This window comes from Vidua chalybeata, chromosome 1 (genome assembly GCF_026979565.1).
Source record: "Vidua chalybeata isolate OUT-0048 chromosome 1, bVidCha1 merged haplotype, whole genome shotgun sequence".
NCBI lineage: Eukaryota > Metazoa > Chordata > Aves > Passeriformes > Viduidae > Vidua > Vidua chalybeata.
In genome coordinates this window covers 135,159,388-135,293,118 of record NC_071530.1, presented here as the reverse complement: position 1 = coordinate 135,293,118, position 133,731 = coordinate 135,159,388, and the positions used below count along the sequence as shown (strand labels likewise).

The window sequence follows — 133,731 nt, the reverse complement described above, 5'->3', positions numbered from 1 at the left end:
ATGCCAAGAGCACAGAGGGGCTGAAAAGTGGACTTGGCTTTCCTTGATCATTTTGTAACTCAGCAGAGGATTTGGTGTATGAACTATCTTTGTAAATAAACAAGATGGCAACAAGTAGGTGCCTTCCTCCGAGGCCTGTGGATAACAGCACAGTAAGGTGATTAGTACCAAGACTAGGCTGCCCAGGAACTATGGGAGGTGCGTGTGAGTTCCCTGCAGCTGGATTCATGAATAGGAGTGTCCTTAGAAAGGATGTCAACTGGCACTAGAAGCCGAATTGTGAAACAAGTTCCTTGCTATGTATGAGTAGCCAGCTGACCAGCTGTAAAATTACTTCCTTCTTTACTTGTATCATGCAACCCTGGCTAAAAAATAGTAATTTAAAGATGTGAAAATGCAAATCTGCAAGCCTCCTAATGAATACTTTCATTTTGTGTGAGAATGAGCAATGCTTCGCCAAGACGAAAATCACTACTGATTTACAGTAGTGTGAGTATTCAAAAATACTCCATTAATTGTTCACACAGAGGATGGCTATGGTTTCTTAGCAGCCTGGACAAAGGAATAGGCCACATAACCACATCTTCCTTGACTTCACATCACACACATCTTCAGAAGTAGATTTTTTTTTTTCTTGCTCAGTGCATCCTTAGTGATAGGAAGATATTTTGAATTATTATTTTTGAATCCATATCTCCCCTTGTAAAAAAAGTAGGCTGCATGGTAGCAGACTAGGCCAGGCATGGCAAGCCTCACCCACCTGCCCTGTGCTAATAGAGAAGCCTAAATTTCTCCATCCACTGTGTCCCAAAGTATCTTCAGTGTGAGGGTTTGTGTTCATATGTTCACTATGGCCACTGGACAAAGCTGAACTTCAGCAACAGGTGAAATCATAATGCAGTATATACATTCCACAGCCTAAGGCATTTAATGAATTAGAATTTAATGAATATGAATTAGATTATTGTCATGTTGGATCTCATCTTCCTGGAGCTAACCAACCCTGAATATGCTAAGTTGGCCATGAGGAGAAATTTTAATGCAAAGAACATAAAAGTTTAAGCTTGTTTCAGTAGATTGAATTTCTTGTTGCAATGAACATCTACTGTAAATGCAAGAATTTGCTTTAAAAAAATGAGGTGCTTGTGAGAGCTTGCACACACTGCAGTAGCATCTGGAAGGGTGCTGGTCATGCCTCTCAGCTCCAGCTGCCTTGGCTGAAGTGGCCACAGGCTGGAAACTGCACTGTATGAGTTTGTAAGAGTTGGGAATATGCAGATGATATTTCTCTTATAAGGACCCTGGGCAGGCCATGTAGAAGCAATTAAGGCAATTACCTATTTATACCCATGTTGAGAAGACTAAATTGTGTTCCTGCAGAGATCAGGAGTGATGGTATTTAAGGAAATACTGTGCTGTGCCAAAGAGCCATTCACTGAACATGTAAAAGTATTCACCTTGTGACTGAACAGTGAGGCTGCCTGTAGAAGGATCAAGATTCTACATATGGACAGAGATTTCTTGTTTAATCTCATGGCAAGAAAATACATGCTTTATGTCCCCTCTTAGCAATTAGAAGTCAAAGTACCTCTTTGGAGTTTTGGGGTGTTAATTATTCCTGTATGATTTCATATTTTACAGTAAAGCCCACAGAAATGCATTTTGTTATTTGATAATAATTGCTTGCATAGTGCATAATTTAGGTGTTTTTTCCCTATTTCTACTGCTTTAAGGTGCATTTTTCCTCTCATGATGCCAGATTGATGTATTTTTGAAGAGACAAAAGGTGATGACGTTTAGATAGTAATAGTTTTTCCTACATCAAGCTAGAGTTCCTCCTTCTCACTTATACAAACCTTGTGTTGTATGATTTCCTTGATGTAAACACCCTTTTCCTGATGAATTTAAACAAAGGAATTTTGTTTGCAATACAGGAAATTTTAAAGTTTGATCAGTGTATAGAACAGAGCACAAGCTGTTTATTTCTTTTCCATAGGTTCATTTTTGACCTAACTAGTACTATTTGTTTGGTGCTCTGCCTTCCTTACTGTATATGTCAGGAGAGGCTGATTTCAACTTCTTTTCTTCCCTGTTCCACACTTCATATTGCCTTATAAATCTCCCTGCAGGATCTGAACCTCATTCAGGGCAGTCAGCCTCCAAAGCTTTGAAAACACTTATTGGAAATTATTAGTAGGAAAAATATAATCCAATATTTTGTATGATTTGAACATAAAGCAAATGTTACCCAGAATGGGAAATGTCAGATAATTTCTGTGAGTCTCTAGGAGGTTCAAATTAGGTTAAAAGTAACAAGAACAGTCATCTATTTTGGCTTTCAACAAGGTTAGATATTAGTTTCCTGGACAAATTCAATGAGTGTTTTCAACAAATACAGAGTTTAAACTATTATTACAAGTCTTAAAGGTACTAATAATTTGCCATGTCCCCACCAAGTAAACAGAATTTATGAGAGGTCAAACACTCGTGATTATTGAATTGTTACTAGTATAGCCAACTCTAGACTGAGGAACTTAATTTAGACAGCCACATCATTTCAAATTTTGGCTACGTTTAGTGGAGTGCTATAGGAGCCTTTTGGATCAAAGGTGCTTTGTGTCAATAGTACAGTGAAGGAATATCCCTGATGTGAAATGAGCTTTCCATTTTGACTTCACTCAATCCTCATCCCTGCAAAAACTATCCGACTACATCTTGTGTATATAATTTATCTGTCAATTCTCTCAAAAAGGAGAGCTTATGTTACTTGGAGGGCCCTCATGCCAATTCTAAAATGAAAAGCAATACACACTGCCAGTGCAGCAATTGCCTGCAGGCTTATTGAATTTTTCTTCACTCCTACTTACCACCAAAACCAGCTCAAGGAAAAAAAATCCCCCTAAAAAGCTTGTGAGAAGTCAACAGAACTGAAAGCTGATAAAATACTAAGTGTTTTCCTGGGGCAAAAAAGAGGAAAAATTAGATATTAAACATTATTAATAAGCTATCGTGTATATGCTTTGCTCTTGAATAGAGTCTCTTGAATAGAGACTCAGCAGGACTGTTGTATGTGTAGGCAGAGGGAGCCACAAAGAGATATATGTGGTGTTAGTTTAAGGCCACATATTCTAGTACCCCACCATGTTCTCTTTATCCTCACTTCCCCTACAGCTTCTGAGTTGGAGAGAGACAACACAGCCCCTCCCCTTGCCTCTCTCTGTTAGTGCTGCACTTGTGAGAAAAGTAAAGAGGATATATATAAGGGGCTATCCGTCAGCTGGCAGGCTCCATCTAGGTAACAAGTAGCGTCCATCCATTTGTTAAATATCCGTGATGCAGGAACCATCAACTCATCACCAGTTCTGGAGCAGCAGGGAATCTGAGATGCAGTGTTTTCCTCCTTTAGGTTTTTCCATCTGTATTGTTCTCAAGCTGAGGAATTATTATGGACCCATATAAAGGAGTAAAGATAAAGGATGTGAAGTCATGGGAGAAGCCTCTACTCCAGAAGAGTGTTTGAAAGGGATTTCTAAAGAAACAGGAGAAGGCAAAGGATGAAGGAGCCTGAGGAAAGTACAAGAACAGTGTGAAACAACATAGAGCATGTTATGAAAAAGAGAGAAAAGAAGCAGTTAGATAAGAAGAATCAAAAAGTACTAGGCAAAGTTAGGAAGAAATTAGAACAGAGATACAGACAAGACAAAAATTCCAGATAGCTACAAATACTGGGGAGCAATATTCAATTTGCATCATTAGCCAATGACATTGGTTGAAGTGTGATTTTTAAATATTTGTTGGTGTTAGTGGTAATAACTGGGACATAAAACCTGGACAAAATATGATGGGAAAAGAAAGAAGATGAAACATGCTCTGCAGTTTGTCTCTTAATTTTATCTGTTTTCTGTGTATTGGCTCATTAAGTATCCTACCTGCCTGCCAAGAGAGAAACCATTTTGGATTTGCATAGTTGTAGCCATATGGGGAAAGGATACAGTGTTCTCCCTGAAAAAAATCATTTTCTCACTAATGTAAGATAAGATATTTTGGACACACCATGCTGTTTGTATGGAAATATTACAGTTGAGGAGTTACATGGCAGAAACAGAAATGGAATAATAAACTTGAGAGAAGTAGTCTGGTTGGCAGCTTATTGGGGGTTTTGGTTAGTATTTATGACAATCCACAAGCATCTTTCTTTTCTTTTTGGTTTATTTGTGATGAGAGAAGAATGACAGAAAAGATCCAATTTTAAATTTCCAACATATTTATATTTTTTCTCTAGTGTTTGGAATGGTGATTTATTAAGTGACAGGGAAGAAGATTTGCCACTGAGGGAATGGCACACTGCAGCTTTTGCTATGCAGTGGACAAAGCCTCCAAGCTCTAATTTGCACAGGAGCTCTTTTACAAAATGCCACAAATAAATAACATAATGTGGGGATGGCTAAGAGTAAGAAGTCTCTGCAGTTCAAACCTCCCTGAACTAGAGAAATCTGGCTGAATGATCCTTTGTTTCAACAAGGGATAGAAGGCTTCTCATGTTGGGGCAGCTTGCCAGGAACCTTAAGAATCAATTTATTATTGCTAGACTGATCTAAAATGAGGATGAAAATTTCCAGAGCATAATTTTTCAAAGCACTATAGGTGGCTTGTGTGTCTTGATGCTGTCAAATGCCCTGGAATATGGAACTAGAAATGTGGCTGTTGTGTTAGTCAGGAGCTTCCAACTCCAGACCTGCTTTCAAGATCCTTCATGGTGCTTCCAGATGCATCTGTCAAAGTTATGAATGGAAAAGGTAAAGTTCACTGAAAAATTAGGGCCTTAAGCCTATTCTTTACATTCTCCTGATCTGCTCCTAAAAGTTTTAGTAAATAGCCTTAGGCTGCCTCATAAAGATATTAGTAGCAATGAGGATGCTGTGTCACAGGACTTGGTGTAGATGAAGAATCCCAGTAAGGCCTGGGTGTTCCCAGCAGGTGTGCGCAGCCCATGGTGAATCCCAAACCACTGGTGCTCTGCTAGCACCTGTTTGCTGGCTTACCTTTGGAGTTTCACTTGCAGGACAGGCTTAAATCTGTGTGTTAAAAATCCCCTAATATATAGCAATGTTGGGATTGCCCTGTAAATATCAGAAAGTAAGGATGTGCTATATTCCTATAGCAGTATTGCCCTAGGCACACTGTGCGTTCCCAAAATTGTCTTGCTTTCAGGTGAACAGCACAGCTATCTATACTTTTATCTGGCATCAAGTGTGTGACAGGTTTCCTGCAGTCTTTACTCAGATCTTCTAAAACTGAGAGAATGGTGTTTTATAATTTTTTGTTTCAACAATAGTTACTGATAAAGAAACCAGAAGGAAGAGATGTGGTAGTTTGCAGAAAAGGTTATGTTAGTCTCGTGGGCAGAAATGCATAAGAACACATTATCCAACCACCTTTCTTCAGCTAGGTAGTGGGATTACAATTAGTGGGGAATATCTTTGAAAACCATTACTCCATCTGTCATCACCCCACAGGCTGAATTAGTGATAGAAAATAGTTTCATTTTCAGGTGCCTACATCCAAAATGTAAACCTACTATACCTTCTATGGCTGCAATCTAACCCTTGAGACTTCTGAATTCCCCATATGGCTAAATGCCTCATTTCATACATGCAGGCTGAACTTTGCAAGAGTTGAAGTTGTGTTCCTTTTCCTGGAGTCCATCCTACCTGCTGGGCATTCTCTGAGATCTGTCCTATCAGGAAAACAAACTAAGAAGAGGGATTTGTCAGCTGTATAGCCTGAGTGCATGCCCAGGACATTTAGCACCAGGCTTACATCCCTCTTTTTCCTGATTTTAGAACAAAGATTTGAACCTCAACATCTGGCCTTTCACAGGGCACTAGGAGGCTTTTCTAGTTTTGCAGTTCCTAAATGATTTTTTGATCAGGTCTGACCCAGGAGGTTTGATAATTGCTCCCCAATAATCAATGTTTAAGTGCTTTTTTCAAAGCAAACCAGCTATATCTTAGAAAAAGAAATAATCTATTGTTTGGGAATCCAGTAACCCCAACACAAATGCTTTCTATACCTTGTATACAATATTATGCAGTTTATGGAAAGGTTTTGGTATAACAAAAACTCTCCAGCAGTGTAAACAAAGTGACAAAGTGGATTTATTTTAACTGAGGTGTCAGCTAGTGATATCTGAGAGATAAGAGATATCTGCAACAGGAATCATTCTTAGCAAAGCTCTGCTAATTGCATACGTCAGGTGGTTTACTCAAAGGGTGCCTTTCTTCTACTGCTTATTTGAACAAGTTACAAAGTATTGCAGGCTTTTTTTTTTTTTTTCCACAGTCTCACACTGGACATGTATGATGTATATAGCTTGGGTTTTAACATATATTTTTTTACTAAAAATAATAAGTATATTTTCATTAGCTACTCTGGTGTGTTTTCTCTGTTAAAATACTACTTGCTTTTATGAAAAACTCTCCCCTTACAGAGTATCTTGCTGGAAGTTTGAAAAAGCAAATCATGAAAATAATTATGTTGTGTATGTTGCAGAGTCAAATGGAAAAACAGTTGTTGACAATTTGGCATTTAATTAAATATGCTGCAGCTACCTCAGCCAAATCTCTCACCTAGGATAAACAACACTACCAGGTTAGATGTTAAAATAATATTTGTAATATAATTTTTGTAGCCTCTGTTCTGCTGGGATTGTACAATCGTGACAGTTTATCAGCCTCATCAGACTGTCCCCGACCAGGTTCAGATATTTTGTCCTCAGGCTTCATAAGCAGTCTCAGACCTGATACCTCAAAACAAGTCTCCATCTCACTTGGCCTTTCTGTGCCAGCTCAGAAGACCCACCACTCATTTTCCCAGTTAAGAGAAGCATGGACTTGCTGGAGTGAGCCCAGCAGAGGGGGACTAGAGCATCTCACTTGGGAGAAGAGGCTGAGAAAGCTGGCACTGTCCAGTCTGGAAAAGAGATGGCACAGGGGGATCTTATATGTATAAATAAATACCTGGTGGGACGGGATAAAAGAGAGAAAGCAAATCTTCCCAGTGGGGTCTGGTGACAAGTTGAGAGGCAGTGGTCACAAACCTAAAAAACTAAATTCAATCTGAACACAAAAGCCTCCACTTTTTTACTCTGAGTATGATCAAACACAGGTTGCCCAAAGTGTTCCTTGGATGTATTCAAAAGCCATCTGGCCAAACAGCTGTTGCTACATGAGCAGGGAGGTTGGAGCAGGTGACTTTCAGAGGTCCATTCCAACCTCAGCCATCCTGTGATTCTCTGATAATTTCTTTGTACATGACACCACTGAATGGAAATGTGCCAGTACCAAACACTGCACTGTACCAGATACAATACAGAACTATAACATGACAATGCAGCTGTGCCAGAGCTAAATCAGGCCCCAGAAATTGCTAGGAGTGTATTCTCCAAGGCTGGCATGACATGGGTCCAAGGCCTCCCCTAGTACAAACCATACACCCAAGAACAATAGTTGGAAATGTCCCAAATAAATTTCTCCCAGCAATTTCAATATGACTGGGGCCAGGATCTGGCACAGGACAGGACAGGACTGAGTTCTAATGCAGGTCTGAAAGATAGCTTGGTTTGATGGGTCTTCTGAAGATGGAGTACTATCTTGTGTTTGTTGTGAACATCTGAGTCATACTCTGAGCATAAACATGAATGGAAGGGGTCCTGGAGGAATCATCTTCATTAAAGGTAGTTTGCATTTTGCATTTTACAGGAGCAAAGGGTTTTTTCAGAGCAAAACATTTTTCAGGAGCAAACTTTAATGTAAGAATGATATATGGTTAGAGAGAGTGAGAAAAACATCAGTGGAATGGAAAAATCTGCTCTTAGTCTTGCCAAGAGTTTCATACTTCTACTCTATTGCTGCTACTGCCACTGGTAAGTATGATTTGCTACCTTCCTTCCATGTAAACTCACATAAGCTTTTCAAAACTTCTCCCCTCTTTCCATATTCCCTTTTAATAATGGCTAATTTTACTGTTGTGAGCTGTGGTTTCCTTTGTTTTAGCAGCTGCTGGATGCCCTGCTGCTGGCTGGGCAGGAGCTCCTGCTCCTGTACCCTCCATGGATAATGCCATTTACCTTTCTCCAGATGTCCTCCAAGCAGGCAGTGGTCATTTTGGATAAAAAGTTAGGAGTAGAGTTTCCTCAAAAAACTATATGCTGTGATTCTATCATTCTGGTCTTAGATACCTTCTGTGCCCACTGCTTTTTGCTCCAAGATCACATCCAAGCACAGAGAGAACTGAAATTTGGAAATTCAAGTGCACACACCCTCATAGCAGTAATTTCTTATTACAAAAAGAGGAGCATGGAAAAACCCACCTAGCTAGACTGGCTTTATGTGGTGTTCCTTGCCTTTCTTTTCCACCCTCTCCCTGCAGATGATCATTATTTAAGCATCAAGCAAAAAAATCCGTAGTGCTATGTGTGAATTGTAAGCTGAGGTAGCAAAGCAACATTCACACAGCCTTTCACAGAAGCACAGCCTCCTCAGCTGACCCAGCAAGCAGTTACTTGGCTGCATCAGCGTATCAAGTGACATTAGAGAAACAGATACCAATACAAAACATCTTGGTATGGGTTCCCTTTAACTTGGATGAGAAGACACCTCAGTCTGAGGCACCTGAATGAGGCTCAGCAAACACTGCTAGTTCTGGGCCACTTTTTATCATGCTCTCATCCTTGACTTGTGAAGGACATTTTTTAGAAGTCATGAAACCATAGGTAGCTGTAAGCCAGTGTGGATCACTGTGGATCCACACACCTCTGCTCCCATCACATATGCTCAAAAGCTGACACATGTCCAAGGCATCACGTAGAACTACTAAGGAAACTGTTAGGGGAGCTGGGTTGCATTTGCCTGAGAGTGGTGTCCTAATCAAAGGTATTTGGGAGGCAGCAGTGTTCCTGCACTTCTCCAAAGAGCCACCATAAGGGAAATACTGCTTTAACCAGTGAAAAGGGTTGAAAAATATAGTCACCATGTGCACTTACCTACAGCCATTTTGTCAAAGAATAGACCCAAATCTGTAATTTTCTTTTAAGAAAACTCTCATTAGGTCATGTCTCTCTTTGATACTGTCTCACACAGCTGGATAAACACATCATGTGAACAACTGCTCATGGGTTGGATACAAAGGGTTACAGTGAATGGGGTGACAGCAGACTTGTCCATAGTGGGGTTCTGCAGGGCTCCATCCTCAGCCCTGTGCTCTTCAACATCTTCATAAATGACTTGGGACTGGAAGGGATACTGAGCCAGTTCACAGATAGTGCAAAACCGGAAGGAGCTGTTGAGCCCCATGAAGGCAGGGAGTCCCCACAGAGAAACCTCAACAAATGGTAGAACTGGGCAATCACCAACCACATGCAGTTCAACAAGGGACAGTGCCTGATTCTGCTCCTGGGATGGGGCAACTCCAGATGTATGGACAGATTGGGGAATGAGACTGAAAAGCAGTGCCATGGAAAGGGACCTGGGGGTCCTGGTCGATGGCAAGTTGAACATGAGCCAGCCGTGCCCTGGCAGCCAGGAGGGTCAAGTGTGTCCTGGGGGCATCAGGCACAGCATCACCAGCTGGGCAACAAGGGGATTGTCCTGCTCTGCTCTGCCCTGGAGCAGCCTCACCTCAAGTGCTGAGGACAGTTTTGGGTACCACAATATAAGAAAGACATTAAACTACTAGAGCATGTCCAAGGGAGGGAAACAAAGATGGTGAAGGGCCTTGAGGGGAAGCTGTATGAGGAGCAGCTGAGGACAATTGGTCTGTTCAGCCTGGAGAAGAGGATGTTGAGGAGAGACCTCACTGTGGTTACAACTTTCTCATGAGGGGAAGAGAAGGGTCAAGCACTGCTCTCTTCTCTGTAATGTCCAGTGACAGAACCCAAGGGAATGGCCTGAGGCTGTGTCAGGGGAGGTTTAGGTTGGATATTAGAAAAAGGTTCTTCACGCAGTGGGTGGTTGGGCACTGGGACAGGATCCCCAGGGAAGAGGTCACAGCACCAGCCTGACAGAGTTTAAGAAAAGTTTGGACAATGTTCTTGGGCACATGGTGTGAGTTTTGGGGATGGTGCTGTGCATAGCTGGGAGCTGGACTCAATGTGGCTCCCTTCCAACTCAGCTTGTTCTGTGATTCCGTGCAGTAATTTACAGGCTGAGACACTCAGCTGGGGGGTGAGAGATAGGTACTCAAGAACATCCTCAGCCTCAATGTATATTCAGATCCACATCTACTGCTCCCCAGGCACTGGTAGCCGTGTCTTCCCCTAGCTGGAATCATCAAGAGATGCATTGCTGCCTTCACTTACAGCAACTTCATGGACAGTGTTTGCAGACAGAGCTTGTCGTGGGCTGATTGCTCCAAAGGCAATTTATAGCTGACGGCTCTCAGCCCCCCATTCCAAGGTGAAAGATACTTTAAAAAAGATACTTTTAAAAATTATTATTATTATTGGTTATTTCCATTTTGGATTTAGGTGCAGCAATTCAGGTAAAATTTAGTTGCAGACATTCAGATATGTTCTTCAGGGATTTAGCCCCTAGTTTCTATCCCATATGTATAAGAGGTAAGAGACAAGGTACCTTATCTTTCCCTAATATTTAAAAAGCATCTTAAGTTTTGAAGGTGACACTTTGTAAAGGGCCAGCAGAAGCACAACACAAATTGGTTTTAAAAATCCCTTGCCTGAAACTGTCCCAGCTACATCCCTCTGCATCCCTCACGAGGGGCACATAAAATGTGGATTTTGATAATTCAACAATTGCTTACTGTGCAAGATGCTGTTCCCCAGAAGTACTAAACAGCAGGGAGTGGACTTGGGCCCAGAGATATTATTAGTTGTACTCACCAAGCCAGCTATCAGTCAGAAAATATTCAGCTGCCAGCTGCGTGCCAAACCAGCACTGGGCTAAAGGAAGGTTTGGGACAGTCATGAGGGCATTGAAGATGATCAGTAGCTGTTTTTAGACTGAATCATGTGATTTGTAATATTCCCTTTGTTAATTTTCATGCTAGTTGAAAAAAATCCTAACTTAGCATTTTCCCCAAGGAGAGAAGTTGACATTAAAAAATGAAAATCAACACAGAGGTCCAGCTGATCTGAAAATATCCCTCAAAGTGATGAAAAAACTCCAGGGAAAGGAAAGAAATATCTGCATTTGGCATGGCCTCTCATACTCCTCTGCTTTAAAGGGCTCAGTGGACAGAGAAAAAATGTCCAAAATAAAATAGAAATTAAATCTTCTAGATTATCATATGTATTATTCTGCCAGTGTATGACTGAGTCCTTTAATACTTATTTAAGCCTTTCAGTCCCTAAGGAGCATGATTTATGGGCTTTCTGCTGATCATCAGAAGATAGGCATGGTTACAGGCTACAACCACTTATGTACTGTGGTTCATGCTTTTGGCTCTAGCAGTCTTCTCAGCCCCTGGGGTACTGTTGAAATGGCAGCCACCAAAGTTTCTCTGCCCTATTCTCTAATTTAATTTTACTTTGAAGAATTGCTCTGAAGAATGATGACCTCAAATTTTCACTTTTTTCCTCATATGGTTTATCTCTATTTTATTGTAAGGAAAGAAATCAGTCTAATTTTGGTTCCAGAAGATAGATATGGTACACTTCTCCAAAACTTGCAATGAAATAAAAGCTGACATTCAGCTCCCATCATGACTGGCAGGGTATAAAGCTCAAACAAAACAATATTCTACTGTGGTTTATTGCACTTTTTTAAAATTAAAAGCTGAATTTTGTGGCTCTCACATTAAAAAAAAAATGTCTTCAGTTACATCTATACAATTCCTCTGACAAAACTGAATGTAAGCTCTTTTGTAGCCCTTTCACCCAGACCCTTGGTTTCTGTACTTAGGTATTCAAGGTCATGTAAGGGGCTGGCATCCCAAGTGCACGGAGATCATGCTCCCCTTTCCTATTCCTCTTACTATTTTCTCTTTCAGCTTAGGATCACCTACTGCTCCAGGCTCTCTCCTGAGCTGGGCTAAAGGAGGTGACAGTGTTTCAGAGAGAATGCTCATGAGTTCTCTTGTACTTTGTTTTCCTGAGTGGTTTGTTCAATATATAAGACAAGGAGTAAGCAATGATGTGACAGTGGAAAAGTATAATATTTTGCAGATTATAAAACTGTCTTGAACTTATGTTTTTTTATTGCTGGAGACAATTTTACTTTTGAAACTTGGTGTATATTAACTACACAAATTTCAGGATTTTATCTAAGAATTCTCAACTGTCCAAAGTTCTTCTTAAACTCCCTTCTTTATTATCATTTGGCAGAGCTATTTCTTGTATATTCCAACAAGTATTGCAATCGTTTTATTGCTAAATAGATATGCTGGAGAAAACATGCACTTCACATCACAACATTTAACACTTAGCCTTTATTAACATTAAATAGTAAATATCTCTAAATTATACTTGGAAGACATCTCCAAAGCCAGTTATTAAATTAGGAGGCTATTAAGAAAAGATGTTGAATACAGCAAATGTCTATGCTGAACAATGCTTCTGTTACAAGAAAATAATCCACAAATTCTAGCATTTCAATAAAAAAGTTTCCATCATATCACTTTTCTCACTTTGAAAGCCACTTTTGATTGTCATTGCTCATTGTGGTAACAATTCTGTGTTTACAGGTACACAATCATCTTTGCTCCCTTTCCTTCTGCAACCAACAGAAACAGTGGGAAAACAAACTAGATATTTCAAAATGATCTCGGGGATGTAATTTTTATGAAATACCTTAAATATTTTCTCTATTAGATTCATGAGTGATAAGGAAACAGAGGAAAAGCAAAGTAGAAATAAAAAGTAAACATACATTTAAACAGAATATATTATATATATTTTTTATACATATTTATTATATAGATATAATTCAATATATAAATATATATCTACAAACACACATATATATATATTCAGGTATAAAAGGGAGCGTATAGGAACATGGGGTTTGCAGAGAAAAGCAAAAGGGCAATAATTACAATTTGAAATGAGGAAAGTTTTCTCTGGAGATATGGCAAAAATTTTCACTATGAGGATGGACAAGCACTGGAAGAAGTCACCCAGAGAACCTGTGGAATCTTCCACCTTGAACTTTTCAAACCTCAGCTAGATAAGGCTCTCAGTAACCTGACCTAATTTTGAAGTTAGCTCTGCTTTGAGCAAGAGATGATCTTCCATGGTCCCTTCCAAACTCAGTTACTCTACGATTTTTTGTGGAGAGAGGGATGGATTTCTATGTGTATGAGAGATAAAGCAATGATTGCATAATGTTTAGGGCATGTGATGTAAAATATTTGTAAAAAAAAAAGTGCAAATACCAGCTCACCATTTCATCTTTGCATTCCAGGTCCTCATGAAGCTGTTTTGTTGAGGCCATATTAGAGCAAATTTAAACCCATATATGTGTAATGCAAACCTCCTCTGGAGCTGTAGTACCATGAAAAGCATTGCAACACAGAAAGCCTGAACTTTTGTATACATTAATTTTTCAGTAATTTTCTGATCTATATGCTGGCAAACTAAAAACACTATTCTCCAAAAGAAGTGGATTTTTTGCAGCTGCCAGGCTGGAATTTGAACTCTCACCTTCAGAATGCAGTATCCACACAGGAGGACAGTGGCTCTTGCACACTCCAAGAGAAATATTGTGTCCAAAGCTGTCAGGCAGGAACTGATAGTGTGGTGCCAGTCCAAACTGGCAAAGGGAGAAAAGGAGGATACACACCATTTGGAATATATTTTTCTTACAATTTCCTGTATTTCTTATTTCTTTTTTTTTTTTTTTTTTTTTTTTAGAAGAGCTGAAAATTATATTTGAGAGCTACAGAAGTTAGTTCAGAGATGTTAACCCTTTTCTCCCTCTTCTCTGAGCCCTTAATAAAAACATATAGCTGATGAATTGATGAATTTGTTCTTTAGGCAAAACACTCATGGACACTGTTCAAAGCTCTGCAAGAGCAAAATCTGCACAAGGAGGTAAAAAATTGAGGAGTTTGATCATGTTTCAGAGAGGGAGGAGAGTCAGAAGGATGACAATCTTTTGATCTCCCCAGGGTTTGAATGGAAGAGATGTGGGTGTCCAGAGGCGCACAGGGCAGTCCTCTCAGCCTGTTTTGGGAGCTCATGGGTTTTATAGGATTGACAGATCATGAAGGTTGGCAGGGACCTTGGGGGTCCTGAGTGCAGCCCCTTGCTAAAAGCAAGTACAATCAGCACAGGCCAGGCCAGGCTGCTTAAGGCCTTGTTGTAGGAAGGAGAGTTCACAACTTCTCTGGCCAAACCGCTTCCAGTTATTATTCATCCTCAGAGGGAAAATTATTTTCTATTATACCCAGCACAAATCTCCCCTGTTTCAGTGCATGACCACTGTCTCCTCTTCTTCTGTCCAGCACCTCTATAAGGATCCTGGCACTTCCTGCTCAGGAACCTCCTCATAGGTGTGGAAAGGAACTGTTTGGTCTCCTCTCAATCCTCTCCTTCAGGGTGAACAAGACCAGCTTCTTCAGCTTTCCTTCACAAGACTAGTGCTCCAGCCTCCAAACATTGTGGTTCTCCAGTAGTCTTGCTCTGATTTGGGGAGACAATATTTCATTATTGTTATTATTATGTCAGATGACATTTTGAAGAACTAATGAATTAAGTGCATTTTAAGAATTTAAAGAAGGTAAAAATTGACTTAGAAGTAAAATCTTTGAAGCTGGACTTTAAATAAATATATTTATTTTTGAAGGTTAGATGTAAAGCTTGTCAGAGTCATTCATTTCTTTCACTGAAAATAAATATTTGTCTTTTCTACTGCAATGTCAGGCTAGTAAGAGTTACATGTTATTGCTGAGATTCTAGTCTTGGGAAAGATCATGATTTTGACATAGCAATGAGTGCCCAGTTATAAGAATATGGAGAAATTTCTTCTAAAGTAAACCTTAGTGTTCATTTTAAGATGATGAAGTTAGGATACTTACAGATCAAATACTAGGGAGCCCAATAACGAATGGAAAGATTCAATTACAATTACTTTATATCACAAAAGCAGCAGTGCTTTGGCTTTAATACAGCTGAAATGTAGAAGGTAAGATCTTTTACAGTCAGTGAAATTTCTGTGGAGCACAACACATAAAAATTAATTTTCTATGAACTGAAATTTAGATCTAGAAAATAATATGATTTTTGAACAGTGTGTAATGAGTCCTCTCAGCACTATTCAAATACATTAATTTGGCTGCTAAGTTTTGAGTAATCTATGTAAAATACACTCGTTCTTAGCTATCCCCATTGCTAAAGCTGTTGTCCAGACTGTCATCATCTGATGACAGCATTGACTGTATTTCAATCATTGCACATCATCCACCTGGGCCTTGACTAAAGCATTCTTTCTATGGCTATGTTAATTGAACATGCTCAGATAATTTTCCAGTTCCTCACTGTGACAAAGCCAGCCTTAGAGTGAGTGCAGTGCTCATTAGAGCTGCAGTACACAAGGTGCCATACCTAGAGTCAATTCCTCTCTGTTAATTGAAGTGAAGCTGCAGAGACAGAGATCTACCATGTCCTACAGAACTCATCCCAGATTTTTCCTTCCTCTGATTTTTAATCTCTTGGAGCCCCTGCCTTTTTTCCCTCTGACTGTAAAAGTGTTCTGGGCTCTGCAGACTCTGGTTGGGCTTCCAGGCCACTGACACCACACTTTGAGAGATGTCAGTCTCCTTCAGTGCCAGCAGGACACTTGTCAGAAAGCCCTTTCATACTTTTATTTCAGACACTTCCAGAAGTGGAGCTGTGTTAGTGGGGAGGTCCTGGTATCATTGTTTGTCAAAAGGACCCCAAGACTCTAGAAAACTGTTGTAGAGTCAAAGTCGCATAATTATGGGTTTGTAGACGTGAAACAGTAAAGGAGATTAGTTCCTGGAGTCCTCACAAAAGTGTAGTTAACACCTTTGTTTGATTTCCCCTTCTTGTAGTTTGATCTCTCTCTCCCTGGCATTAAAGCTTGGGAGGATCTATAGCGTGCTGGTACACTTCTTATTTCTGCATCAGAAAATCGCAAGCAGATACTCTAAAGATAGTGCTAGTGCAAAAAGTCTCACTATTAACTGCCTGGGGTAGACAACATGTTACATGAAACTTGAGTGAGACTACACGTCTTGGAGAACTCCAGCTGACAGTAAACACACTTGACTGAAATAAATGATGGCATCAGTTGCAACAAGTTTTACAGAAAAGTTTCACTGTGTAAGCAGATTGGGGAAAATAAAGGCCATAAACCACATATACACATGACTTTTTTGGCACTCTTTCCCTTAGCATCCACTCCAAACCCACTTGGAAACCACTGACACTGAGCTAGACTGATCTTGACTGACTGAGTTCTTAGATCTGTGTTAATTAGTTGACAGGTCACATCTTTGTAATTCTTAGATTATGATAACACTGAAAGATACTGGTGCTCTGCACAGCACAATGGAATCTCACACACTGTAACTCCATCATGACAGTTATAATAAATAAATATTTTGTATCAGAAAATACTCATATCATGGAATCATAAAATGGCTTGGATTGGAATGGACATTAAAGAACATTTAATTCCAACCTTCCTGCCATGAGCAGGGACACTTTCCATGAGACCAGGTTGCTCAGAGCTCGATCCAGCCTGGCCTTGAGCATTTCCACGGATAGGACAGGCACAGCTTCTCTGGGAAATCTGTGCCAGGGTCTCACCCCCCCTCACAGTAAAAAATTTCTTCCTAATAGTTAATATAGAACTACTCTCTTTCAGTTTGAAGACATCCCCCCTTGTGTCACTACAGCCCCTTGTAAAAATTCTCTACTTGTAGGCTCCCTTCAGGTATTGGAAGGCTACAATTAGGTCACCCCAAAGCCTTCTCTCTTCCAGACTGAATAATTCCAGTTTTCTCAGGCTTTCCTGAAAAAGTGCTCCATCCCTCTAATCATCTTGGTGGCCTCCTCTGGACTCACTCCAACAGGTCAATGTCTCCTGTGCTTGGGACCACACAACATCCCAGGTAGGTTCTCATGAGAGCAGAGTAGAGGGACAAAATTGCCTCTGTCAACCTGCTGCCCACACTGATTTTGATGCAGCCCAGGACATGTTTAACTTTTTGGGCTGCAATTGCTATCCCATGTCCAGCCTCTCATCTGCCAGCACCCCCAAGTCCTTCTTGGCAGGGCTGTTCTTGTACTGGTACTGGGGGTTGCCCCAGTCAAGGTGCAGAACATTGCATTTGGTCTTGTTAAATCTCATGAGATTCCCATGTGCCCACTTGAACTTCTCCAGCTCCCTCTGGAGAGGGATATCTGAGAGCTTGGGAAATTCAGGACACAGTCTCATGTGCCCCTTTTGATTTCAGGCAAGTTATTTACCCTCTTTGTAAGTCAGTCTTCAGTAGGGAAACTGACGATACTGATCCTTCTCTGCTCCAAAGGAATATTATACAATAAATGCAGTCAAAAATTCTGAGGTCTCAGGAAACACCATACAGTCAGACTTCACTTATCTATGGTTAGATTGTTCACGCCGTGGATGAAAAGCCAGCTTGGATCTAACACGACATACTAGCTCAGGCACAGCGGCACATGAATGCAGTTATGCTCTTTCTGAGGCCAGCTCTGCTGTGGAAAGAGTACATCTGCTTTTGTGAGAACCTAGCTGGCTCCATCCCGAGGCGGCTCAGGTATTTCAGCACCAGAATTATTGGCACGGGGTTTGGGGGGGAGGGGGCAAGAAGGAGGAGCAGAAACACCCAGCACAGACCCAGCCTCGATCCTGGATCTAGCTAAGTTTATTGGACCTGGCTTTGCACCAGCTGTACCAGATCTACGCTGCCTCCCAGCTTTTGCACCTGCTTCACAGAGCCCCAGGTCCTACGGGGCTCATTAGCTCAGGCACAACAGGATGAGAAGCACAAGTAAAGAGTCACGGTCCGTCCATACCTGGCTGGGGAACAGACTGTGAGTGAGGAGCAGAGAAATAAATGGCGTTGTGGACTCAGTGTGTAGTGGATGTTATGAGAATTAACAGATCTTCCTGTATCAAAACGAAATTAATTTGGAAATTCTTGTTTTCCCCCTTGTTTCAGCCTTCCTTATCTGTACTATTGAGATTTCCATTTTACTAACTTTAAATACCTTTGTCAAGTAGAGATGTGGCTAGAAACAAGTACAAATCACTTACTGAAGTCACACTTTAGGACTTCCAGAGCCATCTTTCCAAGACAATGAAAGTGGTGTTTCAAGGAAGAGATTTTGAAATGTGCGAGATCAGACTTTAGGAAGCCAGAAGGAAATGAGGGACGGGGGGGGGGGGGGGGGGGGGGGGGGGGGGGGAAAGGGGGTGCCGGCTGTAGACGGAATAAATCAATCAAGGTCTTAAATCCAGGCTTGAAAGACATAATTATCAAGAAGAAAAGAAAAAGGAAAGGAAAAATAAAAAAAAAAGAGAGAAAGAACAGGGCGAGAAGTGAGGAGAAATAGGTTTCCCCAGGGTGTAAGTAGGGCAAGAAAGAGAAAGGACGAGGAGGCTTTGCGGGGAGAGGGAGAAGCCCGCCGAGGAAGAGCCTGCAGGCAAAAGCATCAGCGGCTCTCGGGCCGGCCGGCGTTAGGGCCCGGCGGAGGCGGGGGCGCGGGCCGGGGCGGGCGGCGCCAGGACTGGGCGGCGGGAGGGCCGGGGCCGCGGCACCACCCACGTACCGCGGCCCCGCGCCGCCGCGCATCCCCGCGGAGCCCGCACGGCCCCGCCGCCCGCGCCCCCGCCTCGCCGCATAAAAGGAGCGGGCGGAGGCGGGCGGCCGGGGGCCCGGCGCGGACACCGCCTGCATGTGCCCGGGAGCCCCCGCCGCCCGCCCCGCCGAGCCCGCGTCCCGGCGGCCGCCACCGGCCCGCGTGGGGCTGCCCCGCGGCGCGGAGCCGCGCTCGGGACCCGGCGGCGGGACGGGGTGGCCGCGGGGCCGCGCCGCGGGAGGTACGGGGGGACGGCTTCGCCCCGCCGTGCCGCGACCTGAGCGCGTGTGGGCGGGGAGCGCCCCGCGCCGGGATAAATAGCGCTGTCCCCCGGCTGACAGCCCGTCCCGGGGCGCGCGGGGCCGCCGGCAGCGCTCGCCCGCCGCCGTGGGACAGGCTTGGGGCTCTCGGTGACTCCGCTCCGCGGCCCCGCTCCTGCCCCGACGCGGGTTGTGATTTTTCTCTGTCTGCTTATTTTTGGGGAGAGCGAGAGCAGTGGAGGACCAGGAGAGCCCGGTCCAAGCTTTTCACCTCTCTCTCCCCGCTGCACAGGGGAGATGCTGGAAGCGGCGGTGAGTTCGCAGCGCCCGAGAAGGGCGGCAAGAAGCGTGTAAACTCCTGCGGACCCCAGCAGCAGCCGCTGCCCCGCGACCCTCTGCCGGCCCCTCCTCGCCCCGCACGCCGCCGGCCTCACCGCCCCTCGCTGCCGCCGGAGGAGGCTGCCCACCCCAGCGGCCCAGGATGCAGTTTCGCCTCTTCTCCTTTGCCTTGATCATCCTGAACTGCATGGATTACGGCCACTGCCAGCCCGGCCGCTGGAGACGCAGCAAAAGAGGTGAGTGGCGTCGGCTGCTCACCCGGGACGCCGGCCGGGGCGTCTGCGGGAGTACCCGCGGGGAAGGGCCGCTCTCCGGCAGGTGAGCCGCGCTCCGGCTCCGCGGGCACCGGGCCGGCACGTGGGGCGGCAGCAGGGGCGAGCCTGGGGGCGCGAGGCCGTGCCGGCGTGGCGACCACTCCGCGGGGCTGCTCGCCGCCTTCCTGCTGCGGAGGTCGAACCGGGAGCAGGAGGAGCGGCGTGAACGTGAGCTCCGATGGGAAGGGACCGGCCGGAGCCCGGGGCAGCCGGGCACGAGAATGTCGAGCGGTAGGCGCATGGCCCCCGGCCCCCACGGCGTGTCCTCCCCTCCGGGGCCGGTGGAGCCGGGGTCTCGCTGGGAGCTGCCCACCGCGGGAGGGGCCGCAGCGGGCAGGGGGCGTCGCTGATGTCGCCGTCGCTCCTCGTCCAAGGGCTCGCGGCTGCCGGGGGATCGCTGTTAGCCCGCGCAGTTAGAGTCGCGTGTCCATGGGACGGACTTTGAGGCTGCTTTCCGTGGATGTTTCCGAGGCAGAAAGGCAGCTTCTTCCCTTCCATCCCCCGGCACCGCCGTGCCGCTCCCGCGGGGCTTGGCCGCCGGGAGAGCCGCGGCGGCGGAGCGCACCGCGCCTTGCCCAGCGCCCAGGGCATTTCTGTGCCGCCAACTTTGCTGAAAACGTGCAGATCCCTTTGAGGAAAAGACATAAACGGCGGGGCGTTGGGGATTCATCGGTTTCCCCTAAACGCTGATGTCGGGATGCCGGAGACTGGGAGCCGCAGCGGTTCAATATGCCAGTACAGCTCCCGTGTGGACGGAGAGGTTACTGCAGCGCCTTCCGTCTGGCAGCCTGGCCAAGACTTCGTCTGTTTCTTTTTATTTTTTTTTTTTTTTTTTTTTTGAGTGGTGGGGAGGTTGACCTTATCATAAAATGTTTTATTTTCCACATATTCTGAATTATTTTTCTATCCCTTTTCCTGTTATTTTCTCGGCCATGCATCCCCTTTGCATTTGTAAAAGTTCGCTGGAAATCAGGTGGCTCAAGCTGCTGAGAAATTTGTATTTCTGAAAGAATTGCACTTTTAGTGGTATTATTTGGAAGGGGAGGGACTTAACATCTCCAGTGTTAAGTTGCTACAAATAGTAATAAAACTATTTGTGAGAAGAAAATAGTTTGCACTTTCATGCATATATCACCTTCAAAATAGGAACAAATAAAATTGTAAGGCAGTTTGGTTTTGATGGTTTCCAGAGTTTAATTTATGTGTGTGTGGCTAAAACGATAGCAGTCCTTTAAAGTGACCAGACTATCTGTGCTAACAAAGGGTATACTGTGTCTTTAATTAAATGTGGAACTACTTAGAGTGCTGGCTAGACAGCGGAGGGTGATAGTGGTATTTCTCTTTACAACAGAGCTTAAGGGCTGCATTGTGGGAGTACTGAAATGAATAGACATCTAACTCAAGTTGTGTGAATTGTCCTCTTACAAAAACTTAAGCTGGTTTTAATTGATCTCATGTTCACTGATTGATTCTAGACCAATTGTTGTGCTTGTTCAACAGTTGGCTTTTACAAAGGAGATTGATTTAAATTAGTTTTTAGTTTAATTATTGGATAAATACGATCAGTATTGACAGTTGACTTACTGGCTCTGTTTTGTGCTATTACCTATGGGTTTTGTTTTGGGCTTTGAAGAATGCAGTCTTTTTCAGTTAATAAGTATAAAGAAGTAATCATAGCCAGTTCTAAGCACAGAAAGCACAATCTAAGAATGTATTCAAATTATAATAGGTATTTGCCATGACACATCCAGTCTGAAGTAATGCTTTCGTACAGGACTCAAAATTCCAATAATTTCACAATTTTTCCATATCCCATCTGCAAATAATCAGGCAGTCACTGTGGGGTACTGGCAGTTAAAATTTCTCTGGCATTCTGTTTTGTCTGTTACATGATCTCAGATGCTCCATAATATCATTTTCTTAATGAAATACAATTTTTGGCATAGATTAAGTCTCCTGTGTGGTAGGAATCAATAGCATTCAGTCTGGAATTATGAGCAAATATCATGTGTAGCTGATTTTTTAAAGCAGCTAAATGTACAATAAACTTTGTGTATATGCCTGTATTGGCATTTGCTTGGATTTGTTGCTGATGTAGAATACTCTAGTAAAGAAGACTTAAGTAAATTTGGGGTGATGTTCTCAGAATTCCTCATTCACCATCTGCTTGCAACTCTTTCCCAAATCAAGGCTTGCAACATTGCAGTAAAAGCGAAATAATAAAATAGTGTTTAGAAAGTGATTCCTACCTTGCATTGATTTGTGTTTTGTTAGTCAATGTCACTTCACTAAGTTTTTTTTGATAAATGTGTAATAATCAACAGACTGCTTGTTCCAGCGCTGCTCTCAGTTACTTTTTCAGCTCATTAGAATATTGCTTTGCATAGTTGCTCAGAACAGAACCTTACTTTCCTTAAAACACCTCACCAAATTCTCCCTCTGGAAGTCACTGCTCTGAGAAGAATTAAGGCCTTTTTGCCTTTCCTGCAGATGATATTTAAAAACCCATTTAAGGATTACCTAGCTTAAAGCTCGGTGGTATAATATCACAGCTGGTTTAGCCTAATCTTTCCTTTTCTTGTTGCATTGTATAACTTGATTTTTTTTGTTTCTCTTGTAAGCCTTCTTCAACGAAAATTTATATTTATTTTTCAGATTTTTCTTTAGCAATCAGTAAAGGATGGGCAGTTTCATGTGTTCGCATTTCACTGACTATCACAGGGTGCGTGAAAGACCAGTGGTTTTTCCCTTTGAGATGTAATGAAAACAACTTTTCCAAAGTGCACCACAAGTCAAAATGGGGGTACATAGAAATGAAGATTGTCAGGGGGAGGTGTAATGGTATTCTGCAAAAGTTTTGACAGAAGAGAATATAGAGATCATTATAAAGCGCCATCAAAAACCAGATGCTAACAAAATTCCCCATGGGAAAAAAAAGTCCATGTGATAGCAGTGCCTGCATTGATGGGAAGACTCAAGAACCTACAGAGATGCTCTCTACAGTTGGTAAAACCAACACTGGAATAATAAATATGTGAATGGGGCATATTCACATAGTTAAAGCAGAAGTTGTTTAGATCCAAGAACTCAAAACCTGTGGCTGTAAAATACTTGTCTTTTCATTTAGTTCCTATTCATGGAGCATCATGGCTAAGGTGAATACTTATCTCCTAGATGCTTACACTCTGTGTTAGAGCTACACAAAGGTGCAATACCTGTGGCAATGTGTGAATAATGAGTGACAGTGGTGATAGCAAAATATTCACAGGTGGAAACAGGAGGAATACCTGAGGCAGGAAATTTCCCAAGTGTTTCTCAGACGTCAATATAGCTTTGTGCACAGAGTTTATTGAAGAACATGAATATATGGAGTGGCACAGTCACTGGGTTCAAAATTATGTCAATGAAATCTTTGTCATCTTAATGTAAGATGGGAATCTTGACCACAAACCTGTTATTATAGGAAGTTGTTACATGGATTTTCAACTAGAAGAAAAACCTGCTTGGATGTTGGGGACTGTGATTTAGCTTTCCTAACGAGGTACTTTCCTGGGATAATCTTGGAACTTGTCTCCACTATATTGTATGGTCAAGCTTTGGGAAAGATGAATGATTTAAGCATTAGGGAAAAGAAACTATGTTGGAAATACTTGACTGAAATAAATACCATATCTTCTTTTACAAGGACTGTACTAGCTCCTAAAGAGTAATTTATCTCAAAAAAAGTCATACTACATGACTTTTGATTGTCTAGCATTATCCAAATATTCTAGCTGTTCTATCCTCCTCTCTTTGAGGTTGAAACCTCAAATGTTTTATGCTTGAAGGATAGTTAACTTACTTATCTGTGGGTTAAGACTTAAACTTCTATGTGGAAGCAGTACTTTGAGACACATTTTTTTTTTCCTCAGGTGTGACATGAAGCAGTTGTAACAGAACCTGTGAAAGAACTGGGATGTGCTAACACAAGTGGTAATTTTCCAGGCACTCATGATCAGGAGAAATGCTTTGGTGTGTAGCTTCTGTTCCTCAGACCTTAGGATAGTTACTAATCATTCTTTATATGTACATCTTATATGTACATTTATATGTTACTACAGCAGTTAGAATATCCTAACACTTTAACCATTGAAAAGTTACAACTTTTAAACCTTTGGCCATTTATGATTGTTATTGGGTACATCTGAGGAAGCTTCTTAAATTGACAGAAATCAAAATTTCTGTGTGAATCACTGAATACTGAACTAGCTAACAATGCAGTGTTACTGAGGATAAGCAATGCTCAAACAGATTGTGAACATTTGCAGGAGAATTCTCAAAGCACCAAGAGCAGGATTCACAGTCAAAATAGACAACTAAGTTTAGGTGTCTGATTCAGCTTCCCAAAATTGTGTTTTAGTGCTGCTTATAATATTTAAGATATACTTCTGGGCTTGGTATGTATGCATGTGACTCTCTTTAGCAATCAGAGGCTGGGCAGGATACCAGGATACCTTGGGGCAGGTCCTATGCATTTGACAGCTTTGGGTGTCCCAAGACCTGTTACTGGGGAAGCTAAAATTGGGAAGCATGTTCTGGCACAGTGTTGGGGTGTGTATGCTTTTCCTTGCCTGTATCCATCCCTTTAGGTTCCATTATAGGTCACTTGGGTTTAGGATGCAGGGCTAGATGGATATGCCTGATCAGACCTTGAAGTCTGTGTACATGCTTTTATGTTAAAACCTGCTGTAAGATTTACACTATGAAGAGCTTAGATTTGTATGCTTGATAAACTTGTCTTAATATTTTCCCTATTTGGGGCATGGAGGGGATACACATTTTCTAAGGCTTGGCTGAAGACTCTTACTAAAGCAGCTCAAAATGCATGACGGATACTGAAAGTGAGTTTTCACACTAATATATGTGACTAATATATGGGACATTATGGTGATAAAAGCAAGAATGCAGTTTCTCAATTCAATGTGTCATTTACAATATACAGGGCAGCATAATTACTATGTTAAACTATGTTAGCATAGTGTTGTTTACATAAGCTGCCTTTAAAAATATGGAAAATATGAAATTATTTAAAAGGTAGAAAGTGAAAGACGTGTTTGCTATCAAAATTCAAAGAATAAAGAAATAAAGGGCTGTTTTTTTGTTGGGTTTTTTCTTTCTCTTGATCTTTATGCCAAGACTCTGACTATCCCATGGAAGCGTCTTTTCATTTCTGATCATCTAGTTATCTTTTTTATACCAAAAACTTTAGCTAACTAGAGGGACTGTCTAATCAAACCTGCAAATCTTCACAGGCTGAAAACATTGCCCAAGTTACCACACCTCCAAATTGAAAGCTTATAACTCACCATAATATCCTTTACAAAAAATGCATCCTTGATTTTGAATTCTGGGGTGGGATCCATGTGACTACCAGTAACTATCTGGAACATGAAGGTCTACATGTTCTTTTATAATTGATCTAGTGCTAACTGGTGCAGTCCATTAAACTGTTGGTACAATTTAACTCATCCTATGGTAGGTAGGTGCCTGCCATTGATCAGATAAAGCATACCCCTAATTAAATAGGGGTATGCTAGATTAAATAGGGGTAATAAGATTACTTGATTACCTTTATCTGTAACTGAAGTGTAGTTTGGCTGTACATGTCTTCAGTGTTAGCCCCTGAGCTAAACTGAAATCAGCCCTCAATGAGAAAGGATCCATATAAAATTAAAATTAAATATTGGTGCAGCTCTTAACTTTAACAGATACTGTCCCTGAAATTTCTAATCTCTCCTGTATTAGAGATTTATTTAATTTCAGGTATTTTTTAATAAATTCAATTCTTCAAGCATGCCCTTTCTTTTCACCTCAAAGTTTTGTTCAGGCACAGTTGGAGAACCTTCTGTATTTGTCTAGGCTCCAAGTATTTGCTAATCCTTTTCTTAGTGAAGAGCATGACTTCATAAGTATTGGCTGTTGGTAATGCACAAATGTAACAGCTTGATCCTTTCATCATGGACTGCTTTAGAAACTGAAATTAGGTGCTGCCATGGTTTGTATACTCATTGTATTTGTAGTATGTGTTTAGCAGATGTAATGCTTTGGTGTCAGTGTGGTGCTGTAAAGTAATTTTGTGCAAGAAGTGTAAATCTATCACTTTTTGGGGCAGCAGTGGTGGGTTTAAACCTGTTCCCAAGTAATTTTTGGTGTAGAGGATGGAATAGGCTTTGCATCACTTTTTGGTTCTTGGATTTTAATTAATAAATCTTAGGAAGTGGGGTGTCAAAGTGTCAATTGCTTGTGAGCACTATAAGGCAGATGCAGAGCTCTCTTTCCTGCCTACACAATGTCTTTGTCCAGGCAGCTCCATCCATGATGGCCACTTACTGATCAGACATTGGTGTTACACTTGCTGAGCTTTGCATATCTGTGGGCAGTAAGGTCACTGGTAAGTCTGACTTGAATTCCAGCTCTGTCAATTTATTCTCTATATTTGGCTCCTGCCCATTTTTGCTAATACTTTTCAAAACTCTGAGGAGAAAAGAAGTTGAAAGGGATCAGGATGCCCAAAAAGGCAGATGGTGATGCAACACAGCTTCAAGCATAGGAGAGGCAAGAGTGAAAGCATAAGTTTGCCAACACTCTAATATCACCTTTCCAATGAAGTTTCTGCAGTGGAGGGGGTGGGTGGGATGGAGGAATTACAAGAAATTGGTATTTATATGTAATACTATTTCAAAATACTTAATTGCTGTGAAACCTGTGTTCTGAAAATGGAATGGAGATGACAAGTGTAACTCCTGTGAAATGATGGAATATAACAATATTTTCCTTTGTAGGTCATCCTCTGAGCCTAAAAGGATTTGAGACTTTAGTTGTATGTCCTTACTTTGGGATTTCTATGTCTTAGTGCTTTGATTTCAGACAGCTACACACATCTCTGTCCTTTGTCTGTCAAACTGTGGTCTATGGAGCGGCTGCTAGCATCTTCTGGATGTGTAGAGATCACTGTCTCATCCTTGTGTTTTTACCTAAATACTCTTGAATGCAACACTCCAGTGAGCTTATATAGCTCTGCTTTAATTTTATCCTATCTTGATGCAAGTACTTGTTACTTAAATTCAAATCTAAGCTTAAAATTTCTTTTTAGGGGACAGCATACGAAAGATTGGCAGTTAAATTTTCTGAAATTTCCTCTTGTTTGTGGACTTGAATGTGCAAACTGTGATGTGCAAAAGGATATAAAAGAAGGAATAGAAGTATAGTGTGGGGAAGAGATTAATTTTTATGGAAAAGCAGAGTCAATTAGTATTTGAGGTATCTTGATTATGTGATCAAAGGGTGTTTTTAAGATCCCATCTGTTAAGATCTGGTGAGAAGTACAAAAACCCTTCACGTTCTTTGTTTCAGTAATTAATTTGTTATGTATTTATTTTTGAAATACAAATTTCAGTAGAGCCAAGTACTTGATATATCTCTTAAGATTTTATCTTTTTGTGAGGAAATGTTGTCTCCTTTCCTTCCTTTTTTGGTGAATTCATGGGATGGTCATAAGACTAACTAGAGAAAAGTAAGCAATTACAGGTTGTGCACAGAATATTTAGAAGAAGTGTGCAGGTCTGTAATTTTCTTTCAAACACCACCCTGTCCACCCCTCACACTTTCAGTGGAATTATGTGTTTGATTGTGTCCTTATTTGATAAAGACAATGGCAAAACTCATGTACAATTAACATAGATCCAAAAATGAAAGTACTTCTACTTTGATTTTCTGTTTGTAAAAATATTTTTTCTCTCTAGGATTTAAATCTAAAAATAATCAAAAGCATATGGTTTAGGGACTGAATCTTAAATTTACCTCTATATTTTTTTTGAGAATTGTCAAGATTTTCTCCATTGTGATGAAAACTGGACCCAAACATAGATACAGTGAGATGGAGGAAGGAACATGGAAGATAAGTAATGTTTGTGATATTGGCTTTTAGGTTGGTGGGTTTTTTTTTTAATCACTGGACAGTTGCATGAGCACTAACTCCAAAGCAGACCATGTGCAGCATTGAAGACAATGTTGGTGCCTTTTTATCTTGGAAGATACTTGTACTGCTTTTACACTGCAAAGGGACAAGTGTGTTTGTGTTAGAGAATTGCAGTGCTGCCATAAAATATAAACTTCCTGATCCAAGCACATTATTTTCTTTTTTGAGTTGAAATGCTGGCTGAAATATGTTGCACACAAACATATACTCTGCAGTAATATATGGTCTTCTCAGCCGTATGGTTGCCACCTTTGGAATACCAAAAAACCCCAAACTAGCCACATCAGACAAATGGCTGTTGTGCATGCACAGCTTAATCTGCACGTGTATAGCAGTGCTGACAACACCCATCACGTCCATACCAAAACATTATGGGCAGGATGAAAACAACTGAAATAGCAATTGTGTTTAGTAAAGATAGACGTTACTGATTTGCTCACTCTTTTTTCTGAAATTTTGGTAGATACCATATGTTTTTATTATAAACCTTCCAACTTACATAGTGTTTCCATTGCCAGACATGTGGCTGTGACTCTTTTGAATGGGCACTAAAGTTCCATCATCTTTTGCTTTATCTATATTGAGATGGTACTTAAGCATCCCAGCTGAGGTGAGGCCCTGCAGTGCTGGCCCTGCTGACATGACAGCCTCTGAACTAAGGTCACCAGAGCCGAAATCAGAAATCTGTCCTGGATTCCCTTCCTATAGCAGACATGTTCTTCAGCCCTTCATGCACGCTAGTTCAGACCTGGTTCACATCTCAGTTTACACAAAGCCCACTAATAATGTGATAGGCATGGGTTCAGTTTTGACTCAGCAAGAGTAACTGTAAGTTACTGGATTGCCAGCAGGGGATCATTCCCCTTTAGTCAGCTATGGTGAAGCACAGCTGAATGCTGTGTCCTTCTCTGGGCTCCTCAATACTAGAGGGAGTTCAACAAAGGAACACAAAGATGATTAAGGGACTGGAACATCTCTTCTGTGAGGAACGGTTGAGAGAGCTGGGACTGTTCAGCCCAGAGAAGGCACAAAGGGGTTCTCATGAATGTTGCTGACAGGGAGGGTGCAATTAGGTCAGGGCCAGGCTCTTGCCTGGTGCTCAGTGACAGAACAAGAAGCAATGAGCACAAACTGAAACACAGGAGGTACCCTTTGAACATCAGGAAAGACTTTTTTTACAGTGCAGGTGACTGAGGACTGATATGTGTTGGCCAGAGAGGTTGTGGAGTCTCTGTTGTTGGAGATAGTCAAAAGTCATCCGCATGTGGTCCTGGGCAGCTGCATTTGTCTGGCCCTACTTGAACAGGATAACTGAACCAAATGGTTCCTTTTGCCTCCAGAAGTTCCTTCCAACTTCAGCCATTTTGTGAAAGATGGACTGGAAATGTATTGGGTACCTGGCTTGAGCCTGCTTTTTTCTTTTTAGTAATATCCAGCTGTGGAGAGGAAACAGTCAATCCATTCCCTTTAGGAATCCTTAGGATAAGTGACAGAATCATGCACAGTTGCAATCTCCTTAATGTTGTTGAAATACTGATATCAACCCAGAGAAGCTTCTTGGTATTTAACAGTAGCACAGGGTGTAATAAAAATAGGATTCTATGTCATGTGAATTTTCCATCCTGTGAATTCCTTGCTCCCCTATTTTTCTTCTCTCAAATATTTGCAGATACCAAAGAGTGCACTGTGAATGTAATAATTAAGATACTAGACCTAACTCTGTTCTCCCTCATTTTGTTGTAAATCTGAGGATGATGTCAATCTGCCTCAGGCATAGTGGGTATTTCTGAGATGGTGCTTGCTCTGGGATATTGTTGTCACTTTGCTGATGCTATATTTGAGAACTCTTTAATTACTTTAACTCTTTCATCAGACTCTTGGAAAAAGTCTTGCTGCTTTCAACTTTTATGTCAGTTATTGTAATTAGCAATGGCATCAATATGTAGGGGTTTATTTCAGCTTTGGAAGAGGGCTTTTCTTGAACAGCTTTCCAAGCAGGCACTAAGTGAAACTGCTGCATATCGAACCTGATGTAACATGAGGCTCATTGGGTAAAATAACATTAGTCTGTGATACTTAAACACACTCTGGAAGGCTTAAGGAGGAGAGGAAGGAAAATATTTGAAGAGATCAAATGGATGTGGTTGAATACGTGTAATGTCACCTGAGAAGGATTAGAATTTGCCAAAGCTTGACCTGAATGAAGACCTCCATTTAGGGCTTGTGTTCCTACCAGATCAACTACAGTAGTTTTTCTATGCACAGTTCCCTACCAGCAGTCATAGAGTGAAAGAGTCTAGTGATTTACTTGGCTTCTGGGTCTCAGCTGTAGTAAGTTTAAAAAAAAAAAATAAGAAGGTCTCAGTTTACCATTCCTTCTCTTTATTAGCTGCAGCTGGCTTTTTCTAATTACTAAAGTCAACATTTTTTTCATCTGCATTCTGTTGCTTTTATCTTTGCTGGGAGCTCAGTGTATACACTCTAGCTGATAAGCAGCTACACGTGCAGGTCATATCCATAGATGTGGACAGCTTCAAAAAAAAATACATGCACTGACACTTCAAATTCCAAGAGAAGACCCGGTGGAGTAGTTAGTAGCAATGGTACTTCATCCACCATGGTATTTGCTTTCTGATTATGTGGTGTTAGCAAACCCAGTGACCTTATTCTTAATAACATGATATCTGTGATTGTGTCTTTGAAAAGCATGTATTCTTCTGTTTTGTGGTGGTGTTTTAGAGCGCTCAAAGTGCTTTCCCATGCACCTCTCAGAAGTGATGGGTGTCTCTTAGAGGTGTGGAAATGGAGTCCTGAGGTTACAAAATGAAGTAAAAGAGAATGACAACTGGGGATGCTGAGTACCTCTGAAAAAACAAGTCGCAAGTGATGTTCTTTTTTTACTCAAGTCTGCTACAGAACTGGGACAAGGGTTGAAGAAAATTAAATGACTGTGCCAACATCATGCAACTAGACAGATGTTCACCACAGCAGGCCCCCATAGCCATACCTGCTGAATCTGAAGTTTGACTATTGAATGGTAAAGTAAGTAATACTTCTACATAGCAATAAAAAATTACAAATTTTCTTATTATGATTATAGGGTTTTTTAGAGGAATTAATCTCTTGCTTCTAGATATAGACTTGAGTATCACAGACTGGGAATACTCTTAGTCAGGAGATGAATTTGCCTTTATCAACAGGAGGTTTCTGATACCTTCCTCTAAAGCAGCGGCTGCTGCTGGAGTGAGCAGTGCTTTTGCTCAGGATAAAGATTTCCATGTAAAATTTTTGTTGCAGAATTTATTTTTCTATACAAAATGGTAATTGAGTCTATATTTTTGGGGATCAGCATAGCATGGGCTTGATCTTAAAAATACCTTAAGTCACAGTTAAGTTTGGTGGATATGTAATGAGAAAAAGCACACAATGAAATGCAGTGCTGTGGAGGAATAGCATGTCTCTCAAGAGACTTATATTGCAATGATTTAATGTCAGAACTATTTAGAGTTAACCTTCTTTTCATTTGCATCTCATACCACTGAATTATGGAATTGTGAGTAAGATTTAACCATTTTGTTTAGCCACAAAGTTATCACTGCTTGTTATTGTGTTTGCTTGTTTCTTGATTTTTTTCATTCATTCTTAGTTTGTAACAGAAACACTGTCCTTGTAGTAATCATGTAGAGATCCCCATGATACTCTACTGTGCGGAATAATTTTTCTTTTGTTTGTGTATGTTTATCTAAGAAGAAATCTGATTAGTTGAATGCTCTTGATAATATTCAAGTACATCCTAGAGCTTTTCATTTGCTGTTTGATGTTCCATTTTACAGCTTTACTTAAATGCTCTGCAGGGATTGTGGTTTAGTGGTGAGAGCATGAAATTTGAATCCAAGGTGCCTGGTTCTCTTACCAACAGAGCTGGTCAGTGTGTTTAAAACCAGATTCTTCTACCCCACCACCCCTTAACAGATTTTTGCATGTGTCTACAAGTTTTTTTTCCTCTCTCTGTTTTTCTTAACTAAATGTTGAACAGCTTAAGCAGGCACTGCAGATCTGTCTTTCCCTTCAGTGACTCAGTACCTCTGGTACCCTCTGATGTAGAGGGTAGTGTTTCATCACAGTGCAGTTTAAATTATATCAGTGATATGCATGGCTAACAGGTCCTAGAGTGTTAATCTCTAGGCATTTATATGGTTATTATGAAGGATAATAAACACATAAATAAGTTTCCTGCCTCCAAGTTTATTGACTGAGCACACACCAACATGTAGAACATTGCATTCATGGCAATGATTTAGGAGCTTTAGAAAGTGCTGGCTCTATCTGATATGAAGACTTTTGTGCTGTCATGTCTGTCAGAACTGAGATAGCAAAATCTGTTTGACTCTGCATCAGTGCTCTGCAGGCTGCAGAAACTACTACTGCCTCTTTTCATCACTAGGTAAGTGTCTGAAAGTATTTAAATGGGGTTTTATCCTGACATTTAAACTTTCAGATACAAAGGATGGAGCTCTTCAATTGAAGGAAGCTATTTCCAGAAGTCTGATATAATTGTTATATGAAGGAGTAATATATTCTCAAAAAAAAAAACCCAAAATTATGTTTTGTTTCCTTCCAAACTGAGGTAACTGTTATCAGATACCTCAGAACTGGGCTGTGAAATGAAGATGTCTCAAAGAGGGCCAGAGGGCCAGCTTAGAGTTACTAAGCTGAATACCATACTAAATTTGCCTTATCTGAAAGCGGAAACATAGCTTTAAAAATTTAAGGTGTATTCCCAAAATTAAGAAATGTGTACTTCTCTTATGAAGAATATAAGAAAAGGAGATACCATTTTTGTCTTTGCCTCCTCAGAGCTTCCACTATCTTTTCTTTAATTCTCCAGTCTCTCATTATTCACAGAATCTGTGTAATGTCAGCCAAGTAGCTTTTCATTTTTTAGAAACATATGACCTGTCTGTTTTTAAGACTGTATTTGCATTTCCATAGAATTATGGAAAAAAATCAATAGGCCCTTGCCAAATACTAATTCTAATTTTTGCTTGAAATGTACTGAATGGTAGGCACTCAGAATACACAGGTAAATATAATGCATTTTTATCTTCTTTATGAGGGAATTCTCATTTGAATTTAAAAAAGCCCTGTAGTCATTAAGTGTCATTTTTCAGGATGACACCCAGCCTGCTGTGATTTAAGTGGACCTGAAATACAGAAGCTAGTACATTTAATTTCATTTTTTAATAGTATTCCTGCAAGATGTGGAGATAGCAATATGAATATATCTGAAAAGCAAATATGTTCCATCTGTTCTAGTTCAAGATTTCTAAGTCTGGTCCATCATCTTTGAAGTCTCAGACTCTGGTACCTGGGATTAACAACAGGGAGGATGACAGAAGATTTGGTGGATGTTTTGAATGTGGCAAGTACAAGCAGGATGTAAGGCTCAGTGATGGATTGAATTAAAGTGATGTCCTGCAGCTAAGTGTAGGTTTGTATAGTGTGGAAGCATCCAGTTTGAGTTGTGTTTTTCACATATCTTTTTTCTGAATCAGATACTTTCATATTTTCAGAGTTCTAATTTTTCAATCCAGTGTTTCTCTACTATGTTTAAAGACACCTATTCTGCTCTTCTACCTTCCACTTTCTAGTTAAATTGTTTTGTTGCTCCTCTTCTCAGCCCTGTGTGGCTATGGCAGCATAAATAACATTTATTCTTCCTTCACTGTTTGCTCAAGTGTCTATGAACTCTTTTGTTTGCCTGCAAATCCAGCATTTTCTCAGAGCGTATTGCTGAAATTTCCATATTTATTTGGAATACCACCTTCTTGTCACCCAACATCTAAAAAACCTGACCTTATTAAGAATGGTTTCATTGGTTCATTTTTGTCTTGCAAGATAACTTTGTAGGAATTTTTGACATTTTTTAAATCCAGTAATTTGAGTTTTTAAAAGAGTTCTGTGAATTATGGTTTTGCAATGATTATGTTTGGTTTTGCTAAATGTTCAGAGCAGAATGACTGCAGTGATAAGGAACTCTCTCAGGTGAACGGAAGGTATATTTTAATTTCCTGATTCTCAACATATGTGACCTTGGTGAATTTGTTCGGAAAATGTCCTGTGTCTACATTTCTTTTTCTGGAAAATGAGACATTTGCTCCTTGCATAGTCTTGCAGCAGCTCTACAATGGTGAAGACTCTGCACATCTGAGAAATAAATTCAATTCTGCTGTCTAGTATCTTGGTTTTGCTCACATTCTGCTACATGCTTTTTTTGTTTGCATATTTATGACTTGGATGATCTTTTCCTTAGCACTACATAGTTTCTTCTTTTAGTGCTTTTATCTGGCGTATTCTTTGGAAGCTTTCTTCTTAGAAGCAACACAATGGTCAGAATCTCATGCTTGGACTTTGGTGCATAGTATTTCAGTTTGCTTAAACTAAGCAAAGTAAGTTTCTTAGGGCAAAGACATAGGGAGAATTCTGGCCCTGTGAGATGAATTGCTCATCTTATGCTGACCTGGGTGGAATGAGAAAATCACCATTGGTTTACAAGTGTCAGATGAAATGTTGCAACAGTTGGATGTGTTTGTGAAGAGGCTTTGTTTATCCAGTGCTTTCCCTGGGTTCTGGTAGGACTGTTCTCCTTTGCTTATTTGCCCGGTAGTTTTCACATCTTACATAGAGTATAATGAAGCCTTAGGTGCCTTAGATGTAGCTGAAGTGAGCTGGAAAACAGGCTATTTCCAGTACAGAGCCAAGCTTGTAACTAATGCTCAATAAAAATAAGAGAATGGGATTTCCTTCAAGTTTCTGAATTTTATTTACTCATCTTAGTCTTAGCATGTAAAATCTTATGGGCATGAATGAGATTAAGTAACACGCGCTCTAGTTAGCATTGTTTCAGACATGGCAATAAACAAACTTTGCTCTTTTCAGCCTCTCAGTAGATAAATGCTTCATATTTTATTAGAACAGTTTGGCTCCTGACATGAACTGTAAGCCTGTTAAGCCTGTAATATAGTGATTAAAATTGGAAAAATACAGGATGCAAATATGTTCTTCATTATGCACTTTAATGCCAACCAGATATGTAGTGTGCAGTCTAGAACATGATAGTTGGAGTGCACTAAGCAACTAGCAAATTGTTGACAAGGCTCATCTGCTGTTGGTTTGTGTTGGGGCTAAGAGCAAAAGACCTTAAGAAATTTCAACTCTTTGACATTATATATTAATGCCTGTTGCATCTGGCTGGATGCAGCTTAAATAGACAGGGCCAGTACCTTTATTGCCTTCAGCTCAGTATTCTTCATTGAAGCAAGAAACGGGACAAACTAAAGAATATGAGAAGAATTATTCAGTAAATCTTACAGAAGAAAAAGACTCCTCAGTTATGAGAATGGCTGCTTTTTTTACATTGGGAATAATAATAAAAAGTAATTCTAGTCTATGAAGCAGTCAATCCAAGCTGTTCTATTTTGCCAAAATCTTTTAATATGGAACTGGTTTTCCTTCCCAAATTTAATCTGAGAGTTGTTCAGATCACTTAAAAGCTGAGAAAGAATGAATTCCTAATGATACCATAGTATCTGCTGTGAGGATTTTGGAAGTGATGGTAATGGTCTCAGTTGTAAATGAATGAGTTGCTCAGTGAGGAAAATCAACCTCCAAACACTGGTCTCCACATTGGAATGTGTGTATCTTATCTGTGGGGAGCATGCATGTGGAAAGGAAGCTTGAAAACCTTTTGAATACAGTTTTAATTTTCCTATGCAATGTTTTCCTCTTGGGTTGTCAATATATTAGACTTCTCCTTGAAAATTGTGAAAGAGAGAATATTGATCAAGAATCCTCATTATACAATGGAGTCATAAAGTCATTCACCTTGGAAAAGACCTCTAAGATCAGTGAGTCAAGCTGTTAACCCAGCACTGCCATGTCCACCATTAAACCATGCCCCTAAACACCCCATTCACATGTTTTCTAAATACCTGCAGGGATGAGGACTCAAATGCTTCCCTGGGCAGCCACTACCAATTCTTCCTTACCACGGGTGCCAAGGACAGCTTAGACCCCTTCTTAGATCCTCTTTGCCAGATTAAATCAATTCAAGCTCCCACATGGTGCACAAAATGTGTGGGCTGGACTCACAGCTCACAGCTGCTTTCAGATGTTCACTCCTACAGAAATCCCACTCTATTAAGCTGGACTTGCCCCAGGAGAAAAACTGTCCCTCAGCACTTGCCCTGGGACAGGCCCTTCCCCTGGCACAGGACAGGATGCAGAGAGGGCTCAGCTCAGCCACTGCCTCCACTCCAACGCTGCAGAAACCTAAAGGTCCGTGCTGGGCCCCATCAATGTCTCTCTGCCAGGTGCTCCAGGACCAGACTGCCTGCTCACACAACTGCTTACAGTGGTGATTTGTGGTGTTTCCAAAGTTTTTGAAGTCCATAAATGGACCTGTTGTCCTGAAATAGGTTCTTTCACCCAGAGTGCATCAAGCTGTACAGAGAGATTTGTATTGCTTATACCGAAAGTCATCATGTTTTTTTATAAAGCTTCCCTTTCTACTCCATGGAGTTTGTCCTGAAGATATTTCTGTGTGTTGGCTTCCAAGCCAGACAGACTTTTAGTACATTTGTATAAGTGAAAGAACAGTCCTTTTATAAATGGAGGAGCCATTCTTTTGAAATCACCAAATTAATGATAAATTAATTATTGATTTAATAATGCAGCAAAATTTGTGTATTGCATTACTGTGATACTATATTATTTTCTTTCTCTTAAGAGACAGCATAGCAGAAATTTCAGGTCTTCATTAACGGCTTTTGTAAGAATCAGACAAGTTACATGGCACTGGCAATTGAGCAGTCAGAGATACAGTGAATCTGTAGCCTTAATTTGTCCCTTTCTTAATCCTCAGACCTTTCCTTTAGGACCAAGAACACTACGCTTCCACGGCACAGAACGTGGAAAAAGAGTGAAGGAATCAGTGTACTTGGTGAAGAAAAGCAAAAAGGTGCTTTATATTGGTTGTCGAGGTTGGGCAAAGAAACAGGAAAAGAAAAAAACAAACCAACCTTTTTCCTGAAAAGCGGACAACTATCATAGAAAGTATCATTCAGTGAAAAGAGAAATAATTGCCAAACAAGATGTCAGTCTAGAAGCTCACAAGCAGCCCCAGATAACAGTACCAAATTCATTGGTGTGGGGTTTTGGGGTGCAGTTTTTATTGGATCTGACAAAGTGTGCTGTGATCTCTTTGGAATAAGACTTCATAAAACTATATTAACAGCCTGCACACAGATTCAGAAAACATTCCTCTATTTGAAGTGGTTTAGCAAAATTCATTTATCCATTAAATCAAGAATTATGTTTAGGCTGCAGGACCTGATGGTCCGCATAATGTGGACTGGGCTCCTACCAGCCATATGTAAACTGTCTAATTGCTCACAGCTGTGTTGTAACAAATAATTGGAAACTGAATATCCACCAGCAGCCCTACCTGTAGCTGTAACAGTAGCAGATTCCTCTTACAGTTCCTTAAAAAAAAAGAGATGAGAATCCTCAGAAAAAGTTTAGGATTTTTTTTTCCCTGCTACTTTTAAAAGCTGTTGTTGCAGCATGTCTTGCCTGCCTGTTGTCTGTGTTGCATTGCTTTCCTTGAACAAAAGCCAGTCGCCTTTTTGGCAAGTACTCTTGCCAAATGCACCATTTGAACAACTGTCAGTGGGGAGAGATACATTTCTGTGTTGATACAATGATGATTTTAACAGCTTGCTGTTGCAGTGGAGGACACTCCAGAAACTTTCCTGTGTACAGAGATGTTTGATATGAATCCCAGGATGCTGTGTGGTGGCCAGCTCTGTCCTGTCCCTCAGGTAGACTTTCATGTCTAAAAGACCAGTAAACAGCCATGGTAGCATTTGATGTTATTCCTTGCTCAGTTTATGCGTGTGGGATGCAAAGGCAATGAAAAAAGTCATACCAAATGTTCTGTAGAAGGATTGTTTCTGTTTTTGTAATGTTACCTGATCTATTGGAATTTTCCAGATATTGAACAAGGGAACCCAACCCTGTTCAAATGTATTACAAGAACTGAGAGAGTATCCTTGAAGGTAGGGTTATGGCATTAGTTAATAGAGCTGTGCACTCCTCTCAAAAACATAAAGGACATAGTTGTGTCAAAAATTTGGAATAGCTGAAGCAAAGTTGTAATGAGAGTTCTTAAAAGCTATCATTATGTACACTTTCATTTTAACTCAAGTATGAAATGAAAAATCTTTTCTTTCCTTAGTGGCTGTGTCTGAGCAGATGTAACTATTTTGGTGTTGTATAGTTAGCCCAGTAATTAGCTGATGATTGCTCAGCAAAGAAACCAACAAATCAAGTATGTAGAGTACAGTGACTCATCTGAGGATATTTGCTGTGTGTTATATTTGATTGTTAATTCTTGGTTATATCATTGCTGTGTGAAGTATCCAAGGTTTCATAACTGGAGAAAGGAGATAAAGTGTAACAGCTGGTTTTCAAATGAAAGTATTCTCTTGGGTTCATGTGGAGAGGATCTTTCTCTTTCATATTCAGGATAAGCTAATGAGGCCAAAACAGGAATGAAAAAGCTGCATAAGCGTCACTATGAAGTTGCAGGTGATAGTATGATTTAAACATTTAATTGGGAACCTTACATTCATCTAAGTCTAGTTGCGTTTGTAATGTTTAACAGATGCTGATGTGTGTTAACCACCAACATCGTCCAGGATATGATCACCTGCTCTTGGTCTCCTCTTGATCTGAACCGAGCAGATGATGGGCTCAGTGCGATGTGGATATGCCCCGTAAAGAACCTTGTACATTCTTATCTTTGTGGCCTTGTAACAATTCACAGGCTGCAGGTTGGCATGTGAGGAGAGCAGTCAGTCTTGAATCATAGAATCATGGAATGGCTTGGATTGGAAGGACCTCCAAGATCATCTAGTTTAACCCCCCCTGCCATGGGCAGGGACACCTTTCAGTAGACCAAGTTGCTCAGAGCTCTATCGACCCTGGCCTTGAATGCTTCTAGGGATGGGCCATCCCTAACTTCTCTGGGCAACCTCTCTGTTCCAGTGCCAGGAATGTGTGGTCTTCTCTGCCCTCTCATTTTCTTCCATGTATCTATTTCTAATGGCCAGCATCTGTGTGAGATTTTTTATTTGTGGACATTCAGATTCTCTTGGAACTCCTAGCAAAAGCTCAAACTTCTTGGCATTTAACATATGTTAAGCTGAATTTGGTGGTTGTATGGACTTGAAAATTTGTAGTTGTCAGTAACAGTTCCTTTACTTCTATTTATAAATTTGAAAATATTCCTTCTTAACTACTTGAACAATTTACTAAATCTTAGCATTTTAATTACATTTCATAGGAATAAAAGGATGAATGAAAATAAGGAAGTTTTCCTGTGCTTATCTTTTTTAATTACCCTCTACTGTGATTTTGGCTGAAATACATTTTGATTGATAGTCCATATCTATATCTATATCTATAGATATAGATATATGTGCATGCAAGTGCAATGCAGCTATATCTTTCTAAATATTTCTTAAACTTTACTTCCATGCTGTTCATTATTTGGGTAGGATGCATTACAAGAACATGGTCCCTTGAATCTTGAGCATGCACTTTTTTCCTTGCCTCTTGGGTTTGTTTATTGTAACCTTTATCTTGAAGTAAGGTATAGTACAAGGTATTTTGTAGGTCTGAGATGAACTCCACTGAATTCAGGAACCACACGTAAGATCAAGGCCTAAATACTTAAATCAGGAAGTCCTAAAGAGTATAAATAAGGAAACAAAGGTGGTAAAAGATAATGCTAATGTTAGGGAGCAGAATGTGGCAGCAAGTGGAAGGAACAGTGAAGAAGGGAGTTTTTATTGTGGAAGGGAAATCAGTTGAGTTGATTAGTTTCATATGTGAGATTCTTTTTTAAAATATTTGTTTAAGAACTAAATGGAAATTCTTTACTTGGGAATATTGTGGTTGAGAATGATTATGCATGTGTGACAGAGGATAACAATGTATACGTTAAAAAAAAAAAAAAAACAACAAACCCAAAACTACTCAAAATATCAGGGGATTTACAGGAGAAGCACCTATTAATTGCCTTTAACAGCAAAAAAATGGTGTGTCCCTGACTTAATCAGTGTCAAAGTTACTTGGATCTCATCATATTAATCTTCTATTTGTAACAGTTAACTGAAATACAGTTCTCAAGAGGTGTTTAAGTTTTAGGTGCTGATGGACAAAGTTTGTGCATCTTATAAATTGCATGCACTGTGTAGAACTTATATTAATTGGTGGTGGAAGTTACAATCCATATTTTAAATAAGTAGTATAATACAGCCATTCAGAATTACACCACAAAAAAGAGAGGGGTTTAATGGACTCCATATGTCTGCTTTTAGAACTGGTTAAGTAAAACTTTGTTATACCACATAATGGTAAACCATCAGTGCTACAATGTCCTTGGGGTCTTTTAAGAACCTCCTTTATAGACACTCTTCTGACAAAGATTAATTCATTAATGGATTCAAACTAACAAGAATATAGTTTATATTGCTACAATGAACAGGCTTCACTGTTGGCTGTGTTGTTCCTTTAAATTCCTGGAAACTGAAATGCAATATCCTTGCTCCTGAGGAAGAACTAATTTTGAACAAGCAGCAGCTTTTCAAGTGTGTCACTTGCATTTTAAAGCAATTGTTTCAATGCATACCTTAGTTTATGCTCTTTCAGAATAAAGACCAGAATAGTAGATGTATTTAGGAACACAGGAACATAGAATGCAATCTTCCTTTAGCAGTGATAATTCGTGATCTGGAAATGTTAATAACTATTTCTTAAAAGTTGTTGCATGGTTAAGCACTTTAATAAAACAGCTCTGTTTATAATTTCTAAGTTATAAATAGCTAAGGTACTAATGGGTAGCTAGCCTAGGGCCACATTATTTAAATAGTTTGATGGCCTGCATCTCCTTCCCCCACCATTTCCCCTCCCTCTCCCCCTACCCCAAAATCATGCTTACGCCTGGGAGTATTTCCAAACCCAGTGACTGTACATGTGTGCTGCCTGACCTAGCCTATGGTCTTCTTTCATATTGAAAATCAGACCACTGTAGTCTTGATCAATATTGCCATGGGGGACCATGTTAAAAACTGTAGCAATTTGCCCTCCTTCATTTGCACTCCTGGGGCACAGGTTAGTGAGAAATGTGCACACTCACATCAGGATATTCTGCTTCTCCATTCACACCTGTCTGGGTCTGCTGCCCTGTGGATCAAAACTGCCCAGTTGCACCAACACATCTAGGAGGCAGGCGGAAACTACTGAAGGAAGTTGATTGCAGGAATTCTGGACATTTGCATCGGTGAATGCTAATGAGACAAGCATGTTTTGGTAGAAAACAGAGGCCATGGCTCTGTTAAAAGGGCCTAGACAGGAAGCTAATAACCTGTTTTTGAATTAAAATGATTTTGCTTTTCAGAATAGTGTATGTAAATGTGTATGTTTGTAAGTGTGTAAGCACATACAAGGGAGTTACTGCATACTTTTGAAGTTCTTGCTATGTTCTGTTGAGGTGTTAAAATTAAAAATTTTACAAAACGAGCATATAAAAATTGTCATTTCCAAGATTCTTTTGAAAAAATAATAAATTTCAATCTTTTAATTATTTTCATTCAAAATTTCTTTCATATTGAATTATTAATTCCATGAAATATTAAGCTTTATTTTTTTTTAAATAGTAGACTGACTTTGAAAGGAACTGTTATACTACACGTAGTATAGTATACTACACCTCAAAGTCATATTCAGAGCATATCATGATTCTTTTCAAAGCAACTGCCCCATGTTCAGATGCATCTCCCACTTCCATAGTTCACATGGATATTGACACTACGTCTCAGGATGGCTGCATGTGTCTAAGCACGGTGGGCTGACCTTGGCTGGAGGTCAGATGCCTGCCCAGCTGCTCTCTTGCTCCTCATCAGCAAAACAGCGTGGGGGAAATAAGATGATAGAGCTCACAGGCAGAGATCAAGACAGGGAGATCACTTACCAAACTAAATGTTCTTTTGCTACATGGGAGTAACAGCAGTGGGGGTCTATTTTTAACTCCTGGAGAGACAAAAAAGGCGTATGGGCCATTTCTTGAATGATATCACAGTTGATATCATTCCTTGTGATAATGAAGTAAAACAGTTTCCTCAAAACTTACTGGAATTGATGATATTTCTATAAAGCAAAAAATCTGAACAGTTCTTCTTGGTCTGTGAAGTAACCTATACATTTCAAGGCTGTTATACAAACTGACTGCAAACTTAGACATTACTTAATCTATTTTTAATTCATAGAATTTTTTTTTTTTTTTTGAGAAGAGAGAAATGCTATTGCTTACTCTTTTATTTATCACAGGAACCCAGGACCTGTATATTTAGGGTCCCATTGTCCCATAACTTAAGTGTTGGTAATACCTTTGGAGGTTCTGCATTTCACGAAAAAAACAGCTTGATGCTGGAAGGGAGCGATAAAGCTATCAGAGAAGGTCAGGATCAGCCTCCTCTCATAGAATTTTATTTGTAAGTCATCATTTCTTCTTTTAAAAAGGGCTGATTATTAATTAGTTAATTACTTTAGTTATTCATAAATTCACTGTTTTCATCAAGCGGTAGTTACTGTGGTAACAAACATAATACATTAGTTATTTCAGATGTTGGGATTGAATACATGCTTGCAATTACCTTCTGCACATATGTAATACATTCTAGCTTTTTATAAGGCTGTTGGTTACAAATGGCTTTGAAATAACTACCATGCTTTCCAGCTATAAAATCCCATAATAATTATTCATTATATCATCATCATTTTTATTATGTTAAAAGGGATTCTTCCACAGCTCCCGCCCCCCCCCCCCAGCAGAATGTTGTAGAAGAGATTTCTTTTGCCCACATTAATTCAGGATTGTTCAGCACTGCAATACAGCCATATCATCCTTGTTTTAGGGAAAACTGAATGGAGTGAGACAGCTGCTCCATGAAACTTCAGTAATTGGATTCATGTTTAAATAACTTGGGCAAAAAACCCCCTTCAACTTCCTAGCTTAATTCTTTTTATTATCTGCATGTAATCTGAGTAGGTTCTAACTAGAAGTTCTCTAACAGCTAGGCTAGCTGGCTTTATAGCCATAATTTAGGCATAGTTGAACATACCTCTGATAATTCCCACTTCCTGTTACATATTCAGAACATAAAAGACAAGGATGTTGAGATGGTAATTTGTTTCTGAAAATGAGGTCTGATTATTTTAACCCCTCTTCCTCAAATTTTAAAATTATTTCTGGAGCTTAAGGCCATTTATTTGTTTTTAGTTTTGTTTTCTTCTCTTTCATATTTAAGACTACAGAAAGAATCTGATTTTAACTTAATTTTAATGTGGTATATGCTGTTAAAACATGCAACTGCTTAAGCATATTTTAGGCTATAAAATACACTCAATTAAACTGCTTTGCTTCCAGAGCATCTGATTTAGATACTTGTGCATTCACTTCTTAAATAAAGTGAAAGCATATTGTGTCATACAAGATTATTTTTTTCTTCATTATCTGATCCTTATGCATTTCAACTTGGGCTTCTGTGACAAAGGCACAGTTGTTTGTCTGCTGATTGAATTTAACAAGAAGCTGGTGTTCTCTAAGTACAAGTTGCTCATTTCCTATAGCATAACTGTACAGTAATGCTAAGGGCACATATGTACAAAAAAGCATTAAACTCCAGAAAATTCCCTTAAATCTCAAAGCTGGAAATTCAACCACTGAAAGGTAATTGTACTGAAATTTAAGCCTGAAGTAATTTTCTTACATGGTTAAAGAGTTTTAAATGTGATCAATAAACTGCAATAAGAGGGGTCTTTAGAGGTAACTTAGGGAGATGTTATGAACTCATGTGCTGATCAGTGATCATAGTTCCCAGCCAAATGTACAGCAAAAAGATATGTTAAAACCGCTAGGGAAATAATAATAGTAATAATCCACATTTTACTGCAGCTTCTCAATTTCTTCAGTTAGATATTTATGTAAATGAGATATTTATGGAGCTCTTGCCTAATAAGCAGGGACTACTGGCAAGCGTCTCTGCACCTCCCCCTGAAGTGTAGCCCCCCTTTGTAGAGCAAAGTACAACACTGGCTTAGATTGAAGTTTAGAGAGGGACACATTTTATTTTACTGTAGCCATCTCAAGGTTAGGCTCTGTCTGACTTAGCCATTAGTCAGTGAAACAAAATGGGCAGCTCGGCAGTAATGCTCATCCCCCTTAGCTTTTAGGTTCCTCTCTAGTCAGTGGAATGTGATGAGCATCTCCAAGGGTAGTTTGTCTTATCCCAGAGGGCTAACCTAAGAATGAATCCTTAAGGCTTTAGCTGCTGAAATTAGGTGAATTCCGTCCCCAGCTCAATAAATATTGTTACTAGGATGTACTTGTTTATGACTTGAGAATGACCCAGGATCTCTCTGTGCTGGAAATTAAATCAGCTTACAAATTTTAGTAAAGCAGAACATTTGTTTTAATATCACAGATCAACAAAAGATTTTGAATTGTGAATTTCTGAAAAGAAATATCTTTGTCAAGGTTTGGGATCCCCACAGGTGGGCTCTCATCTGGGAAGTTTTGATAGAGTTTAAGACTGAAATTTCAGTGATTTTTTTTTTGAAGTATCATTCCATTATGATAAAGGGCTCTGGTAGAAAAACACTTTTAAGATGAAACCTAAACATGTATTTTACATTGTGCAACATGCGCAGGTCCTGTCCTGTTCTTCATTCCCGTATTTTCTAATCCTGACCTTCACAAAAGTTGGAATCAATATATCCTGCAAACCTTCAAGTGCACAAAGTTAACACTTCTGTGAGTGACATCCTTTTTCTCACAATTATCAATGAGCTGATGAAAACACCTAAACAAATAAAGAAAACTGCTTGTCTCCAATTCTGTTAAAGCAACTTTAAAGTTTCAAATTATTCAGCAGTATTGTTTGTGGAGCATCTTCCCATAGTATGTTAAATTTCTGGATTGCCTAGAAAGGTGTTCTGCTAAGCTTCTAATCTTAGTATGTTCACTTGCACAGCAGTATTAACCTCTCCACAGTATTCTGTATGTGTAAATAGGTTATTGTTTTTCTCTGGTTCCTGTCTGGCTCTATATAGTTACCACCCTGGGCTTTTTTTTCAGTAGATGGGTGGGGCAATGGATTGGTTCTTAAATTATTTTGCTTTTGGCACTGATGCCTGACTGGCTTCTGCCTTCTGTTTAACTCCTATTTTTTTTATTTTGATTGTGGTCACTGTTCTTTATCTCTAGTACTTACATTGTGATGTGTTTGTTTTAGAGTTTCCACAGTGTGCAATAGTTTGTTGTTTGCGTGGTCCCATATGTTCACCTACTGATTTGGACAGCAAAGAGGAAAAAGAAAAAAAATAAAAAGGAAAGAGCATATGTATTTTTTTCCAACAATTGTAGTCAACACAAAATACACTATGGAAAACACAGTTATTTCAACAGACTTAAAGCTGAGACCTGAGTAAAGTTTATAGTTTCAGCGAGACTCAAGGGAACATGTATTTTTTTGCCAACTCTAAAAAGACTTGAAAATGTGTTGAAATCTTATATGTGTTGTATTTGTTTTGTCTGTGTAGGCAAGTGCTTCTGTGTGGCCCCTGTATTTCTTGATGTTCTCTACAGCTGTCCTTGTAGGTGGGTTTTATGTCTCTAGTGTTGATCAAAGGGAGTTTGTAAAGTGCTTTTTAAAAGTTGAGAGTTGGTGAGACTCGTGTTTCATGGGTTTGAAGGATTTATTGAAAATATGTTCAGCAAATTAATTTTTATTTCTATGAGTAATTTTTATTTAGTTTCTTGAGTGTTAGGATTTTTCCCCCCTCTCTACTACAAAAAATAGGGATTTACAATGGTATTTGAGTGGAAAACTGAAAATTCCCATTTTATCATCTAATTCCATATAACTGAGGGTGTAATTTTGCTCATGGCAAAGTTACCGGTCACATGCAGGTGAACATATTAGACTTGTATGCACCTGTAGATTAAGGTAAGGTTTTTTGAGTGGCATGTGTTGCAACTTCTTACACATCATTAAATTAATTACTTCTTTTTCAAACTCCTACTATTCCTGTTAGCAATTGTTAGTAAATATTACTAAGTGCAGCTAGGGAAGGGTTAGGGTATTCCACTGTGCCACTTCAGTTGTCGAGGAGGGAACAGGTACCTGCTGCTTGATGTCAAGTGAAAGAACAGATCTCTGGGACGTGGCTTAATTGATTTATTGTCCCAAGCATGCTTGTTAGCTACCATATATTGCCTAAACTCTGCTCTGACTTTGAAAGTTACTTTCCATACTCATGTTTCCAAACAAATTCAAATGTGTACAGACATAACTGATTTTAAATATCTAGTCAAGGCTGGTTTCAAGACCACTGGAACTAAGGAGTGTCAGTACACTTTCCATTTTGAACGTGCTGGAACTGTTTTCATGAAATTGCTTGGTGAGGTGGATTAAGTTGATAGTGAATTCCTGCAACTACCAGTGGAGCTGAGCAGAATTTAGCCTTGTCTCTCCATCATGGTGCTTTCTTAATCTGTGGAAAAGCTTTGTGCAATAAGTATGTAAAGATGGGAGCTGTCACAGGAACATACTTGAAACTGCACCACATATGTAAGCAGATGTTATTTTGTGGTTTAGAAATGTTAACTTCTTTTTTCTTTTTTTCTCCAGCTGTATACCAGGATCTTCCATTTGTGCACTTTCTGGATACAGTCAGAAGTTTATGTATCAGTTTATCAAAAACCAGTCTGTTCTCTCTTGAATTTGTGCATGATATTTCCAAAGACACTTAGATACATTTGGATGTTCTTTTTCACTTTTGGATGCATTTTTATTCGTTTGATACATGAAATTTTGAGATTGCTACTCAGCAAGAGCAGCAGCCAAAAGGAGATGAGACTAATCCTTTGTTTAAACAGTTCAAAGACTAAACTGATATAGTAACTGCTTTTAGACTCTCCAAATTACTTTGTAACAAAAATAATATATTTACCTCTCTCCCTGTTTTACTGAATGTAGTTTTATTTAATCATCTACTCTATTTGAGAATGAAGGGATTTGGGTATTGCAGTAGGAGTCCATATCAGTCTGGGTTTTCATCTGCCTTTTTTTCTCTTCAGTCACACTGAGTCATGGTCTCCCGTTTCCCTAGAACAGCACATCTCTGCTACCAATACCTGCTCAGCCACAGAGATTGAGTGTATGTGTATGTATAGCTTTCCTTTCTGGGCATTGTTTTCTGAAATTTGTATTAATTCCTGTTTCTAAGGTCAGGTACTTTTCATTGCATTCTCTTGTATCGAAACATACCTACTGCCAGCAGGTGGAGGTCGATGAAAATAAATCAATTTGTTGATCAATCCTCTTTATCAAAAGGAACATTTTCAGATGTGTTCAGGATATCTCAATTCTTTTTTCCTGTTCTAAATCCCACTTCACCATAACCTGTTAATTTCTGCTGGTGAAACAGTTTATGCCAAAAGGGTATTTGGAAGGAGATCTGAGCTGCAGAGGCTTTTGAGGAAAAGCTGATGAGTGGGCAGAAATATTGCAGCTGCCCAGGAGGACTCCAGTAACACTTCCTGTGCCTCAGAGAACCTGGCAACTCTCTGCCTTTCCAGCTTTCCAGCATTCCTCCCCAAAGGAATGAAAAACATTGAAGATATCTCTAAGCTGTGTGAAGTGTCATCTATCCATTTACTACTGCAAAGCAAGAGGGAAGATTTGAGGATTTGCATTAGCAGTTAATAATTTCAGCCTTTTTGATCTGATTCCAATGAGCTTTTTTCTTGATCTTCCATTTTGAGAACTTCACAGGTAACATACTACCATGGGAGATCTCAGGGTCAAGTTTCTATTTAGCCAAAGGTGGTCTGGTCTTAACCACTGGGCATATGAACTAGGTTTGGGTTTCTTCTTGGGAGTCAGCAGCATGAGAAACTCAGGGCAACCTTGAGCTGTGTTGGAGGCCAAGCTCTGCTGCTTCTCTCCTCATTGCCCCTCTGATAAACAGCAACTTGTAGTTCTGCTGACTCCCTTCTTCCACTTGAGAAAACTGCAGTGCTCAGGTTTCTCCAAGGCTGTGACGTTGCAGGGAGGCAGATGCTCCCAGCCCAGCTGTGCGAGAGGCAGCTGGCTGATTTGCCTCCTCCAGGGAAAAGGCACTGAGCCAGATTCAGCTCATTAATTTCCAGCTGGAGCCTACTAGCTAGTCTGTCCCAACATCATGCAGAAATGGCAGCTGACATTTAGGAGGTAAGCATAGAACTACAGACTGTCAGAGAACATACTTTGACAAAATTTGAAGCACCTCTAAAAGCATTAAGAGGGCTTTCATATTATAAAGAATTCATAAATAATCCTTGGATTATTGTCAGTTGTGCATCTGAGCTGGGATAGGTGGGACCTGAAATCAACCAGCACCATGAAACAGACTGTTAACAAGCTCCTTTACTGGCTTTACCTTAGCATTTTTTTTTATATTCCTTTTTGCATAAGAATTTTGGTCTACATCCACTCCTCTGCTCACTACTTTCTTCATGAACCTTTCCTTGAAGCCTGAGGAAGTGGTTTAACATTGGATACAGACGCAGGCACACAGACACACACAAGCATAAAATCCCACTGATAGAAAAGGAGTGTGACTTCCTGTACACAGTGGGATTGGTGGGGGTGGGAATGGCATAGTTTCTAAAATGCAAACAGCAGAAAGGCAATCCCCAAAGTATATAAAATTCCTATGATTTAAATGACTAAATCAGCTGAATGCTGGTAAATGTTCTACTGGTTCAGTACAGAGTTTAAATGTGTAACCTGCAGCCTCCCTATCAAACAAAGTCGGACTGTGGAGCCAGGCAAAGATCATGGGGGTGGGTTATAAAAGAAGGTAGTAGGAATGATTTTAAGCATCTTACTACACAAACTTATTTGCTATTTTATTGTCAGGTAGAACTAAAGATAGGGAACCTATCTGCAGCATATGAAACTTCTTGAACTGTAACATGGGCTTCCTTGTTACTGAATTTCCGCTTCTCCTTTGTTAAAATGCATCTCATACAGTAAAGAACTGCAGTAAAAATCTCAAGTAAAATGCATCCTGGCCTGGAGTAAGGTTGCTTGTGATGTGTTCAAGGTGGAATAGCAGGAAAATGGTGTGAGTGTGATGGAATAATTTTCATTTTTGAAATTTTTGTCTATATTTCCCCATATGTGTTCTCCTCCTGTAAAATTGTTGCACACTCATCTCCCTACAAACTTGTTGAAACTCCTTCTGAATGCCCTTGATGTTCACATGTGCCCTCAGGCCAGCCAACTTATGGCCCAGTGGGGTAAAAAGTTGAAGTGACCTGCTTCTCTGCTACAGAACCCATTTAATTTGGTACTTGGACATGTAAATGCCTGTGGGTCTTGCTTCCTAATTGAGATATTCCTAATTCTCTGTGCACCTAATTAGAGAATGCAGGTTGTTCCACAGAGATCCATGCTTTGCTAGGTGGTTGTACAGGGTCTGCAGGAGGACCTGGTAAGACAGCATTTGTCTGGAACTTTCCTTTATGAAGAAAAGAGAAGTATAAGCGGATGCTGGTACAACAAAGAGGTTTCTGATGGGCCAGTTGAAGGATTTAGGGGTGTTTGTCTCTGCAGCAGACTCTAGCAATACCTGTGCCATCAGTAGGAACAAAGCTATGAGAAAGATCATACTCATTTTTAAGTAGAAATGAAAAGCTATCAGCTAAATAAACCCAGAAAAACTCTTCAGCTTGCTCATAACCAGCCAAGGTATTTCTTGCTTCTTAACCAGCTATTTATGGGGAAGAAATCCATTCTTGAAAAGAAGTGGTGTTGAAAAGATCATCTCTTTAGCTGAAACTCCTTCTAAGCCTCATAGTGGTACAGATTTCTTTGAGCACAACTTGGACTGAGAGAGTTATGACAAGCTTTTCTTTCTCTCCTAATCACCAGATTCTTCCAAAAGACCAGTATCACTTATTGTTCTCTATTCCTTTTCTCTCATGTTTTTGAATATGATAAACTAAGTTTCACCCTTAGATAACCTTGTGTCCCTACAAAATTTTATTTAGATGTCTACATTCCTAAAAATAATACATGAATGAAGTGTTCCAAACAGCAAACCGCAGCTTCCTGAGGTATCAGTGGCTGTAATGCAGTTTCTAGTTCAAGGATTTTGTTTTATAAGTGATATAACATTGCAGAGTCTACATCCAGTATTGCTTTGCTGTGCGCTGTTTGTGGTTTTTTAACCATTTTTGGGTGCAAAGCATACGTCATTTAGTTGACTAACATAAACAGAAGACTGCTAAGGTAGGTTTTCTGTGATATGTGTGCCCACTCCTCTACTTAACAAGGTTTTTTAACTATATTAGGCTTCCAGCCTGCAATCAAAACACTGCCCACAAGTTTTAGTAATATACTTTATCACTTACATAAAGAAAATACATTTACTTTTGCAGAAGATTTCAGTATATTACTCTAATTATTGGTATAAATTGTTTTCCTGGTGTTTAAAGCCATGTTTGCTCAAGCAAACTCTTGTGAAAAGGAATCTGACTGGGCTTCAGTAGTCAAATGTTTTTTGAAAAGGCATCATAAATGGTAAATTATGATTTCAAGTTAATTTGTCTGGGACAAAGCCAAGCACAATAGGTGTTATGTTCCAAAATTAGTTCAGCGACATAGAGTGGGGGGAGGTGAAGGGGAGAGTGAAATGGTAATTTGGCAATACCAAAGTACTTGATTTTCTTGACAAAGTTCATATATTTTAACGCAATTCCATTGTTTGGACAGCAACCATACATTTTTCAATTACTGGCAGTAAAACTAAGGATTTAAGAGCTAAGAGTGTTAAAGTTGGAGGAAGCTATAATTAAGGCTCTGTTTTCTTAAGGAAAAGCATTTGTGGTGATTTTTTTTATTTTCTTAAGGAAAACAGAGAGTTCAGGCAACTTTTCAAAGGAGATGGTAGTTGTATGTGAACTTCTTTGTAGACTATGTATTGATAAATACATGTTCTCTACTCTTACTCCAGTAAGTTTAGCAGTAAAGTATATCCTAAGTAACTTCTTAAGTTGTGTCTCCAGATGTGCTGTTTCAGCACATGATTTATTTAGTAATAGTCATAATTTCTTCTGATTGCAAGTCAGAATTCCTTAATTCTATATCTTTTATTGTTGACTGAGAAGGAGAGGTGGAGAGCTAAGTAAAATTTAATGGATATGGTTAGGAAGTAAGCTGGTTCTAAAATATGTACTGTGTTTGTATTTGTACTCTATTGCAGCCTGTCTGCTTCCAGAGAGTCAGGGAGACACAGCTATTAATGAACACAATAGCTGGAAGACTGTTAGTCGACAAATAAATGTGGGTGTACTTAAGTATTGTCAGTCAGCAGGTCATTACATACAACTCAGTCTAGACCATCTTGGAATCACTGCAGAAACCACTGGCATATAAATCCCTCTTAGTCTGATGGGCTTCCCTGGGGCAATATTTTTCAGTCGGGAAAGATGCTGTGGAGGCTGGAGCTTGGAGTGGTGATTGCGGCAGCTCCTGTGCACTGCAGCTCTCACTTTACCACAATGTTCCAGGGCTGTCAGGATTTTGGCTGCTTTTTCCACTGGTTTCCCAGGCACTGTGGGGAGAGCAGACTGGTGTGTCCTGGTGCTGAGCCATGTGGGCTTCCCCTTAGCCTTAAATATGCTGGAAGGGCATGAGTACCTGGGAAACCCTGTGATGACAGTTCCCAAGTGCCCATGTTCCTGCTCTTGGTGCAATGAAATACTCTGGTGATGGGCAGCACCAGAACTTGGCTTATGTTTGAATTATTTATTCCTATGTTATTCTGCACTGGAATGATGACTGATTTTGAAATAGGAAGATCTGTAAAGTGCAATAATACTTTCTCAACATTCCTGCAAATGAGAATGACTGTTTTTGTATCACACGATTTTGAAGTATTAGGTAGATTCAGATAAAGAGTTATGTAGTTAGGGAACAGAATACCTTGGAAAACTTTGTTTAGAAAGTCATCACACTAGTGGTGTAGAAGAATAGTGTGACATATAAAATTCTCTTCTACTTTATATTATTTTTTCTAATCAATTCTCGGTTTAACAGTCATTGTTGAATTGGCAGATAAATTGTTGTTTGCAGAGTCAAGCATTTGCGGTGATTTTATTTGAATTTTAATAGTGGGGCAGAGTTCATGTCTCCAGAATTAAGGTTTATTTTGTGAGTGAGTTAGAGTAACCAGAACATTTTGTGTGAGTTTGTGTAAACAGATAATTTCACAGTGCTGTGAAGAGGATGTGTGGTCCACAGCTTAGTGTCCTGATGGACAGTGGTGGCAAGTGGTATCCCTCAGGGGCCCACACTAGGCCCAGTACTGTTCAATATCTTCAATATTGACACAGTGGGATCAAGTGCGCTTTTAACAATTTTGTGGAAGACACCAAGCTGAGCAGTGTGGATGACATGCCTGAGGGAAGGGTTGCCATCCATATGGACCAGGACAAGCTTGAGACATGGACCCATGGGAACCTCATGAGGTTCAGCAAGGCCAAGTGCTGGTGCTACACCTGGACTGGGGCAACCCCGAGTATCAAAGCTGTTCTTTTGGCACCTGGGATTCTTTTTCAGTTTCTAATTTTTACATTTAACCAACCCTGAAAAAGCACACAGAATGTTGAAACCTAGTGTTAAGAATGACTTTCTAGGTCACAGGTTATAAAGCAGACTCGTGTTTTTATGGCTCCTGAAAATATTTTTGGAATTAGAAACCTGTCAGTGTTTCCATTTGGAGATAGGGAGCTATAACTGGCTATAAAAATATGTTCCCAGCCAAGGCATGCCATATGAGGTTGTTGCTGAAAAGCAATTAAAGTGTGGCAGCTTTGAAATAAGAGGCGCATCAACAAGATTAGGAAATCTGCTGTTTTCTGTTGGTGCTGCATTTCTAGAAGTCAGGAAATGTACTACAATAGGTGTATGGTGGTTGTTCAGGGTCTGCTTTTATGGGTCACTGTGCAGAATCAGGTCTGGGTGGATGATTTTGGTTTGTCTGTGCTCTGGATGTAATTTCATAAATTAAGTTCTTGATAGATATTTTAACACCTTCTATCCATTTCCTAAATCTTTTGTGCAGTTGGTCCTTTTCCTTTGGTTCACCACAACTTTAAGTAGCTCCAGCACATTCTTCCAATTTACAATGTCTCCCTGACTCGCCAGCTGGACTCCACACATAGCCTTGGTGCTCCAGGAAGGAAGACTTGGCATCAAGTGAGTCTGGGGTTAATGAAAGCCTGGAGTGGGAAGTTATAAAAATCAGATGGTTATAGTAATTTTAAGGGGCTGTACTGAGTTTAATAGCTCCATGGGGAATGGTGCATATATGAGGAGTGGAGAAGGAGAGAATGGGCATAGCGAGGTACCATTATTTATATATATTAATGTGTGTGTATATATATATCCCTCATCCCTCTCCCCTTTCATTCCCTCTTTTCAGGAGGTTTGATATGTTTTGGCCAGAATCCTAGTCTGACCTGACTGTACTGCATCATCAAACAATCCCTACAGAAAGCTTGCAGAGAGGGGAAGCTGTTTTCAAGATTAAATTTTCTCCTCTGACTGCAGTGAAATAATTGACTCAGATAATCACATGAGTATCTCTCCTGCATTTGTCATGATAATTCTAAATCCTCTACTTTATCTTTTATCATGATCAGATGAAACGTATCTGTTTCATTTTTTGTTCAGGAAAATGTAAGATGAGTTTCTTTAAAAGGAAAACAACCCCAAAGTTAACTTGGATTTTGGTTTGCCCCAAATTCAGGGCCAGAATCACATGGGCCAATGCTCCTGCTGAGGTGGAAAGAGGTAGTAGCTGGAGGCCGGTAAACGGTTGGCTGTAATCACAAACTTCTCGTGGCTGGCTGCCTGTAATGCCCAGTTTGGAGGCAGAGGTGCAGACTCAGGAGTTCACAGCTCCAAGTGGAGGCACTGGCAGGTGCTGTTTGTCCAGGACTTGATGCTCCCATCCTTGTCCCTTTGTGGAGCAGATACCAGGTGCTTGATCTCAGTGAGCTGGACTATCAAGTTTTGTCCCATCACCCTGACTATAAAGAGATAGTGATGTTACTTATTAGGCATAAGAGGGCATGAAAATTAGGAGTTGCCTCATGTTTAGGGTTATGCTGTATCTTAATGTTTGTAATCTGCAGAAAATGAGTGTTTAAGTAACAGTGAATAGTACTATATTGAGGCATGATGATTTCAAAATAAAAAAATTAGATAATATAACCTTGTAAATATAAAAAATCTTTTTAAGATAAGATGTTCTATGGGACTGTCTTGCATTCATTCTCTGGCATTCTAGTTCCATAGTGTTAAAAGGTGGTTGTTGGTCTTGCTGGCTTTGCAAAGTCAGCATTGTGACAAAAAATTCTTGTATATTTAAGAACAATGAAATAAAATTGCAATCTATATTCTGCTTTTACTTACATCTTTTAATTATGAAGGCCATGTTTTTTAATATAGTTTGAAAGAAAGCATAGGGAGTTCAAAACCCTTTTTATGACATAGTTTAATTAGTTGTTTTGTAGGGCTGGTTTTGGCAGGGAGTATAAATGCATGTGTATATGCGAGCATGTACATAGATGTACACACAAGCTCATAACTTCAGCAAATTATTCTGGCAAGTCCTTGAGACTCAGCTGTGGAACACCTATTTGTTGGTTTAGTCGTCATGTTTTGGAACTGTACTTTGAAGAGTATTCTAACTACATAATTTATTCAGTTTTTAAAAAATATACTTGAGGTTAGGATAGCTTGTTTTCTATATGTTTCATGATGTCAGAAGAATAATAAAAGCAAACAAGCAAAACTCCAATACTATAGAGATTATGTATCTTGAGGTTTCATTTTAAGTAAAGTGTTCAAATAGACATTTGAATACAAATGTGTTTAATGATGTTTTGCAGAGGCAAAAAATGTGTTATGACTTCCTAAAAATATATCTGGTGGTAGAGATGAAAATGTTCTTATGATTCTCAGCTGCAGCTTTATATATTACAAATAGCCCCTAAAAATCTTAGAAACTAAAAACTCAACTAAGTCTGAGCTACAAAGTGAGAAATGTATTTAAATATATTGCTTTCTTCCTATGAACTAATCGTGAAGAAAACAGATTTATTAGGGGTCATTTGAGTGCACTCTCCTTCCCAGGACATGAGCTTTCATTTCACATGCAATGAAGTAAATTTGTTCTTAGTCATTTTGACTTCTCATTTTAGAACCCAGATGTACCCACATGAAGGCTTTTTAAATTACACATAGTTTTGTGAATGAAGAATGTTAAGTTTTAGGGTTTTTTTTTAGGTCTTAATGTGTGACTTTGGACAAATAAATAGGAGAGCATGTTTAGTACTATTAATTTTTAGGCTTCTCTTGTTAAATAACAGTGTGTTAAATAACAGTGTGGCTAGGATTTTCTTTACTCGGGTGTTGTTATTTGGGCTCTCCATAGGCTTTCTTGAGAGAGAGTTTTTGCCTATCTTTACAGAAAACTCATATCATCTGCTCTCACTGGGAAGAGAATTTTTTTTACTTCCAGTTAATTACTTTGAGTCAAAATGTCTTGTAATGGAGTTGTAATCATGAGCAGGTTGACTTAAAGACCATAGCTGCACCAAGGCTGTACTACACCGTCCTTTCTCTCTGGAAAACTACCAACAAACATTTATCATTCAGAAAACTGTACCAGGGACTTACAACTGGAGCATTCCTGACTGCTATTGTCTTAGTTGAAATGATTGGAGTCTGTTCATGTACAGCAATCTTGAAAAAGAACCTGTTTCAACATCTATTTAGCTTCCAAGATTTCAGTGCCTCATTGGAAAATTTTTCTGCATTTTTCAATAGCTGTTTATTTCAGTGGCTTATGTAATTTTTACATCTGGTGGTCTCTAGGATGAAATGTTTTGAGAACTGATAGAAGAACTTTGGAGGATTAATTTCTCTTTTATGAAATGCTCCAGAAATGAAATTGTTCCATTTTTAATAGATTGAATTCTTCTCTCTCTCTCTTTTTAAAATAAGATATAAGCCCATGTAACTTCTTACTTTAAGTCGCTGACTGTCTTTCCATTCAGAGATAGTGAAGTCCTATTATCTCACTTTTAAGAAAGAGGGAAGAGTAAGAAAGGCTAAAGTTATTCACCCAAGTCATAAAACCAGCTATGTCCAAATTATTGCTTGAACTGTCTTATCCTAAACTGAGGGCTCACTGAGCTAGTTCATTCCTCCTCTCAGAGGTACAGCCTTTGTAATAAAAGGGAATAAAAAATAAAGTGATTTATTTAGCATATTATAATTTGTTTTGTTACAACCAGGAAGGACTGTTACTAAAATACATTGACAAGTATTATTACCTTTTACTCAGATGCATGCAGACTAAAGATTCAAACTGGCACAAAGCACTCCAATTCAAAGGTTACATAACTATGTGTCACAGACTACAGCAGTGACCAAACAGCCACAAACCACTTCGGGTCCTTTGAAAAGTGAGAATTAACTAAATGAAAATTGCCCAGATAGTCCCAGCTAGTAAACCATGCCACATGCTGCAAGTCTGAGCTGATTTGATGGAAGAAAATTCCTTTCTGTATGTAATCTGTATGAATCTGATAACTAGCTTGACTCTGAGTATGTTGGAGATATAGATGAATTAGATATGAGTTTTGATCTAGCATATTATTTCCTCCTCATTATGATCAGTCTCTGATCATTCAGAGGAACAAAAATAATTTTCCTTCATTCTTGGGAAGCTGTATCTGCTTGATGCATGTTAAAGTTGGTAACCTTTGAAGGTTATTGGCTGGGCCCTGAAGTACGAGACTATGTGTAATTTATAAACTAATGTGTCTGCTCTTTTCAAGAGTTATCTCTGTGGGGAATTGTTAGCAGCCTATTGGCCAGTAGTGGATATTCTTTCCTGAACTTCATGTCATTTGAGCTGAGCTGCATTGCTATCTAAAGGTCTTTTCCTCGGGTAGGCAATTTTTGTCTCAAGATGACTCACCTTGTGTGGGAAAGGTACTTCCAGCTGTGAAGATACCCTTTTTGTTACCTTATTTGCAGTTACAATACATCTAAAATGCTTTGTTTCTTTTTCATTCATTGTTACTTGTTGTTTCCCTCCATGGGAACTCCTGTGTAAAGGAATATACTTGGACATCCAGAAAACTGTGCATATCCTCATGTGCTTTGTTATCTATTCCTCCTCCATCAAAGTGTTTCACATCATGTAGCTCAAGTTGCCTCCTTCTTCAGGCAAGAAGTGAAATCTGATACTTCACATGCAGGTTGTAGGGTGAGTCCTGTGAAAGTGACCTCTCTGGCAGGACTTTGAATGTCATCAATCTCCTGCTCAAAGCAGAGTCAGGTGTGGTGGCAGACTAGGTTAGTTGGGCTTTATCTGTTTGGGGCTTGAAATGGCTGTGCCTTCATTAAACTGTTCAGAAGTTTTGTGACACCACTTGGAGTCCTGGACTTAAACTGAGCAGCTCTTGGAATAATCACGGCATCCATGTTACTTTGAATTTCCTTCCTGGGCAAGGATAAGACAGTATTTCTTCTTTGCCTAGTGCTTCAGGAAAATTCTGACAAAAATTTGACTTGAGTTGTAATCGATTCAGCCCGAAGACAACATGGAAACTTAAGTGCTATCAGTTTTCTAGTGCAAACATAATCATCATCTACTCTTTGCCAGCTGCTGTTCTGAGGAAATGCAGTGCCGCATCTACACAGTACCCAACTCAGTTTCTCTTCAGACAAATCATATCTACCAGGAAATTACTGGATTAGTCCTCCACAATACTCTGAGGAGCAGTTTCCTTCTGTGTGGTCAGAGCATCATTCTCAACTTATGATGCCTAGCCTGAAGCCCTGGTGTCCTCCATCAGGCTTGGACATCTGTCAAATCTACTTGTACAGACCCTCACTGAAGCTTAGGTCAGAGCTAGCTTTGCTCAGTGTTAAGAGCTGTGCAACATTCCTTCTGCAAAATTTCTGATATTGTGAATATAACCTTACATGCATTTTAAAGTTCCCTACTTAACTACTTATATCTAAGGACATTAAATCTTCTAGACTATTCACAGCTATCTAAACCTTGAATTTCTTCTTTCCTAGAGTGTTCACTGCTGTATAATCTGGAGAACTAAGGCAAGTTCTTCTCTGTTACAGATTTACCAAAACATTTTTTTTGTTTCCTTTGTAATTTCCTTTATGTGCCAGTTCTGTTGAACAATAAAATGTGACAGTATCAATAGTTAAGGTGTGATCATTAGTTTACTGGTACCTAATATAACTGCAAAGAACTACGTAGTCTTTGCTTCTGTTATTTCTGCTGGAATTTCTGTATGAGTCCAGATTTGATATCTATGACTTTTAAAATATGTTTCATTTCATCTTCTGATAAATGAAAAGAAAGACTTCACTTAAACTTCTTCTCTAACTGCATTTTTTTTCTGTTCATCAGCCTTTGTTACCTTCTTAGGAATTTTTCCGTAAAACTATGAAAAGATAAAATGAAATATCATCCATCATGCATAAAGTCTCCTTGTATGTCATTGTACTTTGTGTCTTAAACAGAGTGTTCTGGATCTTCACATCTATAGCTTCTGTGCTGCCAATAATGTTTTGTCTTCTGTGGTTTGGGTGGATCTGGATTTGGAACTGTGTTTTTGTTGGAATGCTTCTACACTGGATCCCTGCAGTTTTCAGTGCTTGGAAAAGTTATAACTTTCTATGGAAGACAAAGTAAACTCACCATCAAAGGGGAAAAATTAAATCTCTGTTTGTTCACCTGCATGCTAAGATTAATCTTATTGACAGCAGCTAGCTGAAATATTCTAGATATTAAAAGACTTGGAAAAAAAGTGATTTTTTTTTAAATGCCTGGGACTTTGTTTCAATAGGATTTGTGTCCCAGATGTTGATTTGCACCAGCAATATGCTGGGGGAAATTTTTGTTGAATGTGCTATCAGATAGTGGCACAGAATATGTACACAGGAAAAACACATTTCTGTGCAATTCTGTAGTTAAGGAATAGGCTGTGACAGCCTCTGCATTTCTGAGAGATTATAGCATGGGAATCTGAAATGGAAAAAACTGAGAATGGTGTCCAAGTGACTTTTAATATCTGAGAGGTGAAAAAACACTGCATTGTGGACTCCACTGGCAAGGCCTCTCCACTGGCATGGTGTTATGAGGAAAGAGTAAAGTGTTTGGTTTAGGTTTTGTTTCCCTTTGCAGCTTTCACACCAGCACTATATATAAAGAGTTGGTCCAAGGTATAGTAAGTCTAGCTTCTAGATTTCTTCTAGCTTCAAGAAGAAGCATGACCATTTTTCTGTATTAGAAATGTAACTACCAGCCTTGGTTTGAGCATCTGCTCATGCTTCCCAATGAAATTTATTTTCAATGGAAGGCAAATAAAACACCCACTTGAAATAAGCTGGGGAACATGGTGGTTTTCATGTACTGTCTTCCCTGCATATCTCTTCCCACATACAAAGCCTAGAAGGAGCTCCTGTGCTTCATATATGGGTAAGATACAGTAGATTAGATGTAAGTGAAAAAGAAATAAAGCCTCAGCTGAGGAATGTAATTTTCAAAAACCTCTTTAGGAGAACACAGCAATTGGTTTTGAAAACCCACCATTTCTGCTGTAGATGGTTTAAGGTCAGCTCCATGCAGGCTCCCTCTCTGACCAGCCAGGCTCTTCAGTAGACACGCTCCTGGTGAGACACACACTGTCTGCAGCAGAGCTGACACTGGTGAGTTACTGCGTGGTGGCCTGAAGGAAGGGAGCTCTAGCTGTCCCTTCACTGAAACCAGCCTGCACTGTCCCGTGAAAAGAGATTTCCTCAACCCTTAGTGTGAAGAGATTTCCTCGACCCTTTGTATTTCATTTGTCTGTCAGTGTTCCAGGAAAGCTGAGACCCTTGTGCCCAACCAGTCTGTCAGTGTCCCATTACAGGGAGCCTTCACTGGACAGCCCTGGTCAGAGGGTGGTATGACTGACTGAGCCAGGGACACACACCAACAGCATAAAGGAGACTCCTCAGTGGGTCTTCCCACTTCGAGTGTGTCACCTGCTGCCAGTGACTGCTTGTGCCCATGAAGGATTCAACACTAACAGTTTACAGAATAACACTCTTTAATAATATAAAGTTGTGACAGGTTAAGGTTCAAGAACTGCCAGTGATAGTATCTGGCTGCAAAAATGTATTCAAAGCAATATTGCTAATCCCCAGTAAAAGTATTCAGTGTGCATAGAGTATGGTTCTTACCCAAAAGGTGTGCCTGTGGGGGGGAAAAGAGGTTCAGGCCATTGACTGCTCCCCGCAGTAACAACAGAGTCTTCCCTAGTGTTTCTCCATTCTCAACTTACTTACTATTTCTTTATGTTTAGGTTGAGCTTGTGTGGCTCTAGTCATACATACCTTTGTTACTGAGTGGTGTAAAATTACCTTGCTTTGCTCTTAAAAATACAATTAAAAAAATATAGCACACATGTTTAGTGAGGGGAGATCATATCTTGGAGTTGGGTAACTTTGGATGGAGATTAACATTATAACTAGGTTACAATGAACTGAGTTCATCCACGGAGAGCAATTTCACCATACTTGCTGACTCAGCAGCTGGACACCTTCTCCTGTCTCCCCTGGCTGACAGGTGATGTGTAGTTTATCAGCTGCAGAGTACCACCAAGTTCCCCTTCCTCCAAGGATTTCTACAGAGCCTGGCTGTGGTGTCTCCACTCCTCTCCACCCTCTGTTCCATCCCTTTTGGTTGCAGATCATGTGTATGGGGAGTCATTGTGAAGCATTCCATCCAGGGAGCAGCAGCTGTATTTTACCCTGTAATTCCACAGTGTTACAATTTATGTTGGAGTGTGAATGTAACTTCTCAATTTCTGCTTACTTTACCCCCAGCCCTCTCTCCACCAAGACAGAAGAACCCTGTCACTGCATGAAGGCATTTCAAAGAGAGATGAACATTGGGGTAGATCTGAGGGGCAGAGCAGACTGGTTGTCTGGCCTCTGTCCCATCACTTTATTTGTATAGTCTTCATCAGATACAAATAGTCTGTGCTGTGGGCAAAGTCAATGATTGTGGTGCTCTTCCTCCCTGTGAATTGCTGGGGTTTGAGGGAGAACAGCAGCTTTCTCTTTAAGGAGTGGTTTTGGGGAATTTCTACATTTTACTCTATAGACATGGAAAAAGGAGGAAGTGTAATTAATGTAAAATCTAAATAACAGCATTTGAGAGACAAGTCATCCTTCAGAAGTACTGCATGTTAAAAATCCTTGTGAGTTTTATGATTGGAATTTCTTGAGGTTACTATACATGAAGCTACTGACATTTCATCACATTATCTGGGACTTATAAAGTATCCTAAAACCCAATGGAAGTTTATGCAAAGCTTATGTCATGAATATTTTTATGGAGACTGAAGATGCCATAAAAGAAAAAGACTTTTGAGATATGGAGTAGACAAAACTGCCCAGAGCTGTGCAAATAGTATGCAATTGGCAGATATTGTCCATGCTTCAGTACTGTTAGACCTATAGGGTTTCTAAGAAAGCATCAATCTATCAACTCATAAGGAGATGAAACGGAGGTCATCTTGGAAGGACTCTTCTCAGTGTGATGAAAACTGAAGCAGCCACTTTACAAATCAGCAACTTCAGTTGATTAAAAGGAGCGGCTGGTTCATTTGTTGGAGTAATGTAATTTCTTACCGTATCTGAAATGGATTGGCCTATAAATTAAAACTCAGAAATAGGATTGGCAACATACACATGAATATGCATAATGTAAGACTTTTGAATACCAAAATAAGTACTCGATGGGGAATGGGGGCCGAGCTAGTCTTCGAAAGAAATGACTTGTGAGTGGTATTTGTGAATCAGTTGGTTGGTAAGGCTTGGTTGTTGTGTTTGGTGTTTTTTTTTTCTGGACAGGTTCAATAGCTGTCCTGTTTGCATGAACACAATGGACCGTGCTTTTTAAAGTTTATTTTATTTTACCTTTTTTTTTGTCTCTGAGTATACTCCATGGTTGTGATACTTGGACCTTTTATCACCAGTGTTTCAAGTGTGTGTGTGTTGAATTACTCTCAGTTGTAACTGGAAGATCTAGAATAAAACTGGTGAATATGCTAACAGAAAGTATCAGTAAAAGCTAACACTTCCTAGGACATTGAACCAGGGAATATGACACTTTCCTCTCTCTGTCTATTTCTGTAGTTGTTTTTAGGAAGGCAGGTGATAGGGTGGTGTTTGTGACCTGCAACAGATGTTCTGTATCTTTTTTCCATCCTGTAGACAGAATGAACTTCCCGTGGATAAAATGTAAGTTGGTGACAGCTCTGGATTTCCGTACTGGAAAGACAAGTACCATTAGTGGGGAAACACTGGGGAAATGCAAGAGGCCTGATAGCCAGACTGCTCCATTTTCAGGGGACAAGGAAATGTCTAGGAACTAAACAGAGAGAAATTGTGAAGGACAATTCACATCCCAAGTAGAAGAAGGAAGCAGCACTGAGTAGAGTTAAGGCAAGTGACGATTGGTAGGCTGAACACTGAACAGAAGAGGACAAGAAGAGTTAAATGTTTCCAGATGACAATAGGTATCCAGAAGGTGAACTATGAGAGATACCTTTAAAAGCTCCAGATGGTCAAATGAAGAAAGATGGCTGAGATACCTCTGTTAGTAGCAGTTCATCCCAGCTGGAAAGGAAATCAGAAGTGTTCTCAAAATATCTAAGTAACCAAGCATCCTGAAACCAACATACATGTCATTTTATTGGTAAAGTAGACTTCTGAACTTGGTAGTCGGTATGCAATGGTGCTAATGATCCTCATTAGCGATCCTCATACTGATCCTCATAGTGATTCTCCATGTCATGGTGGTGGGGAAAACCATACAGAACACTCTGAAAGTATTCAGCTGGATAGTTGTGTAGCAACAGTAAAATGTTTTGATTTGGAAGTGGAATAAAATGCCACTGTCTTTTGAGTTTAGATGGAATGAAGACAAGATGCTTGCGCTAGACTAACCAGAAAGACATTATATCAATAACGAGATAAAGAAATGAGCTGATACGTGAGAGCAGTTTAAGCATAAAATTGTGATATTGAAAATATAATGAAGACCTCCAAAGGAAGTGAAGGAATAACAACCAGGCAAAATTGCTCACGTACAAGCAAAATTTGATGAGATTTATACCAAACTCATTGAAGTGAAATGCTGCCCTACAGTTAATCTGTCTTCAGAGGAAGAGTGGGGAATGCGTATTCTTTTCAGTTGTGGAAAACTTTAGAGAAAATGGTCCTGAGTAGTGAAGGCCTGGTGCCCTGAGAAAGAACACTGGGTGATCTCCTGTGTAACAAAAAAAAAAGTGGCTGCATTCTACCCAGAGCAACATGGTACTTGGGAAATGGCATCTTCATAGTCAAAAAAAATTTACATAACACATGAGTGTTTCAGGAGAGTAAAATCTAGGAAATGTAGAGAAGTTATATCACTTCTTTATTTGGCATTGGTGCAGTTGCTTTTCCAATGCTCAGCTTTTTTTGAGTATCCATAAGCCTGTTGATAAAATTGTAAGGGATTGATCAAAGGACTGGATACTTTGCCTTGCGGTGAGACATTCTGGAATCTTGCTCTGTTTGTCTTACCCATGAGAAAGCTTGGACTTGACCTGATCAGAGGATATGCATTGGGAAAAAAAAACTTTGAAAAACTGTTAACAAACTGGCAGACAAAGATATAAAAAGGTCCAGTGGTTGGTCCTTGAAGTTCAAAATTCCACTGCACATTTTCAACAGTGTGAGTGATTAGCCCCTATGATATCTTAACAAAGGTTGTAGTGGTTTCCTTACCACTGACAATTTAAAAATTAAGATTGAATGGTTTCTCAAATTATATGTTTCAGTAAAGCAAAAGTTCTGTGGCTTCTTTGTACAGGGCATTGGCCTAATTGTTCATAAAAATCCCCTTTGACCTTGAATTTTTAAATTCTCTTAAAAGATAATTACTAGAAACAAGCTAGTCTTTTTTTTTTTAATTGAAGTTTTCTGCCTAAAACTTACTTTTGCTTTTACAAAGTTCTAATGAAATATATATATCTTTCATGACCAGCTTCTGTTCATACCCAATCAGATGTTTTTCAGTTGTAGTGGACTTGCGGTGTTACAGTCTCAGTGCCTTGATATACTATGTAGTATTGGTTTATCTATAAGACTGTATTTTTGTTCAATACTTTGGCACCCCTGAAGACATAAGCCAAGTACAAATGTATTTGATTGAGATATATATGGGATGTCTTCAAAGCATTAATTGAGTTCAGGATTATTAAATCTTCTGTTTTGCAATAAGTGCAGCTTGTAGTGGTCTTTTAGTTCCTCACCTCCTCTGAGTCCCATCTGCACATCTCGCGTTTACAGTGGTAAGTGTCTTGGAGACATTTCTGCTAGATCTGTACTGAAATCCAGTCACCAGCATTCCTGTGGCTGCAGTCCCAGTTAGGGTGAGAGTGTCATTAAGCTGGCCATTGTATCAGCAAGCTCGGTTTCTGACTTCAGAGAGCTCAAAAGAACGAAGACTGCCAAAGAGAGACACAGCGACCAGATAGCAAGTGATATTAGGGACATAGCGAGCATGTTAGCCTGGCTCTCTAAGGAAATGTTGTTTAGGGAACAACTTTACAGCTTGTTTCTCTGCCAGGATCTCATCTTTCTTCAGCTGGTTTTGGATTCATTTGTCCACTTCAGCCTGGTTTTTACAGAAGCATAAAAATAACCAGGTTCTTGTGGTGAACTGAAGCACCAGGTTCAAAAGAGCTTTGTAACACCCAACAAATGGGTATCCAAGAAAGACACAAATTAGAAGCAGTTGTACTACGGGCTGCAGGACAGCAAGATCACAGAAAATCAGATGATCTAAGTTCTCTTGCTTACAGAACAACTTGTATTCTTGTGGGGAACAGGCTAGACTAATTTTGATTCTCTTGTGATTTCAAATAGTCATAACAACTCACTTAAAACTGCTTCAGCAGTTTGGCTTAAATACATTTGATCTAGACAAGAGTTAAAGTAATTAGCTGTTATTTGATTTTATTTGATATGGATCCAAACCATGAAACTTTGAACACCCTTGGGGTTCAGAAGTGTTTCATTCAGTGTTTGGGTACTAGTCTGTGTTCTCAAGTAACCTTTTGAAACTTGGCAAATTTAATACCAGATTTAAAATAAAGACACTACATGGGGAATCAAGTCTGTAAATGTTTTTTTCTTTAACTGTAGAGGTGCTCTGGACTATAGCTGTAGAAGGAGATGGAATAGAAAATGTGTTACCTGTATTAAGGTGTGTGCTTGTGTTTATATGCAGTGTTCACACCTGTGTGCAAACTTTATGTGGCTGTACAAAACGTTAATCCTGCTGCAGGGACCTTACAATCTTAATAGAGAACCAAGGCAATCATGTGCTGTGAGAGCCAGAGGATGGTGCTAACTTACAGCATGTGTGCATTTTCAGTTTTGTGATGTGATGACAGCAGCACTCTGACAGTGGTTAACATTTGTGGGCCTTGTGGAAGGAGCAAAGTCTCCATAAGGGATTTGGCTGGAGGAGACCTGCCTGCCTGGCACACAGAGATGAGGAGGGTGTTCCTGTCAGGGTTGAAATAAGGATGAGTAGCATGATGTTTTACATTGCATGTGATGCACTCAGTAATCTGGAATGTGATAGACCATGTTTTATAAGCTTTTTATTTTTTATTGCAAATAAATATAGAGGGGGAAAAAAGAAGTAGGGGAAAAAAGAAGTAATGAAGAAATTAAAAAGGAAGTGTATAGATATTTCTGTTGAAGGCGGAGGCGTTCGCTTCCTCTTCAAAGAGCAATTATATGTGAACTGGAAATGCTGTATGTGATAACAGTACATCCAATTTGCTGTGTTAAGAAACTGAGATGGGAAGGGAAGAATTTGAGGCAAGGAGGATTTAATAGGATTTAATTATGGCCTATGTATATAGGGCCAAAAGAGGCACAGTTAAGTGGGTGGGTACCTTCAAGATGGCATCCTTACGTGACCCCAAAACCAGTGCTATGGTATTTGATTTGTGAATGTATATGTTCATTGTCCAAATAATTTGTTAGTAGATTATATCACAATTTTCCCTGGCTCTGGGAGAAATTGAAATAATGGAAAGGTTGCAGAATTCAGACCTTCCCGTGAAGCTCTGAAAAGAAAACAAGCAACAACAATGTGGAAGAAGATCGATTTGGTGCTACACATTTTACAGTAATTTATGATATGCAAATTACCCAGAAATTATTCAGTTTAATGCCTAAGCAGCACAGTGGGAAGTTTTCAGATTCTTTCACAAAGTTTGCTCTTTGTGAAAAACCATATTATCATATACAAATCATATTATCATATACAAATCTTCCCCTTACCCTTATAATTCTTCAGTGATTTTAAATTTCTTAATGTGCTAAAGAAAGAAAAAACCTAGGAGACCAAGAGGGAAATTAATCAATATGTGACCATTATTTAAGTGATGATTTTGAACACTGTCCAAATTCAATGTGTGAATTAAATAATTATTCATTTAAGTAACAATAAATACAATATATCTGAGGATTTCAGAGCAGTTACTAGTTTTGAATCTCAGAGCATTTCTATAAGAAATAAAAAATACAGCTATAGAAATAAAAAAAAATAATTTTTTAAGGCTGCTCAGGAGATGAAGGAGGAGGGTCCAGATGTCATAGTTTGGGAACCTATAAAATTTACAGAATTAATATATTACTGAACTCTTTAATATATCTTGAGTTGACTTTAAGCTGTGAAAGATGTGCCATCCATTTCCTGAACAAATAATAGCATAGGCTAATGGAAGATCATTTCATGCTGTTAGCTCCTTTTCTATGGAGCTGAAGCCAAGAGGAGTCAGCATAATTAAATTTGCCTGAAGAAAGAAAGGGTTATCAATAAAGATAGCTTGCCAGAAATAGACAAAAAAGGTACTTGGGAAGAGTAATGTGGCAGCAATAAAAGAAAATTGGACAGTAGAGTTGCACAGTAGAGTCAAACTCTACAGACACGTTTTGTGGCAAAGAAGTCAGAATTTTCATGGAGATCCATGAGAGAAAAGAAATCTACATGTTTCCAAAGCCTAATTCTTGCTCCACAAGATCATAGAATTGTTTAAGTTGGAAAAGACCTTTAAGATCATTGAATACAGCCATTAACCCAGCACTGCCAAGTCCACCACAAAACCATGTCCCTAATCACCACATCTATACATTTTTTGAATAACTCCAGGCATGGTGATTCAACCACTTCCCTGGGGAGCCCTTTCCAAGGCTTGACAGCCCTTTCCAGGGAAAAAGTTTTCCTAATATCCAATCTAAACCTCCCTGGCACAGCTTGAGGCCATTTTCTCTTATCCTATTGCTTATTACTTGGGAGAAAAGACTGAACTCCACCTTGCTAGACCTTTCTTTCAGGTATTTGTAGAGAATTATGTGCTCCCTGACCTTTCTTTTCTCCAGGCTAAACAACTCCAGCTTCCTCAGAAGCTCCTCATAGAACTTGTGCTCCAGACCCTTCACCAGCAACACAGCACTTCTCTGGATATGCTCCAGCTCCTCAATGTCTCTCTTGTTATAAGACCAGCACAGATTTTGAAGTGTGGCCTCACCAGTGCCTAGTACTGAGGTACAATCAATGCCCTGGTCCTGCTGGCCACACTATTTGTGACACACACCAGGATGTCACTGGCCTTCTTGGCCACCTGGGCACACGCTGGCTCATGTTCAGCCAGTGGGCAGCTTTCCAGCCACTCTTTCCCCAGCCTTTTGAATTGCATGGGCTTGCACCTGTGACCCAAGTGCAGCACCCAGCACTTGTCCTCACTGAAATTTGTACTCTTAGCCTTGGTTCATAGATCCAGCCTGTCCAGATCCCTCTGCAGAGCCTTCCTACTCCCCAGCAGATCAACGCTCCTGCCCAACTTATGTCATCTACAAGCTGACAGAGGGCCGCCTCCAGCACCTTGTCTGGATCATTGATAAAGACATTAAACAGGACTGGCCCCAGCATTCAGCCTTGGAGAGCACAACTGGTGACCAGTGACAAGCTCTGTTTACCACCACTCTCTAAGCCTGGTCATCCAGCCTGGATTTTTACTGAATGAAGAGTACAGCTATCCCAGCCATGAGCAGCCAGTTTCTCCAGGACAATGCTGTGGGAAATGGTGTCTAAGGCTTTACTAAAGGCCATGTAGAAACATCCACAGCCTTTCCTTCATCTATTATATGGATCATCTTGTCATAGAGGGAGATGACGTCAGTCAGGCAGGACCTGCCTTTCATATCATGCTGGCTCGGCCTGATAACATGCTTGTCTTGTGTGTGCTACATGATGGTACTTAAGATGATTTGCTCCATGACCTTCCCTTCCTAGGTCAGACTGATGGGCCTGTAGTTCCCTTATCCTTTTTCTGACTCATCTTCTAGATGGTTGTCACATTGGCCAACCTCCAGTCAGCTGGGACCTCCCTGGCTGACCAGTAAATGATCCTCCACCAGATCCCCCAGTATCCTTGTGTGGATTTCATCCACATAAATTTGGATGGGTCTAAGTGGTATTGCTGACTATTCCCCATGGATTATGAGGGCTTCATTCTGCTCTCTGTCCCTGTCATTCAGCTCAGGGGGGCTGGGTACCAGAAAAAGACTGGTCTTATTACTGTTACAGACTGAAGAAAAGAAGACATTATGTACCTCAGGCTTTTTCTTATCCTTTGTCACTGTGTTTGTCCCCACATTCAGTAAGGACTGGACATTCTCCTTAGCTCTACTGCTGTTGCTAATGCATTTATAGAAATTTTGTTACTGTTTATGGAAGTAGCAGATGCAGTTCTTATTGGGCTTTGGCCCTTGTAATTTTTTCCATGCATAATCTCATTATATCCTTGCAGTCCTCCTGAATTGCCTTCCTCCTTCTTCCAAAAATTATAAACTCTGCTTTTTTTCCCCCCAAGTTCCTGCCAAAACTCACTGTTCAGCTAGTCTTCTTTCCCCCTGGATCATCATTTGGCATGTGGTACCTGCCAGCTCCTGTGTCTGTAGGATTTCCTTCTTGAAGACATTCTAGCCTTCCTGGACTCCATCGCCCCAAGGCAGAGGTTTTGGTGACCCCCTTCCTTTCTTCTAAGAACCGAAAACTTAACATTTGGTGCTCACTATGCTCAGGATGGGCATAGTGACCTCCAACCATCACATCCTCCCCAAGTCTTTCTCCATTCCCAAGCAACAGGTCCAGGAGTTACTTTCCCTAGTTTGCTCCCTCACCAGCCTTGTCAGAAAGTTATGTGCCTTCATGTTACAGGAATCTCCTAGGCTCTTTCCTCTTTGCTCTGCTGTGTTTCAAACAGACAACTGGTAAGTTGAAACTCCCCATAAAAACAAGGGTGAGTCATTGTTAGACTTCTCCCAGCTACTTAGAGAATATTTTATCTGCCTCTTTCTCCTGGCTAGAGGGTCTGTTGCAGACTCCCACCATGATATCTGCCTTGTTGGCCTTCCCCCAGGTCTTACTCAAAACCACTCAACCCTATCCTCACTATCAATAAGCTCTAGAGAACCAAAATGCCCCTTCCTCCACCAGAACAGCAGACTGACAGACCCTGCTAGTACCCTGTCTCTCAGGCACTGGCGTGCTGCTCTCAGACTTCAGTAAGCTTTATTTTATCCTTTTCTCCCTTCAAATATCTTTAAAGCTCTTTCAGCAAGCCCTGCTAACTCCTGTGGAAAGATCTTGTTAGAAAATGATCTTTAGCTACATCCATATGTATAGCATTTATCTGTATCCATGTATATATGTCCATGTATGTAAATGTATATGTATATGTATATAGTAGCCTTTAGCTATATTCCTGCTGTTCAACAATTGGCCTGGCCCTAAATCAAAATCATATACATTATTTCAGCTGTTTGAACTCCAAATGACACTCTGAGTAGTGAATAAGTTCAGGCATCTTGCTTTATTCCTTTTAACTCTTTTGTTATAATACAGGTTTCTCTGAGGAACCTTGAATAAGCTGGAGGTAAAGATTTACTGAGAGTGACATCCAAGGAGACTAAAAGAGAAGTCAGAAGTCTACAGGATTACCCACTGTGTGTTATGCAACAATTGCTTTTGTGTACATGGTCACATATTATTTGATGTGGTTACAGTAAGGCAATCCCTGACCGCAGTGAGAGGAGGGATGCATCCATGCCTGGTTTATAATTTGTTTGTCTTGTATGTCTTTGAATAAGTGGATTGGGAATGAAAATAGTTACGAGATGAAGTGTAGGAAAAGTTCTATCTCAAGTCTTTTAGGCAACAGAAGGTGGGAATTGTTTTAGGAGTGTAAGGCAGTTGGTCTGTTAGGGTGTATCATTACTAAAGGGTTAACAGAGTGCTGAAGAATCATACATATACTGTGAAGGCTAAAAGTTCTTTTCCCTTCAAGAGGATCTCACCTAGTCAGATTGGTACTAGAGGATGACAGCACTCAGAAAGTGTTCCACTGACTGAGCTGTTTCACACCAGATTGCTTCTTGTCCTGCCTGCCACCCACTAGGATTATTTGTACAAGATCGGAGTTGAATCCTGTCACGCTGAACTTAGTGAGTCCTGTGTGGGGGATGGGAGCAGAGAGGGAATTGGAATGTGGTGTACAGATGTGTGAAGGTGAGAGTAAAGCTTATCAGCTACTGGTTCCAGAGGGTGGTGGGCTTTTCCTTGGTTTTTTTCCTGACTCTGCTGGTGAAGTCATCAGCTGAATAACCTCAATTATCCAGTCATACAAGGTAAAAGTACCAGATCACTGCATAAGGGTGTGAATAATTCTAAATATTTAAAAATGTAACAATTAAACATAGGCCTTTTTGGTGAGCTGCTCCCTGGGTGGCCTCTATTAAAAACCTCTTGAGACTCCAAAGACATTTTCCATTGTTGCATAATATTTTTCTTTTGTTTTCGGTAAACCAGGTTTGAACTGGCAAATTTCTGTAAAGTCCTGTAGCCAGTTTAATATTTAAAACAGACCTGCAAAGTTGTGCTTGTTTCAGGAATGTCTTGAGTCTTCCTCCCTCTGCTAACCTACTGTGCTGACCCAGCACCTGAGAAGGACTTGACAGCCCATGGGGAAAAATGAGTGAGTGTTCTGCAACTCTGCAGAAAAGCAAGATAACAGAAGCTCATAAGAACAAAGAGTGATATGGTTGAAATTTGTGTTGCAGTTATCAGCCAAGCAATATTAAAAGAAAAAAAGAAAATAATCCAACAAAATCAGAGCATAGACTTTGAATGCACAGCAGCTGGTGACCTAAAATGGTAACCTGCACTAAATGTGCTCCTTTGGTAATGGCATATGGTTTTCATCCTAGAGAAAAAGGCACTTAAAACTGCTTCTCTTTTCTTGAAAAATTTGTCTTAATACTCAGGTCAAGAAGAGTCTGCAAGAAGACAGCTGTTCTAGGACCCTGAGAGTGAGGGGACAGCACACATTGCTAGTGCTGTACTTGCTCTGCAGAGGCTTCTGTACTCTGAATATTGCTCGCTTCACAAATCAGAAATTGCATTAGTGGTGTTGCTCAATTTCCGTGGGCATATCATTCCATATGCATATATCAGGGTGCTGAAGTTCTTATATTTTGTTGCTGTTGTGTGCTTATGTCCCCCAGCTCCAAACTAGAATCCAGCATTGCATTTTTATCTAACTTTATACCGTGAGCTTTATAAAGCTTGGTCTCTGCTTGCCTGTGCCTGTATTTTAAATGTGTTTAAAATCATTAAATTACCCTACATACAATTAAAAATGTAGAGAGTGCATTTTTTTTTATTCAGTGCCAATGCAGATGTCTGAAAGTGAGTTCTGAAGAGAGGGTTTCAGAACCCTCCTTTCAAAACTTTTTGTAGTCATGCAAAAGATGATCAACACTTTAGAGGATAGAGGACCTCCAGCCAAAATACTTTCCAAATGACCTTAAAGTGTAATTTATGTTTTTATTTTGCAGCTAACTATGGGCCAAATCCAATTTGCAAAGGTTGCTTATCTTGTTCAAAGGATAATGGGTGCATCAGATGTCAGCACAAGTTATTCTTCTTCCTGCGAAGAGAAGGGATGAGACAGTACGGTGAATGCCTGCACTCCTGCCCGTCAGGGTACTACGGACTGAGAACGCCGGACATGAACAGATGCTCACGTGAGTAATTTCTTGAATCCTTACACTCTTGTTGGAGGGCCATAGTTCATGGTCGGTTTTTAAGATGATATGTTGTGAAACACAGTTGTATTTTCACAGATGTCTCAAGATCATCTGAAAACTTCTTTGCTAAGGAAGGTCCCAGCTCATTCTGAGATATATAACATTCAGCAGATTGGCTAGTTGATGAATCGACCTATTTTTTACTGTTATTATTATTAGTTTAATTAGAAGGGTAATTTAGGGAAAAATATATGATTCACAAAGATACTCCTAGTTTTAAGAAACAAATTCCTGTTCTATGAAAATAAAAAGGATTCAGAATAAATTGAACATGTAGGTACAAGTCCGTATAAACACTGGGTGGGCTTCTTGTAATATTTTTTCTTCCCACACAAAATTCAGGTGACCAGACACCTCACGCCAGACATGCTTTAATATGTAAGTGTTGCTAATTTAATAAAACAGATGTACTATTAAAAACAAACAAACAACCTTTCACTTTTAGTGAAACAATTTATTTGGAAATTTACAACCTGCTAATGTGCAACAAGATTCCCTGTTTGCATGTTTGTGCCTAGAAGCACAATTGTTAAAATCCACAAGTGCTCTGGTATCTCACATTATTTCACCTCTGTCTGGCAGTTGTGCTGATATGTATAGATTTTTCCATATGCTCATATGGGGAGTATTACCCATATGGATTATTAATCACTGCTGTTACCTCTTATTCCTGTTTAGGGGGAGAATGTTTTTGTCATAGTCTAACCAGAATCAGGTCACCTGACATAAGAACCTGAAGTGAGAAATAGCTTTTCTTTTTTTCCTGCAATAATCAAGTGTCTGTTAAATGTGTGGCACCTTTCCCCTAGTGCTGTGCCATGTCATTGGGAACACAGAATTGTGAGAAAGCATGTGCTGGTTTTCACATCACACATAATCTTGAGACTCACATGAGGTCACTCAGTGGCAGTCTGGCTGGATGAGGAGCACTTATGGCCATGCTTGGACCTGTCCCAAGCTATCCCAACTCTTTCTCCCCCTTCCCTGCGTGGGCTCCATGGATATAGTATTCCCAACTGCTGTGTAATATTGCAGAGTGCTGCCTAATCTGTACCAGGTGGTTAAGTTTTCATAAAAAATTAAATGAGACAGTATATGGTTTATTTATCAATTCTATAAAGTAATTTAGAATCTTGGCCTTAATTTTCCTAACACATTTGTGAATTCAACAACTTCTGTACTTGAAATCTTTCAAAACTTGGCTGTAAATACTTCCCCATGTAAAAATGTTTTTGAATATAGGAAATAGATTGATTTATTTCTATTAGTCTGTACTGTGCTTGTGAGTAAGGCAAAGTAGTCTGTATTGGCAATATTCTTTACTTTCTTGAAAAGAAAAAAATAGAAAAGTTAATTGCAGAAGGTGGAGGGTGAATTCAAAGTAATTTTTTTTGTTTTTGTTTTTGTTTTTGTTTTTGTTTTGTTTTACCACTTATGGAAAGTAGCCTTTTTCCCTGAATAACAGGATTGATTTTGAGAAGCATAAATGCAAGTTCTGTCTAACCCATACTGGCATGTGTTGAGCACTTGATGTTTATCTCACCCTCATGTCTTTGACAGTCTCCCCCTGTGAGAAAAATTATGCATTTATGGACCAGTCCTGGTTCCCCTCTGATGATTTTTGCATTGTATATTTTTATGTTAGTGTAACTGCTAACTGGTGTATTTATACATCACTTCTCTTTTGTTTTCTTGGTTTGGTGATCTTGGTTTGCACATATGAAGCATTGTGGACATACAGACATTTTGTTGATTGAAGTTGAGTTGAAATAAACATCCTTAAAAATGAAATAGGTTTCTTCCTCCTTGCTCTTCATAGGTATGCTTACAGATTCCATTGCTCAGATAGTAATATCTCAGCTAAAAATAAGCAAAATTTTGGCTATGTTAAAATCCTTATTGGAGTTATAGGTCTTGAATTACATAAACTGAAATAATTTCTGCCCTAATAATGTCTTCATAGGAACAAAAGCTTATAATTTTTTTTTTTTTTACTGGAACACTTTCCCATTTTTAGAACTATAGAACATATTTTTATAGAAAATGTCTTGATTTTAAAAGCCAAACCTGGTCAGTGCCAAATGTAACACAATAAATACCACAGCCAAGTGCAGCAGCTCTAAAATGATGGAAATTTTGGATTTCAAGAAAAATTTTCTTTTCTATATGTAAGCAGTGTGTGTTCCTAGAATTTGCTAAGTGGTTCTAGACTATTTTTCTAGTAACAGTGAATCATGAAATTTGAGACTGCTTGTCTCTAGAAATGAATGCAGTTTCCTGCTGGATATGATTTCCACCTTGAACACTACAGTATGAGTTCAGTCCTTTTGGACATGAACTTGGAAAGTGTTGAATCTCTTCTGCAGAAGAATGCTCAAGAGATGAGCTATGCTTTGTTAATTTTCCAACAAATTTTTTATAATTAATGACTTTGAACTGAACTGCTCCAACAGAGATAATCTCATGAGAAAAAACCAGAACTGAATTGAAAGAGTAAGATGAAACCTGTCAGTTTGGTGGTTGCACTGATTAATGGATCATGCACATCTTGAACCTTTCAATTTAGTCCATGGCTGTAGTAATCTTTATAATTTTAGGAGGAGAAACCACTCAGAGATTAGAAATTACAGCTCCCTTCAGCTTTGGTTGACTACTTATTTGTTTAAATTCTCCCCCTTTCTCCTAGGTGGGCCCAACATTGTAATTTCCCCTTCTATTCACCTTAAGTAAAAACAAGATAAGAGAAACTTTTAAACAAATTGAGCATTTATTAAACACATGTAGGTAATTTAATGCATTAAGAAAGGTAATGAATTTTTTAAACAGTGTTACAAAATAGGAAGACTCCATGAATATGCTGTTGCTTGAATTATACTTAAGTAGTATAGTAGAGCATATGACCCCTTGAGGCTGTTGTAATTGCAAGTGTAGCAGTCAGGGTGTTCAATTACCAAAAAAAAATAGCGAAGAAGATGTTGCTGGTCAATGACAGATTGGTGCAGAGTGCCAGTGGACACTTCAGGATGGCAATGTGAAGTTGGATCTGACAAGATCCAAGAGCCTTGGTGCTAACCAAGGCTGCTCTACCGAGCAGCAGAGGGATGGGAGCAGGAGTTGAAAGGAGTGAGTGTCATGGTGATGGGGACAGTCTGGGGATTGGTGAAATTATGCAAGTCAGGTTGTCACTCCTAGTTTGTCTTCAGCTACAGTTAAATTATCATTATGATTAGCACTCAGTAACCCTAAGCATTATGATGAATATGACTCTGATGAATTAATATTTAAATATCAAAATTCCTACAGTATTCTTAATACTCTTTCAGTATTTTCCCCTAAATTGCATCTGATACAGATTAAATAATAGTCCTCTCATGTTTGGAGTAGTGTACTTTCATATGAAAAAAATGAAAATAAATTGTCTTGGTGGAAATCTCCACCCAACCTTCATCCAACCTTCATCCCACCTTCATCCAACCTTTACCCAACCTTCACCTACTAAAGCTTCTAAAAGACAGTTATCTCAAGAACAGCTGTCCTTGTGTAAAAGGAAACTGGCACTGCAGGTAAAGCAGAAAATACAAGCAAGATGGGAGTTTTGAAGTATTATCAAAACTGAAAGAGGATTTATTCATTCATTTAATGAATTATAGTTTTATGGAGGGAATCCCCAGTGCAAAGTGAGGCCAGCTTCCACCCGCCAAGCATGTCTGTATCATATCAAAGGGTAGCTTCTGTTGAAAGTTTTTCCTTTAGTCCCTCTTCCACACACACAGAAGAGCTTTTAGCGTGTTACTCCCAACACGTTTTCCGAAAGCAATAATTTAAATGTTGTTTAAAAGTTGTTGTGTCACTTGGATATGAGGGAGGGTTACAAGATGCCGATTTTTCTTTTAATGTTCTGGTCTGCATCTTATTATTGGGACTACATGATTTGTAAAAACCTTGATTTCTTTTCAAGTGTCTCAGGTGGGTGGGCAAGAGGCAAATGTTTTTTCTGAATATTTAAATACACAGGGTGTTTGACTCAAGCATTGCATTTAATAAAATACTTGCAGTACACCGTGAGTGTAACAAACCAGATTAGTAGTTAAGTATTGTGGTACATCTCCAGAGCGGGTCACCTAGCTGGTTTTGCCTTGCAATTCATTAATCTAGGAAAGTGATTTTGCAGGATCACTGTGTAGACATTGACCAGGATTTTGTTCTTTAGGGACTGGTCCAACCCTTGTGAAAAAGAAATTGTTATTCTAAGGAATTTCCTATAACCCTAAGTGTGGACAAGAAACCCAACTTGTGTTGCTTATATGAACTCGAGTTTTAAAAGCCCCTTTGAAAAATGCTGGATGCAGGAGTTGGTAGCATTCAGGTTATGTCTGGCTGTGTCTAAATAGAGCCAGTAGAAGTTATCTTTGTCAGAGCAAGGCTTCAAACTGATGCTCACATTCCTTTAACCAAGCAAAGGTCAACACCACTGGAAATATACATTTTTCTTTTCATTTAATCTGCCTATTTTTTTTGCCCAATGCCACAAGAAATCTGATCTAAAAAGCCTCATATTTCCCTAATTGCTAACAAAGAATTTTACACAACCACACTCACACACACACTGTTTAAGTATTGTGGGATGCCCTGTTTTGGCCTGCTGAAGTTCAAGAATAAATATTAAAATCTGTTTCATAAATATTGGCTAAATTTGAAGTGTTGATTAGAGATATTTATTAATTGCTATTTCAGAATAGTGACCTTATGGTTTGTGCTTTTTTTTTCCATTATAAAAGAATGAAGAATAAATGAATGACAGAATTACCAAAATTTTTATTATATTGTTGCATAACCTGAATAAAAAATACTTCGTACTGTGGCTTCAGATAGCTGAAGAGAGGACACAGCTATTGTAGTTTATTTATTGTATTTCATTAGCTGAAGGATTAGATTTTTAAAAAATTAATTATAAAATTATCATAACTGTTCCAAATATAATGGCTTATCCTTTTTAATCTTTGGAATATTTTTCCCTGGTATTTTTTGTAGGTATGTGTGGTATACATCTGATCATTAATAACTAGTTCATTTCCAAATTGACATGTTTTAATATGGAATAGGATATTTCTGAAAAGCCTACACCTGAGTCTGTCATCTATTGCAGGTCATACTGCTCTTAAATTTTCAGAGAAAATACAATATTTCATAAAGATAACAGTTGTTTGGTTTGGTTTGTTTGGGTGTTTTTAAATTTTTAATCTATTCATTATGGTGTATGTCTCCTAGTAATTTAAGAATGGTTATTTTTTGTGGGTTAAGTGTCTCAATAATAGAGAGAAGATAAATCCAGCAAAATTGAGGCTTTTTGCACATGCATACATGTAAACACGGACATCAGATATACTACATGAAAGCATCCACTCAGCTATTCATAGGGTGAACTCATAGAAAAAAAAGTATGCTGCTTTCAGTAATAAATTATAAACTGAAGACAATACATATAATACATGCATACTTCCCAAAATAATTTGTTGCATCTCAGTTTCATCGAAATTACTTACACATGAAAATAATTTAGACTGAACGTTTTTCCTCCAAAGAGATGTCAGTAATTCAAATATAATTAAACTAGGAGTTTTATCTACAGTTTGATTTAAGAAAAAGTAGGATTGTAAGGACATAGAAGAAAATGTGGTAAACAGTTACCTCTAATTCTGTCTATATACCAGATGGATTTCAGGATGACAGTGTTATAGCATTTCTGGCTTTGCTATTTTATTGTTTTATAAGTCCCTTCATTTTTAGTCTTACCCTAACTTTGCTATCTCATTGTTCCTTATGATCCTTTTGATTTAGGATGCAGAATAGAAAACTGCGACTCCTGCTTTAGCAGAGACTTTTGTACCAAATGCAAAAGTGGCTTTTACTCGCACAGAGGCCGCTGCTTTAGAGGATGTCCTGCTGGATTTGCAGCCTTGGAAGAGCTTATGGAATGTGTGGGTGAGTCAAGTAGCTCTTTTTCCAGGAGGCCATATTCAAATATGACACCACTTTATGATGATGCTTACTATTTCTTATCAGGAAATATTCAGTAATGAATTAATATTGATTTCTTTACTGATAATATTAGTAAATTTTTCCAAACTTTAAAATACGCTTCACTGGGAATGTCACTCTCTTGTGACATTCAGAAAGTTCTGTCCTCTTAACTATAAAATCACATTTATGAAGATTTGCAACTCAGAATTTGTAAGATTTCAGGACTTACTTTCTTTCTTTCAAGAGTATTTCTTGCATTTCATGATGGAGAGGACTTGGAAATGTGAACTTCTGAAGTTTTCAAACCCAGGTGACAACCAAATCGGATCTATATATTAGATAGAAAAAAAAGTCAATCTCCTTATTTTAGGAGAGTTTTTGAATAGTTGGGACTGTCATAACATATCAAACATACAGTTTGATATTCTGATTTTTTTTTTGGTTGGGTTGATGCTGGCTAAAAAGAGTCAGATTCTGTAAGAGATTTTAATTTTGTTTCTAGCTTTTTACCTGCTAATGGTAAAATTGTCAAGTGTTGCTTTCTAACAATGTACATTGTATTCTAATTAACAAAACAAAACAAAACAAAAAACCCAGAAGAATTGCTCACTTGTGTTTTCTTTTGCTTTATCAGAAGGCTGTGAAGTGGGTCAATGGAGTGAGTGGGGAACTTGCAGCAGAAATAACAAAACATGTGGATTTAAATGGGGCCTGGAAACAAGAACAAGACAAATTGTGAAGAAGCCAGCAAAAGACACAATACCATGTCCAACCATTGCAGAATCCAGACGGTGTAAAATGGCCATGAGGCATTGTCCAGGAGGTAAGTGTAGTCCATGCCTGAAAAATCTTTATGAGCTGAAGGCCAAATTCTGTCTCTGTTCTTCCAGCCAAGGCTGAAAAGCAGCAATAATGCATCAGTCCTAGTCTGGATAGAGAGACTCCAGGGAAAGGCTCAGCATGGGAGTAGTCAGTCCTTCAGCAGACTGTGAAACTCTGATTTTCCTAGTGTGGTACTGAGGGTTTTTCAAAGAGGTGCCTCATGGAAGAACTGTAACAGGTTGCAGTTTGAGCTTCAGCATGGAAATGATGCTCATGGTAGAACTACTTGTTCTGCACATAGCAGAAAAGACTATGATTCTAAACCTCTCTGCAGGTGGCACATACAGTGGGTATTTAAATTAAAAGAAGTTAGTTATACATGGCATTGTTAGCTGGAACCATTAGCTGGAACATGATATTTGTTTTAAATATTCTGGAGTGAGGCCAAACTGTGATAGATGTGATACAAGCAGAACAGTGATGGGTATGAAGATTTTCAGCTTGAGACCAGCCTATGGCATTTGCCCCAAGTAAATAAAATCAAATGTCTTTATCATGGTGTTGAAAGACTTAAGTAGTGATGCTGATGTAAGAAAGGAAATCAAGTTTCAAATTTGGGCTTGGTTTTTGTAGACACCAAACTAGAAGGCACATCACTGCTGGAGAGTATTTGTTATCTTTTAAGTTGAAAAGTTTAACCTCTCAGGTATGGATCCTGACAATTTAAACAGGTTTCAAAATATGTAGGAGATGTGGGCGATCAGCAGGTGATAAAGATGCCATTCCTTTCAGAGCAACAGGGTTAAATAAAGAATGGACTTCAAGAGATCTCTAGTCCAACCTCCTACTGCTAGCTGGGTTAACTGTGAAATCAGACAAACAAAAAAAAGAAATAAAGAGTTGAAGAATCCCGAGGAAAACCTTAACATGATGAATAAGATAAACCTGAAACAGTCTTAGAAAAGGTACCTAAGTAAGTTGCTTTGTACTCTGGGACTGTTGAAGGTGTCTGTCTTGGCTTGAACATTCTGCCTACCAGTGTGTATGTATGTTATACATAGAGTTTTATCTTATGGATATGGATTAAATTTCTGTAAGCTTCATTTTTTGTCTCTAAGACTGCAAGACAGTCTGGAAGAGTATATAATATTGATTCTCTGTTATCCAGGCTGACAGTCTGTGATGTACTTTCCTTCCCTGTCCCACTCCCTGTATTCATACACACATGGGCACACATAGGGCACAGTCACAGTGGTACAGGGGGCATCGTACAGCACAGTTAATCTGCAACCTGAATAAAATTCTCAAAGGCATTGAAGAATGGAACCTACAAAATTAACATCTCTTTAGGAAAGAAGAAGAAAAGGTAAAAATGAAGGTTGATTTGGGCTGCCATGGTATGTGTGTCATGATATCCTTGAATATTAGTCAGCTGCCTCTGCATCAAGGTAGTGAAACTTACCAGTGCTTGCAGCCTGCTGAGTGATCCACTTACTTTAACAGACTCTGAAGCCCAAATAGGGTTAGTAATCAGATCAACTGAGGAAATGTTTTACTGCTGAAATGAAAGGAAATAAAAAGGGCCTATGACAAGTTCTACTAAATCTCCAATCAGTGTTTTCTTTCTTTTCGTTTGCCTTCAAATGAAGGCAGTTTATCTTGCAGTGGAAAATTTGAAAAAATTGCAGAATTTTTTCAACATCATGTGGTACAGATTTAGTTATTTATGTACTCAGTGTGTATAGAGGCAGATATTTTATGGATTCAGCATTCAACTTCTATAAAATCTCCTAGCAAGTAGAAATATGGGTTTAGTCTTGAGAATTTAGTTAGGATACAAATTATTCAAATTGTTGTGAATAGTTTGAGAAGTGTATGAATTTGGACATTCATACCTTTTTATGTCATATTCTCTTAGGTTTTTTCAAATTTTCTTGTCTAGCAATTCAGGTCACTGCTTAAAGATTTTCATCTCAAATTTATCTTTTCAAAGGCACAGTGGCTTTCCTAAGAGTGAGGATATTTATTGCCTAGTGTCCATATTGTCTCTGTATTGATCTATTTGATCATGGATCAAATCTTTGCTTTTTTTTTCACCACATATCAGGAAAGTTGTTGCTGCAAATACAAATTAATTGTATTGTATTCATTCATTTGTATTGTATTCATACACTCTTTCACGGCCTCCAGTAAATCCTAACGATTACATTCCTCTTGTCCCATGATGTGGAATTCCCTGCATTTCTTTTCAGAGGTAAAAATAAATGTGTACAAAACTGCAGGTTTGAACTGTCCACATTGAATACAATGTTTAATACTGCTTCTGTGCCATCACAGAAAACACCTCCCAGAGTGCAAGCTCCTTTCTCTCTCCTAAGAAACTCCTGGGAGAGTGTTAGTAGTGTTTGAAGTGCCATGAGTGAGTCTTCCCCAGACCTGGTTATCTCTGCAGGTGAGGAAGCCACAGAGGATGCCCTGTATAAAACTCCTGCTTTGTAGTATGTTTCAATTTATGCTATATACAGGGCTGATCTAAGACCCTGTTCCTTTATCATATTTTAGTTAGCAGGTTGTGCTATTAGACACTCAAAATGTTTTATTGCCTATTTGATCACTGTGACATAGTGGGAGGCACAGACACAGCTTACAGGTTCTGGCTGCTAAGGAAGAGATTCTGAGTCTTTAAAAATATGGTGTTTTCCTAATGTTAGGAGTTTTGTGACTGAACTTTTAAACTGGAGAAATAATAGAAAAAAATTGTAAGGTTAGCACTTCTGGGAGACTGAAGAACCATAATCCCCTGTAAATGTCAGTTGAGAGGCTGTTAATAAATCCTTTCATCCTAGTGTTCTCAGTGCATAAATTCACACAAATGTGGAGAATAAGTATTGGATTATACAGCTAAAATGATTGAAGATTGTGATGGATTAATCTGAGTGCAGGAAGTAAGGATATTTTTGGTAGAATAGGGTCAAATAAAGCGCTTTTGTTGTGTGCTTTCTACTTCTCTTTATTTTAAAGTTACTATTTATGGTCCACATTACAGGGAAACATCCAAAACAGATTTTTATGCATTTGCAGTAGAAGGAGATTTAAAGAAGGAGAGTTAAATTCTGTTTTCCTACCAACTATTTCAGTCTCATATTTTTAACGTGCTAGCCAACTGGTCATATGGCTGTGGTACAACTTCAGTTTTTGATGAATGACTTATCACTTTCTGATAAGTCAGAAGTATCTGCAGAGCTGTAGAGATACAAACTGGAATACAAGTGAAAGATGATTTAACTTCTTTCTCACTGAAGCCATCAACATAAGAATAGCATTGATTTCATATTTGTTGCTTAGAGATAGTTTCTTAGTGTCAGTAGTTACTGATTTAACTGTTATTACCGTACAGAAATGTCACATTTGTGTATCTGTTAATGTTGTGTAAGTTACCCCGTGGCTTTAACTGTAATGTGAATTCTACTTTTAGAGGTTAGACTTAGACAAAGGAGACTTGGATTGTTCAGGCCACCTTCTACCCATGCTGGTCTCTTCTTGATAAGGAGTTTTCTCCTCTTTAGTTCAAAAAGAGAGAAAGCCAGAATTTAAAAAAAACTGATGGGGAAATCAACAGTCAGAAATGTACAATAGACTGATAAATCTTGCTCTCTTCATATTTTCCCATATATTTACTATAAATATTTTATTTGTACCTCTTATGGTATTTATGTACCTCTTATGTATATTGCTCATGTTTACCTCAGTAATTGTTCCTCTTTTGTTTGTACACTCTCAAACCTGCAGATTGATTTCATTATTCATATTAAGTGTTGCATTGGCAAGCAAAGCAGCTCTCTGCTGTTTTACTGTTCATCAGACTGAAGTTCTTCAAGCTGTCTGAAACTTGAATATTACTCTATGCCAAACTAATATTTCTTCAAGTGCACATTGCTGGCCCATGTCCAGCCTCTCACCCACAAGCACCTCAAAGTCCTTCTAGGTCACCAAAGCCTTCTGTTTTCCAGGCTCAACAAACCCAGTTCTTTCAGTCTCTCTTCACACGGTAAACACTGCAGCTCAGGACCATGTTGGTGATACTGTGCCAAACTCTATCAATATTTTTCTTTTCTTGAACTAGGGGACCCAAAGCTGCATATGGTATTCTAGATGTGGTCTGATGAATGTCAGATAAAGGGAGATGGTCGCTTCCCTTAATCTGCTGTCATGCTATATTAGCAGGTCAGCAGATTGAAGGAAATGATCACTGCTGCTACGGCACACATTTAGCTCAAGTTTCATCAGGACCTTCCCAGGAGAGCTGCTCCCCAGACAGTCCATATCCAGCCCATATTTTTTCAGGAAGTACTTCCTTCCCAGATGCAGGACTTTGCATTTTGTTGAATTTCATGAGGTTCCTTTCAGCTACAATGAATCTTTTCCTCATAAGTAAAATAAAAAACAGTCAAAATAAATATAACACCAGAACTCAGCAAATGATCAGGCAGTTGATCACATTCTTTTGAGCTTTTTGATAAATTTACATGGTAGTACCCAATGTTGAAAAGTTTGTAAGCTGGGACTCTTTTGAGACCTTAATTTATATATTACACTTACTGTCTGTCTCAGTGCCAAATACCTACAAACACCATCTGCCCTTTGAGTCAAGGCTAGGGCATTCTCTAGCTGGGTCTCAGGAAACATAACCACCATATTTTATGTCTCCTATTGGTCGTGCTATGTTGCCACAAGACCAGATAGCTAGGTGGCAAAGGCTGGTTCAGGAACAGCAAGAACTGTTGCCTCCTCCATGAGGACTGTCAAGCATTTGCCTGGATTGGTCCAGTAGACTGGGTAGGCACCATCCCTGGAAGTTTCTAAGACCTCATTTGACAAACTCTTGAACATCTAGTCTGAATGGTCTCAATCCTTCTGAAGATGTTGGACTGGGGATCTCAATCCTACTGATGTTTGGACTGGGGACCAGTTTAAATGATTCTGTCTGAATGGCAGAACCTCCTGTGGGTATGTGCTGAAAGAACACTGTTCTTCCTGCTTCGGTTTTGCAAAATTTCTGGTAATTTCTGCTTTGAATTAGAGAAAAGCTGGAATGACTGGTTGTAGGGGATAGGAGCAAACGAAATCTTTATTGTGGCTGCTATAGTGTTGAAACATCTTCATTTGGCCTATTTAATTCTAGTTGAAATTATATGCAAAGTATGTGTCATGTTTTGAATATAATGCTAACCTTTGTTTCATGCTTTTCCAAGTTTAGCCTTAACCAGGATAAAAGCTTAGTTCTAAGTGCTGATTTCTTGATTTATTTGTTATTATTTGACCTGTTAACTTAGTTGTCTTTGGCTGAATGCTGCAAACTTCTAAATTCAAAATCATGCAGAGGATCTAAAAGATCCGTTGTACAATGTACTTCTATTTTAAGTTAATGCACTAGTTAGGCAGTGTACCTCTCAGGTGATAGCATACTATAAAGTAATTCAAATGAAGCAAGAAACTCTGATTCTTCTTTCCTGCATTAAAATATCATGTTTTCTATAACTTTTTTTCTTAGAAACAAAAAATTACATGGATATTTTTGGTGCTTTTTTTTGGGGGGCGGGGGGAGCCTGAGAGAGCAAATAACTGTATTATGCATGCATTTGATTCATATGCATTAAATTGAGTTCACGAATAAACTTACTGTGACTTTTAAACAATTGCTGTTATTTTTCTTTTGTATTGTTGGAAGCAATCCATTCTGAGTTATTTTCCAAAGAGAAAATGCAATCCAATTGGACTCATATTTGAAAAGTAGTTAGAAATCATTTTTATAAGCCACATAAACTTGAATGTCAGTTTGAGTAGCAGTTATGTTCCATTCTGAAACCAAGTACTATCCATTAAGGACCAACAGGCAGATTTTGCAGGAATTCTCCTCCTCTTTGCTGCTACTAGATTACATCACATTGCTTGAAGGTTGAAGTGGCTCTTAAAGCTCTGTGAACAAGATATAGCTGTTGACTGATCCTCCTTTTTCTACGTGTTTAGAATCAGGTCAGTTAAAGTAAGCAGTTAAACAATTAAGTGCTCTGAAACAATATCAACACTTACTGAAAATAACCCTTCTGAGATTTATGTCATTTAGGTAACTGTTCGGTGTTTGGGCTTGTATTTTCCTTGCAAATGGGATGGTGGTTCTTGCATGGGAATTGAGGCAGCTTGTTACTATGTCACTGTGCACCTACACAACTTTTTGCTGTTTTTGTCTGGATAAATACTATTATGGGTTACAATTACAATTATGAAAATTTGTGGGTTTTTGTGAATGTGGTGCAATAATGTCTTTCTTATACTGAAATCTGTAACTTAGATAGACATAGCTAACCTAAACTTCCTGGGAGTGCTGTTGTAGTGAAGTGTGGTTTTGGTTTTCTTTTTTAACTGACGGATTACATTTTAAAGCTTTTAAGTGACTTCATTCTCTCTGAATGAAGTAGAATTTAAAAATGCATAAACCAGAAGTTAAATCTGTCTAAAGTGATCTGTAGAAGGTACTTTTCATGACAGTAGCAAAACACTTGTGTAGAAAAACATTGTTGTAATTTGATTTCTGTTTTAGTTTTCCTCTTCAGCACCATTGCCCAAAGCATATCTTGTAATGGACTATACATACTGAGCACAAGGTTTTAACTCTATATACTTTATCAGGATGATACAGCCTGTGGAAATGTATGTATTGTTTTATCATATTGGCAGGCTACATTTTCAGCTTATTTTTAAAGGCTTTTGAGGGAATTACTGGCAGTGCAGAAAAGCCAACTCAAGTGCATTTTTCTCTTCCTTCTGAATATAAATTATCCTTCAATCATCCTTTTTAATTTAAGTAATAGGAACTATTTTCTTGGGAAGACATTAACATAGTTTTCCCAATCATTAAAAAGTAATATGCACAATTACTTTGCATATTATATCTAAGATATAATAAATGGCTATTTATTGCCACTATTATATCTTAGACCAGATAAGTACTTTTAACATGTGTGTTTCTTTAAGTATACCATATTTCACAAGTAGCATGAGTATTGAGTGATGCAGTGTCTCCTATGGGAGTTATCTGTTTTTAATGAGTAACTGAGTGTACCAGAGTGTAAATCCTCATAAATGACTAGAGTATGAGTTAGAATGGTCCCATGACAATTATACAATTCAGGGTTGTTTGAAAATACTGAAGGAGAGCCAGCTTCTAATCCACATGGAAATACAAATACTGAAAAGGGCTGTGGCTGATCCAAGTCAACAGATTGAATTTGTCCAAAAAAGGTACTTGATGGATTTTATTGTGCATACCCTTGTGAAGTAACTCCTGTTGGTTTTTGTCTCTTGCTCATTCTGAAACCACAATCCACTTGTAGGAGGAAAAGCCATATACATACTAATTTCTAATTCTTGACCAAAGAGCTATTTTTGTACATTGTGGTGTCAGCCATTTCAGTCACAGCAGAGAAACCAGCAAATGCTCACCTGCCTGAGATTATATGTTCCTCCCTTAGAATCAATCAGTTAGGCACAACTCTATGCATATCCTCTGCCAATCCACAAGCCTGGGTATGTCAGGTCTGGAGAGCCATCTGCCTCAGCTGTGGCATGACTAGAGAGCAATCAGCCTTTCTCAGTTTTTAAAGGTTCAATAAGCCTTTCTTTACACAGAAGTCTCTTCTTAAGTAATAAACCTATTAGGGTATACAGAGAGAATTTGTATTCATAGCATTGGTACAAGGGCCACATCCTGACTTTGGTATCCTCAGGCACAAAGGTAAAGCTGACAGGTCTGTATTTCCCAGGGTTCTGCCTCCTGCACTTTTTAAAAGTGGGTATAGTGTTTCCCTTTCTTCTGTCACCTGGTATTCAGTCACCTGATTGCCATGATTTTTCAAACATCATGGAGAGGGACTTGGCAACTACATCAGCCAATTCCCTCAGGACTCTGGGATGCATCTTATCAGGCTCCATAGGCTTATGTATTTCCAGGTTCTTTGGGCAGTCATGAACCTGAAGTTCTCTTGTAGGATGGATTTTGCTCCCTCTGTCTTCCAGTCCGTTCTCTCAAGTGGTGTGAGAAGAGAGGTTGCTGGTAAAGATTGAGGCAAAAAAGTTGTTGAGTACCTCAGAGTTCTCCTCATCTGTTGTTATCAGTTTGTCAGTTTTGCTCATCAGGGGGGTACACTTGTTTTGACCTTCCTTTTCTGGCTGATGCATCTATAGAAGCCCTTCCTGTTATTCTTTGCATCCCTTGCCAAGTTTAAGTCCAGCTATACCTTGGCCTTCCTGACTGCATCTCCACACAACCAGTCAGAGAGCCCATATTCTTCCCAGAATACCTGGCCCTGCTTCCATTGCTTGTGCATTTCCTTCCTGCCCTTTAGGTTGACCAGTAGGTTTCAAGTCAGCCATGCTTCTCTCTTGCCTTCCTTTCCCGATTTCTTACACCTGGGAATCATGAGCTCTTGTGCTCTATGGAAAGCATCCTTAAAGTTCTATCAGTTCTTGTCCCTGAGGGCAGTTTCCTGGGGGGAAACCAGGGGTTTCTAATGAATAACAGAAATAGGACTAGGGGGTCCTATTGACCAGTTCCTTGACCAGCTGGAATTTTGCTTTCCTAAAATTCAGGATCCCAGCTTTTCTCTTTGCCTGACCTATATCCATCAAGACTACAAACTCCACCAGTATGTGATCAGAGCAGCCCAGGTTTCCTTCAGTCTTGGTGTCACTGTTGTCAATGATCATTTGCATTAGTGACCATCAGGTGCAGTACTCCCTGTCCAGTACCAATGCAAATTATCTAGATCACCCTCCCACAGGCAGTAGGCCAGCAACATATACAAGCTAATTGCAGCTGTTTGACTGTTAAGATGGAAACTCATTACACTGCTGTAACTGTGATTGTGATGTCTCATCTCTACCCTTCATAACAGCTTTGTTATTCTGGAGTATCATTTTGAATGCTCTGTGGCCTGGTTGCTTGACAGCTTGTGGCAAGCTAAGGTAGCCTAAGACAGGAGCCTCACAGCTTCAGGCTAAATTCAGCAGAAGTGGTTTACTTCTTATGCTCCAGCCAGAGAGCGAAAATATGGAGGGCAAAGAATCCAGGAAAGAGAAGGAGAGAGGAAAGAATCTGAGAAATAGAGAGAATGCTTCTTCCTCTTCTTTGGTTCTTTAGAAAAAAATCATGAAGGTACAGACCTATGGTCCCTAATTAATTGCTTTGTTAGCCAATGGGAGAAGGTTAAGCCTATTCACACATGATGATTCACTGAATGGTTTCCAATGCCTTTGAAAATCAAACAAAGAGTGTGCAATTCTACAGTGATGTGTAGTTCAGAGACTCCTAAGCCAATGCTGCATAAAGTAGCTCAAGAAACAGAGAGCTTAAAAGTGTCAGCATAATGCTGTGCTGCTAATGGTCCCTGCTGAGACACACGATTTATTAGATCTGGCATGGGGCTCTGCAGATATAATGTTTTCAGGTCATGAGCTACTATGTTTGGGATGAAGAATTGTGATTTTCTCTACGGGTGCATAGATCACTTGGGGGACTCATTCTCTTGTGGGATTTATTCCTGTCTAATTATTACAGAGTCTCACAATAACTCTGGAAGAGCACTCTGCTCGATGCATAAATGCAGCAGCTTCCAGTACTCTGCTTCAGGCCAGATTTAATTTAATTAACTTGCAGCAGACAGCTAGAGGAGTGAAGGGGGAGTGCCAAGAGGGAATATGTGAAGGAACAATCTCCCCAGCTGCTCTTGTGTGACCACCAGTGCTAGGACTAAGCTGGAGTCAACTGCACTGATTTTTAAGGCTGTGCAGTGAAAGCTCTTCACAGAAAGCTTCTAGATATGTCTGCATCTCATAGATATGTGCATCTCATGCACAGCAGAAGAAGGGCAATAGAAGAAGGGGAATGGAAGAACAGATATGCTACTCTTTTTTTTTTTTTTTAATTATTGCTTGGTTTTGCCTTTGTTGTTGTCTTTTTAGAGCTCTTTGAGATAATTTGAGATAATTTTATTTCAGATTGGAAAGTTTGGGCACCACTGATTCCTGTAGTACATTTTGCTTTACACCTCAAAGGTGAATGCAAAGAACTTCCTCTTGAGCACTTTGAATTCCTGATTCATTCTGAAGAACTACAAAAATTACTGCAGATAGTGTTTGGTAAAGGAGTGGGATCCTGAGTATAGGAAAAGAGTGAGAGAAAACAAGAACTTCTCATGATGGACAGGGCATCCCCACTCTGCACTGATGTTACATGTCATTGTAACCATTAAAAATGAGTAGGTTGAAATAGTTTTCTGGTCACAGTCTTAAGAATAAAATAGCCCAAAATGAGTAGGAGCATGTAAAGAGCAATGCAGTACTGTGGAGGCATCTCAATACTTTCCCTTTGTCAGTATAAACATTGTGCACCAAATGATCAAACACAGAAACAGTATTAATTATGATGGACACAATGCAGGGCTCTTTTGTGCAGCAAGTCCTCAATCTAAAACATATTTATTTTGTGTGTCTAAGCTTGTTTAGATTTTGAATGGGCCCCAAAAGGCTGTTTTAAAGTGTCTTCCACTGAGTTAGTATCTTACATCATCTTTGTCATTTAACGTGAGAGTTTATCAGTTTGTGTTTCTTTATAAAGTATGTATCAAGTAGAAGGCTACTGGGGTTCAAATAAGGCTGAGTTTATACAGCTTTACATAGCACCTTCAAGTTTGACACCTCAGTGGTATGTAGTATGCACATCCATTTACTGTGTAGAAATATTGCAGACACAATAGCAAGCTTTTAGATCATGTTTTAAGACTATTCTATTTACACAACTGTATTAGCTTGGCTGTTCATATGTTTGTCTATTTTAAGCCTTTTATTGGTTTTCTGTGAGAATTCCTTTGCATTCTTAGCTACAAACATATAAGTGTGATAACTTTTGCAAACCTGGTACCAAGTCAGAGGTATCTAGTTGCAAAGAGCAGCAGCAGCAGTAGGACACCAAAGCAGGTGCTTTACATCATGTCAGATTTATTAAAAACTTTAAGAAGTTCAAACAGGGGACATGACTTGCAACTCCAACATAGCTGCTTGAGCTATCATGGAACATAAAGATCACAAGTATTTCCAATGACATCAATATCCCATGTTAACACCATGGCACTTGCTAGAGTAACTCCTGATGAAAATTGTAGCCAGCTCTTAAATTACTCTGCTTCTCTGTCAGATATAAACGCGAACATTTTGAATGGGTTGCTAACTGTACTTATACAGAAAGTTCAGCACAGTAGAAAGAGTACTATAAAAACTGTCACACTCTTTTAATTCATTGCTTTTAATGTTGCACAATGAAACCTTAGGTGTTGACTAGAGGCAAGTGCCAAGCAGCTTTGATCAGACCTAGCATAGCTGCCCTGAAGCTAGTTTGCATCTATACTATAGCTTCTTCAATACTGATAAAGTTGCTACATTTATCTGCTACTTGACATGACAAATGTTTAAAGGGTTTCTAAAACAAAGCTAGTTATAAGCTACCAAAAAGATTATTAAATTCTGGCTTTTTATTTTTGCTCTGAATTTATGGACCAGATTATTTTGTTACCTCCTCATTTACCATCCGTTCCTTGTAACTTCTAAACAAGAAGAAAAAACTTCTGTTAGGGTTTGCAAAGAAAAACCACAATTTGGTCAAATATAGAGGATAATCTTAAGCATTGCAAAACATTGTGCAGGGGATATGCACTAGAATTCAGTTTGCAACTCTGCCATATAGCACTCAGAATGATATATGAGTAGGACTCTTTGAGTGTATTTACAACAGGAAAAAAGGCTTTGTATTTGATAACTGATGGCTGAAGAAATTTCTGGGCCATAAAAACCTGGCAGATGAAAAATATCTACTGAGCAAGTCCTGTGTCAGGCTTCAGGTCATTGCTCTGGTTAGGCAACTGGAGTAACTGGTGGGAGGTTTCTAGCTAAAAGAAAGTACTGTGGCAAAATAAAGGGAGGTGAGTCTGAAGAAAAAGGAAGTTGTTTCAAGATCATTACAGATTGTGTCAGTGAAATAATACAAATTACTGACATTCTGATGTGAGGTCAGAATCAATTTTTCATAGTCACTGAAGGTGATTCTATGTATGTTCTCTGTAGGATGAATAGATGCTATCAGCTGTAATTCCCAGCACTCAGCACATGATTATTCTGCCACCAGACTTTGTTAATTGTGTCTGCAGTCCAGTGCCAGCTTGAACATACGCTGCAATAATTCCTCTTTTGAGAACAGGGGACGCCACTGGATAATGAGCCATAGACATATAAATGGAAAAATCCTGGGAGATAAGTTCATTTTTTTGCTTGCAGCTGTGGCAAGGAAAAAGAGAAGAGGATTTATTATTTCTGCAAAACTCAGAAATAAAGATGACCCAAAAAACAGCATAGTGTTTTGAGAGAAGTTTTATAACATGCTGAACAGTTCTTTGAAGTGGAATTTTTTAATTATATAAGTAATTGCTCTTCAAATTTCAAGCTCTAAAAAAAAAGTTGATTCATATGTCTCTTTCAGAATAATGGTTTTTTTTGGGTGGAGTATCTTGTGAAATAATAATACTTTACTTTTCTCTTAGTTTTCTTCCAAACAGCTGAATTATTTTTTTAGAGAGATAAAAGAAATTAAATTTCTTGGAGGGGAACTTTCTCCCCCTTTTATTACAGTGTTATAGGTTTACAGTATCTCGAACTGTGACACAAGCTTATAAAGCATTCACCTCCTAGTTCTTTGGGTTAGATGCTTATCTGGAATAGGTTGGTGGAGTTTTATAGATGAGTTGCTATTAATCTCTCAGAGAATTGATGAGCATGAACTTCTTGGTAGTTATTGCCAAAAATCAGAAGTTCCATCAAAGCCAGCAAAGTTTAATTGCTTGCTTGGTTTAAGTGAGAAGCAAATCTATCTGTTTTGTAATTATTACTTGTTCCATGAAGTAATGGGACCTCAGAACTTAAAAGTGAATGTAAAATAGAAGCCATAATATAACTAGAGTCCTTCTCACTTCATTGAGCAATTTTAGAACCTCTCTCTATTTCAGTGAAGGTTGTCCTAGAAGAAATAATAATAAACCCCCAAAAAGTGGTACACTTTCCTCAACTGAGTATAGAATAAGAATTGAAACAGTGTTGCTGGACTTGGAGTTATAACTGTCTGTATCAGTGTGTGCACTTCAAAGCTGGGAGCAAGATGCTTCAAAACAACCATTTAAAAATTATTATTCCTTTTTAGACAGTTGTTCAAGTCAGCATCTTTGTATCATCTTTCAGGGCTATTAAAGAAGGGAGTGGATCTATTGATAGGAGTTTCATTTTTCTATGTGAACCAAAATTTCACCTAGTTGGACAATTAGCTGTGTAAATTCTCTAGAATTGGTAGAGTCTTTGTGTCAGCTCAATAGCAATTGAATTAGTGTGTTTACCTTTTGTTCCCTCTACAGTAATTTTTCTAATTGTTTTGTTCTAAGACAATAGCATACAAAAGAGTAGCAGATGCCTTCTGAGAACAGTGTCATGTGCAAAAATGAGTGATTTTGGAAAGACACCTTTTTTAGGGAGTGAAACTCCAATGCTGTCAATGTAGCAATGCTTTATCTGCCAAAGGAAAGGTATCAATGCCCGAAATCTGTGAGAGTATTTCTTCCTTGTGGACACTTTGAGGAAGCTCAGGTACTTCTTTCAGGAGAACTCATTGAACTGTGAAGGTTAACGTGTATCACTTGCAGGAGTTGTTATAAAAAGGTTTTATCTTACTACTTCCTAAAACGATTTAGAGAGTAAAGTAGTAGTGAGGACATTAATGGTAGCTCCCTGTATTGCTTTCTTGTGTAATTTTTGTCACCAATTTCCTCATTTCTTGAAGCGCAGCTGCTGGAACCACCACACAATACTTTTAATGTTTTAGCTGTTTTTCCAGTCTTTATAGCTGCAGGCAAAAGTTGGAGAAAATGGACACTTTGAATGTTTCAGCACCAGAAATTCAATGAAAAGCACTGGAAATTAATTATTCCATTAAAAGCCTGTGGTTTTAAATTTTACTTGCAACTGGCTTATGATTTTTGACTCAATGTGGTTGTCAAACTTTTACCTGACATCAACCCCAAAGGGAACATGTTAGAGGTGGTGCTTTTCAATGTTTGCTAAAACGCTGTATCACTTAGGTATTAAAGTGAAAACTGATGTATTTCTGTGTGAAAACATTTGGTTTTCATTTACATATTTCATTTTACATATTTATGTAACACCTAGTCAACAGCAAAAAATCATGTTATTAGTGAAGGAACACTTCAATACACTATCTGGCATGCTAATTTGAGAAGATTAGAAATTCATATTCTCTTTTAAGCTCTAAAAAATTAGCTAATGCAATGCATTGTGACTGAGCAAAATAATAGCTGGTAATTTACTTCCTTGGTTCCTGTCAGCAGTTTCATTTGTCTTGAATAGGTATAATTGTGTGTCCAAAAAGAGATTGATCTAAACCCAGTTGTGATATAGTCAGACTTTCCAAATCCTGTATTAAGCACAGCAATTTCCTGCTTCAGATAAAAATACTTCAGTCTTCAGTTATATTTATGTTCTGCTAGTAAAACATAGCTTTTTTTTTAAAATGTGAAAAAGAAACATTTCTTCAAAGCTGAGCTGATTGAAGTTGTCCTATTACAGCAGTGTTCATGTGAATATGGTGTTCAGCTGAGCGTAAGTTAAAATCAAAAAAACTCATTTTAAAGGGCTGTTGAAGGGTAGAGTTATCACCATACTAGCTCAGGTATGAGATTTGGAAAGCAAGCACTTGCTGATTGTTTAATAGTTATGAGTTATCACAGAGGTCAAGGGTGGGAGGTTTCAAGCCTAAGCCATTTTACAGAAAATGAAGTGATAATAGTTACTGCCATTAGCTATATGAGTCAGTAGTAACTCAGAGAAACATTGTTTATTCTTGGCAGAAGTTAATGCTAAACAAGCTCCATAATCTCATTTTAGTTAGCAAACATTTTCCCATTAAAAAGGAGCTAAATTTTACTTATGGTGATGTTACACTTTTGAAGATAAATGCAAGAGGTAATTTGCCTAGTTTGGAAGTTTTGGAGTGTTTTTCCACCAAATTTATAAAGATAATGATAATAAAAGTCAGATCTAGATCTTCTTTTCTTCATACAGTGTTTATTACAGTCTAGCTTTATTTTGATGGAAAAATACCAGAAAATTGACTATCTAATTGTGTATATAATAATAAAATGTAGAAATATTTTCGACTGACTGACTGTACCTCAAGAGCCAACATTTATTAATCTGCCTTTATTTTTCTACCACTCAACACATTTAGCTAAGATATGGGAACTTAGATTTTGTGTATGCTTGATTAAGTTTGATAAATATCATTTATACCTAAAGCTTACTGCGTTGTCCCAAACAGCTAACACCCCCACATTAGAGAGACTGGGGCAATAGTCATCTATTTAGATATCATATTAGTACTAAAATGTATGTGTACAAGCACAGAACTAAAAGTATTTGTGTGCTCCCAGGCTTCCTGGTATTTCCTAACTCCAGAAGATGTTTGCAGCTAGAATAATTTTAATCTTTCACTATTGGTGTTTCTTTTAATACACAGCTGCTGTTGTTCAGGCTTTCAAAAATTTGTTCCATAACAATTTTGTTATTATCATGCCCTGCGGAGTGCTGAGCACTTTTGAACATTTGCTGCTGAAGAGTATTCTTTCTGAGGGATGAGTGTGTTCAAAGGTTCCTTCAGCTTTTACAAAAATGCCTTACTGACTTCTAGATGGACTTGCTGCTCTAAATCCCTCAGGGGCTTGTAAAAATGTTCATCGTAAAGTTAGTCTTTTCTGCCCAGAGTAATCATATTGCAGAGCATGCTGGGAGATTTTTGTAGTCTTATGCTTGCTCACACAAAACTTCAAGATTATAAAATGCTAGATTACAAATAGTCCCATAAAATCATATTCTCATGTTTTCCTCAGAAGTAGTGTCCTAATTTATGAAATACTTCTGATTATGTTACAGTTACAGATATCAGCCCAATCGAGACAAATAGTGGTCAGACGTGCTGAACACTCCGCAAGGAGCCCTCCCTGACTGGTTTAGAAATGAGAGTTTTAAAACAGTTTGTCAATAAAAATGTTGTTGCACTATTCTTGGAATCGCTTGATACCAATCAAAATATACACAATTTATTTTCAAGTATTTAATACCCTATTTTTGCAAGGCTTAAATCAAGGGATGGAATAGAAGAAGGATTGAGATTTTTGTGATGTATCTACCTGCGAATTACATATAATGGTAGCACAGTATGTCTTTGAATACAGTCTGGATATTAACCCACAGCCCTAGAATCCTAACCATGACCTCAAGAATATTTAGCTTTCTATATCATCGCAAAGAGTCTTGATCATGATTTAATTTATCTTACCATTTTAAAGGAATGTAAAATTCTCAAAATCATGCCATAAGAACAAACATTTTTCCAGGATTTTGGAGCTTCCAGTACTGGCTAAAATTAGGAATTGCAGAAGTATATGAAAATATTCAAATTGTGGTTAATGGATTGTGTTTTGTTTTGTATTATTATATTGCTATTGCACTGTGTATAATTGTGATACTTGATATACAGCTATTTTTCTAAATGTCAAGATGTGGCTACTAAATAACCCTAGAACTCCAATTCTTGGTTACTAAAATAAATTCTTTTCAATGGAATAATGCATTTTGGAGAGGAAACATAGCAGTTGCTCACACTGTGCATTTTTTTGGGGATATTTATACTTCTGGGTATTTTTTTTTTATTTAGCTCTCTACTATAACCACAAAAAATTTTGATATGTTTTCTTAAGTCTCTTGAAGAAAAAAGAAAATTCATAGTTTTTAATAATATTCCATTCAAATAATGTGTATTTTTCCAATCCTATACTGAGACAAGTTTTGATATTCTTGTTTGATGGAGTGACTCACCACTCAGGATGCTTGTACAGAGATAGATCCACTCTTACACAGGTGCTGGCACAGTGCATATTGAAAATCACAATTTCGAGTATTCATGAAATTGTTGTAGCTTCACCAAAACCTCCATTTTTGAAGCTGCTTAGCTGCTTAGCAGACATGCATAGTGACGTGAGCTTTCTGCCCTCCATAAAATAATTGCAATATTTGATTTTGAAAGCATTATATTAAATTATTTATTACTTTTTTCGGTGGACGATTACAAAAAGCAACACTTAACATAAATTCACCAAAATGCCAACATGTCAACATTTCCTCTGTCATGGTTTTGGTTGTGTCTAGTGACTGCCAGGCTTCTAGCACTTTTGCACCTTCCAAAACTATTTCTGGGGCCTTACATGTTTTCTTCTTCCTTCAGTTTTTGATACGTTTCTCCCTGTTTAGCCATATTCCTCCCTACTTCCCTGGTTTACTTCTGCTTCCTATGCTTGCACTTTATTTTTCTTCAATAAACAGGGGTTTCTACTCTGTACATCTTTTCTGTTTATTCATTAATGCATGATTCATTCATTCAAATTTGCAAGCTCTTTCAAACTGTGTAAAATAAAGTAATTGATGTAACTAATCTAGAGTGATTTTATCAGTCTGCCCAATAATTTTGATACCACTTTGTATTTAGTAGGTAATCTAAGTGGATGGGATTATTTATCTAACCTTTAAATAAGAAATCTCAATTTATTTATGTATTTGAGCCAGCAATGCGCCATAACAGCCTTTACAGCCTGGAAGGTTAGTGGTGTCCTTTGCTGCATTAGGAGAAGTGTTGCCAATGAAATGAGGGAGATCCTTCCCCTTTACTCAGCAGTGGTGAGGCTACGGCTGGAATAGTGTGTCCACCTCTGGCTTCCCCAGTACTAGAGAGACATGGACATACTGGAGAGATTTCAGTGAAGATGATTGAAGGGTCTGGATTGTCTCTGCTGTGAGGAAGAGCTGAGAGCGGCAAAGTTGCTCAGCCTAGAGAGGAGGCTCAGGGGGATCTTACTAATGTGTTTAAATACCTCAAGAGAGAGTGGAAACAAGGCAATGGGCATGAACTGAAACCCAAGAGATTCCTTCTGAATATCAGGAAACACTTTTTCACTGTGAGGAAAACAAGTGCTGGCACAGTTGCTTGAAGAAGTTGTGGAGTCTTCCACCTTGGAGATGTTCCAAAGCCATTCGAACATAGTCTGGGTAAAATGGCTCTGCAAGATCCTGCTTGAGCAGGAGATGTTGGAGCAGATGACATCTCTTTTTAAGCTCAAAGTCCTTTCTAATTTCAACCATTCTCTGCTATGCATAGTTCGTTTTCAAATTTGAAGTAGTAAATTAATCAAAATTGTTATACTAGCTATCTTAAAAGCAAGCATATTGCCAGAGGTAGAAGGTTAATGGCTTTTTTATTAATTACATAGTTCTCCATTATTCATTAAAAAAAATAGTGATGTAACATTTGCTTTTGTGCTATGTAATTTAGAGAACCTGATATTTTAGTCCACCTGACATTCTCGGTCTGTTGCTTTACCAGGGAAGGGCAATTTATATGACTAGATGACTGATGGGAGGCTGTGCACCTCGCTGGAACATTGAGGGTGACTGTAGAGAAAATTTCTGAGACTGGCAGAGCACTATGGAAAAAAATTAGTGAGAACTTACGTGAGATATATAATGCCAGCAAAATGTCTGCAGTTTACTTCATGTAGCTGAAAGTAGAATGTAGTTCTTTGCTATACTGTGGATGCTTTTTTCTTACAGCTGAGACATTAGCACCATTTGTGTCTCTTTCTTACTATCCTGAAGTAATTCCCCTATTTTATAGTCACTCTGTCTCTCTGCTACAATAATAATAAAAACTAATATAATAAGTGACTGGACCCTAAAAAGATTCTATCTGCCTTGAAATGTCAATACACAAACCTGAACTCCCTTAGCCACTTGGACTTTGATTTTGGAATTGACCTACATTTTAATTTCCTCAAAATAACATTTCCAAGTGAACATTTGCAGTGTTGCTGGTTGAAGCAATGGGCACTGTGCTTAAAATTCTCTTTTATAATGGTTATTAAACACATCAACATCTTGTATGTATGATGTATAGTTTCTTACTTCAAAAAGCCCAGAGGATTTGACTGTATTATGTTCCACTGCACATCTGCAACAAACTGTTACCATTTGCATTAGCACAATAGTTGGCTGAATAGGCTGGTCTCACAACAGAATATTAACAGATGCCTTTCTCTTTTCTGAGCCCATTTAATCACAGTGAAAATAATTTTCTGTTTTCCTTCCCAAAGATGACAGAAGTCTTACTTCAGTGTGTTGTCTGATGTAGTCAGCTTATAACAGAAGTCTTAACCATTCATCTTCTCAGAAATTAATATCTCCACATGCTTTCATATTTTGTAGCCACCATCCTGGGCCAGTCTTTCCAAACTGTGGTACATGAAAGCTCTACGCGAAAAATGCAATTATTTTTTATAGTATGAAGCTTCAGATAACCGAAATGCAGGCACTATGTGTCTGATTTGTAAGGCATTTAAATTGGAGATGGAGTCATGCACACATTTTTGTATGACACTATGGAGCTACAAGTTTGAAGTGGCAGCATCTTGATGGCTACATGATGCTATAGGCTGGCATTGCAAAAGAAGTAGATCCATGACCTATCATGTCAGGAATGGACCTGGTGTTCAGGGCATAAGATAATAAATATCCTGATTTTAGCATGAAGACACTGTTATGGTGAGCTGTATCTCCACTCTTTCTTTTACTCTCTATTAGTGTAATCTCATATAGCAGTTCACATTTTCCCTTATTGTTTCTGATCTCTCATGTCTCAGGCAGTACATGTGAGACTTGCAAGTTCAATCTATGTCTCTTGCTTTTTTAATAAGCCTAGATTTCATACATTTTCAGTTTCATGCAAAGTCAGCTGTCCCTTTTGTGCAAAAAAGTTTGTCCTGATCTATTATCAGCTGAAAAATTGTCAGTCGGAGTGTCATAGTTACATGGTCCTAACCTGATTTGCAGGATTAGCATCATGAAGTGGCAAAGAAGTTCCTGAGTGGTGGAAGGTCAGGCCGAGGCTTTCATTTACAAGGGCTCTACCAGGACAAACGTTCTCCAGCAGAAACCTCTTTCCAAGCCCTTCTGCAGTGAGTGCCTCCGTATGGACATGCCAGGCCTCATGTGTGTTAGGGAAGCTTCTTGTACATGTCTTTGTCCTACTTTTATACTGTTACTGACATGTTAGTTTTGGGCTACTGCTGCAGTAGTGGTTTTGGTGGATCCTTGGTTCACCCAGAGCAGCCGCTTTCATGTTTTTGTATTCTGATGCCACCAGCTGACTCTTGCAGCCCATAACATTATGCACATAGGCTTTTAAGGATTTGTGAAATTTGAGTTTCAGTGATTGTTCAAGACTTATGGCCAGCATGGAATGAACAAAATTCTGCTAGCAATAGTAACTTATATCTGGTCTGTTGTTTGAAAACTCAATTATGTTTCCAAGTAGTAATTCTTGTGCATAAGAAGAGAATAAATCAGTTCTTCAAAGATGACCAAAATTTCATTGCCAGATGAAATTTCAGAAGAGAATCATTTATCAAAACAACGTTTTTGAGAAATGATGAGATCAGGCTAGTTAAGTTGTTCATTATGTAAATTATGGATGAAATCAATCCCATCTATTATAAATTTAAAAAAAGAAAACCCTATCTTCCCACTTAGTAACATATTGTATTGTTCAGTGTTAGTTTTAGCTTCTGTACTTGGCCTGTTCATAGATCTGCAGCCCATTACAGTGGCGCCTGTTAGGGCAAATACTATGAAAGTTTTGCCAATTTTTCTATGATAAACCATGTTTTCCAGGAATTCATACTTAATCATAAAAAAATCCCTCAATGTTGAGACTTGGCTTGGAAAGTCTTGATTCACAAAAATTTCACTTGTATGTTTATCCAGATATTTAAAAATAAATCAGTCATCTAATTTATAAAATCAGAGGTATTTAAAAATAATGTATTGTTTAAAGATCAGAGAATTGTATTTGTTGGAAACAAATAATATTATGATCACTTAATCCAAATAGACACATTTCCTGACAATGAATAATTTGGTTTATTGTTCTTACCTTACTAATCACTTTTAAATGTTTCTGTGTGTTTTGTCTGTTCGGTAGATCCATAGTTTAAAATGGTCAAATTTTTTCACTATTCTAGAAATATTCAAATGTCTAAGATATTTTCCTTTGAAAAACTAACTGTGTATCAATGAAAATTTAAATATATAAATAACTCTATAACTTGTGGTATGATGTTGATATTATATCCTAATGTGCATTTTTATACTTATTTTTTTCTAGATATCATGCTTCAAGTGCTGGTGGCAGGATTTTATGGTTTAGCTAATTACATATGCATAGTGATTACTGCAAATTGTGAATGTTCATCATGGAGATATGAGAGTTAATCTGGTTTGTTATTCTTACCTGGGATGTTTCCACAGTTCTTATAGAGACAAGCTTTAACACTGGCAATTTCTAACTAATAATACAAATAATTGTTCAGATTTAAATGGCTTGTAATTGACAGACAAACTAGTGAGAATTGCTTATTCTGTAGTACAAACATTTCTTTTCAACTGTTAGTGCTTTACATTTCCTGTTGAAATCAGGTTTGAGGAAAGAGCTATTACCTAAAGTTTATTTACACAGAAATGAGCAGCAACAGAAATCACATGTTCAAAGCCTGTGTATGGGGAAAGAAGTTTAAAGAGGAATAACTAGTTAGCATTAGGGAGTAAGTAATTATTTGGCTACACAGAAGGAAACTGGAAGATATTACGCATAACTGGAAAGATAATAAATTCAGACAGGATTTTGAAAGGATTTTTGTGAAGTTGGTAAATGAGTAGAAAATGCTTCCAGTCTCAAGGAGAAGGAAACTGGCTGTAATAGTGGTTTAATTGTCTCAGTAGAGAAAATAAACAATTGAGAGGATGCTTGTAACTAATTTGATAAGTATGTCACACCCTAAATGTTCCAGTTGTCATCCACTATTAATCTTACAGGACAGTTTAAATCAACATATGGAATAGATTGTGATGATTGTGCTGGCCAAGAAATGAGTATTTGCTGACATGATGAAATAATTAGTGTTTGGTAGAGATCAGTCATACCTCAATGTGAGGAGCTGATAATCACTTAGTTGAGCTTGGTCCAAATTAATAGTTCCTTTCAGCACTTAAAACGATATCAGCCAGTCCAAGTATGCAGCCAAAGTCATACATTTGTGTTAATTTTCTTCCTAGCAGCTGGTACAGTGCTTGGATTTAGGATGAGAATAATGTTGATAACACACTTATATCCTGGTGGTTGCTGAACAGTGCTTACAAGGACTTCTCAGCTTCTCATGCTGCCCTGCCAGCAAAGAGTTGGAGGGGGCACAAAAACCTGGGAGGGGACACAGCCAGGATAGCTGACCCCACCTGAACAAAGGGGTATCCCAGACCATATGGCATCATGCTGAACAACAAAACTGGGGGCTAGCAGCTACTTCTCAGGGACTGGCTGAGAAAATGCACTTTGCATCACTTGTTTTCTGTATTCCATCACCAGCATGGGTGTTGATGTTGGTATTTCCCTTCCTTTTTCTGTCCTATGAAATTGTCCTTATCACAACCCATGAATGTTACCTCTTTTCCAGTTCTCCTCCCCCACCCCACTGAAGAGGAGTGATAAAATGGCTGTGCAGTGTTTAGCTGCCTGTTGGGTTAAACCACAACTTGCATGCCTGGTTTTTAGGACCATGTATTCCAGTCCAGACATTTATCACTCATGCATCTAATCTGTAAAAATTGTTCAGCTTGAAAAACTGCTGTAAATTTGTAGTGAAGTCTCAAGGGTTCAGGTACATGTTTCATCCTCTCTTAATCTTTTGCAAAGAACAGACAAACAGGAAGGTAGCATTCTTGGAAGACAGTTGGCACAAGAAACATGCCAGGAAACCTGCTAGTGTTTCAGGACAGTGTTCAAACTTGTGCTCTTGCTCTGTTTATTTTCATATATGCATAGAATGGTTTGGATTGGCAGGGACCTTAATGACCCTCTAGTTCCAACCCTCCTGCCAAGGCCAGGGATGCCACCACCACACCACGTTACTGATTTTATTCATAAAGTGTAGCACTTGCAGCTGGCCATCAGTTCAGCAAGGATTGTGGTTTGTGCTGCTGTACTATATTCCAGTCTCTGACAGCCAGCCTCAGTATCTACTGGTGGAAGTACCTTTAGTGCACAAAGAATCATTAGCATCAGGCATTTCTAATTAAAAAAAAATAGATCTTGAACAGTTTCAGTATTTAAGATAATACTGTCACAAAATAATAAAGGCAAGATCTCACATACATTAGAAGCTCACCAAAGTAACCATAAGAATCTGATGATGTGGAGCTGGAATAGCACATGCATTTATATTTTTCATATGCTTAATTAAACCCATAGAATCATTCTGTATATAGTAGGGTTTTATTGGTATTAGAATAAAGAATTTATTTTTTAAAAAAAATTGAAACTGATAATTACTTCTCTCTGTGCTTCTAATCAACAGTCTTTGATGTACATCTGTTTTTTAAGCACATGTTAACTGTAACTTCCAGTCAGGAAAAGCCTTTTATGGCAAGTAGCCTTTAAGCTACATTCTGTGTTTATTTCATGTATTCTTTTTCCTTTTCTTCTTAAGAAAGTATCCACACATTTTCCTTCAACTTCTAGTTTAATTTTCAGTGAATATATACTTTAAAATATTTTATTCAAGAAAAAATTGTCTTTCAATTTAGTTTTGACATGTTGTTTAAACTGATGGTAGAGGTTATAGTACTGTCTTTCTTGCAGATATATCTCAGAATAAGAAGAGAACCTATTTGTCTACTCTACATGTATTATTGGACACGATATTATAATGCTTCTTATATCATGTGGTGCCAAATGTGTCTCCAGCTGCTGTGTATATGAGGGGGATCTGAGAGGAAATACAGCCAGTTGTGGTGCTGAGAGCATCTACAGTGCTAGTCTGCTGCAACAGAGATGCTGCAGATCATTTATTGATTCCCCTAGCAAATCAGTCGCTTACCTCTGGAAGGGGAAAAAAGGCATTTTTTACTTGTGTTCCTCAGGTCAGTGCTGAATGTAAAAAATACATGCTTTTAAGTACAATGTGCTTAAACACTGATGCACTTAGGGTTGAAATACATATTCATTATTTAGCATATTTAAGCATGTGAATAGCTCCTGTGGATAAATTTATTGTCATGGGCTTATTTCAGTTTAAGCTGGGGTGGTTGCTGTACGTGAGACCTGCACTACCCTGCTGTAGGTGCTCCTGCAGCTGTCCAGAGCAGGGACATGGGACTGCACAGCTGTCTGGAGAAGGGACACAGGAGTGCACAGCTGTCCATCCAGTCTCCAGCAGCACAGGTGGAGCTGAGCCTTCCTGCAGGCACACTTTGCTTCCATGGGCTGACAATTTTAGTACTCCCTCTACTGCCTGCAAAGCTGTGAGTAGCAGTTGTGGGGTTGGTGGGCACCGAGGAAGAGCTCGGACAAAAATGTACCCAGCAGCTGCAGCTGGATTCAGAAAAGGGGCATTCCCTGTAATTGTAGTAACACTGATTTCATTTTGAAAATGCGCTCAAGTTATGTTTCTAATGGCTTTTCCTAGACATACATTTCAATAGTGAAGATAAATAAAAGACTTGGGCTCTGTGGCAGCGCCCTGAGAGATCACATTTTGCTTATTGCAGCTTCTGATGTGAAAGGTGTTAAAGACATATGGTAAAATCCAGCCCAGGTTGTTTTGGTATTCTTTTTTTTGTGTTGTCATGCCATTAGAAGTGTTTAACCAAGCATAATTACTTTAAAAGTAGAATTTCTTTTTGTGAGACTAAGCCTGTACGTTCATATATGAAAAGCTTCTGCAAAGTTTGTTCCTTTTGGATTAATATTTGCAGCTGTAGAAATTAAGCTAACAGAAGCATCACAGGAGTCATGTCCAGGTCTACCTACCATGCTTGAGTGTGTTCAGACCCCAAACATTAATAGACCTATTGAATTTTCTTTATCTTTACCACAAAATAAAATTAAAGCATTTGCTGGCTGAATGTCTAGGAAAAAGCAGTGATGGCCTCTAGATATATCTGTAAGCATTACTTATTCTTTCAGTCAGTTATATAAACATCTTTTAGAGAAAGAAATAATCTGAGGATAATGGTAAACTGTACTATAGGGTAGACCCAAAGAAAAATGTAGGTTACTTTGTAAAGCAATCACAGTTACTTTTCATATAGTTAAATGCAAAGTTATTCTGGAGAATCAAAGAGCTGTAGAACTAGGAAAACATATCTGCAGGATGAAGAATGGCATCCAAAAACCAGTGTTTCTCAAAAGAAATCATTTGAGTCCACTACAGTATATAGAGAAAAATTTCAAATGCAATTCCTTTCTGTAAACTTTAGTAAAAAGGAAGAAGCAAAAGAAATAAATTTCAGAATTCTGACATCCAGACTGAGACCTGTAATTTATAGAAGATCCTGGAAAAACAGTTCAGTTGGAAACTGCAGGTACAAGTAAAAAAGAATTGTATGAGGACTACAAAATAAATTTTAAAGAAAGGTGCACAAAATCTGCCATATGTTCAACTTCTCAGGCAATGAACAAACATTTATGTACAGTCTGATCTAGGACAGAAAGGAATATTGAGAAATAACTCCTGCATAATAAAATTCAAGTTAGGAATTGGACAGAAATTCTGGTGGTGGAACAATTAACTTCTAGAACAGTTACCAAAGTATTGGACCCTCCATCTCCTCTTGTCTTTGGATTTAGATTGGACAAATTTCTTCAACAAGTTAGTAGCCTCAACAGCATATGAAACTAATGTTTTATTTCTCATATTTATGTAAGAAATCCCACTAAAGGTTCTCTTGACCCTAATTCTCATTTGTAATCACTACATCATCTTAAGTTTTAAGCAATAAAACGTTTTCAATCATATTAATGTAAATTGTAGGCAATTGTAGGCATTCTAAAAGAGAAAAATATTATCTAATTTGCCTATGTATTTATTATTTAATCGACAGACTTTGAAAAGGTATGTAGGTATGAATTATTAGGGCCTCATAGTCTTGGGAAAGTGCTTCTCATTAAACCAGCAAGAAGCCTACTGTAACACATTTAGGGATAAAGCCATCAACTCAGAACATCCTGTAACTCTTGACTGGCCACAGTTCGAGGACAGTCATTATCTCTATGGTATTTCACTGAAGTTGCTGGAGTCTGGCACTGCATTGAGGGACACAGGTTGGGACACATCCATATTGTTCAGCTCAGAGCTCCCAAGTCAGGGAGATGCCTGCAGGAGCAGCCCTGGCCTGCACTGACTCTCTGGGAAGGACAGGGCTGCTCCAGATCAAAGTTCAGACAATTGAGGTAGGGTCTGGAGATGTTCTCTAGCACTGCTGAATTTAGGAATGCAGGCTCAGCATTACTACAGAGAAGTCTGTGGCCACAGTGTGTGGGATGTACAGGTAAAGGGAAGTCCTCAAAGCCAAATTTGGATCACTGGTCTGATCAAATATCTGTGGGGAAGGGAAGGCTGTGCACACACAGGGTGTGCCTGAATTTGACGGCAGGCACTGGAACACCCCGAGCACCCTGACAACATAAATCCAGTGAGTGTCAGGGAGCGGTGCAGGTGCAGCAGCTCACCTGGTGCATTCTTCATTACATGAGAAGAATGAGGCAATAATTTTACACCATATTAGAAATAATACATTCATATTCACTTTCAGTTATCATTCAGAAGGAGTCTTCCTGCTGGGCTATACTTTAGTTTGTTGTCAGGTGTTTAATTTAGCCTCTTCCTGAACATCTATAGGATTCATTGTGCAATACTGACGGAGGGGCATGAGGGATAATAAAAATAATTTATGAGCTGTTTCAGTTATAAAAAAGGAATAAAATAAAATAATCCTGAAAAAATTTATTCCTCAGTTCTTGACCTGAATCCTTGAAGGAAAATTAAAAAGGACTAATTCTTCATAACTAAATAGTATTTCACGGAAGAAAATATATCTCTAAAAAAAATTAGCTTCTCAGTATAATCTTCCTCTCTGTAAGAAACCCTTAATTGAATAAAATGCAATTTCCAGTATGAAATTAAACCTTGGGGGTGCAAAAAATAAATGTTGCTTCAATAAAATTCATTTTTTATTCCCAATATGATGAGATAAAAATAAAATTAATTAAATTCACTTGGAAACAGGAAGAAAAATAAAGAATCCATTTTGAAATAGTGAGCAGAAGGAGTTTAAAGTCAGATTAGTATCCAGTCAAGCCTAGAGAAGTTCAAACCAATTAGTTTTTTTTAGCTATAAATGTTGCCTGTAGGGTTAGAATGTATTTACATGTGTATGCATACTCTTAACAGTATATAAATTTTTAATTATTATTTTGAAATTTGCTTTATATTTCTCTATTAAAGGAGGGAAAATAAATAAGCCCAAATCTTCCATTGTAAATATTTTGCTTGGCTCTCCTTGCAAACTCTCTCATCTGACATGGTGTTGATTAAGATAAGAATAATGAGTACCCTGCATGCAACTGATATTTGTATTGTTTGAATTCTGAGCTAAATTTACATTAGACAAACATTTTGGCTGCAGTGGAGACACCTGTTTTCATGGAACTGTGAGAGGACAGTGGGACCCAACATTTGAGCATCTGTGTATTCAGTTAAACATGGGGTCTTCTATGAGAGTTTCATAGAGTTTCCATGTCCCCTTGAGTTTACAGGTTTTCCTCTTCACTAAGAGTGCTTACTCTTGCTTTCTTCTCTAAGTATGTTTGTGAATTTTTAGTCTTTCATTTTCCAGATTCTTTCATGAATATATACTTCTACAAATAAAATATAATATTCCTGGAAATGTTGGGAGTGCAAGCCAGTTTTCAGTTCATATCTCACTGCCATCTACTGTATATGCTGCAAAACTACACTGTGGGAAGTGCATTGCATTTCAGCTGTGTAAGACGACTCTTTTTCCAGTTAATTTGCCCTAAAGTTGGGGGAAAAAACTACTGAACTTTCAATAGGCTGTGACATGTGAACTCATTCTTTGTGTAGGAATCAGTATTTCTTTAACAGATGACAATGTCTGATTACACCATGTTGTCCAGAAGGAAAGAACATCAGATTAGATAGCATTGCTTAGTTTGTATTCAGGCCAGACGAAAAATAGATGGGTAGTTTGGGAGAAAAAGAATATCTCACTTTGCTTATTCTTGTCCTAAGCAGTGATACCTTTAATTTCTTAATGGATATGTCAAAACAAAAACCTAGCAGGATTTAGATGCAGGAACTTAAGATATTTTGATATTTCCTTTAGTTGAAGAATAAGCCTTTGAATCTTTTAAATTAGCTTTCATCTTAGTAGCTGATGTCTAGTGTATGTAAATATCAAGTATTACAACACTAAGTGCTGGTTGGGACAGATAGAATAATTTAACTAAAGTTGTGACATTATTAAGTTAAAAATAAACTATCAGGATTCTGGGTGTCAGAAACTGTGTAAGATATCACTCAGATCAGCTTTGCATTGAGTGCTTTTGTAATGGTTTGTGTAGAAATTGCAAGGTTTATTCAAGACAAATTTTTCTGATTTCTTCAGGAAAGCTGACATCAAATAGGCAAGAATGCATCCAAAACATCAAACTCTGTGTTTGCATGAGTTTTAATTATTATTATTATAACACTATTATTAATTTCATTAGGCTAGGAATATATATTTATACCATTAGCTACCAGTATTACACCAAAAAGAATAGAAGAAGGCCAGTAAGCCTGCAAGCTCAGGCATTTCAAAGCTGAAGAAGTGCCTCCATTTTCTTCTTATTTTTATCTGTTTTGATGATGGCTATAATTTCGTTATGATTTTTTTTTTGTATTTTTATTCAGTAATTGTTCTGAGACCTCATTTGCTGAACATTATTTAACCCTTGCAAATGAAGAAGGAATGATTAAAGAATTCTTTACTTTTTGTGGTGTCCATTGTTACTATGTTTCAGTGTTTTGCAAATGTTTATTAACCCACCTTTACACATTCTGGCCTTTGGGGATTTGAAATGGTATCATGGGCAGCTGATGTACTCTGTGTGATCATTCCATCCCTTCTGGTGACATCAGAAATTCACCCAGGAAAATGGGGAAGTGGTTTCTAACACTTGACCCTTTCTGTTGCATCTCCTGAAGCTTATTTCTTTTCCTGTGTCACCATCCAAGACAAAAATGTCTTTCACTCCTTGTCCAAAAAGATATTTTACTTTGGCTGATTTCCTCCAAATCATATTCCTCCTAAAGCACATATTGAGCATAGCAAATTTCAGCCTAAATGTTATGGCATTAAAAAAATCCACAACTGCAAACTATCTTAGGAAAACTGTCATGAATTCAGTAGCAGATGAGGTTGGTAGAGATGCTCATGGGTTGTGGTTTGCAAAGTCATTAAAGCTCTATATGTTCCCTTCTTGTGGGCCACTTGTCAGTGTTGGTTGGTAAATCATGTTTTAGGAGGAGGATGATTCTGTAGCTGTGAGGAATTTTGTTTTTCCATTGAGCGTGTGTTTATAAGATTTCTTAATAATTTGCGCATTTCTCTGTCAGTTTCAGTATCCAGAATTTTTAACCAAAAGCCTTGGGAAATAAATTATTTCTGGGGAATAATTTTTGGACTGAATTCTTTGTTTGCTTGTTTTTTTTGATTTTTGCAGTCAGTGTTTATGTGTAGCTTGATGTATGGTGCAAATGAGGCATTTGTGGGTGTGTGCATGACCAGTGTTCTGCCAGAGGGGCTCCTCCAGAAGCTGATGTGAGGAATGGCTGTGGCAGCTGGGGGTATTTCCCTTGGAGAAGGGGAGGATCAGGGGAGACCTTATCGCTCTCTGCAACACCTGAAAGGAGACTGGAGCCGGGTAGAGGTCAGGCTCTTACCCCAGGCAGCAAGTGATGGGATTAGAAGACATCACCCCAAGCTATGCCAGGGGAGGTTCAGGCTGGACATCAGAAAGAATTTATTCACAGAAAGGGTTGTTAAACCGGGGAGGTGGTGGACTCACCATTCCTGGAAATGTTCAGGAAAAGACTGGACATGGCACTTAGTGCCATGGTCTAGCTGGCAAGATGGTGGTTGATTGGACTTTATCTTAGAGGTCTTTTGCAACCTAAATAGTTCTGTGATTCTGTAATTGTGACATGGTTTAGTGGCAAACATGGTGGTGGTGCTTTATTGGTGCTTGGACTTGATGATCTTAGATGACCTTTCCAACCTTAATGATTCTATTCTACGATTCTGTGACCTGCCATCTTTCTCTTGAGTTGATCTCATTGACCAGTAAATCACTGAGTATCTATCACCTTTTCACTGCTGTCACTTGTTCCCTGAAATCCTTCAGTGATATGTCTTGATAATAACTTTTCTAGCTTTCCACATGGATGAAATGCTGTCACACATGAGGTCTGTGGTAGAACTGTGGCTGTAGGAGCATGAGGTACAAACGTGCAGCGTTTAGCTCCTAAGAGGACAAGTGAAAGGGAAAAAAAACCTGAAAGCTGGATTTAGCAAGGCCTGCTCTTATCTCAGGATTCCCCTGTGCCTTGCTGCTAGTAGCGAAAGTTCTGTGTATGAAAATCCAAGGAAGGGAAACAGGCCCACACATGTAAATACAATCATTCAGTAATCATCAATAGAAGAGAATTTTTTTTTTAAATAAGGAAGGGAGTATTAAGCATTCTGGCAGCTCTAATATGATGATTTGTATGTAAGACTGCTGAAATTACACTGTGAAATAAAACTGCAGATGGTTGTTTTGGTTTTCCCTTTTATTAAATGTTTTAAATTTGCTGCCCTCATGTGGCGGTATACCATGCTTTCTCTGCTCAAACTCCCAGTGGACAGGATTCCTTAGGACAACAGTACGTGCAGCAGTGTTTACACACCAGATGAAGGACAGTTCAGACACTGAACTGGTGCTGTCTGGCTGAGTCAAGAATCTCAAGAAATGTGGCTGGAAGTCCCTGTGAATCCATTTGCTGCCTTTTAACTCTGGGGGGCCAGGACTGCCCTGGGTGTTAGGAATCTGCTGCCCAAATTCTGTCTGGAGAAAGCTGCCTTTGCAGCTGTCAGAAGGTGATAAAGGCTCCTTCTGAACCAGGTATCCCCAGGTGACCAGGTGGGTCCATGCAGAAGGAATACGCAGTATTTCCAAGCATCTTCCAGCTTGGGGGATGAGACAATCCAGAAAACTCAGCACAAGTGCATGAGTTGTAGGAGAAATACTGATAAAATGGTACAAAAGCAACATAAAATGAAGAAAAATAACCCAGCAAAATCCAACTTAAGGTTGTTTTTGTTTTGTTTTGGTTTGTTTTTTTTTTGCAGCTGTTAGTGTTTGGTGTACAGACAATTGCTGGGTATATTAGCATAAATAATGTTTTTTCAGGAATTCATGTTATAATTGCATTATAACCTATTTGTTATTGCAGCATTATCTATATACCATTAAAATACATGCTAATTAGCTAATGATAATATTTTATTGCATAGCATATTGCTATATGCATATATATGCATATATGCAATATATGCATAGGTAGTTGCCCAGCTACCTACCAGAACTAAGTGGTCCAAACAAAAGTTTAATCAATAACACTGTAAAGACACCACTCATCGGTGTAAGTTACTTAAGAAATAAAGATTTACTCATTGGTAATTTATAAAACAAATTCCAAATTTTTAAAAATTGGAACAAAGAGTTTAAATTAATGGCTTTACCAATATTGCTTCTACAGAAATAACCTGTGCAGAAATGCGAGATAAAGAATGATAGGTTGGGCTTTCAATGCTTTTTTTTGGTATGTAGTTGAACATTGAATTCAGCTACATTTCACATCTCTCTTGCACCCTATACATTTCAGTGTATACATATGACTTTACAGAGAATTAAACAAATTATGTAAATCATGTTCAGAGCTGACTTTGATAACAGAAATAGAGGAGCCTGTTTTTAGACAGTCAGAGATAAAAAATGCTTTCCAAGGTAAAGCTAGTTAGCTAGTTAGTATGCAAGGGAAAAGACAGTCAAAATAAATATAAGAATACAGTAACCTGAACAGCAGATATCCTGCTCTTTCTACAAGTTATTTCTATCTGCTCCCCTTGCTGCTAGCAACAAAGTCTTAAAAAAAAAAAAAAAAATAGACAGCAGTCATAAAACAAATATTGAAGATGAGGCCTGATCTCCAGATCAGGCCTCTTGTCATCTCCCAGGTGACAAGCACTAGGAAGGATGTAATGTCACTTAAAAGATCAGTGCTGACTGTGGATTCTAGGTAGTTGCAATGGATTGTTTGCTTGCTTTTATACTGTTTCTGATCAGGACAGGTTTTTAGGGTAATTGGATCAGACTTAATATCTCAGATATTCATAAACCATAGAATGGTTTGGGTTGGAAGGGACCTTAAAGGTCATCCAGTTCCAAACCCCCTGCCATGGGCAGGGACACCTTCCACTAGACTGGGCTGCTCAAAGCCTCATCTGTTCTTTACCATGAACACTTGCTGGGTTGGAGCAGGCACAACTTCTCTGGGCAACCTGTTCCAGTGCCTCACTACCCTCACAGTAAAGAATTCCTTCCTGATATCTAATGTTAATGAACCTTCCTTCAGTTTAAAGCTATTTTTCCTGCCCTATCACCACATGCCCTTCCTTCTAAGAAATCCCTCTCCAGTTCTCTTGCATTGTCACTTTATGTTCCGTACAAAAGTATTATAGCCTGTTTTTGATGGCAATAAAACCCCTCTAAAAAGGCAGAGTGCTTTCGCTCACTCTCCTCATTTGCTTCAGTCAGGAATTACCTTTTTTATGCCACAGCAGGTTCTGGACTGTAATACAGTGCTGCTAAAAAATTCCACTCATTTTCAACTGCATGACACAGACAAGCATGGCAGAGCCCTGCTGCTTCCTAAAGAGAGATGAGCTGGAGGTCAGGACTCTTGCTCTGAGGAGTAGGAAGTGAGTGTGGCAAGGCATGGGGAAGGTTGTGCACACAACCTGCACATGGGGCTGTCCACACCTAACCCATGACATTGAGCAGAGGTAGCTGCTGCCATCCTGGCCCCAGGGGACAGTGTCCTCCTTTGGCTGTCCTTGTCCCACTGCCCTCCAGTCGGGAAATGGGATAGCTTAGCTCACAGATCCTCTCAGAGGACAAACATCATGCTCTTCAAAAGATGTCTGTAGCAAGATATTCAGGAGATACTTCTGTTCACCGTGCTTCTGCTGATAAAATAAACACTGTAATTGAAATCTGAATTTAATAAAAGTTGTTATGCATGGGGACTTCAGCAGCATACTTTATTTGAACTCTAGTCTTCATAATCAGTTTTTTCTTGCTAATCTCTAATCTCTGCTATGTTCTATTAACAGTATGGGAACCGATGGTTACCCAAGAAATACCTTTTATATTCAGTTTTCTGGTTAAAATGACATTTGGAATTTGGGACTCTTAGCATCGCCAAATCATCTGGATTTTCTCTGTGTGGTTTAATATTGTCCTGAAAATAATGAAACGTAATCTGTACAACAATTGAGATATAGTGAGCAGCTAAAGGGCTCCTAACAGAAGAACAAACTATCATTTATCAGTGGCTCAGGGATGCTGCCTCTGCATGGATAGCTCGTCCACAGCACAGGTAGAAGTTAATTCGCCTTTGGTGTCCCTTGGAATAAAAAAGCAGGGAGGGAGACAAGTGCTGCAGAGCAGCAGAAGCATTGCAATGTTGCACAGGGATGTCAAATCATTGAGCTCTAGTCCCATTCATTTCTATTTTAAGGATATCATATGGGGAGTGTGCTGGCAATTTGGTTTGATGTTTATGTTGCAGGAGCTGCTTTCTAAGGCTTAGACAGAGATACCAGCTGTGTTGTGTGTTATTTTATCAGCGCAACTCACATTTTTTTAAAGGAAAAATAATAGGATCTTTCACTACCTTAAACTTAGAGTAAGCAATTAATCTAGTTTTCTGGAGGAGGTCATAGAGAAACTAGATGAGACACTGACTGAAGTTTATATTTCTTTTACAAATTGGTCTGTTTAGTGAAAAACCTCAGTAGGTAAGATCACTGAGCAAACTGGGTAGGAAATTTGTAGTAAAGCTCCTGTTGATTCTGCTGGTCTTGTAAGAATAAATTGACCAGCAGAATTGGTCACTTTTCTCATATTATTTCCCTTCATCTACTCCTGCTTAATAGGCATTTCAAAGATTTGGATAAAAAAAATTAGCATATTGAAAGTGCAAGTTAAAATACAGTGTTGAATGATATATTCATGCAAGTTCTGATGCCTTAAAATATACCAACCAGTAGAATTCCATGAAAAAAATTATATTGAAATTTCTGTAATTCAAACCACCTTATTGTAATGCCACTTTGTGTCAAGTGTTCCTTCCCTCTGACCTCATTAGGCCTGCCTCGTCATTAGATACACTGTTACTAAAGAGTTTTAACTTAAAAGCTGCTTTGATTAATGCTTGGTCGGACTGAGGATTTATTGTGCAGGATTAACTAGATTTAAAAATGGCAAAATGCCATAGTAACTTTAATGCCAGACTTTAATGAGAAGCAGAAGTAAACTCCAAGGACCCTTATGATTTTTAATATGGACTAACCTCATGTGCTTGTTTCCTCAATGTCCTGTCCTATTTTATATACAAGTACTCCAATAATTCCTAGAGAATAATAGCCTAGGAAGTGTATTACAAATGTGTAACCTGAAGTATGTACATATTTTTAATGAATCATAAATTTTGATAATTTTATAATCAGATTTATTCAGTATTATTATAAGATAGAGAAAAACTCTTTGCACTGGTTTAGGCCTTTTTAGTTAAGAAACAATATGGATATAAGACAAAACCAGACTGGCAAACATTTTTCCCGATATATAATGTACTCACAATGTAGATGAAAAATGCATTTTCACATTTTTGTGTAATCTGCTAATTGAATTTCTTTTTACTGTCTTCTTAAGTTCATTAAGTGCTCCTGAAAGTTTATAAAGTTGGCGCTTCTAGAGTTTAATAACCTTATTTTTTTACTATTGATCACATATTTTAGTATATGATACTGCCAAGAAAATCCAGACCATTCTCACATCCGACAACATTTGGTCGTCTCCTTAAATCCTACTAGACTTGATAGGATTTAAGCATATACTTAAAAGGTAATGCACTGCTCAGTGAGGGCCTTTGTATCTGACATTTTTTCTGTCCATGCTATCTTTGCTGAGATAACCAAAGGACACTGATTTATTATTAGAGCTAAACAGGAAAAACTTTCTTGTTCAAAAAGTTTGTAAACTTTTTTTTTCTGAATTGACGGTGATTTCCCAATTTTGTTTATTTTTTCCATGAACTTTCAATAGTAGAAGCGTGTAATTGAATTTTTGTTTCTGCACAGTTATATACTGTGAGAATTAGGCACAATGTACTAATAAGCAATAGCAACAGTTCTGATACTGCCTCAGCCAAAGCAGGTAGGATGGCATCCAACCAAGTTCTTGGGCTGTAATGCCAAATATCTCATCGAAATCACAGATGTATTGGACATGACTTAAATAGGATTACTCACTCAAACAAATTTACACAAGGGTCTAAGGCATATATCCAGCTTCCAGTGGGTAAGGAGCCTGCATTTTCATTTGGCTCTGGGCCTTGGGCACTTGCATAACGTTGCTTGTGTAACTTACCCTGCCAAAAATGAAACCTGCATCAACATGGTTACTCATACCAGAAAAATTGTGCCTGTGGACAAGTGATGACAGTCAGGGATCCGGCTTCCTTTTGTAACACACTGAAAACTTTTGTTTTCACTGATGATTGAAGCTCTTCAGCCAGCATTACAATTGCAGTCCCTATTGATAATTTCTGTACCACTGAGTTGTTTTTGTTGGGTTTTTTTGTCACTTCTGGATTCTTTACTTGACTCATTGCTATTATTTGTTTTTCCTTTTTTTTTTTTTTTTTTTTTTTTTTTAGGGAGAAGGCCAGCAAAAACAAAGGACAAAAAAAAGAAGAAAAAGAATTTGATGGAAAGGGCTCAGAAGCAGCACAGCATCTTCTTAGCAACAGATAAAACAAGCCAGTAAAGACTTGGTTTTTCTTAATGTATTTTTTTGCAAAGTGCACAAAAGCTGCTATATGCTCCTGCCCATGGATGCACTACAATTCAGCTGCTTTGACAGTATTGGTGGCAAATAACTTGTGAAAATAAAGCCCACAAGCTTGTCTGTTTTATTTATATATTTTAAATTTTATTTTTTCCTCTCATTTTTGACCTGAAGACTTCAAGGTCAGGAGTGCGCTGAGTTGGATCAGTGGAAGTGGTCCTGAAGTGCATCAGCGATATTGTTCTTAGTGCCCGGTCAACATGTTGACAAGGAAAGAAACCTACTCTGCACCAGTAGGTGGACTTGTGCATATTTAAATAAATAGGGGAAAAAAGGAAGTCTTGGAGGTGCAGGTACAATTGCATTTATAGCCTTTGTTTCTGGTATTTGTACATTTCAAGAGTAAATGGGTATGACTTACCTGCTTAATGTTAATGTACATCGTTCTCACACCTGCTATGTTGACACAGTTGTGTAATAAAACTGCTTTAAGACAACGTGCTGCAGGATTCACTGTTTAGACTCACCCAAGCACAACAGACTCTGTGTGTACATATTACTCTGTCTACATATAAATGAACATATTTACTGTACATCTATGCATTTTTATGTATAATACTTTATACATGTTTAAAGGTATGTCCTGTTGGTTCTAGTAATGTACTTCAAATAATCCAGTAAATGTTTACTTTTTGCTATGTTTTAACGATCTTATGTTCCTCAATAGTTACAAACTGGATTTTTTTTTCTCCTTTGCAAAGCACACTCATTTCCAGAACTACCTTGCACTGACCCTCACAATGGAGTGTTAGCTCTGAAGTATACTTGCCAGACTAGTAATCCACAAATTCTTTCTACTATTCAGTACTTCTGTCTCAGCCCCCATGTATTTTGTCTCAGAAAAAGAAGTTTAATGTTTTTTTAAGATGAGGCATGATGATGATAGAAGTTTTGAGTGTCAGGAGAGAAATTACTTGTAAAGTTCTTGGTATCTAAGACTGTATGTGTAGTTTGGGTGGTTTTGTTTTGTTTTGTTTTGTTTTTTTCCAATGTAATGCAGTGTTTTATTTCAGTTAGTCCTGATGCAGTCAGATAAGAAAACAAATAATTTTTCTCCCTGAATAAGAGAGAAACAAAATAAAGGTCATGTAAGGTCAAATATTTAAATGTATAGAAAACAACAATTCCCCAGTATTGCCGATTATTTGTAGAAGCTTAACAAATTTATTCTGCAGCTGTTGTTTACTTTGGGATGTTTTTTTGGGATGGGAGAAGTAGAGAAAATTTTCTGTGTAGGACATTAAAATGGCACAGGATATGTAATTTGGTAATCTAGCATTATTGGGCTAGCATTCAAGGTGATGTTTGGATACCTGACATGGAAAGCCTACACTAAAATGCGTGACACTTAAGAGAATTTCACTCTTAGACCTGAAACTTGCATAGAACCTACACAAAAAAATAAAGCAGCAAAACAGACCCCAGAACTCCACAGGCCTCTTTTTGACATATACTTTAGAAAATCCTACAAATTCCAGTTTTAGTTTTATGGGTTATGTGCTTTTCAAATAAACTAGGGAAATAAAGCATCTGTAAGCACAAATATATCTGTATTTAGCTATGACAAGTGTTACTACCAAAATGTACATATGTTAGACACATATGAATGTTCCATCAAACTGCTTGTGGACTTCCACTCAACTGTGAGGTTTCCACTGTATGTTCATATTTACCTAGAACATAACAATGTTACAGACAGTAAGATTATTCTTATCATGTGATGCTATTTTGGACATAAAATTCTCACTTCAAAAAAAAAAAAAAAAAGACAATGAGAACTGTAGCTGTCTGTTTGCTTATTGGTTATCAAATTTGGCTGTAAGTGCAGTTAATGCCCTCATACAAGCCTTTCAGTAGTGGTTACAAATATTGTATTAGGCATGTCATAGCAAGAATGCTACAAAATACAATAAAATGGTGTCACAAACTCCTGAGTAAAACATTTTTGGTCCTTTTTAATTCAAATAGCCTATTCTTTTGGTATTTCATACATATAGAAAAATTGCAGAAGGTGGGGAGATGCAGATTTGCTTCCACGAGAGTAAAAAAATGGGAGGGTTTTCCATACAACTGTTTGGTTTGAAAAGACCCTGAGCATTAGATGTACATTGATTTCTCCTGTCCCAGTCACCTTCACACCAAGAGTTTTCTTGAGAGTGTAGAATGAAAAAATTATCCCTAAGTAGCCCTCTGTAGTTCCTCCTTTGTCCTGGACATCCTGCCTTTGCATGGTGGACGCTGTCAGTGTGTTCATAGCACTGGGGTTTTGGAGGATCACACTTTGGAGGTTGGAAAGGACGGTTCCTTGGACATTAGGAAAAGGCTTTGCACTGAGAAGGCGTTTGGTTACAGGCTCCTCAGGGAAGTGGTCATGGCACCAAGCCTGTCAGAATTCAAGGAGTGCTCTTAGTAATATGGTTTAATTTCAGGTACTCCTGTGAGGAGCAGGGCTTGGACTCAGTGATCCATAGGGGCCTTTTCCATCTTGAGATATTCTATGACCTTAAGAGATCAGCTAGTTGAACTATTTGCTTGAAACAGGGCTACCTCAAAGTTATCTTCAGATGGTGCTTCTTGATTAAGTAAAGATCAGATTTTCAAAGCTGGATAGTGTAAAAACGGCCTGTGCCCACTGTGCCTCTTATTTCCTTTAAATTTGATCAGAAGTGGACTTACAAAGATCATAGTTCTTTTCTGGTAAGCAACTGAACAGGTACAAATGCCACCTTTTTCCCCCTTTCCTAGCTGTTCCTGCTTTTTGAATCTGTTTCTCTCAAACAGCATAAGGTTTCACAGCAGTGTAACTTTTGTGTTCACAAGGCTTTTATGCCCTAGTTTAATGATTCACTATTGGAAACTTATTTTAAATTAAAAAAGATTCAAATTAGGAGGACAAAGAACTTTATATGCTGTAATCATTGGTTTTAAAATGCTGTTATGTTGCTATGATGAGTAGAAAGTGCTTTTTCAAAACCATACATTATTTTATATCTTGTTCACATGTCCCAGAAAAGACAATTGCATAGTGCACTGTGTATTTAGGATCTCTCTATTCTCAGCTTGCCTTAGTTTATCCTGGCCTCCTAATATCTGTCTCTAAATTAAAACAAAAGAAAACCAAACCAAACAAAACAGAAAAAGAAAAAGGAAAAAAAACCCCAAAAAACCAAAAATACCCCAGGTGCATCTTTAAAGCAATTATTTTGTGGCTGACTGGTCTTTATTGCATCTCAGCTCATCTTGTCAGTGAGAAATTATTGTTATATGTCTCTTTGTTTATTCCTGGGAAAAAAAAAACAATGTTGCATTCCACATTATGGTAATGCAAACATTCCATGTTACAAATGTCAGTAAAAGGAGATTGTTCTCTTACACCTGTATGCTCAATATAAAGATGTCAGCAAAAGAATAGCGAGTAGTTATAGAGCTTACATGATGTGTCTTCATTTATCAGTATGAGTTACAGGAAACTGCAGAGCAGGAAAAAAAAGGTAGATTTTCATCCATGTTAGCTATAAACAAACCAAAGATCAATTAAGTGCCCTGTTAACTTTTTAAACAAAAATGTTGCTAAAATCCTGATTGAAGCCTCATAAAATGAGAAAACAGATCTTTTCCAGACAAATTAAAATCAAATTCAGTGCTTCAGCTTTTTTATGCTGATGAAATAGAATATAGAATAAAAATAACCAGATAATTCTGGCACAAGTGCTATGCTTTTTTAAGTGGGTGATGTTACTGAAGGCTGATGCTACCACTTACCAGGGGGTATGAGAGTTTTGAATTCAAACTCTCTCTCTTCACCAACAAAATGTATTTGTCTTTTGACACCGGTTCACTTTCACATCCAATGGTGTAAGCCAGCATGAATTCCAGTAAGCTCTAGACTGAAGTTATTTTGGACTGACACCAAGAAGAACAAAATGTACCCTTCTGAAAATGTAACCCAGAAACCACTGTCAGCTTTTTGTTTAGTTCTTTACCGAAAGCTCTGTGCTGAACCTGGCACCGTTTCTTTTATGAGCAGCCTCAGCCTCAGGACTGAGGAAAGGACATTAACTTCAGGAAGTATTAGAGCAGCCTGATCTGCAGGACATCTGGGGGAAGAGCAGTCCAGTATTTGAAATGCAGTTCCTCTAAGAAGTGAAGAACTGTAAGAAAAGAGTGACTAGAAAGAGCGTCCGAAGTGAGCCCAGCCTTTAGTCCATTGCCAAACTCTTCCAGACTTCAACTGATTTTTTTTTAATGCAAACTAGTTCTGTTTATGTCTAATAAACATATGTCTTCAACCTCAGTGAAGCTGTATACTTACTTAAAGAGCCAGTAATGTATCTGTGGTCATGCCAGCTGCAAAAATGCTCCCAGCCTCCTTGTTTTTAAATAGTGTCTTCAGTGACACTTGTGTAATACTTGATTTTAATTGGGCAATACTGATGAAGCTAACTAACAGTTCACAGACCACAAATGGATAAACACTAAATATTAGGCTGGTTTGTTCTCCTGTGATTTTTCAGAATAGAAATTCAGATCAAGAAAGCAAACAGTAGCTGTTAGAAGATATGTCTTGACTTGCAACTGTTTCTTAGCTTCCCTTCAGACTTTAAGGGGGATTTATGAGAAAGATAATAGTTTTGGGGGTTAGTTGGGGTTGTTTGTTTTTATTTTTTCTCCCGATATATTTTTTTTTTATTTTATTTATTATTTTTATTTTATTTTTCTTTTTTTTTTTTTTGGTCAGAAACTGCAGTGAGACTTTCTGTTTTGCTTTCTGTTTCTGAGTGGACTTGGTTGCCATCTACAGAAGCTAAGGGCCACAACTGCTATGCGGCTCCTGATATTTGCTCCGGAATAGTTTCAGTCTTTTATTTAATTGTCTTGTGGAAGGTACATGAAAAGCCTCAGGGACATGGAATGCAGCCACAGAATCTCTCTGTCATGGCCTGGTGCTCTCCTTTTGGCCTCATGTTCCTTGTTGTGCTGTAGCCTGGCCTCAGCAGGAGCAGTGAACAGTTTTTCTACCATAAATGTCTTCTAGTCCGCATATTCTGTTGGTTAGGGCATGTGATTTCTAACTCTAAGGCTGATCCTAGTAATTTATTTTGTGGTCAGATATTTTCTCTCTGGAGAGAATGAAAGGGAAAAATCAAGGACTAAAGGTCTATAAACACATGATGAGAGGCATGTATGTAACCTCTCACAGCTATAATCACACATGAATAAGTAAGTGTATAGGTAACTATAATGACCATTCCTGATCCAGTGATTGCAGATGCTGAGGGAGTATGAGATGAATGGACAGCAGATAATGGCTCAGGTATTACACAGTATTGCCCATTGCCACTGTTGGAGACAGAATATTAAACTATTGGTTTGACTTGTTAGAGCTTCTCTTTTAGGCTTTTATGGAAAAGTATGTTGTGTTTGCTGCTCTACTAAGATAGTTTAGATAATGGGTTTTCTGCCCTTTTTTTTTTTTTTTTTGGTTCATAATGAATTTTAAAATTCAAATCAGTTTGATCCCAGTTCATTGGAATTGTTTAAAATAAAAGTCTTCTATCAGTTCTCTTGGGACTGTTGATGAAGGCAGCCAGTGATCTTAGCAGGGAAGGTAAATGGTCTTTGTCCCCTAAAGGTATATTTGACTTTGAACTAAAACTGTGACAGTTAATGACAAGGTGATAGTTTGTAGAAACTTGGCAACAGGAAGAAAGATGTAGCATAAATATTTTTCATTCTTAATTCTACATGCATTAATGATAAATATGTGTGAAGGCTGAATGATAGCATTTTAAAGAACAAAATTGTGTTTCTTTTGTTTGTAAGTAACTCCAGTTCTGCAATGCTGATTATTTGAATGAGGGAATATATCTTCATTTTTACTCTAATTTTGGATTTATTTTTTTCTTTCATGTTAACAGTGCAGCATAAGGATTTGGGGGTTTTGCCTACTCTTTATTCCTCTCCCTTCCTGCTCCCTGGTGCTCCATCTGCCATAATTCAAGGGATTCCCACAAGCCCAAAGCTGCAGATGCTTTGCAATATGCAGCTGACTTGGATACGTTTTGGCATGTATTTTCAAGTGGCACAGCCATGCACTCTGAAGAAAATCCAGATGTTATTCTGAGAAAGTAGGTAGCACAAGCATTCTAGATAAGTATATTAATTCTTATTCTTTCCCTGGTCAGTTGCATTCTTTTAGGTGTGATGAAAGAAGAAAGAGCAGGTATATTTTCTGGGAAACCTCCAAATCCACTTCTTAGAAAAGTAAAAATTTTTTACCATACTAGAATTGAAAAATATTGCTGTAGTTTTAAGCAAAATGCTACTATTGTTGTGCTGAATAGACAGAGGAGATGGAGAACTCAGCTCCAAAACAGAACTTCATGCCACAAATAACCTGAGCATAAAATTACCTTTGCCCTATTAAAATGGCAAAAAAACTGATAAAAATATAGATGAAGACTTCTTGAGCAAATAAAGATCATTTAAGGCTCATGGACTCTTTGGTAACAATGAAGAAAATGTGTGCATTTCAGCCTGGACTACTGTACCACCAAGACATTATTCAAGACCAGTCTTGAATCCTAGGATTGATTTTTTAAGATCTGGATTAGGACTTGAAACATAGAGCAGGTCAATTTTTATTTCTTTAGTGCAATATCATGGAATCATAAAATGGTTTGGGTTGGAAGGAATCTTAAAGATCATCTAGATCATTAGAAACAAACTCTCCAACCAGTTTGACAGGCTAGAAAGTCAGCACTATTTTATTCAGTATTGGGGATGCATGGGTATAGTTCCATCTAACATATACAAAACTTTCAAAACTTTTCATTATTTATATATTTTAGTAAGTAAATTAATGTTCATTGGCTATAACTTACATAATTTGCTTCATTAATTAATATTCTGTCTTCTACTGTTTATTGATTTCTCACTTCTCATGCTAATTATCCACACAGACTGGGTTTCAGGACAATTGCTGAATTGTCCTAGTTAGTTTCTTTTTTATCTCAGGTCTCTGAAAAATGTCCTTGTGGCCCATGAATTCTGCATGTCTTGTGCCAAATTTCAGCAATACAGCTCTCTCCCAAGGCTTTGTTAACCTCCTTCTAGATCCTGAAGCATATCAAGGTTGATTACAACTGCTTTAGTAAAGCTTAGAGTTTCATTAATATTCCCAAACTGTGTTCCCACAATAGCAGCTTATCATAAACCTTGCTAAATGATGGCTACAGTGGGATGTGACAGAATGGATAATTGCACTGCTTATTATTATTTAAAGCAATTAACTAGAAAGTTAATAAAAACAATTAATTATAAAAGTTATTAGAAAAGTTGTATCATTTACCGTGCAATGTATGGTACAAAACTAAGCATTAATCATGGCAAGGGATGAAACACTGTTGTGTTAAGGTTAAAAGAATTTTCCAAGGTCTTCCCCCACTGTTGCATAGATACCTTTTCAAAGAAATACAGCTTATTTTGTAACATCCTGAATGACTAGGTGTGCATATGACCAGAAAGAAGGTCAGTGCACAGCTGGCAATTTTTAGTTCTTGTATAAATGTGTCTTTACAGTTGAGAAAGCACGGCTGAGGACTGAGTCACAAGCCTTCTCTGACTTAACCGTGGTAATCAGATGCTTTGGAGTTCCCACTCACCTACTCCACAGATTCCAGGGATCATCACTATTAAGGAAACTTCTCTCTAACCATCCAGGGCCCACTCTAGCAATCACTGCTGAGTCTCTGAGTGTCTGGTGCCATGGCCAGGCTGCAGTCCCCGTGACATTTGTTGTGTAAAGGGTCAGCAGTTCTTGGCCTATTGTCTGGGACTGTCACCACACAGAGCTCAACCTGCAGCTGGCACTGACTGCACCCTGAGCTACCGGCACCGCGCATGCTCCTCAACAATTGTCACCAGCCCTTGTCCTCAGCTGTGCTCACTGACATCCATGTGTAGTCACTGAAATGAAATGGATGGAAATGTATCTATGTTCAGCAGTTTATAAATGACAGCACCTCAGAAACAAATGCATACCATGTAGTGTACTGCTACATTGCATCAATCTTCAGAGAGGAACTGACATCTAAGTGCAGGTGCTTTGTTAGATTTTGCAGCTGAATTTGTAGATCTTGCCGAGGTGAGGCTATCAGACACCACTTTGTTCACTGTGATGGTGAGCTCCCAGAAAGCACATAGAAACTTTAGTGAATTACCATGAGTTTGAGCAGGCACAAATCTGTAAAAATACAGTCTCGTCTGGTATCCTAAAATATTATCCCATTTTTTGGAGAAAATTCATAATGGTAGTCAGTTAGATGCAGATAAAGATAAAACCAGACATAGTCCAAAATTTTCATCCCAAGCTGAAGAACGATATCATCTTAAGGCAGTAAGAATCCTACCCTTAACCCTCTTGGAAGTTATCAGATGTAATCAGAAGCACAGGCTCACAAGCACTGTTAGTCAGTGAAGTCTCTCCATGGGTAGATACTATTTAATTTTAGACCCTCAGACCAAAGCACATCTAAAATGTATGTTTTACTTATATCTTTAACAACAGTTTAACAGCAGCAGTAAGACATGATATGGTGTATGCATTGAACTAAAAAATGGCAGTTGCACAGGACACAGATCTTGAGAGGAAAGGAGGATATCTCACAGCCTATGCCTAGCTGTGTCTGTAGGGTTGCTCAGTTATATGCCATACAGGGAAGCATATGACACATTTAGATAATTAGTTGGAGATTAGACACCTGGATGAATGTGGGCAGTACTTTCTTTGTAAATGTGAACACCAAGATTTTATTTTTAAAACCAGGCCTTATAGATGAGCTCTCCTTTACTTCCCATTTGGTGTATGTAGGTAAACCTGTTGCCTTCTTGGGGAATAAGTCCTTTTTCCGACTTCATGAAAATGAATAATTGCAAGGGCAATTTCATTAGTGGGTGACAACAACAACTCAAAAACTAATATAAGCTTGATAAGCCCCTGACTTTCTGAAAATCTCCACATTTTTTCCAAAAGTATTTTTCTAACCAATCCTGGATTTCAGGATCATGGGAGAGATAGAAAGCATGTGTGCAAACATGAACTTCTCAGCAGCATTGGAAGCCATCGGCTTGGACCGATATGTCCGATATGTCTTACATATTCAAAGCCATTTCAATGCCAATTATGCAAATTTCTGCTTAGAAGGCTGAGAGCTTCATAATTGTTACTTAGCTTTTTAAAGAAAATGCCAAGTTTTTAATTTTTGTGCTTTTTTTGTTTGAAAAAAAAAAGGAAGAAAATACTATATCTACCTGGAGTTCTTTATTTCAGTTAATGATTCAAAGATACATGATTGCAAACTGTTAACCAGAATTGAGGTAAGATTGATACCTGTTAATTGGCAAAAGTACTTTTTAAATAAACCCTCCAAACGTAAATGTCTAGTTTATATAAACAACAAGTTAAAAGGATTCTTTTGATGAGAAATATTTGGTAGTGTGAAGCATAAGAGTATGACATAAATATCAGAGCTGGTAACAATTCAGTGCTGTTTTCACAATATTTTGTCAGAAGTTACCATTTTATTATTCAGCACATACGAATTTATTCTGAATTTATTGTTGGCATGTTAGTGGACATAAGTTGCAGGTTTTAGGTTTCAGAGGGATGTAGTGACCTGTGTGAGGAGACCATGAACTACACTGTGATCACAGCTTCTTCCATCTGACTCTGAAATAAGTGTTGTCAACAGCAGTAAAACCCACCCGTGATCAAAACTTTAGTTTAACCCAGAAGCCCTTGGGTGCTGCCATTTTAGAAGAACATCTACAGCTCCTGGATGCACTCTTGGAGCAGGAGATATTCTGTGCTGAAGGGGGTATGGACACAGTAGGTGCTGTGAGAAGCTCAGACTGGTGCAGGTACCTGTGAGGAACTGTCGCTCATGATCTCACTGCATGGATCTTGTTGGATTTAATATAATCCAGAGCAGAAGGAAGGAAAATAGAGACTAGGAAAAGAGTGGAGTAGCGGTTTTTATGAAGGATTTTTTTTGGGGTGTGTGTGTTCTTTTTCTCAACACCAGATGTGGTAAGCAAATATTTGTGTTCATTGGCACTCCAGCAAAATTCCCCAAATCTGTACTTTGCCCACACCCATGCAGGTTGAAATAGACTGATAAAATTGATAGGCCTGAGGTCCCAATTTTGCAAGCAAAATTCTTTTTTCTGTATGCGTTTGTTTTGCAATATTCCTGAAAATTATTTTTCAAATTTGTTGAGTTCTTGTGGGAAATGCTGAAGGCAGCCTACAAAGAAAAATTAACACCCATCAGATGAAAAGTGATTCATAAACCTCTGGCTTGTGGAGTTGTGGCAGCCTGAGAGAGTTTTCAGGATTGGTCCTGATGTTCATGGTCTCTTACTTAGGATCAAAGAAACAGAGATATATACAAAAAAGTTTGTAGCAGTAGAAAAAAAGGCATGTTGAGCTAACATATGATGCTATAGAGAATAGTGGCAGACTCTTTTAGTCATATTTCAAATGAGCACAGCTGCAGTTTTAATTTCAAAACTCTCCATACCCTCAGATGCTTGACATGACAAATAATGCCAAGATGAGGGAACTTCTGACAACATTCAGATTAAAGAATAAAAAGGTCCTAACAGATTAGGACTTTAGACAACAATTTTTTTTCCAATCTGAAAAAAAACCATAAAGCTACCCTTATAAGGAGGCAGTAAAGGAAATTAACTGTGTTGGTTTTGTTGGCAGCTTAACATTTATTTTGGTTCTTTGCTTCCTTGAAATTTTATCTGAGGTTGTGTGCAAATATTTCCAGGTCATTTATTGTCTAAAAGGATGCATTTGGCAAGAGTATTGCAGAAACCAATGAGTTTCAATCTTTGATTAGAAATAGAAAAATAGCATTTAAAAAGAAAATAATGAAACTACTTCTAATAAGGAACTTATTTGGTGTTTCCTTATCTCTATATCAAAATTTGTGTCAGCTTGGTAGCTAGTAATATTTTTTTGCAGAGTTTAATGGCAACCTAGAACAGAAACAGATGCTTCATTTCACAAAAATTGAAGTCTTGATGATACCCTTCTGTCTCTTTGGTGAGATTAAATTCAAATCCATTTAACTATAAGCCTGTTTTTAAGGGTGTCTTGGCTGAACATGCAGTCCTAAGGCACATGCCTTAGCAGAGCCAGTGCAAACCATGGCTTCTGAAGTCCACAAGACAGTGCTTGAAGACATGAGGTGGTGCTGCAGGTTTGCTGGCTCAGCAAGTAGGAACTACTGTAACTTGTCCCAGCTGTCTGGTATTGCAGTGCTAATCCTCTTCTCCAGAATCAGTCACTCCGGCAAGTGTTGAGTCCATTGTTCTGCAAGGAAACGTGTTTGTACAGAGCTGGAGTTTAACCCATCAGTCTGTGCTGGAAAGCAGTCAGAGAGAGGTGTGTTGGTAGAGGGAGATGTATGAAGGAAAGTGGTTTTCCCATCAAGAAGATGTTTTGGTTTCTTCCTCAGATTTGTGGGTCAGATTTTGCAAAAAGACCAAAAAAAAAAAAAAAAAAAAAAAGGGGGGGCAAATGATTCATGTGTCTGTGCCCCAAGCAATGTTCTCTAGCACTCTTCTTGCTCACTAGACATCTGTGTATAGATCACTTTGACTAGATGAGACTATTCTTATAAGAAATAGTGATAACAGAGGAATTTTCTCTTCTTGATGTTAAGAAATAGTAACAGCACATAACTAGTGGTGCAGCCATTCTGCTGCTTTCTGCTACTTCTTTAGGGAGCCCTCTGGAGATCCTGAGCCTTTGAGGGAGAGACACATGTTCAGCTCCAGCTGGAGCATTGTCAGAGAATGCCATATCTACATGATACATTTTTGTCATGACCTTAAAAAGAGAAAGGAATTTGTCCCCAAAGCAAAAACAAATTAAATGGTCAGTGGCAGAAATACCTTAATGAGAAAAAGCCAAAAGCTCTGGTCATGGTGCCCAGACTACAATAAATGGGAGTTCATCCGTCCATGTCTGTGAAGAGGACATGGGTGGTCATTGAAGTGTCGCAGACAGTATACATTTCATAAATGAGCCTCTAACTCTCTCACCCATGAGATCTGGAGATCTGGGAAGGTCAAGACTTACCAAAACAACCAGGCCTGTTTAAGCAGACTGCAGTTTGAGCATCGCTACTGCACACACTGTGAAGGAGGAGTTTGGCCACCCTGAAAGTGCCCTGTTCACTTCCCTTTTGCGTAAGACACAAAATTGTGCTCTTCTGGATATCATCTGCAATTGATTGTCTACTGCAATACTTAGAAAAGTATTGCACTCTCTTCTGCACACTGTGATTCATGTGGTCTTTACTTAGATCTTTACTTAAGATCTTTACTTAAGATTAATGCTACACATTCAAGCGGCTGTCAAATTTGAAGAATTTAACATTCTCACAATCTTCAGCTCCTGCATGAAATCCTCAGTCACTGCTCATGGTGCTTGCCTTCCTGCATTTTCCCTGACTTGCTATCTGGGCATAAAATTCTCCTACCCTTGTCCTTTAATTCAGGCTCTCTGCACAAAATAAGTGGAAATATTCAGATATTGCACAACAAAAATGTTTATAATAGTGGAAGATACCAAGACTTTAACTAAAACAATAGGAAAGATGTATTAGCCCAAAGATGCATTAAAAAATGCAATATTAAATAAAGCTGAACCTTCAAGAGGTAAATATTTAAATCAAGCCAGAGATGGCTCAAATTGCATAAAGCTTTGAGGAAGTATGGAGTGTTTTGTTGAACAGAGCTCTGCAATGTGAATAGTAAAATCTGCATTACACTTTATGCAGATTTCTCTGTATCATAAAGCTGAATAGAAATAAAAAAAAAATGTTTTGCTTTGTTATGTAAACTGGAAAACAACACAGAACTCAGAGGGCTTGACTGACTCTTGTTTGCCCTCCATGCCTGTAACAAGTGTTGCCAAGAGAATAGCAGCACTTCATTTCTTTCTAGTCTGTCTAGACCCTTCTGGATAAGACACTTGTGAAAAAAAAAAAAGCCACCCCAGAGGAGAAGGAGGGCAACAACATTCCAAAACTCTGAGCAGAAACATTTTCATCCTTGTTAACATGAAAACTATGCCCAGCATGTTCTTCAGCTTATTATCATCATTTCCCTTAGAAACTGCAGAACTACAGCCCGTATGAAGAAGAGACCTCTTACCCAGAGAAGGCCTGGCAAGTCCTCAAAGAAAATTGAGAAGGGAACACAGGCTTCATCTCCATCCCTGCAGAAGGCCATAGAGTGTTTAGGGATTTCTGTGGATCATATTATTGGAGAGAGGCATGATGCAGATAGAGCAGCAGCAAAGAGCTGTGTTGGAGCCCCTTCTGTTACAGATGTCAAATATTGTCTTCAAGAAGTGTGGAAATTATTCCTTTTTAATAACAGTCTTTTCCACAACATTCTCTCTTATTGCCTTCAAGAGACAGAGATAGGGACTATTTCATCACCTCCTAAGATTTCCTGAATACCCTTTTATCTGTTCTTCTGATTTTAATTTTTAGCATTTATTTAATTGTCACTTTTTCATTTCAAGAATAATATGCCAGTTTTTTATTAATGCAATAGAATTCTATTTCTGAAAGAGTTGTTTGAAAAGATCAATATTTTATTATTATTTTTCAGTTTGAACAAGCAGATTCCCATTCAGTATGTTCCTTATTCACAGCCATTTTTGTTCAGGTAGGAATAAAAATCCTTAGAGCTTTTTTTTGGTTGCCTGAGATTTCTTCTTCCTTAGTCTCAAGTCTTATGAAAAAAATACTACTGCATTCATCTATCATACAAGGCTCTTAATTAGAAATGTATTAAATTTTAATAATGTTATCATCTACACATTAATGAAGATATAATGATTAACTCTCTTCTGCACATTGTGATTAATGCACTTGTGGGAGCTTGCTGAGGGACACAGCTTACTAACCTTTCTTATCCTGGAATATCATCAAGGTTGCCTAAAGCTTCTGGTCTATGGTTTGTGAAGCCTTTGGGCTCTAATGCCAGCTCTGAGTTGCTCTTGAGGTGTTCCACTATTAGATCTAGTCCTGTCCAGTTAATTTTCAGTTACCAGACCTGCTTTTCTAATCATCATGCACTTTCTAATCATCATACACTTTTCTGGATGAGCTGCTGTCCAGCTTCACTACACTGATTTGCTGTCATTTTCCACAGGAAGACATCCAGACTCTCAGCACTCTGGAGAAGATTACTACTAGTTCTTCATACTTAGTCAAAAGGAGTCTTCATCTTCATCCCATCTGTAATCTCTAAACAGCCTGTCACTCTTCAGCAGGGTATAATAGAACATTATTATCTAACAGGTACTATGTTCAGGTCTGACTTCTTCCTAACAGTTTAACAGTTTTACATTAGAAGTTTAACAGATTAATTTTCACTCAGAACCCACATCACACAAACCTTCAAAAGATCTTCTCAAAGGAACAAGATCACAATAAACACTTTTTGAAAATAAGGCAGCTGATCAAAATTGACCAGTGCTTCCTTTGAGAGTAATCAAATGAAAACTTGTGGGTACTAGGCATCCTCTGGAGGCAGCAAGGTTGCTTGATATTTTAAATGAAAATCTATCTATTAATAAAGAATTTGAATTCATTCTGTCTAAATCTGTATTATTAAAAAGCCCTTCCTGTGCAAGTAATAATGAGAAAAGAACACTTTATTCCTTGTTCATCACATTATAAAAATATGGTAACGACAGCAGTTGCATGTGCCAAAGGTGGTTTGGACTTCAGAATTGTTGTGATTTCAGATTCAGTTTATGCACAAAATAAAGCACAATTTCTACTTCCCTCATATGAAACATTGCTTGGCAAATCAAGAATTATTTGACTGAAGAAAAATTGTCTGCATCTTAAATAGAGATGAGTGATTTTTCTGTCATAGATTTTAGTAAAAAACAGTGTCTCATTTACAAAACCACTCTGACACAGAAGAGTCAGATCTGTTAAATCCAGAAAAATTCTCAAAGAAATCTTACCAGATTTGAGGGTTTTGTAAGAATAGAATACATACATACATATACAAATATAAACTGAAAAAAAAAGTCTAGGAAACCTTCTCTGAGGATTTTTTTCCAAGAAACTAAAATGCAAAATAATGTGCTAATTTCCACCCCCTCCATCCCCACTCCTGTGGATTAGAGTAAGAGCATTTTTAAGGAGACTGACCCTTCAGATTTATCTCGGAAAAAGATCATAACAGTAATACGTGTGTATGCATGTATTTTATTTTAATATTCTTGTGCAGAACTAGAAATTCTGAGTTACTATGGGAAGCTGTTCTCTTGGCACTTCCATCTCGGCCAGAGCCAAGCATAAGAGTTACTGCATAGATATTGCACAGCTCTTTTGTTTTCCCTTAGTTTTCCGGTGATAGTTCTAAGAAACATTCTGATTTGAAAATAGGATTCGTTTCTGATGGGAAATGGCCCTGCACGGTGGGAATCCCAGAGACGCAAATCTCGGGAGCGCCCGGCGGCGGAGCGCGAGTGCCGCCCCGAGGCCACGGGAGAGCGGGGCGCCTGCAGCTGCTGCTGCTGCTCGTTCTGCTGCTGCTCCTCCTGGTTCTGCTGCTGCTGCTCCTCGTTCTACTGCTGCTCCTCCTGGTTCTGCTGCTGCTCCTCCTGGGTCTGCTGCTGCTCCTGGTTCTGCTGCTGCTGCTGCTGCTCCTCCTGGTTCTGCTGCTGCTTCTGCTGCTCCTGCTCCTGCTCCCAATTGTGCTGGTGCTGCTGGTGCTGCTTCTGCTGCTCCTGGTTCTGCTGCTGCTGCTTCTGCTGCTCCTAGTTTTGCTGCTGTTGCTGATCCAGCTTCTGCAGTTGCTTCTGCTGTTGGTTCTTAAGATGCTGCTGCTGCTGGTTCTGCTGCTGCTGGTGCTGGTCCCGGTCCTGCCACCCCACCGCAGGAGCACTCCTGCATACGCCAGGCTGTCCTGTTGTGCGCATCTCCCAAGAGGAGCACAGATTTATGGAGGCCTTTCCACCCCTTAGTACCCTTGTGTTTGCTTTGTATGGGTGATGCAAAAGGTTGTGGGTTTTAAACTTTTCATGTCTCTCCATCTAATCAGGCACAGAGGAAAACAGTCCTGCAATTTTATGCTTCTGCAGGCTGGGGAAAAGAGCCTTTACAGCAGTTTAAGGCAACATAAGCAGGTTAATAATTTTTTAATGAAATGTGAAATACTTCACATCAGAAGAAAAATAATTATCTTCCAAAAACTCTGGCTCCCTGATTTTCAAACTCTCGCTTTCCAAACTTAGTAGTACAACAGAAACATCAAAGTGACAAAATATCTCATGCAAGTTCCTCACAATCCACATTTACAAGTATCTCTCTGCACCCCACCTAAGTTAATCAAAATTTAATATGTTAGATGTTAGACCTTGTTTCTAAATTATATTTCCATTCTTAGTTGAATAATGTAAAGTATGTGTAGAAATACTTCTACAGAACTGATGATAAATAGCTGACAATACACATTTACAAGAAAATCTAAATCATAAAATTATTTAAGCTGGAAAACACCTTTAAGGTCATTGAGTCCAACCATATACCTAACACTGCCAAATCCACCATTAAACCATGTCCCTAAGTGCCTCATCTACACTAAGCCATGTCCCTAAAAGTTGCATCTACATGTGGTTCTTTACAAAGGAAGAATGTAATCCTGAAAGGATGTTACATTTCACGTGAAGAAATTTTTCATACTCTTTGTGATTAATATTCTTTATACCCCTGCAGAAAAACCTAGGAAATTTTAATTGAGCAATATTTCTCTATTGAAACATTTTTTGTTTTCTATGTCTGAATGGGGGTATATATCCTCCTACATTATCATACCTATTTTGTAGAGACTGTGTATTCTTTTAATTGAAAAAGTCATCAGATCAATAAATAGATTTCATTATTTTTCAAAAAATATAGACATTTAGACTTGAATATTGTTGTAGGTCTCTTCCAGCTGAAATAGCATATTCTACTCTGTTCTATTCTATCCTATTCTTACTGAACTGAGCTGAATATTCTTTGCAAGATAAACTGGCTTAATGTTAAGGAATGTGGTACTTAATATGCTTTTGAAAGATTTCAGTTAAGATTCAATTTAAGGAGATCCTGAAAAAATTCTAACTTGGATTTTTTTTTTTTTTTTTTTTTTTTTTTTTTTTTTTTTTTTTTTTTTTGCCACTTAATATTTTATTGCCTGGTCTACATGAGAGAGAAATCCCTACAGCTAAAACCAGTATGTTTGCAAAAATCAAATATAAATTAAATATAGCATAATTTCCTTTCTTTAACTGTTCAGCTATGAGGGTTTAATATAAGTTGCCATCATGTGTGCTTAAAGAAATATTGCTTATACTGCTTCCAGGGTATCTGGGATCTCACATTTGCCAAATATATATTTAAAGAAGAGAAGCATAATATCCCAATTAGAAGTGCTGGTGACAACATTTACTTTACAGTTCTACCATTTTTATCACTAGTTACTCTCAGCTGGCCATGAATTTTTAGTTTCTTTTAAATTTCCAAGATTAAAATGGACTGAAAGATTTAAAATTTTCGTTTGCAAAAGCAGGGACATAGGCTTATGAACAGAATCAAAGAACCATAGAATCAAAGAACATAATCAAAGAACCTCTATTGGAACAGGTTCTTAAAATTGTTCAAGTACATTTACAATTAAAAAAAGACAAAAACCCATACCCTTTTTCTAAATCTAAATGGAATTTCTTTATTTATGTTCGTTCTTGCTGCTTCTTGTCCTTCTACTACATACCCCTCAAGATTCTGGCTATGTAATTTTTATTCCCTCTTATTGGATATTTACACATATTTACAAGATCCTTCTGAGCCTTCTCTTCTACAGGCTAAACAGTACAAGCTCTCTCAGCCTCTCCTTGTTAAACAAATTCTTCATAGGATCATAAAATATCCTGATAGTCATAGGATCATAGAATATCCTGAGCTTGAAGGGACACAAAAGGATATCAAGTCCAACCCCTGGCCTACACAGGAGAACCCCCCAGATCACATATTTATATTCCTATAAATGTCCTTTCACTGGACTCACACCTGTATGTTCATTTGCTCCTTT

General features: G+C 38.6%; 1 protein-coding gene across 1 annotated transcript; it reads left to right on the top strand.

Moving 5' to 3' along the window:
* The first annotated feature begins 19,180 nt into the window (after nt 1–19,180).
* RSPO2 (R-spondin 2) lies at nt 19,181–117,467 on the top strand. Its single transcript, XM_053945425.1, has 5 exons — nt 19,181–19,643; nt 72,051–72,239; nt 78,141–78,284; nt 78,958–79,146; nt 115,352–117,467. The coding sequence occupies exons 1-5, from the start codon at nt 19,550–19,552 to the stop codon at nt 115,459–115,461; spliced, it is 726 nt and encodes a 241-aa protein (XP_053801400.1). The 5' UTR covers nt 19,181–19,549; the 3' UTR covers nt 115,462–117,467.
* Nucleotides 117,468–133,731: the final 16,264 nt, after the last annotated feature.

Bases quoted from the DNA above. Each gene is read 5' to 3' on its own strand.
- RSPO2 (XM_053945425.1), top strand. From the start codon at position 19,550: ATGCAGTTTCGCCTCTTCTCCTTTGCCTTGATCATCCTGAACTGCATG. The intron at 19,644-72,050 runs GTGAGTGGCGTC...TTTATTTTGCAG, and splicing joins CTGGAGACGCAGCAAAAGAG to CTAACTATGGGCCAAATCCA. The intron at 72,240-78,140 runs GTGAGTAATTTC...CTTTTGATTTAG, and splicing joins GGACATGAACAGATGCTCAC to GATGCAGAATAGAAAACTGC.